Below are 140,060 nucleotides of genomic sequence, written 5' to 3'. Positions count from 1 at the left end.
CATTCTACCTCTCCCTTTCTCTTTCTCCAAATACATTCCTCTCTCACCCCTTAATTATATATTTTTTAAGATATCATCCTTTCATATTAAACTCACACCTGTGCCCTCTGTCTATATATACTCCTCCTAACTACACTATTAATGATAAAGGTCTGATGAGTTACAAGTATCATCTCCCCATGTAGAAATGTAAACCATTTAACCTTATTAAGTCCCTTATGGTTTGCCTTTCCTGTTTACCTTTTCATGTTTCTCTTGAGTCTTGTATTTGAAAGTCAAATTTTCTATTCAGCTCTGGTCTTTTCATCAAGAATGCTTGAAAGTCCTCTATCTCACTGACTGTCCATTTTTCCCCTTGAACTATAATGCTCAGTTTTGCTGGGTAGGTGATTCTTGGTTTTTAATCCTATCTCCTTTGCACTCTGAAATATCATATCCCAAGCTTTCTGATCCTTCAATGTAAAACCTACTGATATTGGGTTAGCTTTACTGTTATTCTCCTTGAAGTGTTTCTTTCTGACTGCTTGAAATATTTTCTCCTTGACCTGGGAACTCTGGAATTTAGCTATAATATTCCTAATCATTTTCATTTTGGGATCTCAGGAGTTGATTGGTGGATTCTTTCAATTTCCATTTTACCCCTGGTTCTAGAATATCAGGACAGTTTTCCTTAATAATTTCTTGAAAGATTATGTCTGGGCTCTCTCTCTCTCTCTCTTTTTTTTAATCCTGGCTTTCAGATAGTCCAATGATTATTTTCCAGTTCAGTTGTTTTTCCAATGAGATATTTCACATTGTCTTCTACTTTTCATTCTTTTGGTTTGGTTTTGTTGTTTCTTGATTTCTCATATAGTCACTACCTTCCATTTGCTTCATTCTAATTTTAAGGATTTTCTTCCATGACCCTTTAGAACTCCTTTTCCATTTGGCCAATTTTGCTTTTTTCTCTTAAGACATACTTCTCCCATTGACTTTTTTGGACCTCTTTTGCCATTTGGTCAAGTCCATTTTTTAAGGCATTATTTTCCTCAGTATTCTTTTGTGTCTCGTTTATCAAGCTGTTGACTCTTTTCTCATGATTTTCTTGTATCATTATCATTTCTCTTCCTAATTTTTCCTCTATCTTTCTTATTTTATTTTTTTTTGAGCTCTTCCATGGCCTGAGACCAATTCATTTTTCTCTTGGAGGCTTTGGAATATAGGAACTTTACTTTTGTTGTGTTGTTCTGAGTGTGTGTTTTGATCTTCCTTGTCACCATAAAACAACTCTCTATAGTCAGTTTTTTCTCACTTTTTGCTTGTTTTCCCAGCCTATCACTTGACTTTTAACTGTTTGTTAAAGTAGGGCTCTGCTTCTGGTATGGAGGGCTCATTGTCCTAAGCTTCAAGGGTTTTGTGCAGCTATTTTCAGAGATACTACTAGGGATTTGTAAGTTTTCAGTTATTCCATCATGGAATGATTTAAGGAGAGGTGTTTACTACTCTCTTGGTCTGTGCTCTAGTCTGTGAGTGAGTGTGCCTGCTCTATTGCTGCTGTAAGCTCTGCTACGCTAGAGTTTCTCCTCGACCTGGGACTGCCACCCAGGACTGGGACCTGGATCCAAGTATGGGCAATGCAAGAGTCCTGTCTCAGTGTCAGCAAAAAAACCTATGTCCCCTTACTGTCTGTGGACTGAAAGCTCTGGAAGCAGCCACTGCCACTGTCACAGTTAATTGAGTCACTCCCAAGGCCTGCTCCTGGTTTGCTGGGGCCAGGGCTGTGCTGGTGCAACCTGCACTGGACTGCACTCCACTCTCATCTAGGTATGACTGATCCTTCCTAATGACCTTCCAAATTGGCTTTGGCATCTGTGGACTGAGAGGTCTGGAAACTGCCACTGCTGCCAGTGATTCAGTTGCCCCAAGGTCTGCTCTGGGTTTGCTGGGACCTGGTCTTGTGCAGCCTGTGCTAGACTGCACTCCTCTCTTATCCTGGTGCAACAGATCTTTACTGCCAAGCTTCCAAGTTGTCTTGGGTTGGAAACTTGTTGCAGTCTGGTTTTTTGAGGGTTCTGCTGCTCAAGAATTTGTTTAGAGGGGAGAGCTCAGGAAAGTCCCTGCCTTTCCTCTGCCACCTTGGCTCCACCCCTGAGATGCACATATTTAGAAAATCCACCCAAAATGTTCACATAGACTATTTGTGCTCAAACTATGGCAGAACATCCCATGCTCATATTGGTCTGATCAGCCAGCTGAACGGACCATAACTTGACTCTAACATAGAGATGTTATTTTGGTCCTCCCTTGAAAATGAAGGACAACAACCAGCCACATATGTTTTCTAAATGTGTGTCACTACCATTATACTCTAAGATGGTGACTATTCTTCTATATGTGTGTATTTGTGGAAAAGGTTGTTTAAGTTTGTGGGACTGATGTTTTGTAACTACTGTTCTTTCTATGCCACCTTAGTAAACGCCTTTGCTTTGAACTGTTTGTGTCTACTGGATGATGGTTAAGGGGAATCTCACCACTGAGGGTTCATGAGTTATAGTACCCTAGAACAGAAGTGTCAAACTTCTGGCCTGTGTCCAACTCAAATCAGATTAAATGTAATTAGGCAATATTTAATGAAATAAATAAAAATATGATACAACACAAATAGTGTCAATTTGTGATTTCCTAACTCAATTTGAAGCTAACAGGGATCTCTTTCTATTTGAGTCTAACATTATTTCTAAAACATGGAAGTATCAACCACCCTCTACTGGCCCAACTTGAGAGTGTCAGTAAGTGCTGGGGGAGTAACCCAGAAGGGGATTTAAACCTATACCTGTGTATGCTTCTTTATGTAATGCAACACCCTCCAATAGAGTACCAAGTTCCTTGACAGCAGGAACTGTTTCATTTTTGTAACCTCTTGCAAAAATAGCCTTCTGATTTACAGCACTTTCTTGTGTTTCTCCATGCATTTCACTGTATTGAGAGCTGAAATGACTATAGAAGGTATCTGCTATAAAGGGGATCAATTGTCCAAAGTTATTCTCTGGTCAGATTTTGTTAAGACTTAAAATAAAAAAGCCCAAATATGGTGCTTTGGAGTTCTTGCTCTCTGACTTCTAGTATCCATCTGCTACACATCATGAAGAGATATGGAAAATAAAACTGTGCAAGGAATGGAACTTCAGAGGTCCCTCAAGACCAAATTGCTGGGCCGGCAACATAGTTGGGTTTCACATTCTGTACAGTAATAGCATCATGTATTGGATATTGTTAATTGCCACAGGCTAGGAAAGGAGATGTTGAGAACTACATCATGGTGAACTGAGGTTCCATTCATTAAAGCCCATATATTCACCCATATATATTCATATATGTGTTTGAGGAAGTTTGATAGCAGTCATCTATAAAAAAGACCTTGGAGGTACCAGACAAGGAGCAGCCGCAGGAGGAAGATGGAAGTTGTGGTGTTCTGACATCAGAGTGAGATGAGTGATCTAGTGAGGACTGAGGCTAGCTTGTGGCAAGGAGGAGAGCTGAGGAGGAGACAGTACCTGTTTGCTGTGCACCTTGCAGGGGGCAAAACAGGATCAAGCACATAGCTGTGCTGCTCTGACTTTGGGGAGGTAGGTTGGTAATCCAGCATGAACTGAGATCCCTGGGGTCTGCAGCCATGTATCACAACATGGAACTGGGTCACAGAGAAGAGTGATTCTACAGCTTGGTCACTGTGAATCTGAAGAACCTTTCAGCTAGTTGATAGGGGCAGGGGTTCCTCCAACTAGGAATAAGATTGTAGTTGGGTAGGCCAGACCCAAATCTGGATCTGGAGCTTGCAAAGCTCAGGTCAAGAAGATAGTGATCAGACCTCTCCCAAGTTAAAATTACTTAGTGTACACTGAAAGCTTGCAGTGCCTAGGCTTAAGCCACCCTGAACAGAATAGTAAGCAGTAGCCAAAGAAATAGCAGCAGAACCTCAGAGAATATGGATTAGGACAAAATGATACTCCCAGATTCCTCCCAGAAATGCATAAAACCTGGCCTTAACACAAGATCCCAGAATGGGAAGTAAATCTAAAAGAAAAAAAAAGACAATCACAATCAAGAACTCTTATAGAGCCAAGGACACCCACAACACAAACCCAGAAGGAAATAACATCTAAGAGCAAAATCTCAAAGAAAAACATAATTTGGCCACAAGGTCAAACTAGAATTTCTGAAAGAAATGAAGCAAAAGAATTCCTAAAATCATACTATAAATGAAATGTGACCTCTAGAAGAAAAAAATAAAGAAGAAATGAGAACAGTAGAAAAAAGACTTGGAAGAATGAGCAGCTTACCTGTTTGTTGTTCATCCTTCGTCATCGAAGAAGACCATGACATCAGGGAGGTGATGCCATGATGTGCAAGTGAACTAGATTTAAATGAGCGAGGGCTGTGGAGAGTCAGCAGCCTCACTTTCTCCTCTGGAGCCATCTGGGTCCAGTGGCCAGAGATAGATCTGGACAAATGGAGATGGCCCAGGATGCAGTGGAGACCGTGGCCTTTTCAAGCTAAAGTCTTTAACAGGTCTCAGTTTGACTGAGGCAATGCCCTTTCAGTGATGAAGACTGAGTAAGAAATGGGACAGAGAATGGCCTCTTTACAGAGGTTGATGCTTCTCTTTTGTTCTCAAAGAGGACCACGACATCAGGGAGGTGATACCACAATATGCAAGTGGATTGGATTTAAGTGAGGGAGGGCTGTACAATGTCACCAGCCTTACTTTCTCTTCCTAGTAGCTTACAAGAGGTAAAAAACCTTAGCTATACAACAAATTCCCTGAAAATTAGAATGAACTAAATAGAAATTAATGACTCTGTCTGATAACAAGAAATATTAAAACAAAGTCAAAAGACTGAAGAAAAATGGAAGAAAATATAAGGTATCTCATATAAAAAAACCAAATAACCTAGAAACCAGGTCAAAGAGAAAAACACCAACAACTAAGAATCACTGGAGAACTTGAAAACCATGACAAAAAAAGAGCCTTGATATCATATTTTAGGAAATCACAAATGAAAACTATATAGAGCTATTAGAACCAGCTACTGTTATTATTCAGTTGTGTCTGACATTTTGTGACTGCCTTTGGGGTTTTCTTGGCAGAGATATCAGAGTAGTTTGTCATTTTTTCTCCAGCTCATTTAACAGATGAAGAAACTGAGGCAAACAGGGTTAAATGACTTTCCTAGGGTCACATAGCTGGTAAGTGTCTGAGGCCAAAGGAAGATGTGTCTTCCTAACTCCATGCCTCAACATTCTATCCACTGTGCTATCTCACTGCCCTATTAGAACCAGAGGGCAAAGTAAAAATAGAAAAAATCTACTGATCACCTCCCAAAAGAAATCTCAAAATGAAAACTTCAAGAAACATCATAGCCAAAATCCAGAAACTCCACATAAAAAAAAATATTGCAAGCATCAACAAGGAAAATTCATGATTACACAAGATCTGGCAGCTTCTACTATAAACAAAAGGACATCTTGAATGACAATATTCCAAAAGGAAAAAAAACATAGGCTTGCAATTTAGTAAAACTGAGTACAATCCCATTGGGAGAAAATAGACCTTTAATGAAATAGAAAATTTCCAAGTATTCCTCACAAAAAGAGCAATGCTGAGTAGAAACTGAAGTACGTACAGAGGAGTTAAGAGAAACATAAAAAGTTAAATGTATTCATGTAATTGGAAAGGCTTATACAAGGATGATGTACTTACATTCTAATAAATGTAAAAATGTTTCTAAGAACCCTAATGTCATCAAAGGTCACAGAGCTATTTAAAAAGACAAAGGTTTGAGTGGTTTTGCTATGTTTTGATTATCTTAAAATAGGAAAAAAGAGGGAACAGAATAGGAATACACAAGAAGAAAGGAAAAGGAAGGTAGGGGATGAGGGAGGCATACAATATCTACCATAATTCAATTTTTGCAAATAGTTTATGTGATGGGAATTACAATGTTTGATTAAATTACTTGTAAATACACCTAATCCTAGAATTTTAAAACCTCTGTATTTTATATTTTTGTCAGTATAGATCCATTTCATTTCAATTATCATTTTTTTGTTGGCATGTAGTTGGAGAAAATAGTTCCTAATAATTTCCCTCATTTCCTTTTGATTTCTTGTGATTTTCTTCTTTTCCCTTTCTGATATTGGTAGTTTTCCTCTCTCCTTAAAAAAACCAGACTAGTTAATGAGATAAGTTTATCCAAGGGTCTACTGATTAGGTACTGTTGCAAAAAACACTGAATCAATGACCCCAAGAGAATTATTGCAGTTTCATTGTGCTCAGAGTGCAGGCTACATTGAAAATTTACCAGTCAGTGAGCCTAGAGCTTCAGTTTTAGCAACCTTATATAAAATGTAAGTAAACACTTAAGCAGAATGGGTAAAATGGAATATTAAAAAGAGCAGAAGGGAAAGGAAGGGTTTGCATACCAGGAAACAAACAACAGAAGGTATTGTACAGATGTCTGCATCAGGAAGTTCTAAGACCTAACTGGTCACAGGACTCAACAGAACTGAAAGCTTAACAAGTACTTGTATAGACTTGTTGAATTGAATTACATTTAATAGTAGTGAAAGTTCTAAAGGGGAACTCACAATTTAAAAACCACAGCTTTACTATGTTATCTCTCTTGTATAGCAAGACTTCTGCTTCTGTCTGCTACCATGAGGGAAGAATATGAATATAGAAAAATAGGTTGCTTAATACTAACTCTGCATTCGTTGCTTTCCTAGCATCCACTACGAACATTTTCATCTGATATTTGATATAATCCAGGTCTCTAAATGATTAACATGTGACTCTTCGTATTATATATTTGTCAATTTTCTGAATATTTTGGATAATAGACTTTTATTGTGCAATATTTATTAGTGCAATATTTTTCCTACTCTATTGCTTCTCTTCTAATTCTATCTTCATGATTTTATTCACGCAAAAGCTTCCTAATTTTATGGAGGGAATTTTTATTTTATTTCCACTTTTTTTATTTTCTTTATCCCTTGTTGGTTTAATATAACTTGGATAAGGAGACGAATATTAAAAACTTTCTTTTCAATTCATCAAGAAATATTAAGAAATGCATATTTCTCTAGACTTAGGACTTTTCCTAGACTTTTTTCAGTTTGAAAGAGTGAGGAAGGCTTTTCTTAGGGAAATGAATTCAGAATAGAAACTAAACCTTGAACAAAAAGATACCTCTTGTCTTTTTCTAAATGATTGCCTTCCCCATTCCCCTGGAATGATTACCTTCTACTAACTTCAGGGAAGTGTCCTCTTTCTCAATTAAAAATGATTATGGTGTGAATCACAGGGAAGGACATCTTTTCAATTTGTGAGGGGAGCAGTCGGTAAGGAATTGAGTAGTTACAAAATGCCTATTGCTTTATCTGTTGAGGTAGAATGTTAACTACAAACTGTATTTTGATGTATATGAAAGTATTCTTGTTCAAGATTCCTATAAATATTATATAGAGTGTATTTTGGGAGAGACATATCTGAGGACATAAAGAAGACTATACAAGTTTAGGCATTTTTTTCCTCCATAATAGAAATACTTGTATTTAGAGTTGAATGAATAAAAAAATGTTTCAGGAATACTTGTGCCTAAAATTCAAAGTACAGCATAATTTTTGGTTTCTTTAACATAGTTGACTGAGAAAAACATCTATTTATCAAGTATCACTGGAATGGGTCTGACGTTCAAGATTATAGACAACTAAAATAAATCTATAAGAACAAAATCAATTCCCCAATAGATGTCTAAATCATCTACAAAGCATAATACCCTCAAAAAGCTAAACAAAATAGCACAAAAGAGTGATTATCACATGCAACTTTATACTCCAATTATTTACTAATTAAAACAATATTATATTTCTAATGATTTTTGGTTTTTATATCACATTTAGATATGAATGTCCTTTCTCCTCTTCTCTCCTCCTCAATGAACCATCTCTTTTAAGAAATATTTTAGAAAGAGGAAAAAATAGCACAGTAAAACTAACCAACATATCAGTTGTCAGAAAATATAAGCAATATGCCATCATATGGCATGAATTTTCATATGTTGCTTACATGTTTGGAATTTAATTACTCTGAATTTCTCTTTAATCAAAACTGCCTCTCAGTTTCTCTAATAGTTCTTGTAAAATATGTTCTTTCTCTAGTCTCTTGTGTGTTTTAGTTTCTTGGTGTAGCAGGTGCATGGACAGGACCACATCCTTTCTCTCTGGGTAGCCTCTACCAGTCAACCTGTCCTTACACTGGCCCATCTGGGGTTTCCAGTGCAGCATCACTATCAAGCATCTATGATTCAAACTCATGCTCCTTAGGAGTAACATTGTGGGGTGATAAATTCTTACTACTTGGTACTGTAGCTTGGGCCCACACCAATGATTTCTCATTCACACAACATTTTAAACATAAAACATTTTTGTAACAATGAAGCAAACAAGATAATTATAATGTTATATCATCTACAATGAGAACTTATTATGGTATTACAGTGACAGCAATTCCTTTAAGTCAAGGAACTGCATAGCTCCTCAGATTAACACTGGGCAAATCAAGCCCAACCAGCTCTTCATGCTTTAGGATTCTGCATTGTCTAATCAGAGCTCAGGAAAAATAGAATTTTTTTTTAAAGTTATAACCAAGCAGAGCTTACAGCAAAGCTCCTCAGATGGCTCTCTAAAAACTGCAAACAAACCCAGCCATGTCTTCGCTCAACCCTATGCTGTGTTGGCCGTATCTCTCTCTTATATTTATAACATTATTATAAGCCCTCCCTCACTTAAATCCAATTCACCTGCATGTCACGGCATCACCTCCCTGCTGTCATGGTCTTCTTTGGGAATGAAGGACCAACAGCAAGCAGCATATTTATAACTAAGCAGCTGCAAAACCTGAATTTTTACCTTTGCTTTTCCAGAGAACAGCCAGCAGAGAACAGGTACCTGAGGTACCTCGGAGAGGCTTTACTTCTCTTAAACCAGTACTGTCAAACTCAAATGGAAATGGGGGCCACTAAACCATACACACAGATTATTTCAGGCCACATAGTGACTTCAAAAACCACATTCACTTTGTTTATATTCTATTGCATTAAAAAAATCTTTTACTTTCCTCATTGCATATTAATCTGGTTTAGGCCACATTTGGGAATGTTCCTGCTTGACACCTCTTTCTTAAACTATAGATGGATGGCTGGATGGTTAGTTCAGGGATTGCTGGAGGCAATACCTGAAAATTCAGCAGAGTTCCACTCTTCTACAGTCCTGTCACCCAGCCTTCAGCCAATCTGCAGAACAATCTTCCTCTGGTTAGAAGCCTCCCTGTCAGATGACTACTGTTGCTGCTGTCTTCTAAAACCCTCTCTTATCTTCCTAACTCTGATTCTTTACTGCTTCTAAAGGCACAAATCATAGCCTCTTCATGTTCAGTGATTCATTTCTCTTATGAAGTAAAATTCATGAAATTCTGTCAGTTACAAAATTAACATTCCTCAATTTTCCCAGTTTCCAAATAGTTATTTAATTAACCACTTTGTGAGTTTTAACCTTTCAAGCTCTAAAAATAGTCATATGCCAGTGAGTTGAAGGAGTATAATGCCCTTCAGTTGAAGTTTTTTTTGTCCTAAAATGGTTCTTCTAAATCCTATATCTGGTCCTCTTGTGTCTGTCTTCATATTTAAAAAAAAATAACAAGTTTTTATTGATATCTTTGTAATTGCCTAAATTTCCCTTTTATCCCTTCCTACCTCCCTTCTCAGGGAGCCTTTCCATACAAACAAAGAATATTTTTCAAAGAAAAAGCAGTAAAAAATAATCAGCAAAAACAATAATCTGAAAAAATCTGCACCTCCCACTTCTGCAAAGAAGGGGTGTAACACATAACAAGACTGGAAAAATAGGAAAGTACCACATCGTAAAGGACTTTGATAGCCAGAGGACTTTATAGTTGATCCTGGAGACGACAGGAAGCCACTGGAGGTTACTGAGTAGCATTTGTATTTTAGAAGTGCAAGTTGAATACTAAATAGAAGATGAATTCAAGTAGGGAAAGACTGGTGGCAGGGAAACCAAACAGCACATGTGTAAGGTGATGAGGGCCTGCACCAGGGGCAGGTAGTGTCAGAAGGGACAATACAAAAGATCATGAAAAGATAGAACTGAAAAGACTTGACTACTGATTCGAAATGGAAAGTGAGACAGAGGTAGGAATGGAAGGTGACATCTAGGATGCCAGTCTGGAGGATGGGGAGGACTGTGATACTCTCAACAATAATTAATGAAGTTTTGAAGAGAGAGTTTTTGGGAAAAGATAATGAGTTCATTTTTGGACCTATTGAGCTTAAAATGTCTATGAAACATCTGCTTAGGAAGGATGTCCAAAACATCATTATTTCTAATGGACAGAGCCTTGGAGCACACCCATCATTAGCTGATATGACCTGGTTGAACATCAAGCAAAGGAAACTGAGAAGAAGAGGTCAGCTAGGTAGGAGGAAACTGAAGGTACCATAAAGAGAAATAAAGATGTTAGGAAAAAAGAACAAAGATGGTGAATTCAGTTTGGGACATGTGAACATGTGGTGGTAATAGGAAAGAAATTTCTAGATTGTTAAGATTTGGAAGGGTTTTAGAGATCATCTAGTTCAATTCCTTCATTTTATAGATGAGGTAACTGAAGCCTAGACAGGGGAAGTGACCAATTTAAGTCACAGAAACTTTAAGTAAGAAGACCCAGGACTCAAACACAGATCTTTTGATTCTAAATCTAGTGCTCTTTCTTAAAAAAATAAATCAATTTTTGTTGACATAGTTTGTTACTGCATTGACTAAATTCCCCCGTGTATCCTTTCCAGAGAGCGATTCTATATAATAATTTTATTGAAAGAAAAAAATGAGGAAGAAGAGAAAAAAAATCAGCAAAACTCGTCAAAATATTGAAAAAATGTCTCTAGGCTATCAGTGAGACATTCTAGTTAGGGATCATTGAGCTATCATGTGAGGGGGTTAGAACTTTGCATTACATGCAGGTTTTCAGTAGCGTATTTGTAAAAATTTAACAACTGGCTCTCAAAAAATGCATATGTATATATACATACATATATGAATGTACATAAGTTTTTAAATTTTACTGATATAAAGGAGGTGACTTTACAAATAATAATGAAATATGTAACATGATGGTAAATTTCACAGAGTCAAAGAAAGCTTCTGTTGATTTGTATCCATTCAATCCATTGCAATTTGTATCCAGCTTGCAATTCAACCATGATTTGACAAATAGATTTTCATCCCAATCTGCTCTTTCCCCAACAAGTTTATAATAATTAAATCTGCTATATTACCTACTGCTAAACTACTTCTCACCTTTATACAAATTATATTCATTAAAATGAAACTTCTTTCAGTTTTGGCACTACTGATTTCAATAATGCTAACTATCTTTTTAAGCTTTTTGTATAGTTGTACAAATTGACACATTGTTTGATTCTTTATTATTACATATAAATCCTGAAAATTGAGGAAATGAATTTCATGTTTTAAAATATCATTTAAATGACACATTTTTAAAACTAAGTATCTATATAAAGTTAATTCTCCATAAAGCCAAGTAAATGGTTTTAATAAATAAAGTAACTAAAAATTCTTTCATCATTGTTTCTGTTTGACAAAAGATGTCATTTCATGTGTTTAATGATATTTTCTAATAATATATTTCTAGGAAGAATATTAAATTTGTTATTTTATGAAACAGAATGTCTTTAAACTTACATGACAATTAAATTTCAACTTCAGATCCATACTCTCCAGTACCAATTTTTAAATTTTCAAAAGCTCTTATAGTACATTTGATTAATTTTTACATTTTACGAATGCTAGGTTGATCATACCTGCAATGAAGTTGAAAGCAATGAAAATTCTTTAAGAATGTCAATCATTAAAACAAGGACTTGAAAGAAATTAATGTTACTCAGTCTCTTTGCCAAACTAGAATTAAGAGGAATGAAAAAGTGCACCTACAATATAGGACATCTACAATAACAATTTTGTGAACTTCATGCTACCCATCTCAGCCCCAAGACTAAACCAATTTTAATAATTTAAATGTGAAGTTCTTTGGCTACAGTTTCTAGTACAGTTTGATTTTTTTTATAATATTGGTGATAAGTAGATTTTGTGGAATGTGTTTTAAGAGGTTGGTTTGAGCCTAATTTCTGCCATATTCCCCAACACTTGTTATCCAGATTTCTATCATATTCTTTCTTTTCTAGTCTGGCCCATTGGTCTACTTTATTTTTTAACCAATACTAGATGTTTCTGATGACTTCTGCTTTATAATATAGTTTGAGGTCTGGAAATATTACTTCCCCTTCATTTTCCCTTAAAAAAATATTTCCCTTTATGTTATAACCTTGTTTCTCCAATTCAATTTTGTTATTATTTTATTGAGTTCTGTAAAGTATCCATTTGATAGACTGATTGGTACAGCATTAAAACTATAAATTTACTTTAGTAGTACTGTCATTTTTATTACATTGGCATCGTCCAGCAAGCCATGAACACTAAATATTCCTTCAATTCAAATTGCTTTTTATTTCTTTAAAGGAGCCCTTTGTAATTTAATCTGTACACATATTTTGGTAATTTGATCCCGAAACACTGCATACATGATGTTTTAAACTGGATTTGTCTTTCTATTATTGCCTCTTAAATTTTATGATTTTATACAAAGAGTTCATTTTTATGAGTTTATTTTGTAACCTACACATTTGTTGATGGCATTATCTCAATTAGTTTCTTTGTTGATTCCCTAGGATTTTAAAAGTAAACCAAAATTTTATCAGCAAAATAAGAATAGCTTTAGTTACTCCTTGTCTATCATTATATCTTTAATTCCTTTCTATTGGTAGGGAGGTAGTACAGTGGATCAAGTGCTGGGTATGGAGTCAAGAGCTGAGTTCAAATTCAGCGTCGGACAATAGCTTTGTGAGCCTGGGCAAGTCTTTCAACCTGTTTGTCTCCGTTCCTACAACTATGAAATGTGAATACTAACTTCCTACACTGTAGGGTTGTGGGGAGGATCACATGAGACGTGTATCTGTAATAGTGATAAATTAGTGTAATACCTGGCATATGGCAGGCACTATAGTAAACACTTATTCCTTTCCCTCTCCTTTCCTGTTGTCTAGTCTTACAGTTATTGCTAGCATTTCTAGAACTATGTCAAATAGTGAATAAAGTGGGTATACTTATTTACTCTTGTATTTATGTGGAAAGCTACTAAGTATATCCTCTTGCATATGCTGCGTGCCTTTGATTTTCAGTTGGATACTTTTATGATATTATAATAAACTCTCCCCATATTTACACTGAGAATAAACATTGTACTTTGTCAAAGTTATTTCTCTATAACAATTCTTTTGCATTCTCAGTGTTGTTAGAGCATAGCTGTGTAGTTTCTGATAATTCTTTATATTTTTTCTGGTTTTGTTGTGATTTTACCTTAATTGGTATTTTGATTTGATTTTCTGCCCTCTTTTTAAAAAATCAGGTGAGCTAAAGGTTTACCAATTTAGTCTTTTTAAAGAATCTTTTCTTAAAAAACATTTCAACGTTATTAGATTATAGGTCTTGTCCTATCTCTTTTTTTTTCAGTTATGTCTCAGTCAGAAGTATAAATTCTTGTAAAAATTCATGGAGAACTATTACTTCATTGATAGAAATTTCTGTGTCCCTGATCACGTGTTCCAGTTCTATACCCTGTCCTCCTCACACTCATTTTCTTTCTCATCTGCCATGGAATCTGCTCTTTGGGTCCAATCCCTCCCATCCTTCTGGATGCTTCCATAAGCTTTGACTCCCCTCTTCCTGAGATAGGATCTTGTCCATATAGGCACAGTATACTCTCAGGTACAGTGGTCTTTCTGGGCACCAAATCCTTGCAATTTATACCTATTGTAGTAATAATAGCTAGTATTTATAGAATGCTTTCAGCATTGTGAATTTTAAAATGTTCATTTTATTATTTTAACAAGGAAACTGAGGCTCAGAGAAGTTAAGTGGCTTGCCTATGATTACATAGCCATATTACATACTTACACAGTAAATATTTCAAGCAGGATTTTCAAATCAGGTCTTGCTGACTCCAAGTCCAGCATTCTTTTCCACTGTACCACCTATCGGCCTAAGGTTCCCATCTCCCTTCTCCCCTTTTATGTGCTCTCCAGTTTTACAGTTTAATCCCACAAAATACAGTGATTCAACTGTAAGGGTGAGGTTTTAAGATTTTCCATAATGTTTCAGGCCTGGTAAAGTTCCATATTCATTTCTATCCCTTTGTGTGTTTTCAGAAAGAAATCTTTTAATAGTTCCTCTCTTTTCCTTAAAAAAAATCTTATCAACAAACAAACACTCATTAAGCACCTACTACGATCCAGGTACCGTGCTAAGCCCTGGGGGTGCCAGAGCAAAGGCCAGCCCCTGCCCCAAGGAGTTTACAATCTTAGGAGGGATACATCATGCAAACAAATATATATAATTAATTAAATTGTATATATTTTAAATTAATTAATTAATTAAATTAAAATTAAATTATTAATTAAAAGAGGAAAGGCAATGGAATTATGAGGAGTTAGGAAAGGTTTTCTCTAGAAGAGGAGATTTAAAGGAAGCTAGGAAGCCAAAAGGTGGATTTGAGGGATGAGAACATTTCAGGCCTGGAGGACAGCCAGATGGAGCAGTCTTGTTTGCGGAACAGCCAGGAGGCCAGGGATGAATACACTTTCTTTTTCTAATTTGTTTTCCTTTTAACGGGCTGTAGAGAGGTGGCCATTTATTGTATTACATATGCTTTCTTTGGTAGTTGTATTTATTTACCTTTGTGTTTCTGTTGTTTGAAAATCCAATAATCTGCTCACATCGAGGAGGGGGGAGAAATACTTCAAATGGCTCTCTGATCAAACGTCCATCTTTTTTCACTGATGATTGGATTCAGGTATGCTGGCAAAGTCTACAACAGCAGCAAGGGCATTCCTGATTGGATCTCAGATCACAAAACTGAAAGCTCACGCTGCCTGCTCTGAGCACCTGAGGGCTCAGCTGTCCTGGGCTTCTCCTGCTACACACAATCCTATTTTGAGAAGTTTTGGAGAATTAGTGAGGACTGGAAAAAATGTCTAGTCTTCCATATTGGTGGTCACATGACTCAGAAATCAGTCTTTCCTTACATTTTAAGGGGAAAATGTTTTTTTCACACATGAATTTTTATCTTACTTACACAAAAACCCCCTGCTCCCTCCCACTCCAGCCCTTGCTCATTTCAGCCACTATTCACATATGAAATGGGCAGGATTTTCCATCTTTCACATTCTTTTTCTTTACACAAATGAATTTTCTGCCCCTTTCAGCCACCAAACCTTTTCCATGAAAAAGGAACATTTTGACTGATGCACTTTTGTTTTTTGTTTTTTTTTTAGATTGACTGCCAGAGAGTTTTGATAATGACTACTTTGTATAATGGTATTAGAGGGCTGGCCAAGGAGTCAGGAAGACCTGGGTTCAGTTCAAATTTCTGACAATATTAGCTATGTCACCATGGGTGGGGCCGCTTATTTGTTCAATGACTGAAGGAATTCTCTAAGCTACAGGGGAGGCGACAGCCTACATTAGTGGAAGTAGTTTTCATACCAAGAATTCCACACAGTGAGGAAACCACAGACCTTCTTCTTCCCTCCCTCATATAATTTGGGATCTGACAGGGCAAAGCCCTACCCTTCTTCATACTATTTTTCATAATAACCTTTGATAGTCTTATTTTTGTGACTTCAAATGAATTTATTTTTTTTTCAAATTCTATTTATCTTGGTAGGTAAATCCCCAGATATTTAATGCATTTGGCTGTTTTTAAAAGGGAATTTCTTTACTTATCTCCTCCTCTTGGACATTTATTAGTAAATATCCTCTTGGGTTTTGTTAGCAATACAGAGAAAGGCTGATGATTTTTGTTAGTTTTATTGGATTCTACAGCTGTAAGGAGTTATATCATGACTACTATGCTTTATTTCACAGTATATGGTTTGTAGTTTCTATGTTCCTGTTTTATGATGTGTATAAGAATGTTTGCTTTTTAGAACTTTACAGCTGAAAATTAATGATATTGCTTACTAGAAAGTAGATACATATACACACATGTTAACAGATATGCATGTAAACATATATACATATATGTATCCATACATATTAAAGTCATAAGTGAGGCCTTCTCCAAAGTGTAGATCAAGAAGCCAAGACAACAGATAATACTTTGATCCTCAACAATTATCCTGAAACTCCTGAAAAAAAGGGTGCATCTCTAACATATAGGAAATGGGACTTGAATCCATAGGGGAAGCTATATTACCACAACAATATGGATGCAGATCTGGAGGACCATAGTGCCTCCTTTCATCTCCAGCCAATCTCTGGCCTTAGATCTAGAATATCCTCGAATAAATTTTGTTTGGACATTCAAGTTTTATTCATGGGCATTCTCTTTTTCTCCTGAGTGGATGCTGAATTTTACTCAGTCACTCATTAAAAAAACAAAAACAAAAACCTGGATTACTGAAATGCAACAAGGAATCAGAAACCAGTTGACAAACTTGAATATCACCATGCATTGTTTAATAGCAGTCCTGAGCTTCTAATGAGCCTCTTAACAATTTGAAGACTCCCAGGATACTTTATGTTTGATCCTGTAACCAGGTAGGGTCCCTGAAGTTCTCAACAGCCTTAAAGGAGATGTTATCTTATGCTATCTTAACTTTAGCCATCTAGGCTCAGGTCATAGGGTAAGAATGTTTTTTCTTTTGCACTTGACAAGTACTACAACCAGAAGAAATTTTAATCAGTCAAAGAAAAAACAAACAAACTGGGGATATAGAGGTGGTGAATTAGCAGCACTACAGAGTAAAAAGCTAGAATTCTTCCTTTAGGTGGAAGCTGTAGGGGAGTAGGCTCTCCTTTTATTCACTCTCATCCCTAACCATATAGATGCAGGGATGAGGGCTTTTTGTGTTCGAGCTGCTCATATGGTACTGGGGAGTTTAGTAACCACAACAACTCATATTCAGACATGTACACACCACGGCCTTAATAAAGACAGGCAATTTTCTGTTTGTTTTTCAATATCCTTCTTGATTACTTTGGAGCAAGGCCAAGAGGCCAGAATGTTCCAAAAGATCAAAACTGAGGAGACCACTTTTAAGTTCCATCTTGCCTCATATTTTTTCATATGTGGAACACAACATGAACTTCCCTCAAACCTTTTGCGAAAATAATAGACAAGTCTCAAAAATTCTAAATGGGGAAGGGAGGAACAGCAGGGCAGGGAGAAAAGATCATCCCAATATCCTACTTCAACCTACTTTCTAACTTGAGATAATTCATTTTTTATTAAAAGGCTACAAAGTTTCACAAGCAGCATTAAACATCTAAAAATACTTTTAAAATGTACAACATTACATGTATTCATGTGTTTATATGCCCCATATCTTTGTATCAAAAAGGATTAAGAACAAAATAAAAGAATGTAAAAAAACCTACTAAAGTTCAGATCCAACCAACAGTGGTAAAACAAAGTAATCCACTCAAGAAATCTTGTTTCCTGGGAAACATTTAAAGTTTAAGTGAATATCTTTATTTAATGAATATTTTTCCCAATTACATGTAAGAATAATTTTAAACAATCTTTTTTTTTTTTAAATTTTGAGTTCAAAGTTCTCTTCCTCCCTCCCTTCTCTGCTCCCCTGAAAAGGCAAGCAATTTGATACAGGTTATACATGAGAAATCATACAAACCATATTTCCATATTAGTCATACTGTGAAAGAAAACAGACTAAAAATGAAAAATCCATGAAAAAAATAAAGAGTAAAAAGTAGGCTTCAATCTGCATTCAGACTCTATCAGTTCTCTCTCTGGAGGAAGATAGCATTTTTCATCATGAATCCTTTGGAACTGTTTTGGATTATTATATTGCTGAGAATAACCAAGTTTAAGTGAATTTCAAAATATTTGCTTGGTATTAACCATGACTGACCAAGTTGTCACCAGACAAAGGTCCTAATACTTCATGAGGAGAGGGGAAAGGGAAAGTCTGTTTTAAAATATTAAGGCAAGCCTTGAAAGGGGAAGGTATAAAAAAGAGAACAGTAATTACCAAAGGGCACCCCGTAATGCTGCCCCTACTGATGGTACTCCCCTGAATCAGCATGTACTATATAAAATGAGTTACTACAGTCCTTCAAGAATATTAAGGAGCCTAAGGATGCTCACTTGATTATCTTTACCCTAGGGATAGATCTATTTACTACTGTACTAAAATATAATCTCCAATAAAACAAAGCTGTAGGGACAAACTCTCCTTCTGGGTGGGAACATCCGACAGTAACTCCAGGAGATTGTTATATATGCTCAGCAAGTAAGATTCAACTTCTGGTAACATCATAAAAAAACATAAAAATGAAAAGTGGATAGGATCTAAAGAAATATAGCAGACAAGAAACTTCCTCTGAATGAGAAAAACACGCACATCATTTTCCACTTAGCAATGGAGGAAAAATTCATTTTTTATATGTGATTTCCTTACATCAATATTTCCTCAAATGAAGTAGATAGAATGCTCAAGTGGAATTTTTTTGGAAGAGAAACAAAAAGCAAGAGGGAGAGAGCGAGCTGGTGAGCTAAGTTAATTCCTAATAAGATTTTGTTTTTCAAGTAACAGAGGACCTAAGAGACCATCTAGTTTTTAGCCCATTTATTTTAAGAGATGAGAAAAATGAGAACCATGGTGGTCAAGGGACTTGGCCTAAAGTCATATTTATATACAAGGAGCAATGTGCTGGTAAATGTTTCACAACTGGCTTTCTGGGGGAGAAAAATGCATCCATGATATACTTTTAAGTTTAATTTGTACTGTTAACATTTTTTTCCATCCTTTCTTAAGTCCAGACAGTCAACAAAACAATAAATCAAACCCTAATTTGTAGCTTTTGGCAATTTTTGAGGCGTAAATGTTCTCAACGACAATTTAACAACTGGTTCTCTGAGTTAACGCCAGCACACCTCTGCATAAAAATATTATAAAAGAACTCAAATTTGAACCCATATATTTTTGACTCCTCCTTCAATGGTCTGCCTCTTCTGGTCACAAAAAGAAGGGAAAAGACAAAGGGTATAAGAACGCTATTTCAGTGGGGATGAAGGGGTTGGTGTATGTGTACAATTTTCTTTGTCTTTTTCAAAGCATCCCACACTGTGATAGATACAATACACAATGCATCACATAAAACAGGGTATTATTTTTAAACTGTGCTTTAATTCCTGCAATCAGATGTGATGCAGTGTGATACAAGTATAAACTCTAATTGTATATACAGTAACATATAAAGCAAATTTATACAGATTTTGCCCAACAGCTTATTCATCAAGAGAAAAAAACAACATAAAAACAGGCATATTTTAAATTCAATTAAAGTTAGCTTGTATTCAGTGTAAAAACTTGGAGGTATAAAGAGAAATTCAGGATATTATATACAATCAATTAATGTACATTTCTAAACTTGCAGTGCAGCATTTTCAACACGGTTTTAAATGGTTTCACTTCATCTTTTACAATTAAGTACTTCCCATGTTTCAATCTTTAATAAAAATTTCACAATATATAAACCTATTTGAGAATTTTGTACACAGACGCAAGTTATAGAAACATGATTTCAAATATAAATACATAACTGTCATGACCTTACAAATGACAGCACCTTAATCTTCTTTTCCTAGACTGCAGTTTTCAAAAGTATATAAAAATATTCCAATGCACATTCAATTACTGTTACAATAGTCGCGGACATGTGACTTTAACCCCAGATTTCTGCAGCATAAAGCATCACACGAAGCATTTTTGGAATGCAGGTTTACTCAAAATCCAAGGACTGTATAGGTTACTGTATAAATATTCACTTTATAATACGGTAACAAAAATAGTTAGCTCCATAGTGTATTTGAGGGTGGGGAGGGAGAAAGAGGAGCAGTGTAGAGAGGTTAGTGCTAGTTGAAGAAGGCCCATGTAACTGAAGGAAGCTATGGAACTAGTGTCCTTGTAAAAATTGCTAGTGAAAGCTTAACACTGTCCTCACTACTAAGACTCATAAGGCAACTGAGACTCGAACTTTTTGTGGGTGCCCCTCCCCTCACCCCCATTAATCCTATTCTCCCGTAGTCTCAACATCTCTCATCTAAACAGATTCAACCTGGCTCATAAGTTAACATGGAGATGGGAGAACAGTCAATAATTTCCTGTACGTATATAGGTGATTCAGTGCAAAGTTACAAACTCCCCAAACAGTTTCAACATTCTTTGTCATTGTCCTTGAGCAATCAAAAGCTTTTCCAACATCTAACAATTACAAAAGGGTCTATTATTAGATACCAAACATGTACAAGTACAAAAGGGAAACATTAATTAGAAATCTCTTAACACGAGATTTTTTTTTCTTTCTCATGTAAAATTTGACAGGTCACATCAGGAGCAAAATAACTGGTCCTTACAAAATGTACTTTTTTGCATAAAAATAGATTATTCACACAGCAGATCTAAAAGAGGTGTCAGGCATAAAACCACATTTCTTCTATGGCTTTTAAAATTACTGAGGTACTATAAGATATTCAGCAACTCGATTTCATGGTCAAATGCTTTCCTAAGTGAAAGCCACGTTCAAAAAAGGATCATATTCCATCAGTCTGCACATGGGACAGACACTTTCAAAGGACAACTTTGGGGTTGCCACAGAAGGCTACGGTTTTCCATGCTCTAGTAACAGAGTTCTAGAGTCTCAGTGCACACTAAGAGAAACATTAAGCAGTTAGCTTCAAATACTGGGAGGCTCAGATGAAAAATTCAGCTTCTCTAGAAGGAATTGGAGGCTCCTCTAGCACACCGAAGAAAACCTCAGTCTGACCAGGAGGATTAGCAGCAAGCAGCTAGAAATAAGCACCCCAAGGCATCAATAAAGTGGGAATGCTACTAAGTGCAGCTTAGAGAGCATCTGGCACACAGAAGGTGCTTAATACATTGTGTTGAATGAATAAATGAATGAATGAGGGAATGAGGTATAGAGAAGGATAGACAGCTACTAGCACAGGAAAATGGGTTACTAAATCTGCTCTTTTTATCATCTAGGATGAAAAGGAATGACTAGAAAGTCAAGGATCTGGAATTTTCTCAGTTTTTCAATGGCTGAGAAGTAGAGAACAACGAACTGTTTTGTTTAAACATATACGACAGCATCTTCACATCCCTCCCATTCCCTAAATCAATCTTTTGATCCTTTTCATACAAATGCATTTTGAGAGGTATCTTAAAATGACACGGGTAAGAAAATGGACTCCTCTTATTGACTGGGTAACAACAATTTTGGCACAGAAAGAATTTTAGCAAAGCGACCAAGAATAATCGTTCAAGTCCTTTAGCTGTAATCTAGATATGAAAACATCTTCCTTACCACTGCTTTATAAAAATTACACAAAAGGACATGATCTTATTCAGGTGTCAAGTTGTAACACCTTGCAAAATAATTAGCACTCCTAGAGACAGTTTCAGTTGCATAGTCTTTCATTAACCATGTTAAACAAAATGCAAAACAAGAATGATCCACTTTCCTAACCACTGGGCCAGCGATGACATAGATGAAATCACAAAAACCCTCTCCCTATTAAGCCATACTATGAACGATTTTGATGTCGAGAGACAAAATGTTTGACATCCTTCACAGTCTTCAATGTTCTACCTTTTCCACAGTTTCTGAGCAACTGAAGAAACAAATTAAGTCATACATCTCCTAGATCGACAAACTCATCTTCTTGTTTGGCCAAGTCTTCTTCATCTCCCAAAGCCTTCCAACTATTGGTGGGCAAGACCGGCTTGGAGGAATGTCTCTGGAGCAAAGCAAACGGAAATAAAGAGGACAGACGGGCGGGATTCCTTAGCAATGGAGGGAAATCCGGGGGAGGAGCCATCTCGCTGCTGCGCTTCTCATCAATTTTCTTTTGTAAGCTTTGAACTTCTTCCATCATTTCCAGCACTTTGCTCATAGTGGCCACAGGGCCACCTCCTAGGATCTGGGCTTCTGGAATCCAACGCAGGCAGCGCTGGGCCCAGACTTTGATTTCTGGACCCTCTATGTGAGGAAGCAACAGTCCATGATAGTCAACAGTTTTGCTGTGCCAGCTATCATAGAATTCTCGAAAACTGTCGTGAAGTTCATCAGAAGAATTAATTAGTTTGCTAATTCTCTTGCCCAGGAGGTTTTTGATTAAGTGGTCTGTTTCTTCCCTGAAAAATCCTCTTTTGGGAGATGATTTAGTTTGGGTAAGTGGAAGAGAAAGCTGGCGCTGATGCTTTAAGAGAGACACAAATACTTTTGTTTAATAAACAACACAGCTACTTGATGCAGTTGAATACAAAAAGTAATACGGCAGAAGCCTGTTTTAAGAAACATCAATTTGCCATTTATAGCTAAAAATTACTAAAAAATAACAGCACGGAGAAGTTATACCATATTGTTTACTTATATAAAAACAGGATTAGATGCAATCCATGTGGAGAGATGGGGGAAAAAAGGTAGATTAGGGCGGCACAGAAAGGGGGTTTGACTTGATTTGGTAAATAACATCACCCTCTTGCACTAAGCCAAAGCAAACAATACTCCTGGCAAGTCAGAGCTGGGAAAGTGGAAAGCCAGTGTTGAGTCAGGTGTCTGGGATGGCAGGAGAGAGGGTACAGGGATCCCCAACACCTAGAGTGATTCCCTCTTACTCCTCCCCTATGTAGACAGAGCAGTTCTTTAGCAAGTGGAATTTTCATGGGGATAAGCTAAAAGAAGCCAGGTCCCAGTTCAAAATTGCAATTCAGATTAAGTAAGTACCTACACAATGCCCTAAATTAACTGATAATAATTTTATATGAAAATCTTTAAAATAGACCAAGGAACTCTAAATTGTTTATCTGCAACTAACTGAAAGTCCCTGCCAGGGCCTGCGCAGGGACTGCCTATACCCTGTTTAAAAAACAAAAAGGGGATATATATATATATGTGGGGGAAGGGGAAGAAAAGGGGATCTTAGGACCATATCTGCAGTACTTGTTCAGTTCTAGTCACCACATTTTGGGAAGGATATTGATAATATAGGACTGTGACTCATATGGAAAACAATCATGTCATGTGATATTGAATTTGGAATCCCAGGACTTCCCAGCTCTGTGGCCTAGGGCAAGTTTCTTAACCCCTTTGGCCTGAGTTTCTTTATCTGAAAACCGAAGGGGTTGGTGATACTCTGAGGTCCCTCCCTTCTCAAAGTCTATGATTCTACAGTCTAATGATTTAAGTGGAGAATTGGGGGAGAATAAGGGAGATGAGATAGCTACTATCATTTAAAAGGCTGTCAATGAAAGAGGGATTAGACTTTCACTCAACCCTAGGGGAAAGAAAAAAGATCAATGGGCTGAAATCATGAAGAGGTCACTTTAGGCTAGACAGAAAGAAGAAAAAACTCTCAACCACAATTAGCCTTACCCAGAAGCTGCCTCAAGAGCGGGGAGCTTCCCTTCACTAGATGTTCTGAAGCAAAAGTTCAATGACCACCAATCAGGTATACTGAAGAAGGGATTCCTGTCTGAGCACAGTTTAGACAAGATCTCCTGTGAGGTCCCCTACAACTTGAAGACTCAGTGATCATCTCAGGGCACGTGGTATAATGGGACACCCACGGAGTGAGAGAAGGAATGCAGGACAGAACATGCCCTAGGACAACTAACTATATCTAGGCCTCAGTTTTCTCATCTATAAAATGAGGGACTTGGACAAAATGATCTCTAAAACCCCTTCCCACTCTAGATTCCACACTTCCGTGTTTATTTAAATGCCTTAGGATCCTATGGCCGATTCCTTTGCTCTATACAACTTGAAAATTATTATTTGCTCAAACTTTCCCTCTATTCAAATTCTAAGGGTGTTAAGACACTTGACACTCACAAGACTGGAGAAGTCAGAAAAATTAGATCTGAGTGGAATTGTGAGCTAAAATCTGGTCACATCTTCCTCATCTGTAAAATGAGGGGGTCAGACTAGATCATTTCTGAGGACTGTCCTAGTTCCCACATTCTAAAATACTATGGTTCCAAGGCAGCCATGACAAGATGTATCTATGTGAAGCCACTAGGGGGCGTAACGCACTAAGGAACAACTGATTTCTGGAAAAATACCAAAATGACTCAGTTAACAGCATTTTGTGTATTTCACTTCCAAAGATGGACTGTCTTCAGATCCAATATGGGGGGGCAAGAGTCTAAAACCACAGAAGTATAAGTACCATGTTCAGTCTATAAGATCCTTTGAAAGGCCTGGCAAATAATGGGTGCTTAACAGATGCTTGTTGATTGAATGTGAATGAAACACTGAACTTGGAGTCAGGAAGACCTGGGGTTGAAACCTGCCTCACACAGGTACCAGCTGTGTGATCCTGGGCCAGTCATACCCTCTGAGCCTTGATTTCCTCAAGTGTAAAAGAGAGGTAACACCATCTATAAAACTTACACCCTCTCTCCCCATTCCTCTTAATTATTGGGAGCCTCAAATGAGATAATATATGGAAAGCATTTTGCAAATTTTAAAGTATGTGTCAGTTATTATTACTGAAAAGGCATTGGAGTAGTTTGCATTTTCAGATCTTCAAGTCTAAGCCCAGCCTGGTCCAAACTCTTAATCCTTATAAAAAAAAATTCACATTTTCACACAGGCCATTGAATAACCTCCTTTCACTAAAGCAAGGACAAGCATGAGAGCCAAGCGCAGCCCCCAGCTTTCCCCCACCTTGGGCTCTACCAGAATCAGACAACAAAAGATAAAGCAATGGCAACACAAGTTTATTAAGGGAATTGTGACCACCGACTTCCATTTCACTGAGGCACTTTTGGGAGACATTTCCTGTACTGAAGAAATAGATGTGAATTATAGTTTAAATGACTTTTTAACTATAAATCGATGATTCTGCTTCCTCTTTGGGGCAAGTGTTTCAGTGACTAATATACTATTGTGAAAGTGAAATGAGTTGGGGAGAGAGTGAGAGGAAGGCTATGTGGTATTTAAAGACACTTTAATTAGAAAATAGCCTTCGGAATGGCTAAACAATTTTGGTACATGAATATAATGGACTATTACTGGGCTGTTAGAAAAAAATATAACGAATACAGAAAAGCCTGGCAAGACTTATATGAACTAATGCAAAATAAAGCAAGCAGAATCAGCCAAACAATATGCATAAAGACTATGACAAAGAAGGAGAAAGAACAACAAAACAGAATTCAGTAAAAGTATCATGAATAAGCTTGGCTCCAAAAAAGAGACATGAGAAAGCAGTTGCTTCTTTGGACTTCTTAGAGCTAATGCCAGACTTTCTCAATTGTTGTTTAGTTTTTTTTCTTTGTTATGTGGGATGGCTCTCGGAAAATAGACACATTTTGGAAATAAGTGATATCAAAACAAAAATTATCAATAAAAATTTGTTTAAAGAAAGAGAAAATCTTTTAACATTTGTTACTGACTCCATTGCCTCTCCACCTTTCCCTCTGCCTCCCAAGCTCTGCTCTTCATCTGCACCATGACCTCTACCCCACTCAGCCTCTCAGTTCTTTCTCAGGTTACCTCCCCTTCACTAGCCACTTTCCTCTCTTTTCTTCATCTTGACCTCTTGGTGAACCAATTCAACTCTACACTGTCCTCCTCCCTTGAATTCCGAGCCCCAAGTCACTTCACTCATTGCAAAGCCTCAGCCTTGGATCACAACCATTATTTATTGTCTTTGCAAAACCTACATAAACACTGAACAACGGTGGTGAAAATCACATGGACCATTCTGACCACCACAAATTTGTTACACAACCTCAACTGGGCCCCTACCATTGCTAAGCAATATTATTTTATGTATTTTCCTTATTAACTCATTATTCCACTCTCCATAGCAGCTCTTCCAAACCTTTCCATCCCTCCTTAAGCCTCCTATGGTTTTCCCAGCTGAGAAGGCTGCCTCTTCTTTTGCTGAAAAATATCGAGGCTATTCACTGTAAATTCCATCTTTTCCCTGTTGCTCATCTCCTATCACTCATACCTTCTGCCAACATCTCTTCCTTCACTCCTGTCTCATATGATGAGGTGGCCTTACTCCTTACCAAGGCTAACCCCCCACATCTGCTCAAAATATTTCACCCGACAGATTGCTCCTTCTGACATCCCTACTCTATCACTTATTTTCTACCTCTCCCTGTCTAATGGCTCCTTTCCAACTATCTACAAACATGCCCACATCTCCCCTTCCTGAAAAAACCTTTACTTCATTGTTTCATCCCCATTAACTATCATTCTATATCTCTTCTGCCCTTTGTGGCTAAACTACCTCGAAAAAAGGCCATGTACAAGAGGCACCTTCATTTTCTCTCCTCTTGTTACTTCTTAACTTCTGGTATCTCATTTCATCATTCCACTGAAACTTCTCTCTCCAAAGTTTCTAATGATCCTTTAATTGCAAAATCCAATGGCCATTTTCTCCATCCTCATTCTCAACTTCCACGCAGTCTTTGGCATTACTGGTCACTCTCTCCACTTTGACATCTCTTCTCTAGATTTTAGGCACAACTGTCTCCTGCTTCTCCTCTTACTTATATGACCGCTCCTCCACAGACTCCTTTGGATCCTCTTCCAGGTCATGCCCTCTAACCATAGGTGTCCTAGAGAGGCTTCTGTGCTGGGCCTTCTTTCTCTTCTTCGTCTGAACTATTTTATTTGATAATCTCATCTGCTCCCATGGATGTAATTACTGTCTCTATGCTGACAATCCTCAAATCTATCTATCCTGCCCCAAACTCTCTGCTCTCCTCCAATCTTGCATCTCTAACTGCCTTTCAGGCATCTAGAACTGGATGTCAAAAGATATCTTAAATTCAACATGTCCCAAACTGAATTCATTATCTTTTCCCCAAACCTTTCTTCTCCGCTCCTAGCTTCCTGATTACTGCTGGCACCACCATTCTCCCTGTCCTGAATGTCTACAACCTAGATGTCATCTTGACTCCTCTCTCTGTCTCTGTCTGTCTGTCTCTCCCCCCACAACCAAGCTAATGGCAAGGCCTGTCGATTTTACTCTTGCAACACCTATGTCCTCTGATACTGCCACCACTCTGGTGTAGGTCCTCATCACCTCATGTCTGGATGACTGCAATACCCTACTTGTGGGTCTTCCTGCCTCAAGTCCATCTTACTCCAGTCCATCTACTATTTTGCCACTAAAATGCATTTCCTAAAGTATAGGTCCAGTCACATCACCCCTTACTTAATAAACTCTAGAGGCTTCTTATTGCTTCCAGGATCAAACACAAAGTTTTCTGTTTGTCATTCAAAGCCCTTCACAACTTAATCTCCTTTTATCTTTCCAGTCTCTCCAATATGCACTCTTCAATCCAGTGACATTGGCCTTGGCTATTTCACAAACAAGATACTTCTCTCTGCTTTGTGAATTTTCTCTGGCTGTCCCTCATGTGTGGAACACTCTATCTCCTCTATTCTAACTAGTGACCTCATCAGCTCCTTTAAGTCCCAACTAAAATCTTATCTTTTACAGAAAGCATTCTCAATCCTTCTTAATTCTAGTGCCTTTCCTCTGTAAGTTACCTCCTATTGATCCTGTACATAGCTTGTTTGTATGCATTTTCTTGCTTACATAGGACTGTGAGCTTCTTGGGGGCTTACGTTTCTTTCTGTATTGCACACAGAGCCTGGCACATGGTAGGTACTTAATAAATGTTTACTAACTGGTTAACTTAGGGACTTAGTAAAATAGAATCAATTTCATTTTTGTTGCCAAAATAACGTATGAAGACAATGGATAAACTATATCTTAGGAATTACACTTTTAAACTTACAATGACGTCTTGTTAAATAAGTGTTTATTTGGCACTGCCTGGCAGAATCACATTTTTAGTGCTAAAAGACTATTTTTCAAAGTCATTCTGAAACACAGTACAAATCCTGATCTTCAAAATGTAAATAGCCGTAACATGGTCCTTTATATTTGGCCAATCATAAATGCTTCCAGATATGAAGTAGTAACACATATTAACATCAATTATATATATTATAAGAAAAATTCTTTATGATATTATATATGGCTGGGTAGACAAGAAAAATCAGAAATGTAAATATCTTACTTTAAAATGTGGTGCTCTCCGCTGGCTTCTATCCAGTTTTGGCTTTTCTACATAAAGAGGATTGTTGAGCAAAATCTGAGCCTTAGGTTCAAACTGCACAGACCAATCCCAAACGGTGAGGAGACTCAAAGGCTTGCTTTGTGAGTCCTGGCTTTCCTTACCCTGCCAAGACAAGCACATATCATACTGGTTCCAAGGGTGGGACAGAACATGGCAAAACTCTGAGAAGAAAGAGAATGTTGTCAGGATTACAAGGTTCCCTTTCCAGAAATGATGACTGGCTGACATTTATCATTCATCTGTCATTTACGTATGTTAGGAGACTTTGTTTTCATTAAGTTATTCACTAAAAAAATTTGCTAAAACAGGACAAGACCTGGATTTCAAGAACCCTGAAGTTTTAACTAAAATGAATGGGCATTACAGTATTTACACAAGACTACAGTAACCCTGGGGATGAGAAGTGGCTCCCTTACATTTTACAGAGAGACAGAACATCATAGTGGAAAAATAACTAGGACTTAGAGTCAAGTGAGACTTGAATTCAAATCCCAGCTCTAGTACTTACTGTGTGACCCTAAAGAAAGTCATTTTATTTCTAAATCTCAGTTTCTTAACTTAAAAGTTGGGGATAGTACTAGAATTATCTACCTTCACAGGGTAGCAAAAAAAAAAAAACTTACAAAAATTAAAAAAACCATTATATAAATGTGAGTTGTTATGGGAAAGGCTGACTTTGGGACAAGAAGAGGAACATGCCTAGGGCTATGTTCTAAGACTCTAATGGGCAGGCTTTAATACATTTAAGTCTTACAGACTTTCTTGTTAAGTGAGACAAAAACTGTTAAAGAGTAGTCTGTAATTTGTTCCTACTTTATTAATTTTCACTCAGTTATCCCAAGGATGGATGTGCTATGCTGGCAGCAGTTTCAGAGCACAACAAGGAGAGAATGACAAAGCTTAGGTATACCCTGTCAATACAGTGAAGAACAAAAAGGGCTTTAATGGCACAAAAAACTGGCATAAGAATCAGCAAAGAAGACAATGAAATTCTACCAGGGACACTTACCACGTTAATATCTTTCTGATACGGTGAGTTGAAGAAGAAAGTACTAAAGATAGGTATGTACACGCTATCGGACAAAACAGTCAAGTACGTCTCCGTGAACTCGAAAGCTGGAGGATGCTGCTGCACCAGCTGCCAAACACAGTCTAGGAAAAGCAGGAAAACAGGAACCTAAATGAAAAGAAGGCATGGAGACAAAGGAGAGCTGTCATAAGTCCTCAAAAAACAAGTCACACTTCTAACATAAGAGGGGTTTAGTATGTTAATTTAGATCTACTAATGCATAATGTGTGTATGGACCTAGGGCCAGATAGAAATTAAGCCAGGTCTAAGGAAACAGAGCCGCCGGCTCTTCGGGAAGATAGAGGGCCTTATTAAAGGCAAGAGGTTTTGTCTCACGCTTTTTGGGCAGCTGTGTACAGCAAGCACTATGAATGCTACAGGTAGTCAGTAAGTATTTCCTGAACTGAGTAAGAAAAATAAGAGGCTACAAGCCACACAATTATTATCCTTCAGCTTTGCAAATTGGAAAAAAAAGGGGGATTTTCATTATTCCTGTCCAGGTGACTGAATTGGCAAATCATACTACATGTCAATATTACAGAAAAGTAGAGTAGGATTTCTATAAAACATATTTTCCAGCTTTATTAAAATTCTTAGATCATCCATGGCCTGTCTTCACTGAAGTTTTATTTAGAACTGTGTTCAACATTACTGCACTGAAATGGTGATCTGAAGTTAATATTCTGCTTTTTATGTGTAAGGCAAAATTTTCTTCATAAATACCATTGATTTTTTCTATATGACAATGAGCATTCTAGATATTTTTTTTTGTAAAGAAAAATAAAAGACTAAAATCAGCAGCTGTTTTAAGGTAGGTGTCACTCAATAAAATTAAGTTAATTTTGAAAATTCCAAACAAGAAAACCATTCCATGGCAAAGCTTGCTTGATGAAAGCAAAGGATAGGTGCTTAAATGTGAAACATCAAATTTATATCACATATAGCTTGCTTTAGTAAAAATGCAACATGTCAACCTAATGCTGTCCTTCTTGTGTGTTTTTCCTTCTCAACTCTCTTCTTGTTCTCTTATTTTAATGAGGATCATCATGGAAATAGATGAGAACATTTTCACTCATTTGTAGATAGCTGCAATTCTATGTCATTTCTTTTTTTTATTTAAGTTTTCAACATTCATTTCCACAAAATTTTGAGTTCCAAATTTTCTCCCCATGTCTCCCCTCCTCCCACCCCAAAACTCCAAGCATTCTAATTATCCCTATCACCAATCTGCCCTCCCTTCTAACATTCCTCCCTTCCCTTATCCCTATCTTCTCTTTTGTCCTGTAGGGCAAGATATTTTTCTATACCCCATTACCTGTATTTCTTATTTCCTAGTTGTATGCAAGAACAATACTCAACAGTTGTTCCTAAAACTTTGAGTTCCAACTTCTCCTCCTTCCTTCCTCCCCACCCATCCCCATTGGGAAGGCAAGCAATTCAATATAGGCCATATATGTGCAGTTTTGCAGAAGACTTCCATAATAGTCATGTTGTGAAAGACTAACTATATTTCCCTCCATCCTATCCTGCCCCTCATTTCTTCTATTCTCTCTTTTGACCTTGTCCCTCTCCAAGAGTGTTGACTTCTAATTGCTCCCTCCTCCCACTGCCCTCCCTTCCATCATCTCCCCACCCTGGTTATCTCCTTCTTCCCCACTTTCCTGTACTGTAAGATAAGTTTTCACACCAAAATGAGTGTGCATTTTATTCCTTCCTTGAGTCAAATGTGATGAGAGTAAGCTTCATGTTTTTTCTCTTACCTCCCCCCCCTTTTCCCTCCACTGAAAAGTCTTTTATTTGCCTTTTATGAGAGATAATTTGCCCCATTCCAGTTCTTCCTCTCTCCTCCCAATATATTCCTCTCTCACCCCTTAATTTCATTTTTTTAGATATGATTCTATCCTATTCAACTCACTCTGTGCTGTGTGTGTGTGTGTGTGTGTGTGTGTGTAATTCCACCAACTACCCAGATACTGAAAAAAGTTTCAGGAGTTACAAATGCTGTCTTTCCATGTAGGAATGCAAACAGTTCAACTTTAGTAAGTCCCTTATGAATTCTCTTTCCTCTTTACCTTTTCACGATTCTCTTGATTCTTGTGTTTGAAAGTCAAATTTTCTTTTCAGCTCTGGTCTTTTCATCAAGAATGCTTGAAAGTCCTCTATTTCATTGAAAGACCATTTTTTCCCTTAAAGTATTATACTCAGTTTTGCTGGGTAGGTGATTCTTGGTTTTAGTCCTAGTTCCCTTGACTTCTGGAATATCATATTCCATGACCTTCGATCCCTTAATGTTGAAGCTGCTAGATCTTGTGTTATCCTGATTGTAGCTCCACAATGCTCAAATTGTTTCTTTCTAGCTGCTTGCAATATTTTCTCCTTGACCTGGGAGCTCTGGAATTTGGCCATAATGTTCCTAGGAGTTTCTCTCTTTGGATCTCTTTCAGGCAGTGATATGTGGATTCCTTGAATACTTATTTTGCCCTCTGGTTCTAGAATCTCAGGGCAGTTTTCCTTGATAATTTCATGAAAGATGATGTCTAGGCTCTTTTTTTGATCATGGCTTTCAGGTAGGCCCATAATTTTTAAATTGTCTCTCCTGGATCTATTTTCCAGGTCAGTTGTTTTTCCAAGGAGATATTTCACATTATCTTCCATTTTTTCATTCTTTTGGTTTTGTTTTGTGATTTCTTGGTTTCTCATAAAGTCATTGGCCTCCATCTGTTCCATTCTAATTTTGAAAGAACTATTTTCTTCAGTGAGCTTTTGGACCTCCTTTTCCATTTGGCTAATTCTGCTTTTGAAAGCATTCTTCTCCTCATTAGCTTTTTGAGCCTCTTTTGCCAATTGAGTTAGCCTATTTTTCAAGGTGTTATTTTCTTCAGCATTTTTTTGGGTCTCCTTTAGTAAGGTGTTGACCTGCTTTTCATGACTTTCTTGCATCTCTCTCATTTCTCTTCCCAATTTTTCCTCCACCTCTCTTACTTGATTTTCAAAATCCTTTTTGAGCTCTTCCATGGCCTGAGACCACTGAATATTTATTTTGGATGTTTGGGATACAGAAGCCTTGACTTTTATATGCTTCCCTGATAGTAAGCATTGTTCTTCTTCATCCGAAAGGATGGGAGAAGATATCTGTTCACCAAGAAAGTAACCTTCTATAGTCTTATTTTTTTTTCCCCTTTTTTGGGCATTTTCCCAACCAGTTACTTGACTTTTGGGTCCTTTGTCAACAGTAGGGTATACTCTGGGGATCTGTAAGATCTCAGTTCCTCCAAGGTGGTACAATCAAGCATGTATACTGGTCTGGAATAAGCAGAGATTTTTGTGGCCAGAATCTTAGCAGAGTTTCCTCTTCACAACCACCTCGCCTCCAGTTCTGCCAAGCCAGCACTGGGGGCTGAGATTCAGATAAGCTGCGGGGGCAGGGCCGCCATTCAGTTTGAGATAAAGATCAGCTGTTAAAATTCCTCAGGAGTATTAGGTGAGAGCAGGGCTTCTACACAGGGCTGAGGTAAGGATCAGCTGCTCAGTGCCCCCAGGAGTTTTACGATCCAACAATGGATGCGGGCTGCTGTGGGAACTGCTGTGGCCTGCCCAATGTGGCCTCTGTGGCCACTGCCTGAAGCCGGAGCTATGGGAAGGCCCTTCTCCCTTGTGGGCCAGCTGAAAAAAATCCTGTCACTGACCTTTGGCGCCTGTGGGTTGAGGGATCTGTGAACTACTGCTGCTATGACTGGAGATTCCGCCCTTCGAGGCCTGCTCACATCCTCTGCCCAGAGCTGCCCTCCCAGAGCCACAACAGACGTTTCTGGTCGGCCTTTCAGGTCACCCTGGGCTGGAAATCTCCTCCACTCTGTTGTTCTGTGGCTTCTGCTGCTCTAGAATTTGTGTCTTTCTTTACAGGTATTTTATGGGCTGTGGGGAGAGAGCTAGCGTATGTGCATCTTTCTGCTCCGCCCTGAGAGGATCTCTTTAATGGTTTTTTCACCTACAAATCACTTCATTAGAATTGTTCAAGTTTTTGTGGTAACCAGGAAAATTAATCAATTCTTTCCTAACATAGGCGAACTCAAAAAGCTTTTGCCAGCAGTGATCTTACACCAGAATTGATGTGCTAAGTCATATTTTCACTAAGATCCACCTCAAGTGAAACTCTGAAATAGTCAGCAGGAAACTTACCTCCTCTTTATCATTCTGGCGTAGATGGTTGCATCGATCCAAGAAACAGTGCCCACCCATTATCCATTCCTTTTGGATAAGGCTCTGAAAACCAAACCTGGTTCTACAGTATGGGTCCATCATCACTTGCACCAGAGAGGAGATTACGCAGCACAGGTCAGATGCATTCTCCTCTAGGAAAAATCATGGTAATAGTATAGTTAATACAAAATATGTTAAAATCGTAAAGGATGAAAACAACAAGTATGCCCAAACCTTCTCTTGACCTTGTAAGTCAACCTTTTTGCCTATTCCTATCTTTGCAATGCTTTAGAGAAGGCTTCACAGGCCTGGAATGCCCTCATTTTTAAACCAACTGATTTACTCCTGATCTAGATCTAAAAAGAGAATGGGCATAATGGATAGCGAACTGGCAACAAAGCTAGTAAGATATGGTTGCATTTACATCCTGCCTAGGACACAAGCTGGCTGTGGACATTCATTTAACCTCTCGGTGCTCAAGATAACTCTAAGATTCTAAGTTACAGAGAAGGTGCAAATATGCCTTGGCAGAATGAGTTTCTTCAACGGAGAGTTTCCTACAGCAATTAAATTACAGGCACAGACACTATTTTGATTTCTGACAGAGCTCATCTTCATCCTTGTCTAGTGACTGCTTTCCTCTACATTTCTAGTCTAGACAGCAGCCATGACAGGTACCTCTCCCTCACCTCCATTGCCACTCACTCATAAAAAACCACTGAAAGGGTTCCTTGGCCTTTATACTCAAAGGATAAGATAATCAACTTCCTGCCCATAATGAGGAACCCAATATATCTGGGATTGAAGCTTCCCAAAGAAATCCCAAAATATAAACATTTCAAGTTTTGTTTTGAATTTTGAGGTGGGTTAACTTCCCTTGTTAAACCCTGCCCATAGCCTACTAGTTCTCTTCTGTTGTACTACTTAATCCAGATCATTTAATCTCTCTGCCTTAGATGCAAGCAGCATGTCCATAGAACCTTCTGCAAAACTGTCATCCATATTCCAATTAGCTTCAGTCCTCCCTAGTTCAATCAATCAAGTATTTGTTAATAATAAATTTAAGATTTAATCATCTGCAATGTGCCATAAACTATGCTAGGCACTGGGGATATGGAGGGAAAAGTGAAACATTACAAACTCTCAAGGAGATTCCATTCTCTTGAACCTGGCCTTCATCTTAACAATGCTCTTCCCTTTGTTTTGACCCATAAATCACTAGTAGAGCTACTTTACCCTCCCCCTCCAAGAGGACAAGACGACTCAAGTCCTGACATCACAAGGAAGTAACAGTAGTTCATCTTCTTTAGAGCCTACTCCACTGTGACCTCTGGAAGACCCACTCTGCTGCAAAAATCCCCTAAGTTCCTAAGCTTTTTAACGAACAGTTCTACTTCTCCTTTAATCATGACTTAGTTCTTTTCTGGTGACACCACATCACCTGCAACTGCAAGGCTGACTTACCAAGTCAGGAGAAGGGTTGGCAATACTTGTTGCTCCAATCTACTGCTTTTAGACCATTTTGTTCCTACCAACATCTCTCAATAAAAATCTTCTGAATCCCACGTATCTCTGTGTGTATATTCCACTAGGCTGCCCTCTTCTGCAGTGTCTTTAAAATCTTTAACATCCTTTTCTATCCTACATAAGTCCTATGCAAGCAGAGTCATAACAAGACTGTCTCTTAGAACTATACCATCTCCAATTCCTAAAACTGAAATTCTATCCTTTAACCACAATCTCTTATCCTTCCAATTCTTATTCACACTGAAATTTTTCTGCCTACCTCTATCACAATCTCAGCTGTGTTGACTCAAACCTATTCTCTCAGTTTATTTCATTCACTGTTTTTTCTTGTGTCCATGCCTAGTCTTGACCACATTGTCTGCCACTCTATTTTCCTAAATTGATTCCCTAGAATCCACTGTTCCTCTGATCTTCAACCATTCCTGAGCTGTGAAATTTTCACCCTTTATTAACTTTAATCATGCGATTTTCTCCAATCCTGCTCCAAGAAAGTTCAGTGTCAATGGAGAAATTTACAAAATCAAGGTGACTTTACACACTACAATGTGTTACGTCCAATTTCAATGCTATATGAAAGTTCTACTCTGTCTTAATAACTTCCCTGTTATTTCCTACAAAAGCTATTTCAAACCTTTTCTTTTCTCCCCACTACACTTATAGGAAATGACCCAGGCTCTCATTTCACCAAGAAGACAGGCCATCTGACATGATCTCCCCATTGGTTCTCCTGAAAACTTTTCAACACATTCACTCTCTCTTCCTTTCCTCTGGTCATACAAGAACTATACTCAACTCTTTACTAAACTTAATCCTTTATTTGCACACTTTTCATTTTAATCTGTACTACTGACATGTTCTCCATCATATTCTTAAGTTCAGACAATCAAAATAAGCCAAGCCCTAATTCGTAATGTTTGCTGGTCTTCAAGGGATAAATACAATGAAAATTTAACAGTATGAGCTGGTTTCAGCACAACCTCTGTCTTCACAACTACCTCTTTCCTATTTTCCTACAAACATGATCAAATCATCCCAATACTAAAATATAATGCCTTTCGATCCTTTTAGAGGCAGTTAGAAGATAGAGGGCTGGACTTAAGAGTCGGGAAGACCTGAGTTCAAATTCTTTCTCAGGAGCTCATTAGCTATGTGACCCTGAGAAAGTCATATAACCTTTTTTCAGTTCAGTTTCTTCATCTGCAAAATGGGTATCATAATAGCAGCCATTTCAGATAACAGCAGCTGTTATCATGAGGGCTAAATGAGATAACATATGTAAAGTATTTTACAAACCTTAAAGAATTATGTATTAGCTACTATCATCATCATCATCATCACCATCATGCCATCCAGCTACCCATCCTCTGTCTCTGCTCCTTTTTACTGCTAAGTTTCTTTAAAAAGCTGTCTATACTTCATGTACATAATTAATATCAAATTGCTTGCCAACTCAAAGAGGGGATAGGGAGGGGAGGGAGAAAGAGAATTTGGAACTCAAAATTTTAAAAAATGAATACTAAAAAATTCTTCCATATAATTGGGAAACATTTAAAAATTGAATGAAAAAATACTTTTTAAAAGTTGTTAATAACAACTTACTCCATTTGGCTCAGACAGTGGCTCCCTTACTCTCTTCTCACTTCAATATCATGAGATCTGGTTTCAATCTCTACCACTCTACTGAAATTGCTATTCAATCACCAAATCCAATGGCTTCTTTTCAAACTTCCTCCATCTTGACTTTTCCAGAGTTTTTTCATATTTGAGTGCCCTTCTCCTGGTTTTAGAAATGCCACATTCTCAGTTCTTTTCCTACCTTCCCTTACATCTGTCTCCTTGTCTTCTTCATGACCCTTTAATGCGGGTGGGTATTCCTTAAAGAAACTGTACAGCAACAGTGAGTGATCCTTGGTGGCATTCTCTTCCTTAGCCTTCTAAGTCATTCCTATGGTTTTAATCATTGCCTTCATGCAGAGAACTTTCTAAATCCATTCATCATCTCTCCTAAGCTCTAAGTTCACAAGCTCCACTTTTCAGGAATCTATACCCAGATGTCTTACCAGCGCCTCCAGACTCGCCCGTCCAAAATCGGGCTATTTTTATTACTTAAACCTTGTTCCTCTTGACATCCCTTTCTGTCTGTGATACTATCATTCACCCAGTTGTCTGGGGTGGCAGTCTTAGGGTTAGCTTTAACTTCACCTTTTTCCCAAATCCAATCAATTATGATGTTTTGTTATAGAGTCAGAATTGTTCTTTTGTTAAATTAGCTCCTTCTTTTCTGTTCCCAGAGGCATCAAAACCAATTACAGACCCTCAATTCAACTGCAGGATGGGATATACTGCCACTACTCTAGAAACTACCTGTGACTCTGCATAATTAATTTAATCTCTGTCAGCCCTCAGTTTCCTAATACGTAAAATAGAGATAATACTTGTTCACAGGATTGTTTGGAAGATCAAGATCAAATTAGATGAAGTACGTAAATTGTTTTGTAAACCTTAAGGTGACATCAATGTTACCTATTATTTTCATTACAGTTATTGAAATACAGGTCTTCCTGTTTCATGTCTCTGACCAATCATCTTCCTGTGTGTCCCTCAAGTCATGCCACTACTTTACTCAAAAATCTTTAGTGGCTCCGTAATGTCCTTCAAGTAAAGTCTGAGATCCTGTGCTTGGTATTCAAGTCTGTCCAAAGTCTAGCACCACTCTACTCTTCTAGCTATATCTCATTTCTAGTTTCTAGACATGATACACTCTAGCCAAATAGGTTCATGCTCTGTCCCCTAACCTGTCACACACCCATGCAGCCTTTCTTGCCCAAGTTGCTTCCTGTGCCTGGACTACTTTTCTCTGTCCCTCTTTGCCTTCTGAAGTGACTTTAAAGGATGGGTAGGAATTCAAGTGGAGCTTTCCTTGACTTCCCTTCCACTTCTGATCTCACATACTTTGTTTTTCAAGTCTCTAATGCAGGTTTTCACAAAATTACATCACAGAGTTGTCTTATCTTCCCATTAAATGTTACACTCTATGAGGGCATTGGCAGTCAATGTCTTCTAGCAACCACCACAGAGTTGTGTACAAAACGGAAGCTAATTAAATCTCTACCAAGTAAATGCTCTACGTGTGTAAATACCACATTGTCTGTCTGTAAATTTGTTTAATATTGGTGACACAGAACAAAATAAAGATTAACATTTTTGAGAAAAAAGAATTAAAAGTACTCCTAAGATTTCCACCCCAGGAAGCTGGGTGAATGGTAGTACTATAGTCAGAAAGTGATAAATTTAAAAAAAAATCATGCATGTTTCTTAGACTTTCAGCTCTTAAAAAGCAGGAACTGTGCCAACTGTCTGTATTGTTTACTCTGTCCAGCAACGAGTGATATGTAAAAACAATTTGAAAAATGTTTAAGAAGATGATTATGTTATTATTAAACTCAAGGGAATCCACAGACATTTTTATTCTGAAGGCAATTACATCAGACCTAAATTATTACATTAAGATTTGAATCACATCTCTTACCTCTTTCTCCCTTCAGGACAAAAGTAAAAATAAAAGAACTGGTAGATTTTATAGGTAAGAGGGTTTCATTTTTGTCTTTCATATTCTAGCAGTGGCCAAACAAGTTACACTTTTGCAAATACATGGGAGTTCAGACAGCAAGGCTAAAATTCCTGCTCCCCTACTTAGCTTAAGCTAATATTTCTTTTAGGCAATGTAAAGAAAAGGGAATAGGCTAAGATTTCAGTTCAAACAATGATATCTATTCAAGTGAACCCTTCTACCAGTGACTTAACATTCCACATTCGCTAGAGTGAATTAAAACTCCCCATGGAGTTCATCCTGATCAAGAACAGCCTGAGGTGCTTTTGATTTTCAAAATTACTTTAAACAAATCTCTGTCCCACTTTAGGTATGTAGTGCTGTTTGTAGTAAGGTGTTCTGTTTTTCCCGTTAATTTGTGAAGGCTGAGACCACAAAGAATTTCCATGTAAATTTCTACCTACTGAAGTTGGATATAGCTCTCTGAACACAGCAGAAAATAATGGTGGTATCTGAGATTTAAAGACAGATCCTTTTTGAAACATGTTAAATACAGACTTTTTAGTCTGCCTTTAGAAATATAGATTAAAACTGTATATAAAATGCCCTACCAGACTGCTGGTTCCTTGAGAACAGGAACTATTTGCCTTTCTCTATAGTGGCAGCTCTTAGTGCCTGGAACACAGTAAGCACTAAAATACTTGCTGACTAAGTAGATGAACCATAAAAGCGTTGTTAATTTTAGAGAATGAGTTAAGTAATTTTAATTTTGGTTATATGAAATACTTTGTTAAGGAGAGTTAGCTCATGTACCCAACTACATTAAAAACATTGAATTGTGTGTCAGGGATTATTGTAAAGTTTGCTTTTAGAGATGAACCCCTTTTCCCCATCCTTGCTTTTATTCTGTTTGAATTTCCAAGTCTCCATCCTGAAATATGGCATCTTCAGTCCACTAAGCAAAGAAAATCATCTAATCCTCAAAAATTGTTAGGGTAACTTTATAAAATTCTGTGTTTGGGACTGTACAACTGTACACAGTATAACTTTAACACATCTATGACTTTTCATTTCAACTAAGTTGAAGTACCACTAGGAAATTCAAGGATGTTAATAACTTCAAGTTTTGGTATCTGCTTGAATAAAGAAAATATACCCCTTACAATTTCAAATATTCTTTCTTAGACTCAAAATAAGTTTGCTGCCAAAGGGTCAGGAGTAAGACTTTATTTTCAAAGAGTCACATGAAAATTCTAGGCAGAGAATTGTAGGGCTCCAAGAAAATAGGCAAAAAAAATCATTAACTCTCCACAACTGTCACATAAACTGAATGAAAAAGGGGATTGCTTTTTCCTTCAAACAGCATCTTACCTATGAGAAGAACATTTGTGTTTTGTACTTCCAGACATTCAATAACTTCTATTGCCTTTTTCAGACAGCGTCTAAAAAGGGAGACAAGGAAAGGGGATATGAATGCTTACGTGTGGTACTTTCAACATATGTGCAACTGATAGTTTACAAAGGGTCTACAATGAAGGCTAGGCACTAGGAATATGAAGACAAATGAAATAGTCCATACTCAAGGAACCTTCATTCTCCTGGAGAGATAGAACACAAACAGATAATAATTATATGGGGTAGGGAGAGACAGAAACAAAGAAGACACCAAACAGAGCTCTAGGAATATTTGAGGAGGGAAAAAAACACCGATCAAAGGTGGGGGGCGGGGGGAGATAAGGAAGAAAGAAAGGAAAGGCTTTAAGCTTTGGCATGGTCTGAATTACTTCTCAGATTCTTAATTAAACATATCAGTATCTTAGAGAACAGAAGATCCAATAAGATATTCAAATGATAAGACAAGCTCAAGACTTAGGGCAAGCAACAAAGCTCCACCACATACTAAATACGTAATAAATATCGGTTAAATTGAATTTCAAGTTCTTCAATACTTAAAAAGATAAATGATTTTATAGGTGTGGGTATTCCCTCCATTCATGTTTAGATAGAAGCCATAGTGAGTTGGCTGGTATGATTTAAGGTCATTATCCAATGGCCAACCTTCTAGTGAGGAACCTTTCTGAATTTAGCTAAGCTAATCATGGGAAGACAAATAGTACGGCTATGGAACTGCACTTAGCTGATACTATTTTCTGAGATCAAAGGGATACCTTTATACTACAATGTGGCATTAAGATAGGACTTTAGTGAAGAATGAGAATCTTAATATTTTCAAAAAGCCCATGGAATTAAAAAACTCCTACAAGGATTTTCGTAGAGGTATTTCTGAGTATGATATTTATACAAAAAAACCCCCAAACCCTATTCCTAGGAAGACTTGACAATTTAGCATCTCTCATAGTTGAACTAACCTCAAGAGCTTAATGTATATTTATGTTTTTCCCCCTGAGGTGACTGTGTGACTGTGGAAAGACCAAGAAGGTCCCTTCTACACTGTATATTCTTATTAAGACTGTTTTATTTGAATCTGTAGCTTCTATTAATACTACAACTTCTTTACTCTAAAGTCTGAGGGTATTTTTAGTTTTGAGAACACTTGATTACATGTGAAACAACATGGTGAGAACTTTGAATTTTTATGAGCATAGCTGAGCGATTACTATTTTGGGACAGAAGAATCCCTCTTTCCTCAGACAAACCCTCAAACAAATCCCATCATTCCACTGGGACTTTGCTCTGACATATTCTCTGTCGATTTGCAATAGGCTATGGCTATATTAAAAATAGGTTGAACTGGAGACAAAGGAAGTATCCATCAATTGGGGAATGGCCAAATAAAAATGTGGTAGATGAATGTGATGCAATATTGTTGTGTCAGAAGAAATGAACAATATGAGAAATTGAGAGATACACAGGAAACCCTATATGAACTGATGCAGAGTGAAACAATCAGTCAGGAGAACAGAAATGACAACAAAAATGTAATTTTGGAAAAAAACAACAAAATGCAACCAAACTTCAGCTAACTGCAATGAACAATTTTAGTCACATAGAATAAGAGATGTCCTTTCCAGAAGAAGAGTCCTTCTTTTCAATAAAGAGGTAGGGTGGAGGATGCTGCAGATGTGAAATACTGCCTATACTGTCAGATTTGGCTATGTGTTGGCTGGTCTTAAATAATTTTCTGTTACAAAGGTAGGTTCAACAGGGTAAAATTGTGTGTGGGTATGGGGTAAATGTGGAGTGTTATATAAGGAAATGACTGATGTGAAAACAAAAGGCATGAATAAAACTTTAAAAAATCCACAAAGAACCTTCAGTGATTCCTGTCTCTTTTTTGGATTTATTTAACTCAAGCATCAAACAAAATGAACATTTCTACATAATACAGAGCAGAATGTAGAGGACTGAACAGAACTTTCAAAGCTAGCCTGCTTGCCTAGGATTTCTTCTGGCCCTTTTAATACTCTATTCTGTACATTAAAAAATACTTCAACGACGTTTTTCTTTCCTTTTCTGGCAATCCTCTATTTTCTATAAGCCATCTATTCTTCTCCACCTTAAAAAAAGAAATACAAAACTCTTGGAACAAATTTGTGAAGCCACACGAATAAATCCCCACATTGGTCATTCCTGAAAATGAATGTCTTTATTTTGTATCTTGAGGCTATCACCTCCTCCGTATTATGAGGAGGACTCCTCATTTCTTACAGGATTGAAAAAAAAGATGAGGCTATTAAGAAAACAGGGGAAAATGACTTCCTTTATCTAACAGTCCTTATCTGTTGTGGGCATCTATTTTTGGTCTTCAGAGAATAGAAAAAGTTCCTTGGGGGTAGGGAATATATCTGCGAATTCTGTATATTCCCAATAGAGACACAAGTATTGAATAATAAAATTTCATTAATATCAATATCAAATATTAAAGTGTTAAAAAATCCCTGAATAAAATTCATATGGTTGAAGAAATTTCAATTGTTACAGATCTAGAAGATTAAAAACCACAGTTGCAAGTAATCTAAATACCTGATGATGTCCAGCCAGTTGCTACTTTCCACTAATGAAAACCATTTCACATCTGTGTCCCAAAATTCAGAACTGTTGTCTGCAATAGTAGGAAAAAAGTTATAGCAACATGAAGTAAGACTTAAGAAATCAGTGTTACTTAACAGCCTCGTTTGAGATCAAGAAAGGACAACATATGTAGGAATTTAGTTTACATTCCATAACCTAAACATGAGGCTACTTTGTGAACTCATTAGTTAAAGCAGCTTCTGAACTGAGATGCCCTGGAAGAGTAGTGGCTTCCACATTAGACACTGGAGAAATATAAGAGAAATTTACATTAGTTTAAAAAAATGCTGGTAGGAAAGAAGCATTAAACTACTATTTTTTCTTAGTTTGAATATACAAACAATTCCCAATTTTAAGGAGTCAGAAAATATTGATTAGAAATAAAAGACAAAGATGTCAACATTCTGTTGGATAAAGCAGGGAGGAAACCCCACAGTATAGATTTCAATTGAATTAAGATCTAAAATCCTTAAGTCTATACACCATGACCATCAATGCATTCTCTTCTAATAGTATTTTGAGTTTCATAAAGGGCTAACACATGCATTTTTTAATAGCATTTTATTTTTCCAATTACATGTAAAGGCAATTTATAACATTCTTTTTTATAAAATTTTGAGTTCCAAATTTTCTCCCTTCTTCCTTTCTCTATGCTGGTAAGCAATTTGATATAGGTTATATATGTGCGATTATGTAAAACCTATTTCCATATTAGTCATGCTGTGAAAGAAAAAAGTTTGCAAAAGAAATACAGTTTGCAAAAGGAATAAAACCAGACACACAGACACACAAAAGTGAAGAGCATTCTCTGATCTGCATTCAGACTACATGGTTGTTTCTTTGGGTATGGATGGCATTTTCCATCATGAGCCTTTTAGAATCACCTTGGATCACTGTACTGCTGAAAAGAGCTAAGTCTATCTTAGCTGATCATCACCCAGTATTGCTGTTACTGTGCATAATGTTCTCAGGGCTCTGCTCACTTCCCTTTGCATCAGTTCACGTAAGTCCAGCTTTTTCTGAAATCTGCCTGCTCATCATCTCTTACAGCACAATAGTATTCTAATACATTGGTCCAGCTACAACTTGTTCAGTCATTCCCCAAATGATGGGTAACCTCTAAATTCCCAATTCTTTGCCACCACAAAAAGAGGGCTTTGTACATACAGGTCCTTTTTTATGATCTCTTGGGTTACAGAACTAGTAGTGGTATTGCTGGATCAAAGGATATGCACAGTGTGATGGCCTTTTGGGAAGAGTTCTAAGTTGCTCTCCAGAATGGTTGGAGGCATTCACAACAACAGCAAACATACATTAATATCCCAATTTTTCCACATCCTCTCCAATATTTACTTTCTTTTTCTGTCATATTAGCCTAGGTGTGAAATGCAAATTTGCATTCCTCTAATTAATAGTGATTCAGAGCACTTTTCCATATGACTAGAGATAGCTTTGATTTCTTCATCCGAAAACTTCCTGTTCATATCCTTTGACCATTTATCAACTGGGAAATGACTTGTATTCTTATATGACTCAGTTCTCTATATATTTGAGAAAAGAGGCCTTTATCAGAGGCATCTGCTGTAAAAATTATTCTCCAGGTTTCTGCTTTTCTTCTAGTCTTGCTTGTATTGGTTTTGTTTGTAATACATGTATTTTTAAATATGTTTTATTGGTATCTTCTGTCCTCATACCACAGTTACTTCCCATCCCTCCTCCTTCCAGATTAAATCCACATGTGACAAAGAAAAAGTAAGCAAAAAACATCTGTTAAATTAACACATATATTTATATAGAGCAAATTCAGGCCTGTTCATGCCAAATAAGGGCAAAAATAACCAGTGAGAAACTTGCATAAATCTGTCCCACTGGAGTTCACCTGGATCATCTGGGAAGGAAGCCCACCTGGCTGGGTCTACAGTATGTTTGTCAGGGAGAATCAATCAACCAACACTTATTAAGTATAGTATGTGCCAGAGCACTGTGCTGAGCCCTGGAGATACAAAAAAAATACAAAAGATAGTGTCTTCCCTCAAGAGACTTATAATCTAATGGGGAAACATGTATTCATCATTTATTATGGTGCAGAATATCTCATTACTGTATCACAACTTATTTAGGATCAAGGAATCTTTCAAAAGTGAGGTATCAAGATATCAATCACACTCTTCTGATGATCTCCCTTGCCAACTTTTAAAGGTAGAAGCAATCATGTGAATTTTATTATTTAATACTTGTGTCCATAATGAGAATGTAAAGAATTTACAGATATATTCCCTACACCCAAGGAACTTCTTTACTTTATAAAGACAAAAAAATAAACCCCCAAAACAGAAGGGGAAGAACCTGAGACTAGAATAAGGTAAGTCAACAGGAGGCCTAAATTAGAGACCTCTCTTCTACACATTTGTCAATTCTGATGGCAAGTAGCATTTGAATGTTACCTTTGAGTACAGAAAAGGTACCATCCTATCCCCAAGAGATCATAAAAATGGGAAAGGGTCCCACATGTACAAAAATATTTATAGCAGCACTCTATGTAGTTGCCAAAAACTGGAAGTCAAGGGGATGTCCATCAATTGGGGAATGGCTGAATAAATTATGGTATATGAATGTAATGGAGTACTATTGTGCCATAAGAAATGATGAACAAGAAGACTTCAGAGAGGCCTGGAAGGACTTATATGACCTGATGCTGAGTGAAAGGAGCAGAACCAGGAGAACTTTATGCACAGCAACGACCACAGTGTGTGAGAGTTTTTTCTGGTAGACTTAGATTTTTGTAATAACACAAGAACTTCTTACCAAAAAAAAAAAAAAAATCCCAATGGAGGATCTCAAGGCAAAATGCCTGCCACACTCAGAGAGAGAAATATGGAAGTCACTCACATATTGTAGCAGATCATGTTTGTGTATGTGTATGTGTTTGTGTATCATGTTCTGATTTGTTATACGATTTCTTTCATTTATCTTAGTCTGACTACATAGCATGACTATAGTGAAAATATACTCAATAGGAAAGTATATGTAGAATCTATACAGAATCGTATGCAGTCGTGGGGAGGGAGGGGGGGAGTGAGGGGTAGGTGGGGGGGATAAAATCACAATTGTATGGCAGTGATTGTTAAACATTACAAAATTAAAAAAAAAAAAAAAAAAAAAAGAAAAGGTACCATCCATCATGTGACCCACTTAGCATTTCTTTCCCCATTTGAAGAAAAGTTATCTTTGCTGTGTACTCCTCACCTATTAGGAACAGCTGTTTAAATTTTGAGTATGAAATCTGGATTTCCTGCAGGGACATGAAGGTATTTGACAGATCTTCAGTTTTTAAATTTTCATAGGGTGGCTTGTGGATGGTCTTGTACATTCTAGATATCAAAAAATACCAAGAGGTTAGAGGAGGAAACATGAATCAAAGTAACCTACAAGTATTTAAAGCTCAAAGTCCCCGTAGTAAGAGGGTATCAGCAAGTTGATAAAAATGAATATACTATTGGGTATTTTAGTATATTTCTCTAAATACTAATAGTAACAAACATAAGCACTTTTAATAATTATTAGTTTCATAAACATAAATCAAGGTAATTTACAAATATCAAGTCCATGCAGTAAAAGAACATCAGCCAACTGGAGGAAATCAATGTTATATCAGATATTTACTATTTATGTTTCTGAGGACTACTATGACTAGGCATGGCATTTTTATTTTTAAAAAAGTCACTTAGAAGAAAAAAAAGGATATAAATGTAAGAAATTACTGACCTATCCAAGAAGGCTTTTTGTATTTGTAAAATGGAGTCATCCTGGTCTTTGGGAAAAGCTGACATTTTCAGAAGGGCACAACCGTTATGGCAAGACCAACACCAAATCTAGAAAAAGAAAGAGAACATTCTTCCAGAGATCACGTACACAAGTACCCACTAGGCCAGTCAGACACTCAAACACACAGGGGACACTGCTATAATTCCAGTGAGACAAAGATGCTTTCTTAGCAGACCAACAAGTTCCCCATAGCACAGAATTTATTCATGATATTCTTTTCTCAAGAAATTCCCCAAAGGCAGGGGAAATTTGAAAAATTAGGGGTGGTTTCTGGAGTTTTGCCTTCTTTGATCATTAAATATACTTCCTGACTGATTGTGGTTTGGAATGGAAGGAAAAAAAGCTCTGCATGCCACCCTTTTATGAAAAATATACTACTGAATCTCTAAGGATTCCCCCTACACTAACAGAAATCATTTCAGATGACCAAAAACAATTCCTTCTTTAAACTAGACTGTAAATACTTCATGGATGTCAGGAACATAGACTGGCATCTTTTCTGCAACTTAAGAGTTTTTCAGAGCTATTTTGTACCCTGAGAGGTTAAATTACTTGCCCAGGGTCAAACAATTAGTATTGCATCAGAGACAGCTTTTGTGAGAAGTTTTTGCAGTAAAACTGGGGTAAAACTTTGTGAAGAAAGTCTCAGGCCAGGCTGAGTTAGCCTCCTTTTCTAAAAGCAGCAGCACTACCATCTCTGGGGAATCCCTAAGATATTTCCAGATCCCTGTTGGAATGAGGACAAACTACTAAGTATTAAAGACATAACTCTAAAGCTTTAAATAAGTTAATTTTTCTGTACATGTTTAAAGGCAAATGATACGAGCATTTGGCTTTCAGGGCATTCAGGCTTCCACAGTTACTTACAGGTACACCTCGTCCTTGAAAACATGAGATATCCTCTTCAGGAAGAGAAACAGGAACCACAAAGTAGGCTGGCAGCCTATAGGGAAAAAAGAATTCATTCTGCTATGAAAAACTGGTGTTAATTAAAGCAAAAAGGCTGAGATTCTCAAACAAAGAAATTCAAGCACAGCTGAGGACAAAGGACTATATTTCCCTGATTAATGAGGACTAGCTCCAATGTATTCTTTCTCTCTCAGGGTGGAAAGAGCACTCACTGGACAGGAAGTCACAAGACAAGGATTCTAACCCCAGGAGTGCCAAAAACTAGTTGTCTAATCTCAAAAACCCCTTTACTTCTCTGGCCCTGCTTCTTCATCTGTAAAATGAGAGTCAAGGTGTCTTCTGATGTTCCTTTCAATTCCAAAATTCTATGACATTAAGGAAAGGAAGAAGGATCAGGCTTTAGTGGAAGAGGAAACTCTCAGTTAAGGAAGAGGAAACTTCCTCTATCAATGCTGTGACTGACATTCAAAGCCTTTCATAACCTGGCGCCCTGCTACCTTTCCAGTCTTCTTATACTTTACCTCCTGACAAATACTCTCCTGCTCAGCGATGCCGACCTAGCTGTGCCACAAATAAGACACTCCACTTCTTGGCTCCAGACATTTTCTGTAGCTGTCCCTCATTCCTGGCACACTCTTCCTCAACTCCAGCTACTGACCTCTCCGACTTCCTTTAAATCTCAACTAAAATCCCTCCTTTTAGAGGAAGCCTTCCTTTCCCAAATCTAGTGCCTTCTCTCTGTTAGTTATTTCCTATTTATCCTGTATAGAGTTTGCTTTTTATGTATTTGCATATTATCTCCCTCATGAGATTATAAGCTCCTCCAAGACAGGGGCTATCTTTCTCTCTTTTTGTATCCCTAGCATTTTACATCGTGTCTGGTACATAGTAGGCTTAATAAATGTTTATTTTTTGATTCGTCAGCACATTCTCTTCAACTTATGGTCTTAGAGACTTGTCTAGAGCAGTGATCAACAAACTACAGCCTGTAGGTCAAATGTGGCCTGCTTCCCGTTTTTGTACAATGTAAGAGCTAGGGTTTTCATATTTTTAAACAATTTTTTGTTATATTTTCAAATGTAAAAACTACTTTTAGCTCATAGGTTTGTACAAAAACAGGAAGAAGGCCTAATTGGATCCTCAGGTCATAGTTTGCTGACCCCTAGCCTGGAACACCAAGAGATTAAATGACTTGTCCACGGTCACAAAAATGGCAAGGTCTGGAAACACACTCAACTCAAGAGGGAGTTGAGTATAATGATAAGGTTACAAACAAGGGAGAAGAGTAGTGCCTTTAATAGAAATAAGGAACTTAGGATGAGAGGTGGGTTGGGAAAGAAAGAGAAGTTCTGTTTTGGACATGTTGGGTCTGAGATGTTCCGGTCCACCCTGTTTGAAATGTACCACAGGCAGCTGTTGCTGAGGGCTGAGCTCAGAGCAGACAATGAGGCCAGATTTAGAGATACTGAGTCAGAGTCATCCTTGACTCTTCTCACTTCCTGACCTCCTTACCCAGTCAGATGCCAAACCTCGCTGATTCTATCTCCAGCATGTTCTCAGTTCATGAGATGACTCTCCCCTGTCCAATGGCCTTCCCAATCAGTTTCCCTAACCCAACTCTCTACCCTCCTCACTCCATCTTTCATATAGCTGCTGTGTTAATAACTTCCAAAACACAGACCAGATCACATCACTCCCCTATTAAAAAACAAACAAACAAAACCCTGCTGAAGTGCCTTATTATACCTCAGATATGATGCGATTATCTCAGGCTGCTACTTAGGAAATATCCAATCTTGCTCAGGGAAGTTAAGTGTCAGGACATAGAGTGCTGGGCCTGGAGTAAAGAAGACTCATCTCCCTGAGTTCAAATCCAGCCTCAAATACTTACTATTGTGTGATCCTGGGCAAGTCACTTGACCCTATTTGCCTCAGTTTCCTCAATTATAAAATGATCTGGAGAAGGAAATGGCAAACCATCCAGTATCTTTGTCAAGAAAATCCCAAGTAAAGTCACAAAGAATGGGACATGACTGAACAACAATCTTGTTCTAGACTACCTTCTAGACTGATGTCCTATTACTCGCTTCAACAAGCTTTCTGTTCCAGTCAAAGTGACATAGAAGGTATTTCCTAAACTTGGCATTCCATCTCCTATCTCTGCCTTTGCCCAGACTGCACTGAACTGCACACCCTCCTGGACCTCTGACTCTTAAGACTTGCTAGTCTACCTCAAGGCTCAGCTCAGGTACTGCCTCTTCTGGGAAAGTTTTCCTAACACATCCAGTCCAGTGAACAGCGCACCTTTAGACAGTATTTTATAGCTTCTGCAAAGCACTTTATGTCATTTCATTGGTCCTATTAACAAACCTGGCAGGTGCTATTATTTCTCCATTTTCAAAGATGAGGAAACAGGGCTAAAAGAGAGTAAATGATTGCTGATAATTTCAAAATCAAGTCTTCCAAATTGCCACTTTAGGATTCCATTCATCAGAGCCACACTACAACTGTTAACTGCCCTTTCTCACTTTCAATTACCCTGTATTTAAGTGGCATGTGTACATAAACAAAATGTTACTTATTACATTACAAAGGTTTTTATTTTTGTTGCTGCATCCCCAGCACCTAGTAAACTATATTTTGAAGAGAGGCAATAGGAGTAATGAACTGAGGGTCAGTCTTGGAACCTGGTAGACCTGGATTCAAGTCCCACTCCTGACACATACCAGCTGTGTGATCCTGGGCAAGTCATTTCATCTCTGAATGCTCAAAGCAACTCTTTTAGACTTTAAGATGCCAAGAAGATGATGAGTTGCATTGGTAGAAAGAGTTTCCTCATCAAGAGGTCCCTGTACCAATGAACCAGAGATCCAGTCCCTATCCCTATACCTGAAAATAGGGGTCTGAATAACCCCATAAGGCTGTTATGAAAATAAAATGAGATGATTTATGTAAAGCACCTTACAAAATTAAAATGTTATTAAAACTTCAGCTATTATCCCACAGAGTAAACAATAAAATGTCTGTTGAACTAAATTCCTTTCTTAGTGGTCTAGACAGAGGAAGGCAAGTGATAACGTCTAAGCATGTTTCCTTCTGGGTAACGGAGGCACCGAGAGCTACCATATCAATATCTATCAACAATAACCAGCCAAGCTGTAGCAGCAAGTCCAGCCTGCCCATCATATCCAAGACAGAACTTCTAAAGCCTTAAAAGCAGCATATCCCTTTCTCCCTACTAATATTTTTACTGTACAGCAAATGTGTCAACTAGTCCCAAATACTAGATCTTCAGAGATATATTTAAACAAGGTAAGCGTTTACTGGACTGAATTTTAAAAATGTCTCACATTAAGTTACTATTTATTAAATGTCTACAAATCAAATGCTATACAGAAAACCATGAATGGTTTTTAAATGGAACCAGGTATGAAGCCCCAATTCTCAGAAGCAACCCTGGTTCCCAACAAAGCAGCTCTTTGCTTCTTCCTCTTAAATAGCCTCTTTCTTCAAGGAAAGAAACTAAAATTACCAGTGGCATGAAGAAAAATGTAACCATGAGGCAAGTAGGGAGAATTCCATTTGGAGTGGAGAGTGGGCTCTTTGTTAAGTGCCAACACCTGCACTGTACTGGCAAGCCCACTAAAGTGATCTCCAACAGAAACGCTTCAAAATTTCCCCTCAAGCTTCTACCTGAGGTTAGAAGAGTCAGAAAATATCTGGCAGACAGAGGAATAAAACAAGATATCCTCAAAAAATGATACAAAAACCATACTGTTTTCCTTTTAGGAATTCTAAATTTATAAGTAGTCTTGGTCTGTAGTAAATTCTATACATTAAGGTGTTACTGGTAGGCATTTTGGGTTATTCTTCTCCCAGAGGGCATGAGGACCTGACATGCCCTTTTATTGTCCTGGGTGGGGATCTGCCAGAAATCAGAAGTTAGGGTGCTCAAGGCCGCCAGATTTGTGACTGTAAGCAAATATACTGCTTTTTTAAGTCAATGAAAGAAATTCTCCTTAGGGTGTTAAATACTTTGGGAAAGAGTTAAAACGTAGAATTTGTCAAGTTGTAACAACCTTGAGTTGTTGAGGGATAAAATGAGATCATACCTGTGGAATACTCTGCAAATATTAACTTGCCACTTTAAATGTTAGATGTTACTAGCTGACTGATGCACACAGGAACATAACACAACTGCTCACGTCCGTGACCTCCCTGACAAGACGTGTTTCTAAGGACAATTTGTGACAAAGTACAAAATACATCTCAACAGGTGAATAACTCACTATTAATCCCTTTTATTTATCTAATAATCTATGGATTAACCTAACATTCTCTGAATGTTAAGCAGAAGGTTCTCACAGGAGCTATCAAACCGGAATGCCTACAGGATAGACGTGCTTCAGGAATAATAACAATGCTAACCACAGCAGTTACCATTTCTATAGTATTTTAAGCTGTGAAAAGTACATTATCTCATTGGATCCCAGCAACAACTCTGTGAGGTAGGTGGTATTATTGTGCCCATTTTACAGAGAAGAAAATTGAGGCTGAGGGAGAGTAAATAACTTGCCTAGGGTCACAAATGTTTAAGGCTTGGTTTTAAGAACAAACTCAAAAGCGTGTACCTCATTAATAAATGAGCACACAACATTTAAAAAGGTTGGTGGAGAGAAAACTGATGCAAGCAGGGTAACCTTTGGGAGTTTAATTATTTGGGCAATCTGTCTACCAGTTGCTTCACAACCCCATATGAGGTCATGACCCACAGTTTAAGAAGTACTTAAGGGATTTCCAGTGGAAAAAGTTTAAGAAGCTCTGGTCTAGAGAACTGAGAACTTGTTTAAGTCATTATGTAATGGTTCTTAACTTTTTTGCGAAAGTACTTATTTTGACAGGAAGCTGAAACCTATGGATTCCTCAGAATAATATCTTTAAATGCATAAAAATATACAGGATTACAAAGGAAACAAATTATATTAATAAAAGCTAGTATCTATATAGTGCTTTATAAACACATTTTTATCTTCCCAACATCCCTGGGAAGTGGGTGCTATTATTACCCCCATTTTACAAATGAGGAAACTGAGGCACAGAGAGGTTAAATGATTTGCCCAGAGTCACACAGCTGGTGTTTGAGACCAGATTTGAACTTTGGACATTCCAGTTCCAAGTACTGTGTTCTAACCACCAGCGCAGCCTCTTATCACAGAAATATTAAGAAAACCAGAGACACAGGAGACAGGATAAGAATTCCTGCTATAAAGAGATCTGGAAAAGAGTATGCTTTAGGCTTGGTGTATCTATCCAAGTGACATGGGACCCAAGTCTTAAGCAGTAATATAATGGTTTAACCACTTTTCTTTACTGCTTTTATTCTTGGTTCAATATAGTAGTTCCCTTAAAGATTCGTCTGGCCAAGTAAAGAACAAACATGAGGAAAATCCCCCTTTGCCAGCATTTACTTGCTGGACTAAGCCATATTGCTTACCAATTATTACAGATGCTCTGTTTTTACGTGTGCTGGACTTAACAACAAAAAGTTACCCCGAAAGTTTTACCATCAAGCTACTCAACTGAAGAGATTCTAGAGCATGAAATAGGGTTGAAAACGAGGCATGTTAGGTTCAAATCCCACTAAATACATTCATGCCCTGATAAGAAAAGGTCATGGCTCAGGCTGGCACCTGACTACAAGACTTGATAGAATCTACTGATTAACAAATCTACTTGTTGGGAAAACATCTTTGAGCAGAGAGACACTATTTAACTATGAAATGCTGTAAAGATGACAGGGATTTTAGGAGACACTGAGAGACCCTCTTTAAAATGAGCATCAAGAACTAAGTTTCTAAAAGGCGCTGAGCTCCTAGGTAAAAGAAGCTGTACATTTGAATTCTGCATAGCGCAGTTCTGAAGCCTACACAATAACGCCTTTTGGCATTTTCAAGGTTTCTTTTAAAAAGCACAATATTAAAACCTTACTTTTCCCAGACTTTATAGCCTTCGTTGGCACTCACTGCTTTGTACTTTAGGCTTCCTTTCGTTCGCTCCAACTCCCAATGCCAGTCCATAATGGTGTCAAACAACAAAGTTTGGTGTGGGGGGCCTGTGGCTAACAAAAAAAAAATAAGGGGATTAAATGAGATTTTCACGAAGCACTAAAATTGCAGTTATGTGAAAGGGGAATCTCAGATTTGAGATCCTTCCCTTTTTCATGAGCCCCCATCAACTTAACTTTTACAAATACACTTCATTTTTACAAAACCATTAATTTCTTACTCCTAATCTTATCCCAAAGGGTGATCAAGGAATCTGGAAGACCTTGGTTAAGGACTACATGTGACAGATACAAAGCTATGTGACCAGGAACAAGTCATTCACTCCTAGTGGTTCAAATCTCCAGGACTGTAAATTTCAGAGGAGCTGCACTGATGAAAGCAATTTTCACACAGGGAGTCAGTTCTTATACCAATGAAGAAGTCAGATCCAAATCAAAAAAGCAAAAATTTCATCCTATTTTCTTCATTAACAAATGACTGTCATTTCACATGACACAAAGATATTCTGATTGCTATTTTCTCACAAAACCCCACACCCAGCTACATTTTTAGCCAAATTATGCAATAATTTAGCTCCTCAAAGAGGCATTAAACTCTGAAGAAAGGTTTGGCAGACACACTGAAACAAAAAACGCATTTTTTTAGCCTTACCACAATGTACAGAAAGACACAAGGCTGATTTTGGGCAAGTGTCAAATATTTCAGTGTAAACCACCCTTTTATTTGAGGGTAGACGGCCACCAAAAGAGAATTTTTCTAGTTTAGCAGCTATAGTAGTCATACAATAGCATGTGTCATTCCCCTGGAAGGGAAATCAAGATTCCTGGGGATAGGTAGGGAGAAAGCAGTCATTCAGATACGGAGGCAACAGATGATCATCTCTCTGCCTCACCTGATGTCCGCTCCCATTTGTGAGTGGTGACAAAGGAGCTAGAAGGGAGAGAAGTATCTGGCTGTGACCACAGTCGGGTGAGGACACTTGCCAAGAGAGTCTCAGATGTTTTGCTCAAACTGAAGTGAACCATTTGGTTCAAATGTCTATCACTGCATATCTGAAAATAAAGAGGCTACTGAAAGATTACCTGTCCGATAAAATCTGTAAATCTGTGCCCTCCATTTTGAATAACCCCAGGGCATAAGCATAAATAAACCGTCCACAGAATAATATATACCAAAAAACCCCAAATCAAACAAACCAAAAAAAGCCAAAACAAACCAAAACAAACAAAACAAAAAACCCCAAAGCTTTCCTCTATGGCTTGAACTGAATCAAGACAGTAGCTGCCCAGCTAGTAAAGTGAAACTTACAAAGGTCTCAAAGACTACGTCACTCAGGTCCCACAGTTAAATTTTCAGAGAGGCAAGTCTTTCTCTGAAAGCATAATGAAGCTTTTAGGGAGTCTCAGTGAAATACATTAATGAATTATTAGGGCAAATAATGGTTACAACAGGTTGTCCAGACCAGGGGTGTCAAACTCATAGTTAGGATGTGGCAAGGAGTGCATGAAACTAGATTCAAATGCAATTGGGAAACACTTAAAATAAATAAAATACAATACAACATAGATAATGTTAATTTACAGTATTATAAGTCATCAGGTGGGGAAGAAATTTGTTTCTATTTGAGTTTGACACCAATGACACAGATTACAAACTTCTCATCTCTTCAAATTCCCTCATATTTGATTTCTAACTTAAAATTAGCCAAATTAATTGCTAAATTTAACATCTATTTGTATAAAATTCCTCAATGAGGGTAGTGGATGAGAGACGAGAAGGGTGGGCATAAAAACTGTTAGAGAAGATTCTCGCTGAGGGACATAAGTTAGTACAGATGAATAAAATGGGCAGGGTCAATTGAGGTAAGGTTCTTGGCATGCTGATCAACATATGTTAGGGTGGAGAGAAAAGTTAAAAACTGGCTAGGCGAGAAATATTCACAGATTGTGTCCAAGTTCCAGGAATCAAGAGAGAAAGCTAAAATAAAGCCAAGAAGGGCATAGAATTAATTCAAGTACAGCATAATTTCTAAAGCAGCAAACTTTCCAACTATTTACAATAACTGGAAGGAATTAGCATCTCTCATGTAATTATTTTCATATTAGAACAAACTTTGTTCCATACATCTACATTATTATATTAACTGGCACCTATAAGAATAACTCTAAAGCACTCTGTAAAGCTTGACTGTTTTCCGAAACAAAACCAAATTAAATGATAATCAGCACAGTTTTAGTGAATGTGTGCAAAGGTATGCTTGAAGCAGCTCAAACCACCTTGCAAGAGCCAATTATTAAATTATCAGTGTGAACATTTATATCTCAGGAAAAATCAGCAAATGCTACAAACCAGGGCTTCATTTATTGTTTTGCTGATAGTTTAGGCTTAAGAAAGTGATGGAGAAAATGTTAATAATGCAGAGCAAACTTTAAAGTGTGTTAACACAAATTTCTCCCCCTAGAGAGCTGGTTGTTAAATATTAATATGTGTGTGTGTGTGTTTTGTGTTCAGTCCTGAGATTTTATCAGTGACTAGCAATTATTCTGCAACTTATAGGGATTTCCTTGGAAATTAATGAAATATAAATATGGAATGGCTGGTTTGGAGAAACTCTATTCACATGTTGACACCTTGAAGTGAAAGGCCCAGGTTCATCTAGTAAGTATGTGTCAGAGGTGGGATCTGAATCCAGATCATCCAGATTAAAGTTTATAGTTTAATTCTATGAAAATTGGTCATAGTATGCTTACCATATCGTGACAGCTGTTTAGTACCCAGAATGTCTGACTAAGCAGAATACTTCAGGACCAAGTACGCCATAAGAACATACACTACTGCATTCTAGAATGCCCTTTACGTGCCTTTGGAAACTCCCACATCATTCCACAGGCCATTTCTCTGAGATATGTCTGGAAGCCTATGGGGCCACTGGAAAGCAAGGCAGCTCAGGACAAAGAAAGCATGGCAAACTGGCTGATCTGGAGGCCAAATTGAGACAACAAAAAGAGTGGGAGGATGGTTAGCAGTGGATGCCTTCTCCATCACTTGGAGCAAGTGTTCAGAGCATGTGCTCCAGCCAAATTCCCAGGCTGCCAGGCAGTCACGGCTCCTCATTCTGCTGACCACAACATTAACAACAAAATAGGCTGATTGATCTCAGGAGAACTAGACTCTGAGCCAAAGATTTATCACTCTGACTTCCAAAATTTCTTTGTTTTGGCTCCCTTTTTCAGAAAGACTAAAAAAAAAAAAAGACACTAGTATAAAGGGTCTTAACCTGGGGTCCATGAACATTTTTTTCTAAAAAATATTGTGATAACTATATTTCAATATAGTTGGTTTCCTTTGTAATCCTATGAATTTTGTTTTATACATTTTAAATGTTATTATGAGAAGGGGCTTCACCAGACTTTCAAAGGGGTGCATGGCACAAATAATGTCAATTAAGTGCCAACATACTACAGCAAAGGCTGAACTTGTGGTAATTAGGTGTTTTTCACACCAAGGCCATTTCTTTTTAATGTGTTTGTATTTGTTGTACCCAATTATTTCTCTTATTATTCATAAGCCTTTTAACATGTAACACATTCTCTAGACACTCCCAGAGCAAGACATTTTAAAAGGACAGAAAATTGAAGTATCTGTTTCAGTTTGTGTTTTTCTATATTCTAAGCACACAGAGCTACAATTTACAAAGTCTACCTTTCCTAAGAATCAACCAACCTGTTAAAACGCTAAACATTGGAGTTCAGCGACTGAAAAGCTATGGACAAAAACTTAATTTTTCCTTAGCCTTAAGCAACCTACGAAGGCCAAACTGAGACAGAAACCAAAGCAAGAAGGAAACAGAAAGAGCAGAAATAAAGCGAGCATAATTTTGATCCTTATTTCTCCTCCTGACCCCTACTTCCACGTCCACTGGAATAGTAGAAGAAAAAAGTTGCTCACTCTCAAAAAACAAGAGAAAAAAAGAACATAAAAATCGCATACCTGTATTGTTTTGTTTAGCACTTGCATAGGAAAATAGAAACAATCGTTTAAGTAGTTTAGGAGCCTGGGTATGATGAATGATGCCGCTGACAATCTAGGAAAAAAGTAACCGCCATCAAGTTATTAAGCAATAAAGACCTAAAACATAGTTAAATTTTGTCCAGGAAAATATCAGAGAAGAGAAGCTTGTAGTTTTTAAACAGAGCCAGAAACACATTAAGAAAGATGGCCCATGGCCCCTTACGACAGCTCAGTTAGCCAGGTAAGCTCAAGTTTTAAGAACAGTTCTCAGAGCCTTCAGTAAGTAATTAGATTGCCAAACACATGGGCAAAAGTGTTGCAAATGGTGTTTTTTCTTAAAAATTGAATTTAAGTGCCAACACAATGATTAATAAAATTTTAAATACAATCCCAGACTCCAGACTATTTATATTCTTATATTCTAATTATATTTATATAATTAATTTATATTTATATTTGCTAATAAAAATATTTCAGCTTAATTTTTTTTTAAAAAAGAAACTTGTTTTGTTGTTTCTTGATTTTTTTTCTGTCTCTGTATATGTGAAGGTAACATAATAAGAGTCATGGCTCTGGAGTCAAACCTTTATTAAGCGCCTACTATATACCAGGCAGAGCTATACACTGGAAACAGAATGAAAGGTCAGTCCCTGCTCTCCAGGAGCTCACAGTCAAATGGGGAAGATAACATGCAAGCAACTACATACAATCTACATACACCAGATCAAGTGGAAATGATGGAGAAGAGGTACTAGAATTAAGGGGACTAGGTTCAAATTTCATTCTGACACTCCCCAAGTGACTTGATGCAATAACAATAATAATGATAGCTAGTATTTTCATAGTGCTTTACTTCAATTACCACGATACAACAGTCTCGTGAGGAAAGTGCTATTATTGTTCTCATTCCACAGATAAGCAAACCAAGACAAAAGGAGGTTAAATAACCTTCTCCAAGGTCAAATCAGTCCATTTTACTGCCTGTTAGGAAAGCACACTGAAACTACATATTACAGTAATCTTTTGGAACTACCCAAACTTACTTACCCCCAACCTCCCCTCCTCCACTTAGTAAGGACAACAAAGCTGACTACAGAAATCAGCCTGAGATTAAGATGAATCTATACAAACTCAGATATCCCACTAACTGGTAAACAACTAAAGAGTGGGACAACGCATGGATGTTATATGCCATAAAAAGAAAGCAAACAAACTGAATTCCCATCAGATTTCCACTGAAAAGTTTAATGTGATAAAAAGTCTTACTGTATGTTCTATATCTCGTTAAGTAAAAGTACAGAACAGTGATTAAAGTAAAATGGTCCTAGTCATTGTTTTGAATTCACCTGGCCCTGGACAATTAAGGTTTACTGACTCTCCAAAAGCACAGCCCTTTCTGTAAGATTCTCAACTTCCCTCAATGAACCTATAGCTCTCTCTTCCTCACCTCAACACTTACTTTCAAGACTTCCATTTTTGTTTTTCCTGGGGCATCAAGGTCATAGACATATCAACTTCTGGTTGAGAAGCCAACCACTGAGGGGTAGATTGCTACAGGCCTTCTCTCTTTAGTCTATCCCACCTGTAATGCCCCTCACTGCCTTCACAGGGAACTACTCTGACTTACCATTTCTCTGCCTGGTGAAGGACTGGAAAGCAATATGTGAAAGAATGAAGGCCCTCCGAAGTTGGCAGTATACTCTCTGAAAATGCATAGCTGGCTTAATTGGATTTTGAGTACAGTCCAAATGCAAGACTGCATCATGGCATCATATTAAAAAAAATTGTTGAGACGAGCTGTTCTTTTTCTCCCTTTTTTGCAATATAAGCAAAACAAACAATCCATTCTCTCCCAGGATTCCAGGGGGGGAAATCTAAAGGGAAATGAATTCCCCAAACATATGCAAATAGTTACCCTCTTAACTTCCTCTTCTTTGGTGTACCTCAGGCAGAAGTGAAATACTCGGAGGTCTTTGCAGTGGATGATGAGCTTTTCAGGGTATTTCTTCAGTTGTCCAAACAATGGTTTTTTTTTCTCATCAAACACTACAGGGAAACAAAGTTCAAGTCAGCAAATCAGACGAGAAAAGAAAATTGGGTTACAAAGGTACAAGCGCTAAGAAGCTCATGTTTGAAGAATCAAGGCAGTGAGAGAAAAGCAGTGCTTGTTCTTGAAGATGACCTCACTGAGCAACAGCTCCACTTACACCCCAGTCTCTGCGCAGTCATGTTTCTTCACTCCGCACACAATACCAGCAATGGAATAGGCTGATTACTCTCAGAACTAAACCTCAGTGATCTGAAGAAATCAGGATCCTAAAACTAAAAACTACTAAGGTAAGACATCATCAGGGGAAACCCATCTAATACAGGGACCATGGTTCTAGGGTGAAGGGAATGTCTGAATGTATCCATTTTCTCATTTTTGCTCAGTAGTTTCAGTCATTTTCGACTTTTTGTGACCCCATTTGGGGTTTTCTTGGCAGATGCTGGAGTGGCTTTTCATTTCCTATGTGGTGAAGCAGATAGGGCACCAGGCCCTGGAGTCAGAAGGACTTGAGTTCAAATCTGGGCCACTCACCTAGTAGCTGTGTGACCCTGGGCAAGTCACTTTAGCCCTGTTTGCCTGAGGTTTCTCATCTGTAAAACGAGCCGGAGAAGGAAATGGCAAACCACTCCAGCATTTCTGCCAAGAAAACCCCAAATTGGGCCATGAAGAGTCAGACATGACTGAACAACAACATTTCTTCTATTTCTTCTTCTATAACTATTCGTACTTAGCACGCTAGAATCATAGTAAATGTTTAATGAATTCCACAGCTCTAAACTGGTTAAATTCTGAGTAAGAAGGATGTTGCGAACAGTAGGAAGAAAGGAAGCCTAAGACAGCCCAGGCAAATTCTTTGACACTAGCAAAGAATGCATCAATTCAGGGTGCGGTGGATTTGGAATTAAGTGAGCTCTGCTCCTCAGTTTAAGAGGATTGAGAGGCAGTATTGGTGAAGTTGATATGTCACTGAATTTGGACTAAAAAAAGACCTAGGTTCAATTCCTACCTCAGACACAAACTAGCCATGTGACTCTGGGTCAGTCACTTCAGCTCCCTACTTCTGCTTCATCAGTTTTGGAATGAATGGGGTGGACTAGATAGTCTCAGAGGTCCCCTCTGGCTCTCAATCTATGATCCTCTGACAGATTTGATGAGATCAGCCTTTGAGGGACACCCTAAAGAGTCAAAGTTATTACTGAACTTGGACCTGACACTGCATGCAGAAGAGATTTTCAAGATCTGCTTGTGTGTGATACCTTAAAACTTCACAAAAAACATACTTACCTCCATAAATTTGGTCAACACAGTGTAACGTAATATCGTTTTCTCCTATCACCTTATTCTTAAATTGAGGCTCCTAAAAAAAATCAACATGAACAAATAAGTCAGAATCCGTAATGTTCAGGATTGAGAAATGTACAGACTGAGTCAGTATCTTCCTTACAAATTCCAAGAATGTTCAGAAAAAGTGACCACACTTCTGGGTAAGACATGCAGATACATGGCACAGACTGCAAGCTAAAGAACCCTACACTTTCCAAACATCCATGGTTAACTTCTTGCTCCTTTGTTGTTCCAAATTAGGAGGCACAGGGCCAAACAACATCCACTCTATTTAGGGAGAAAGGAAATACGGCTTAACATCTTTCCTCTACAAATTCTAAAGTCATAGAAATCCTACTCACCTATAAAAGTGAGCAAACCCAAATCAAGAAAGAGGAGAAAAGACCAAATGATACAAGCTTCTAGTAAAATGCATTCTTCATAAATTTCCACAAGAGGATGTAAGGTTAATGGTGGGTAGGGAAGAGTTAAAGATCTTCCCCTCCTATTAATAGGTCTCAGATACCTTTTGTTCATTTCTAATGAGGCACTGGGTCATGAGGGTCCTGCTCTGAGGTGCAGTTTTACTTTGGGGCTCAATCGTTGGGAGAGTGTTCCTGTAATTAGGCAGATGAGACTCTGGGTAGCTGCTAAGGAGCCCTATCTTTGAAACCCAAGTGTTGGTGTTTCTCTCTCTGGTAACGATGTCTATACTGTCTATGGTAAGAGTTGGAAGCCCTGTCTGTTGGTCTTTCTGTTTGAAATTTCTGTTTGTATTTTCTCTTAAGTTCAGGGTGCTGACTTTTTCCTCCTGAATGAAGTGTATGATCCATATACTTGATTGAAGTAGATTACTGACCCCTCCAAAGTTGCTTTCCTTTTAGAAAAGCAGATCTAAGAATCTGTAGAGTAAGCCCTCCTGTGTATGCTGAGGTCCTTGCTGATACAGAGGAATGGAAGACTCTTAATGAGAGGACAAAGTGGCACTAGTGGATCACAGTCTTCACTAACACCATGGCCCTATTTAAAACTGGAGCTTGATAAAGGGCAAGTTTAAACAGGAATCAGGAAGTGATCTCTGCTCTATACTACGAGTTGTCCACATTTTTCTTTATATGTAATGTTTGTTTCTTCATCTTGTCGACTCAAGAGTCCCAACTCCACAAGGGCAGGAACAATTTCTTATACCTTCTATCTCCCTAGTGCCTAGCACGAAGTATTCTATAGAAACTTCTAAATTTTGATGGAGGAACTGTCACTAGTGTGAGTACTTCACCTACCAGTGAAGATAACAGCTCCTTTATGCTACATACAATGGCTCTTGTACATATTGCTCCATGGATCTACAATGCAATGAAATGATATCCTGGAGACCTTCCTGAGTCATTTAATGTTTTTATGTACATCTGTGCAGCATTTAGGTTGTCTACCTGTTATCCTTCACTACACATCCAACCCAGCTCCTCTTCTATTCATATACATTCCTGAGAACAGGTTTTTTAATACCATATTTCACACCCAAGGTATTCTTAGTAACAGGCTACAGTCTAATTATCTGGACTTGGCAAATGTAAGTCAGCTTGTAAACGATACCAGTACAAAGTTTCATAGAGGTCCTGCTACTAAAAGGAATAATCTGAGGATAGAGACTGTTTTTTGCTTTTTTTTAAATGCCCTGTGTTCACAGTAAGAGCTTAATAAACATTTTTGACTGATCAGTGAAGATAGGAGATAGAAAAGAAATTCTGTGTGTGTGTGTGTGTGTGTGTGTGTGTGTGTGTGTGTGTGGAATGGGGAAGAGAGAAAATAAGAATATATGTATGTATATATATGTAAACTAGAAGCCTCTAAGAGGCTATTGTAATAGTCTAGGTAAAAGTATCCTCATACATTATCATCCAATGTAGACTCATCTCCGAGGAAGGCAATCTTGAAGTCTGTGCAAATGAGTTTTCCACAGATTCCATGCTGACCTGAATCATCCTGGATACACTTAAGCACTGTGCTGGCTTCACAAAGCAGTTGTTCACCTAATCAAAAAATAAAATAAGCACATGAATTGTCCATGAATAATATAAAAAATTAAAGACTTACAACATATACTCTGTGTGTGTCTATATGTAAAAATACTACTGACCCTTATATATATTTTTAATGGATTGGGATGGAATGAAAAAATTTTGTGAGACTGAATTATAGCACGAATAATCAAGCATTAAGATAAGCAAAGTCAAAATGGACCGACAGGTCTATGATGGACATTTTCCTGGATAAACTTGACTTAGGGAGATGCAAGTTTCTAAGGAGATGATGTTCATCAGGCCTACACCATCAAGAAGACATAGTAGCAAGATGGCCAGTAACTCATTTTAGACTAGACAGATAGTTCATGAAATCTCTCCCCTGGGTGGCTGAAAGAGTAAAATGTTGCTAATATATCTATAATCTAGAACCTCCAACCAGTTTTACGGCCACATTTTCTATTTGGGCAGGGGAAGGGGACCTGATAGAGTCTTCTTGGCTCCTTGGTTGCAAGGTTGGCAGTTGGTTAGCACAGGTGTGAGGCACAGCAGCTTCTTGCAAAATCATCATAATCACTTGGAGTTTGGTTCCAAGGATAAAGAGCACAGCACATGCTCAGCGTACAGAGGTAGGGGTTGTCTACTCTCAAGAAGAAGAAAAGCTCACGTTTTCTGGAAGTTCATCATATATGGTAGGAAAAAGTAATGGCATGCGGTGAAAGATTGGAGACACAGTATAATCAGGAAGGGGAAGAAACTATTTCCTCTAAAAAGCAACTCCCTTACAATATACACACTCCCCACCACCCCTGAATACACATATATAAAAGAGATGAAGAGAAAAGGAAGAAACAAATTATCTTCTTTATAAATTTCTTGTAGTGTCAGTACAATTATTCCACTTCAATTCAACACTCCATATAAGACCAGAGATAAATTTTTGATGCCCCAGGATTGGCAAGATAACACAGACCAGCATTAATGTACCTTCTGTCTTTAAGAGAGTAAATAACTGCTTTCAGTTTAAAGAGTGATGTAATAAAGGAGGTGTTTATCCAATGAAGGTTCATCCAATAGTTCAATCTCTGGAGACAGTAGCGTTTGGAGAAAATACATACACAATAGCTAAGTAATTTATTCAGTGTTCAAAATAGTTCCAGAAAAGGCTCTTTAGTTAAGCTAAAAGGAGAAACTTGCTTTTTTTTTTTTTTTTTAAAGGCTTCCTGTGATTTAAACTCCCTGAAATGGCTTTTATAAGTTTTTCCACTACACTTCTCCCCAAAACAGAAGGACACCATCCTGTGGCTGAAACACTTTAAACTAAAAATTAATATAAGGCAGTTAATTGGAGTTTTTCTAATACTAGAGGGAAATAATATTTTGAAGCACAGTATGCAGCTGTAGATTGTACATTAATTTGTGTGTACAAGGATAAAATTCTTTCCAAAGAGGGAGAACATGGCACAGTATACAGAGTGCTAGCTTCGGAACACATGCTAGCTGTGTGACTCTGGGGAAGTCCCTGGAGGCAACTCTCTCAGACTCAAAGTTGTAGATCTATAATGATAGAGGAAAGTTTCCTACACAAATGAAATCACAAGTCTAGAACTAACAAAAGAAAAATAATCTTTTAGATTCTAAGTTGTCTAAGAGGAACAGCACTCCTAGAGGCCTAGTGAAATCTGATAGACTTATGGTTTTCTGCTACTTCTTGGCTGAACCTGACTTTTTGGTGATGCTAGGGATGCCCAAGTCAAGTTGGCTAAGAGAGGTTCCACATGTAATAGATACAGCTGTTTGTGCCACAGAGTGCCAGGCATGGAGTAAGAAAGACCTGAGTTCAAATCTGGCTTCACATACTAGCTGTGTGACCACAAGCAAGTTACTTAACTTCTGTCTGCCTCGGTTTCCTCAACTATAAAATGGGAATAATAACAACACCTACATCCCAGGGCTGTTGAGAGGATCCAATGAGATAATACGTGTAAAATGCTTAGCAGAGTGCCTAGCACAGAGTAGGCACCATATTAATGCTAGTTATTAGTAGAGATCAAAGGGTGGTCCAGGTGATGGCTGAAGTTCCTTTCTCCACAAAAAATCCTCCAGAGAGGTAAAGAAGACCTTCCACCTACTCTGTATATATGCTGTATGTGCCAAGGTAGTAACATGCTTTTCCACCACTGGAATGTGAGCATCTTGAGGGAAAGGATCATGTTTTTACCTTTCTTTGTATTTCCAGCACTTAATAGTGCCTGGAAGACAGTAAGCACTTAATAAATGCCTATTATTTGACTGAGAATCTGTATACCTACTCCAAGTAGTTAATCAGTCACAAACCTGGAGGCAAGTTGTTGAGGAGAATAAGGAACAGCTGATGTCGTTACATTCATGACTCCACAGAAACATTCTCACTAAAGCAAGGTAACAAGTTCTTCTTGCTTCTGAACAGTCAGGAAAACAAAGACTTACTCTGGTTGCAGAATTATTCCCTTTATCTTACCCTTTGGAGGGAATGAAATAAGTCAATCACCAAGAAAAGCCCGGCCCTGCTTGTGCTAGGCACTGCCTCCCAATGCCCACAGTCATGCATTCAGTTTTCAAACCAGCTCCAGAAAAAGGAATAGGTGGAAGACTGAAAAACGCTTCTAGCACTTTAAAATCCTTGCCAGAAAAAACCTTCATGAAGTCTTTTTTCAGCTAGGCTTCTCCCAAGATCAGACAAACCTGTGACCTGGAACACTCGAGACTTAGGCCTCTTCACCAATACAGCTAGGCCCAGGCCCACCTGACTGCCAGGCTGGAACATTCTGTTTCTTATCTCCTTGCTAGGCTCCAGGAGGCCCCTAGGACAAATGCAGCTGGGCCATGCTTGTCAGACTGTACTCTTATTAAGTTCCTACTAACTGCCAGACACGGTGCTACGCTAAACAAAGGAGGTAAAAACTGAGCCTGCCCTGGAGCTGCTCACAGTTTGATGGGGAAGACAACATGCAAACTACGTACAAACAAGCTATAAGAGGATAAATCGGTCATCTTCTACAGAAGGCGGACACTAGAAGTAAGAGAGGCTTCTTGTAGAGGCAGGATTTTAGTTGGGACTTGAAGGAAGCCAGGAGGTAGAGACGAGGGAAATATTCCAAGCATGGGGGCAGATAGCCAGTCAAAATGCCTGGAATCAGGTGATCTTGTTCAAGGAACAGCGAGGAGGCAAGTGTTACTGGACTGCAGAGTACATAGGGGAAGAGAAGAAGGGTGTAACGTATAAGAAGACTGAAAATGTAGGGGACACAACACCACTTGCAACCTTACTAGGCTCCTAGGATCACCACATCCCTATATGGGGATCCCCAGTACCCGAAGAGTAGGGCTAGGTAAGTGAGGACTGGCTGTGCTGAGAAATAAAGAGTCTAACTCTGGAGGAAACCCTGAATCCTCTTCTTACCTTCTTTCATTGGGATTGTCCTCCCATTCCCCAACAGTCCTAAACCTGTCCCAGAGATACTGAATCCCCAACCACTGAGGAATAAACCTTTATAACCCCAACCTTGGCAGCTGGCTCCCTTAATCCTATTCACCTCAACCCCATCCACTTCAGCGTCCCCACTCTAGGTCTGTCAGCCCTCTTTACTGTGCCACCTGGACCTCTGACTCTGATTTTAAGATATCCTTTCATTTTAGCCCCCTGTTCTCTGATACTAATTAAGACCTAGCTCCTCATCACCTCAGGCTGCCTCATGATTTTGGGCCATTCTTTTTAGCACTGGTTGCATTGTCTTGCATTCCCCCTGACTCATTACTTCCAGTGGGAGAGCTGTAATACTCCTTGCCTTCTCCAACTCTCCCTATTGCCACCATCTCCATTTATTAATGCCATTTATTCTATCCAAATTTATCACTCAATCCAGATCTAGGCACTCTGAAGGACACACTAAAGGCAGCATGTGCCAGGCAAATCAAACTTCATCACTTGGACCACCACCTGATCTCAGACCCCAGTAGAGATAGCCTAGGACCCTCAACCCAAGAGCCTTGGGAATGGCAGTGCTCCCAACCACCAATGAGAGAAGCAATTACTGCGGAGAAAGGAGCCCCCTTTCCTCATCACCATCATCACCAACTGCTGACTAAACCAAGAACCCTGGGAGTAACAGGAACCTCATTCTTGCTTCCAGCCTCTGCAACATTCATCCAGGAAAATAACCCCTATGAAGATGTGACCTGGCAACTGTTTCTGTGGGTGCCATAGCCTTGCCTCCTCAGCATCTATAGCTACTGATGCAGTTCCCATCATCAAAGTCCTTGGCCACATCAGATGGTTGAATACCAGAAACAGATACGATTTTGTCAGCAGAAACGGCATTAAAGAAGAGGCACTGCCATCTGCTTTGCCACAGCACTGAAGACAGTTGGAGCTGTCCATCTGACTCAAAATTGACCCCTGTTATATTGCCTCTCCCATTAGAATGTGAACTCCCTGAGAGTATGGACATTCTTGCCTTTCTATGTCTCTCAGCAGTACTCAGCACAGTACTTTGCATGTTATTAAATGTTCTTTTCATTCATTCATCCTGCTGACCATTATCTACCAATCCCCAAGACATTTTTCCCTCCTCTCTTAATGAGTTCAGTGTCTGGTTCATCATTTCCTCTGCACCCCAACTCTTGCCCTCAAGTAGAGAACTTCAACATATATGTTGATAGTCTCTCAAATACCCTGACTTTTGGTTCTTTAACTACTTTTGGAACTTCAACTACCATTACCTGTTCCTCCATTTCACCTGAGCTAAACACAGGGAAAGTTCATAATATTCTACTTTGATGCACAAGAACCCCAGATAACCTTAATTCAAACTGCATCAGTAGAGGAAGTGTCTCCATCAAGAACTAGATTCTACCTTCAAAACATCTCTCCTATATATAGGTCCCCTTTTCTCCCATCTGCTATTATCCTGGTGCACACTCTCATTACCTCACTATTGCAGAAGCCTGCTGGTGGTCTCCCTGCCCTCAACTCTCGCTCCACTCAATTATCCAAGTGATTTTCCTAAAGATCTTTCTGTGTCTCATCCTCCCTCCAAACTCCCCCCACACCTATCAATTAACAAACTCCAGTAGCCCCTATCACCTCTAGGATCAAATACAAGATTCTTTGCTTGATTTTTAAAGCTCTTCATGAAGGTTAGAGCCCCCTCCTACCTTCCAATCTTTTTACACCTTACTTCTCTCCATGTACTTTTCCACGCAGTGAGTGACACTGACCTCCTTGCTCTTCCCTGTAGGACAACACTTCACCTCCTAACTCCAGGCATTTTCACTGGCTACCCACTATGACTGAAGTTCCCTTCCACCCTCTCCTTACTACCAGGCTTCCTCCAAACCTGGCTAAAATCTCACCTTGTGCACTTAGCCTTTTCCTCAGACCCCTTTAATAATGCTAGTGTCTTCCCTCTGTTGATTATTTCCCATTTATTTTGCATATACCTCATTTGTACGTAATACTTTATCATCTCCCTTACTAGACTGTGAACTCCTTAAGGAGAGGAATTGTTTTTGCTTTCCTTTGTATCCCCGGTGTTTAGTGCAGTGCCTGGCACAAACAATAAATGCTTACGGACTGTATCTGTTGATTTGAGGAATTTCTTGTACCAATGAAATCCCAGCTCCAGTCCCCATCCCACTCCTAATCTTTGATCACTGCATCTCACCTGAGGCTTTGTTACTACTAATTCTACTCTTTGTCTGAACCACGACTTTCAATCCCTCTGCACCTCCATACTTTCCCAGGCCATCACTGCTGCCCTGGCTGTCCTCTCCTGCCTTCTCAAGCTTGACTGACGCTTTGGTGAATCACTTCAACTCTACATTATCTGATATTCTCAAATTCTAACTCTGAAGTTCTACTGAGGCTCATGCCTTGCCAAACTCCAACCCTGGATATCCCACCATCTGCCTCCTTCACTCCTACTCAATCTTACTGAACAAAGCACAAGTCACACAACCATCCCCGACAAATTTACATTATCTAAACCTAACTGATCCTTCACTATATCAAAGCAATCCTACTCCTACCTGACTTTCTATCCCACTCAACACAACAGCTGTTCAGACCTTCTGCTTTCTCTTCAAGCCTTCCACCATCCTGTCAGCTGAGGAGCTCTCTTGCTAGCTCACTAGAAAAAACTGAGGCCATGTGACTTGAGGCTCTTCTGATTCACATGCCCTTGAGATGGTCTCCCACCATCTCCTTTTTTACTCCAGTGTCTGATGATGATGTGGTTCTTCTCTTTACTGGGATAATACCTCCTCATGTATCTTTGATTCTATCCCATTCTATCCTCTCCAAGAGATTGCCCCTGTTATTCTTCTCTCTCTCTCTCTTTCTTCCTTCCTTCCTTTCTCTTTCTCCTCTGCTGCTTTTAAGCACACCCAAGTATCCCCTTATCCTTAAAAAAACAAAACAACCCTCACTAGCTCCTACCATCCCCTACTACTTTTCATCCTATAGTGCCTTCTTCCTTTCTCAGAACTTCAAAAAGCCATCTATACTTAGTACTCCCACTTACTATGTTCTCAACTCTTTTCTAAACCCATTGCAATCTGGCTTCTGACTCATCATTCAACTGAAAATACTCTTTTCTAACTGCCAAACCCAATGGCCTCCTCCTCAATCCTTTCCTTTTCTCGTCATCTACAACATTTGGGACTGCTGACCCCCTTCTCCTCCTGCATTTCTCTCCTCTCTAGGGTAGTACCATTGTGCTCTCTTGGTTTTCCTCTACCAACAACTCCTTGATGTCTTTTGCTAGATCTTCCATGTCATACTCCCTAATTCTAAGTGTCCTTCAAGGCTCTGATCTGGCCATCTTCTTTCTCTCCGTACTGTCTTGCTTGATGATCTCATCAGTCACAAGGGGTTTAATTACCTTCTCTATGCAGATGAGTCACAGATCGATAGATACAGCCCCTTCTTTTTCCGGAACTGTAGTTTTTCACCATCCAATGGTGAATGTCCATTATTGGATATTTTAAACTGAAAGCCCTGTAAGCATTTCAAGTTTAACACATCCTAAAAAGAATCCATTATCATTTCCCCTCTCCTCTCTCTATTTCCAAATTCTCTATTACAGCTGAGGGCATTCCTTTGTCTTTACACCTTTACAACAGTTGTCCCCCATGCCTAGAACACTTTTACTTCTCCCCTTCTACCTCTTATAACCCTTGACTCCCTTCCTTTGAGACCTGGCTCAAAGCCCACCTTGAGTACATCTTGCTGCCTCTCCACCCTCTGCTCTTCCCCTGTAAGGTTACCTTGTATCTACTCTGTATATAACTTCTGTGTGTATATGTCTTTATTTATATGTGCACATATATATGTTACATGTTATACATATGTATTTATATGTTCCTATATATGTCTATGTTGTCTTTCCCATTAGAATGTAAACTTCTTAGCTTGGTACAGAAAATGTTTAATAAATACAAATCCTACTGGATATATCAATTGTCCTATGTTAAGTAGTGTAGGCAGAGAAATAAGAAAGAGAAAAAAACTATGCCAGAAGTCAGGAAGACAACTTGCACTGTGGCAGACAAACTACTCTATCACTAAGGAGAACGGGTATACACTAACTCAGGAAGGGTTTTGAGGACAATGGATGTTGTGTTCTGCTCAAATTATGGCAGGAAAGAAAAGGATGACAAGTTGGGGCCCTTATAGCAAAAAAAGCATGCTAAGATACACGTGGTGAAAAGGGGTTGGTTGAACACTTAATTTACAGGCAGGTGGGGCACAACAAGGAGAAGAAGCAAGAGGCTGCCATCTTGCCATACAAAACATAGATGCAGACCCAGGTATGCAGTTACTGAACCAGCGACCCCTGCAATACAACTCTGCTTCCTCCTTGAGGCTATAGGCCTTTGGCTGAAGACAAAGGAGTGTGTATATATATATATATATATATATATATAGTAACATCAGAAATGAGGTGACTTATTTGTTGATCAAATTGCATATGGTATACAATCCTAAGAAAGCCTGTTACCTGGTAACAAGTGAAGATTTACTTCCTTCTCTGTTACTTCCTTTTCATTTGTGTGTATTTCCTAGAAGAGAGGTAAAAAAAAAAGTCATTAAAATTTTTTTCAAGCTAGAAAAGAACAAAATGAAGCTATGCTGTCAAGATATTGTACACAACATAGCAAATATAACTATACTACATAGTTAATTAGGCCATAAAAGACTGGGGTGATTTTGGTTGATAAGTGTCAGACAAAAAACTGAACATACCAAACCTGCCCCAACATGTTAAAACTATTTGCTTTGAATTGAAAGATTTTTAACAACTATCTCTCTAAAATATTATGAGTTTAATAAATAAAACACAAAATTTCTAAAGAAAGGCAAGCAAACATAACACAACTAATGTGGAATGTTTCTGAACCCCAAAATAACTGTTTTAAGTGAATGGTGGCAGGGTCTAGCGAATAAAAAGATCCTCTTTGACAATGAAAAAATGTCCCCAAGAACATGAAAACACAGCAGAGAAAAGCTGATTTTTCTAGAAGTACGTGTGGCCACACCACAACTGGTAAATTTGTCAACTAATATTTTTTTCTCAATTAAAGTCCAGCCTTTACGTATAGGAGCTTTTTTAAAACTGAAGAAAGAAAAAAAAGAAGATAGAACATAGCACTAAGGATTAGAAGCAATGAAGGGAATACTGAACTATAGACAAAGATAACGGAAAATTGTAAGATTTTGGAGATGGAAGGGATTTAAAATTAAAAGATCTCCAAGATGATCCAATCTAATACTCTCATTTTATAGGCAAGGAAACACAGCACATTAGCAGTGGAACCAGGATTAAAACTCAGGTCTCTTGGCTCCTAGCCTAATTTTTTTTGGTGAAAATAAAATAAAATATAATAAATTTGCATCCAAGGGGGAGGGAGGGAGAAGGAAAGAGGAGTAATCACTTAAACATCTACTATATTCCAGGCACTGTGCTAAGTGCTTTTAAAATATTATCTAATTTGATCCTCACAACAACCCTGGGAGGTAGGTGCTATTGTTATTTGCATTTTACATTTGAGGAAACTGAGGCAAACAGAAAATGACTTGCCCAGAGTCTCATAGTCGGCAAGTGTCTGATGGATTTGAATTCAGGTCTTCCCTGACTAAAGGCTCAGTGCTCTATCCACTGTCCCATCTAGCTTCCCCCATTAGGAAAGGGAGCAACAGTCATTTGTACCTCAATATATTACAACCCTTCAAGGCATGAAAAACATCTTCACTTGAATAAGGGAAGGACTGGAAGAATTGATAAGAACTTTGTGTAAACACTAGGCATGAACACCTAAATTAAGAGTATTTGTTTTGTCTAAAGTAAGTCAAACAGTGTGAAAAGGCCAGGATCTATCCATCTATCTTTCTTTCTCTTTCTTTCTTTCTTTCTTTTTCTTTCATTCTTTCCTTCCTTCTTTATTTCTATCCTCCTCACAGATCCTTGAGGATGTTAAATCTATCGATTTATTTTTCCTTCTCTTGCTCCTGCATATGCCATGAGCAAACTAAGGCAAAGTTAGAAGAATGGAGGTAAGTCAGCAAGGAGGTACCTGTGGTCCATCCTTTATGTATGAGATACAGAAACCACAGATGTTTTAAGCTGTACTGAAAAACCACTGGACTAAGAGAAGTTAATTTTCTATATGACAAAAATGTCACCTGAATAAAGGATGTGTTAGTCCAAGTTTTTAATTTAGCAGGAAATCAGTCATATCTTCTAGCACAGAGGTTACTCAGCTGTTACTATCCATATTTCATTCTATTTTTGAGAATGAGGCAAATGAGCAAAAAGCAAACTGTTGGCAAGGACTGCAAGAAAGTGAACACTGGATCACTGCAGGAGTCGTTAGTCTTTTAAGATCATAGATTTGCATTGGTAAGAGTCCTAATGGCAAAAAACTATGGCTTAGATGTGCTTAGAGTTCCCAAGAGGAGTAATCAATCAATAAACATTTTATTAAGTGCTTACTGAGGCACCAAGGATACCAAAGAGGCAAAAGACAGTGTTTGTCTTCGAGAAGCTTACAATCTAACAGGGGAGACAACATGCAAAAAAATGAATGAATATATATGTGTGTGTGAGTGTGTGTATGTGAGTGTGTATGTGTGTGTGTATGTACATATATGCTAGATATATATAGGGTAAGTAGGAAATAGTTAAGAGCAGTTAAGGGAGATTTCCTGTAGAAGGTGGGATTTTAGCTGGGATTTAAAGGAAATCAGTGAGGTCAGTAGCTGGGGCAGAGAAGGTAAAGCATTCTAGGCATGGGGGAACAACCAGAAAAAAGCCTAGAACTAAGAGATGAAATGTCCTGTTTGTGGGAACAGTCAGGAGGTCAACAATCACTGGACTGAAGAGTACATGCTGGGGAGTAAGGTGTAAGAAGACTGGAAAGGTAGGAGGGGATTTGGATATGAAAGGCTTTGAATGTCAAACAGAGGATCTTGTATTTGATCCTGGAGACAACAGGAAGGCATGAGAGTTTACTGAGCAGAAAGTGATGTGGTCAGACCTGCACTTCAGGAAAATCACTTCAGTGGCTAAACAGAAGATGGACTGGAGTGAGGAGAGACTTGAGGCAGGCTGACCCACAAGTAGGTTACTGTAAGAAACAAAAAGCAAGGTAATGAAGACCAGAACCAGGGTGGTAGCAGTATGAGAGGAGAGAAGGGGGTGTACTCCAGAGATGTTGCAAAGGTGAAATCTACAGGCCTTGCAATAGACTGGATAGGGGGGATAAAGGATAGTGAGGAATCCAGGATGACTCTGAGGTTGTGGGCCTCAATAGTAATAGGGAAGATGAGAGGGGGAAGAATCGAGTTTTTGGGGAAAGATAATAAGTTGCTTTGAATATGTTGAGTTTAAGATGTCTACTGGACATCTAGTTTGAGATGTCTGAAAGGCAACTGGAGATCTGAGATTGGAGGCAGCAGAGAGTTTGGGGTAGGATAGGCAGATTTGAGAATCATTAGCATAGAGATGGTAACTAAATCCATGGGAGCTGGTGAAATTACCAATGAAGTAATATAGAGGGAGAAGAGAAGAGGACTCAGAATAGAACCCTGAGTAATAACTACTTAGAGGGAATGATCTGGAAGAGAATACAGCAAAGGAGACAGACAAGCATCAGTCAGATAGTTAGGAGGAAAATGAGGAGACAGAGAGAAGAGAGCTAACAAGGAGGAGAGTGTGGTCAACAGCCGATACAGGATTTAAACCCAGATGCTTTGACTCCAAATTCAGGCCTCTTTCTACATACCATGCTGTCCCAATGCCCCACATCATTATATGCATAGATATGCATAGATATCAAATGAGGAAGAGTGCTAGACTTGAAGTCTCGCATTGACTATCTGCGTAACCTCCGGCAAATCGCTTAACCTCCTCTCAGCCTCAGTTTCCTCACCTGCAAAATGGGGAATAATAATAATAGCACCTATCTCATTCGAGGATCCAGTGAGAAAATAAATGTACAGCATTTGATAAACCTTAAAGTGCTATGCAAATGCTAATTATCATCATTTTATTTATTTCTATATTACACCTTCAGTTCATCAAAGTAACTGTTCCTCAAAATAACCATGATGATGATGATTATGACCTTTAGTCAAAGAAAAAAGTCAAATTAGGCTCATATATTCTATTTTAAAAGGTAAAAAACATACAAAATACATTACATAAAATTACGACTATGATTATTAAACTGGTTATTAATATATGTACAATTATTTTTAAAAGCCAATTTAAGAACCTGACACTTGTGAATTTTTTACTGTCTGGAAAGCTCAACCCAAGATAATTCACCCTGAAAGTTCCCAATTATTTCTCCAATTCAATTCAGCCCAATAAGCATGTGCTCCCGCTACGTACAAGCTGCTGGAGACACAAAGTCAAAATGAAAAAAAAAATAGAATAGACTGAAGATAAACAGAAAGCAAATGCATTATAACAGTGCCCTGAACTGGGAAGTAGCACTTTAGGCGAGAAGATGATGAACTGTCCCCCTTTGTGGCCTGACACAAGCAAACACACCCTTCAGCCTGGCTCAGGTTTCTATTTATAGCTTCTTTGCAACTAGTTTACAGTCAATCAGCATGCATTTATTAATCATGTATTATGTGCCACGAACTGGGCTAATTTCTGGGGACACAAAGAAAATAAAAAGCAGACCTTGAGACCTTGCTCTCAAGAAGCTCACAGTCTTGGGATGTAGTGGGGAGATAACACACCAACAACTATGTAAAACTAGATGTATACAGGGTAGATGGAAGGTGATCTTAGAGGGAAGGTCACCAAGACTAAGAACAGCCAAAGTTCATGCACATTAATAGTGCAGGCCAACTAGATGCTACTTGGATGGGTGGAAAATGCAAAAAGTGATGCCTCTGAACCATGACTGGCACCACTATTAATCTGAGTAACTGCACCCCACGCATATATAAGACTTGGATAAAAAACAAAGGTCATTAACAAGGAAGCCTTTAAACCACAAGCCTATCCTGGAAAGCTTCCTAACTAAGCAGTTATCTATCCCCCCAAGAACATAAGCCAGTTTATACGTCAGAAAGGCCAGAAAATAGGAAAGATGAGACATGTACTCCTAATCTCCATTTGGCATTAAAGTTGTTACTACCCATAATGTGACAGTCCCATTCACTCTGTCTCTGCCTGAGGAGTTCAAATTCGCATACGTACAGGCAAAAAGCTAAGAGGTCAAAAGGTAGAACAGGACATTTTGTTACATTTTAATTCTGAAGAAATGTTTAATTACAGCAAAGACATAGGTACTATTAGGACTAAATACTAAGTATTGCTGAAGGGGAAAAAAGAATTTGTATAAATATGTTCATAGGAGTTTTATTCACAACAGTAAATGCTGGAAACAACCTAGATGTTCAAAGATTGGAGAACAGCTGAATAAATTGTGACATATGAACGTAATAAAGTATTAACCCATAAGACATAACAAATGTGGAGGATAAAACATAGCACAAGAAGACTTATGAAGTAACTGAGTGAAGAGATCAAAATATACAAAGTAACAATAGCTAGCACTTATGTAGCACTTTAAGGTTGCAAAGTACTTTACAAATATTTCATCCTCACAACAATCCTGAGAGGTAGGTATTGTTATCAACTCCATTTTACAGATAGGGAAACTGAGGCAGGCAGCAGTTAAGTGACTTGCCCAGAGTCATACAGCTAGTAAGTATCATAGGCTGGATTTGACTCCAGGAGGAGGGCCCTATCTATTTTGTAGCCACTAGACAACGATTGATTACAACTATGTAAGTAACAGGAGCAGACAAAAAGCATCTGAGAAAAATATAGAAGAAAAAAGTTCAGAATGGAACCTAGAAACAAATAGGACAATTTTGTTACCATTTTGTTAAATGTAAGAGGCAATTTTAAAATTTGCTGTTAATAATTTTATGTTTATTAAAATAAATTACTTTATAATTAATTAATAATAAGATTATGATCTCATGTAAAACATGACTCTTGTTTGTGTCCACAACAAGTACTACTCTCTACTCCTCAGCCTCCTCGGGGCACCGGGGTGCTCTGGGTTCTCACAGGCTCGGAGAGGGGAACAAACTCTGGCATGGTCTTCCAAGCTGGGAGACCCCAAGGACATCTCATGAGTCTGTAATTGCTGTCCAAGCTCAAAGGGGCTCAATACCAGGTTACTGGGCCAGAAGATTCTTGATTATCGAAAGGTTCTGATCACCTTCAAGAGATTGTTAAACCTTTGAAAAGAAATGTATAGTATTATCCAGCAATGTAACATGGCCTTGGGTCAAAGACTTGAAAAAGCAGTTTTATAGAAACTGTAGTGCTCATTCAGAATCACTTGGTCACACACAGCACATAAACTAGGTCAGCAAAGAGAGGGGTGGAATCTTCCTAAAGAGACAAACTACCCTGGGAAACAATCTATGGTAGCATTAAGTAAAAGTAACAGCAATTAGAAAAATGTTTAAGAGAACTCAGAGCTCACTTTCGATAAGGCAAAGACTAACGGGAGACCCTTCACAAACTCTGTCAAAGGTCTAGAATCTCAGCAGAAATGTCACATTTTCAAGTTGCCATCTTATTTTAGATTGAAAACAGACTTTGAAGTTGGTGTTAAAGCCATGGAACAAAGGTATCTATCAATCAGGAAAAGGAGGGGAACATATTAGGTCAGCCAGGAGCCATGCACTTTACAAGAAAGTCTGCTCTTAACATCAGGATAAGACAGAAAGGCCGCCGAACCCCTGCAGAGGCTAACTTCCCACTGTAATTCTTGCATTCACCAGACTTCCTTCAGTCCTGTAGCTGTAGGAAAAACCAGAGTTCAGAACAAAAACAAACCTTCAGTGATGAAATGCTGTGTTAAGGAAAATGGGCATCAAGCCAAGAGAAGAATATTGTGCCCCATGAATATTGCTCGGTAAAATATAAGAACCTCACATATCTGGAGTTCAACTATCCCTCACCCTCCCTATCTAGGCATAGCTGTGGACCAGGAAGGAAATCAGAGCCCTCTGAACAGCTCACACCAAAGTTCTGGAGACTAGGCTACTGAATGAACAGGGTTGTAATTAGTTTTTCTAACCTCACAAGTTATCTGTGGAAATGGAGAGATCCTTTCCAACAATGACTGAAATGTATCTAAAACCTGAGAATGTACCTACTAAGATATATATACAAGACCTAAAGAAAGACAGATATAATTTTAATACAAAAGAATAACAAATAATTGGAGAGAGACAGCCAATGCAAATGGTTAAATTAAACCAAGAGTTAGTAAAAAAAAAAAAATTATTAATTTACAGATTTTATACAACACCAATCAAAATTTATAACAGAAAAACAAACAAGTAAGAATAACTGGGGAGAATCACAAAAATAATTTCAAAAAGAACTTTAAAAAGGGACTTACTTTTGCGGGATCTCAATCTACCCTATAAAGCAATAATTATCAAAACTATCTGATTTAAATGTAGAACAATTAGTATAATACGATAAAAAAAATTCAAAATTATAACCAGGAGCATACAAAAGGTTTTTAATCTTTGGTTTAACAAATACTAAACAACATGGAATAGAATTCAATAAAAATCCATGAGATGACAGGACGATAAAATGGTAAATGATAAGTTATCCAAATACTTTAAGAACTGTTAGAAAAGTGAATGGCATTTATCTTAATTATAGAAAGAAAAGAGTTTTAGCCAATAAAAGAAAATTATTGAAGATAAGATATTTAAAAGAGAAGAAATCTTCCCAATCAGGACTATGGTGAAGAGCTGCATTCAAATGGTACTTCTCCATCCTCTGGCTAGTAAGCTCCTATTTCCTTTTCTAATTCCTAATATTCAGTCTTTCTGAAAATTCTTTTCCCCTACTACTAAACCCCATTCTTACCCTCTCATTCATTCATACCTCAGCCCTCCCATTCCAAAGTCTGTCTTACACTGTCTCTTTCATTCCTTCTCTGAAATTCCCATTCTATCATTAACCAATATCCTTTCATCTTAGACATCTTCCTCTCCATTTTTCACAGTTCTGCACTCACAGAAGCTGAGCTCCCTTCTGTTTCCCCAGTAGCTGCTGCATCCTGGATGACCTTATCCCACTCTGTGACGTTTCATTTTTGTTGTTCAGGCATGTCCAACTCTTCATGACCCCATTTGGGATTTTCTTGGCAAAGATACTAGAGTGGTTTTCGAGCTCATTTCACATAAGAGGAAACAGAGGTAAACAGAGTTAAGTGACTTGCCCACAGTCACACAGCTAGTAACTGTGTGAGGTTGAATTTGAACTCAGATCTTCTTGACTCCAGGCTCACGTACTCTATCTACTGAGCAACCTAACTGCCCCACTTGTTTCTTCCAGGTACCATCTGACAAACAGAGCCATTGAGAGGAACAAGCATAGTTCTAACTTCTCACTGCCACTTTCAGACTCTGCTACCAATACTTGAGAACCTTTTCTTCTTTTCAAGGAATTAAATGGCTCTCAATAATCTTTCTCCTCTCTACCCTGGCACTCCCACTTTGGGGCTTCAACACACTGATGATCGCTCAAACACCCTGATCTCCCAGTTCATCAGTTCCCATAACTAAGTCTTTACTCTGGCTCACAGGAATATAAATAAGTTCCTTGCTGAGGGAGGCTGTTGTCTTTGTATGCCAGGGTTTAGCGTAATACATAGCACCTTTCAGGTACTCAATAAATGCTTGTCAAATTTAATACACCTATTCTTGATCTCATCACTGATAACTGTTCTGGTTTGAGGATCCAGAGCTGAAATTCTTCTCTTTAATCATAACCTCCTATTCTTCCATTTCAGTGCTGCCTCACTCCTATTTTTCATCTCGAATGGGACCAAAAGGGACCCCACACACCCCTTACTCAATGAGTCCATCACCTCTGTCTGCTCTGTCCTTACTTTCCTCCCTTCAGTTGGCTATATACTGACTGATAAGACTGACTATATACAGTCTTCTTGCCTTTAATCCCTACCCTATCACCACTAATGCCTTGTCAAGCCCTGAGCCTGAGTTATCCCTAACATCTGCCTTTTCTACTTCAACTCACATACACTGTTCAGTGTTGCAGGAAGTCACGGATCTACGCCAACAGGGTCTACAGCAAATTTATGTTACCCAATTTTAACTGGACCTCCTCCACTACATCGTACTCCTTTCTTTCTTCTCTGATTGATTCTTAGTCTCATATAGTGGATGTGCTCATTCTTTTTTCCTAAGCCCCCTATAGAATCCCTTCCTAATAGGCAGATGGTATTGAAGATAGGAACTGGAGTCATGAAGACCATGGTGCAAATGTTGCCTCAGACACTTTACCGTGTGACCCTGCACAAGTCACCTGACCTCTCTGTATTTTGTCTCCTTGATCTATACAAGGAGAGGGTTGGGCTCAAGAGCCTCTGAAGTCCCCTCAAATTCTAAATTTATGATCCGATAATCTTGCCTCCCACTCTGAAGAAATGCAAGGCCACCATTCTTCTTCCCTACTTCAAAATCCTCTTACATCATCCCTCATTCTCTCCTACTTTATTCCTATCTCTTATATGGCCCTTCTCCTTTCCAGAACAAATTTCTCTACTTGTGCCTTTCATCCCTTCCTCTCCCATCTCTTCCAGGAACTTTCTTCCCAATTATGCTCTCGATATTATCTTCAATCTTTTTGTCCTGCGGCTCTTTCCCCATAGCCTACAAATATTTATCTTTCCCATTCTCAAAATTTTTACTGCATTTTGCCATTGCCTCTAGCTACTTTATTATTACTCTTTCCCCTTTTTACTCACAAACTCCTTATCTCCATTTCTACGCTTTTTACTTCTCAACCCCTTATAATCAGGCTGAAATGCTCACATGGTTACCAACTATTCTCTTCATTATTAAATCCCTAGTCTTTTCTTAGTACTCAACCTCCCTGATCTCTCTACCCCCAATCTCTCTTGCTGACCACTTCTTTTATGTCTTTCACACTTTTCCCTGGTTCTCCTCCTACCTGTCTTACTGGTCCTTCTCAGGGTCCTTTGCTGAACCATCATCTAATGCCCCTAATGTGGGCATCTCTTCTTCTCCATAGCTCTTCCTTAGACCTTTTCTCTCTACATACTATCTGTCTGTGATCACATCAGCTACCACAAATTCAGTCATTATCTCTATACAGATGACTCTTGAACTGAGAATACACAAACAAGCCTAGTCTTTTTCCTGAACTCCAGTTTTACATCAACTGCCTACTCCCTGGATGCATCAGTAACATTTCAAAGTTAAAGTGTCCAAAAAAGAGGTGAAATTTGGAGCTTTTACACATGAGGTACAAGTCAATTATGTAAAGTACCCTGAAATGGAGCAGAGACCTTCAGTCATCTACGGAAGGCATGGTGTGGAGGAAAGGACGAAAGGCAGATTACAGGTGGCTTATTTTACCTAGTTATACTCACTAAGGGACAGAGAACATCTATTACAGGGGCCTTTCAATGAAAGGTATGGAAAGGGAGGGCATAACACCTTCCTCCACACACCTACCTCTTCCCTCTACCACCACCATGATACTGGGATCCATTTTTCTCTCTTCAAGCTGATAATGAGGTCTGATGAAGTAAGAAGGTAGTAGGATCAGAGGTAAGCAGTTACTTTCTTGGAGGGGTGATAGCAGAAGGGAATACATTGCCATGGATGCACACATTTCACGTGTCACCCCCAAAGTTGCCCATCTCCTCTTCCCTTCCTTGGGGGATCTACAGTTGGAGGAAATGGGATAACCAAAGAGGTGGAATGGGAAGGGAACTTATAGAAAGAGCAAGTGAAACACCTCCCTCATGGCCCATCACTATAAGATGCTGAGGGTACCAATGGTCAGCTGGAAGGGGGAGACAAAGTGCTCCACACAGAGCTCCCAGACTCTGCTTAGGCGTTTAGTACCCAGGGTTTTGGGGCCACAGCAGAACATCGGGAAGAAGAAATGCCTTGCATCAACTTCCCCAGAACCTGGTGAAGAACTGGGGTGCTCAAGATAGTGCTGACACACAAACAAACCATGTTTCCCTCCCATATGTGGACCTACAGCCACTTTCTCCATGCCTGCTAGAATGAGTGGCACCCTCAAGTTCAGCAGAGTCTGGAGAAAAGCTTCAATTGCTCTTGCCCTGCTCAGACTATGGCTATGAAAAAAGAAGCATTATTTCCTGCCCCTCCCCTAAAACATCCGTATTCCTGCAGAGGAAACCCATCTCTTTCCAGGCATCCAGGTTCACAAGCTCAAGATTATCCCAGACCCTTTAATCTCTCCTAACCTCTATATTAGTTGGAAAGTCTTGTTGGTTATACCTCCAAAATATCTCTCCCTACTACTCTCCACTCTTTCCTTACAAGACAAGAATCCTAGGTCTGGTCCTCTTTACCTCTTGCCTGGACTTTTAGAAGAGGCTCCTAAATACACATCCTTGCTTTGAGGCTCTCCAATTCTCTGTTCACAGAGTTGCCAAAAATAGTGTTAGAACAGAAAGATTTAGGCTGCCCTGATCAAAAAGCTTCAGGGGTTCTCTGTTGTCTCTGAGAAAATAAAAACAATTTGGCATTTAAGGTCCTTCAAACTCTGGCTTCAGGTAGCTTTGCCAGACTTACTTCACATTGCTTCCTTGTCATGCACTGTATGATCTAGCCAAATTGGCCCACAGAACCACCTTCTGCCTTCTGTCTCCATGTCTTTGCCCAGGTTTTCCTCATGCCTGAAATATACTCCATGCTCACCCACCTCAATATCTTTAGAACTCTCACCTCAGACACCACCTTCTATTAGACACCATGAAAAACTTCATCAAATATCTTGCTGAATACCAAATACACTACATCTGTGCCATTTTCCTGAGCTAGTACCGCTAACCAAGAAAATGAAATGGGCTTAGCTTAGCATAAGTTGTTCTTAAGGAATCCATGATAACATTCTGTGATCAGCACTTCCTTTCTTAGGTGATAATAAACTATTCAGTTAACAACCTGTTATGGAATTGTCAGCCAGGATGCACCCTCTCAGAACCAGGTAAGCTCTGGAGATACAAAGAAAGGAAAAAAAATCCAATCCCAAACTCCAAACCTAAACAAAACCCCATTCTTTGATCCAAGCAGCTGGATGGCAAAGAAGAGAGAACGCTGGAGTTAGGAAGATATAAATTCAAAATTTTTCTTAGATTCCTGCTAGTTGTGTGACTTAGGCAAGTATTTAACCTTTCCTAGTCTCAGTTTCCTCATCTGTACAATGGGGGCAGTTCTGTAGTTCACTAAAGATTTTCCTACAAAGACTTCTGGCTTAAGAATGGTGTTTTAGTATAATATTCACCACAGATGATTGTGAGACGTTTTGCCTTTTAACTCATCTTCTTAGTGTATCTGTTAATATCAAAACACGGAAATGCTTTTAATGTTTTAAATGAATTAAAATAAGTAATTTTGTAAAAAAAAATAATAATAATAATAATAGCACCTACTTTATGAGGTTGTTGTGAGGACCAAATAAGATAGCACGTATAAACTGCTGTACAAACCTTAGAGTGCCATCTATGTAAATAATATTATTGCTACATTATTATTATTTCTTTTGGAGCGGTCAAAGAGAGGTCAAAGGTTCAGATCTTGATCACACAGTGCGTATAAGAGGTACAGCTTGAGACAAAGTCAGCCTTCTAGCCATTATGCAACACTGTCTCTAGGTCTGTTGGGGAGGAAGGGGAGGAGTATCTCTGCTGAATTTAACTGGCGTGGGGGGAGACAAAAGACATCAAGTGTTTACAATATGAGATAACCAGTAGAGTGAAATCAAAATAAACTTTTGGAAGCAGAGAAAATAGTTCAAAATAAAAAGTAAAAATAAGGTTAAACCAAAAAAATCTCACATAGTACAAAAGAATTACAAGGGCTTCTGCGTAAATTTAAAAGGGTAAATGTTAACAAGAACCCTGGGATACTAAGGAAGCTCTTTTTCCCAGGAGACAACACTTTCCAAGGGTCTGGGTGATAAGCCAAGTCTTTGTACCATAAAGTTATAGGCAGAAGGCCTTAAGCGAAGGCCCCAGGCTTCTCCATTATCTACCCAACCAGGAAGAGAAGGGGAGGAAGAGAGAGAGAGTGAAATCATATAGTAGTAGCAGGTTCAGCTAATTCCGCTGGAATAACCTGTAAAACCTAAAGTAAATAGATGGCCTCAGGCAAGAATGACCATTTTTTTTAATGGAAATATTTACTTTTTAAAAAAAATTTTAAAATCTCTATTTTTAAGAGAAAAGTATTAGAACCAAAAGAGATATTCTGTTTTGAGTTAAAGCGTGGTCCTGCATTTGTCTTTCTCACTTCCTCTGCACCTGTGGATGGAACACAAAAGTACAGTATAGTCACTGAATAAATGTTAACGATGTTATTCTTGATGGGGTGCTTAGGTATGTGTGCTTGGACCCCAATTCTAAAATCACATTTCTCCCTAGCCTCAAAGCACTATCCCAGGATGTTTCTCTCCAGCTCAAGGACACAGCCTGCCCCAGCAACAACCATTATCTCCCTTGCTGCTATGTAGCCAGCTGTGCCTATAGAACTTAGTAGTCTGATCCAGCTGTGTACTGGCTGAACGGTCCATGCACTGGGTCATAACGACATTTACTACTCACTGACCAATCACATGTATCCTACACTTGGACATATGTATTCTCCTTTACATTTATCCTGTCTAACAGACAATGAGAAAGCAGCCTGGTATTCCTGAGGCAGCCCTAACCCTGTCAGCTGACTTAGTGATGTTTCAGGCCTAAAACCACACCTCCAGGTAGCCCCTCCCTTGGGCTATTTCCCGATGAATTCTGGATAAAATACCTTCAAAGGAGATACTAAAACTGCATATTCCTTTAAGAACTAATCATTCCTTAAAAACTCCCTAATTCTACCCTGAATCACCTAGCTAGCATATTTGGCATATGCTATACTATAGAACATCCTATATAAACTTTACCTGTACTCCTCTAAGGCTGCAGGTTCCCTAAGAACTCTTGCCCACCGAAAAGGGTAATAAATCGTTACCTTGACCTCAACAATGCTTGAGTCCTTGACTGCCTTCCAGGTGACCTGCCCCTGATACTCCGGTCTTTGTGGGGTCTCACTACCTCCCCTTCCAACCCTCATCAATTCTGTGAGCGTTTCTCTATTGTTCTTTGTCTCTCAATTATTCCTGTTTTTCAGCCACCCTTTTAACATTATTTTTCTTTTTCCTCATCCATTTAACTTACCAGGACATGGAAAATACATGTATCATTTGTTATATTTACTGAAAATCATTTTGTGTTTTTAGTTCTTAATTAGAAAGAAGTGTGGAATTTCTACATATCTCTTTTTAAAAAAAATCCTCACTAAATTACATTGGCTTTTATTTGCGTGGAGCTGCCCTAAGTTAGAGAAAGAGATGGGCTTTTCTGTTAACATTCATTTTCTCTAAATAGTCACAAAGATCTGTTAACACTAGAATTATCTTCTTCTACCCACTCCAAACACACACACACACACACACACACACACACACACACACACACACGAAGTGTCCAAATGGCTATCTTAAGCATGCACTATCATTAGGTACAAATGATAAGGCACACCACAGGAAGGAAGTTGGTTTTCTGAGCAGCGGCTTTTCATAGTAGCTGTTATTTGGTCCCAGAAACTTCAATCAGGAGAATGTTCACAAAAGACTTAAATATTGAAATCAAAATAGCACATTACATCCAAGCACCTACAAACTTGAAACTTTTTGGTCATCTCCTTAAAGAGAAAAAAATATATACACTGTCAAATTCTTATGAAATGTGCATAAGTATGAGTATATAGACATGCCTATATATGTATACACACATCCAGAACTAGGATTTTATTCACATAAGAAACTAAGTGACAAAATTTCCTCTACTAACTACAAATCTGAAGCTGCCCTAAAACTTAGGATTGAGAAAGTGACTTGCCCAAGGTCACATAGCTATGTGTCAGAAATGGGTTTGAATCCAGGTCTTCCTGATTCTCTATTCACCTCATACTACTTTCATTTTATGTACATATTAAATGTTTATCTCTGTTGTTTTCAATTAACAAGCATTCCCAACCCCCACTGGAAAAGAAAAAAGAAAAAAATTCTTACAACAAATATTAATAGTCAAACAAAATAAATTCCTGTATCAGCCACGTCCAAAAACACGTCTCATGCTTCAAGAGGTGGATGACATAGTACATCAGTCCTTTGGAATAATGGCTGACTGTGATATTGATCAAAATTCTTAAGTCTTTCAAAGCTGGCTGTCTTTACTATGTTGATGTCCCGCTGTAAATTGTTCTTTAGTTTCTGCTTACTTCACCATTGTGTATCAGCTCGTACAAGCTTTGTCCAGTTTGTTAGACTGCCACTTCTACCATTTCTTAGAGCACAATAGTATTCCATTACATTCATGCACCATGATTTGTTCTGTCATTCTTTGATAGATACCCCTTACTAAATGGTTTTGTATTTATGGGCCCTATTCCTCTTTAACTCCTTTGGAACAAAGGCCTTCGTTCCTCTCCTTTGTGCACCTGTCCCTTCATTCACCAACTCCCTCTTCTTAATTTTCAACCTTTCCTTATCTGTTACAGCTCCTGCCCTATTACCTTAAAACATGCAAAGCTTCCCTATCCTTAAAAAGCGTTTATCCTATCATCCCTTCATGTAATTGGCATTATTACCAATAACTGGTACTATTCTATACCAATCTCCTCCTTTTTCACAGCCAAACTGCTAGAAAGAGTGGTTGTCTCCAATTTCTCACCTCTAGTTCCCTTCTCAAACCCTTACAATCTGGCTCCTATTCCCATCACTCAATTGGGAAAGTTCACTCTGATGTCACAAGTCCAATGTCACTCCTTATTGCTAAATTCAAAGGCTTCTGTCCAAGTCCTTATCCTTCTTGAACTCTTTGTTGCCTTGTGACATTCCTAACCACACCCTCTTTCTGGAGACTCTCTCCTCCTTGGGCTTTGAAGACAAAGCTTAGTCAGGGTTCCTTTCCGACCTGTCTCACCAATCCTTTTCAGTTTTCTCCGCAGGTTCATCATCTACATCCCACCCCTCACAGCATCTTCCTCTCTTCTCCACTCTCTTGGAGATATAATCAACTATCATCACTATACAGATGACTTCCAAATACAGCTCTCTCATCTCTCTCCTAAGCTCCAAATGTCTACTGGATATCTTTAGTTAGTTGCCCCACAGGTATCTCAAAACCAACATGATGCCATGTCTGGTCATTCCATTTCCTAAACATACCTCAAATCCATTACCTCTCTACTCACACCACAACCATCCCAACTGTGCCTTCATCACTTCTCATTTGTACTCACTCAAAAGCCTCCCAATTGATCTCTCCTCTCTAATCTATTCTCCACATAATTGCCAAACTGATATTTCTAAAGCACAGTTCTGACCATGGCACTCTTTGGAGTAAAAAGTTGCAGTGCCTCCCTACTGCTTTTACAATAAAATGCAAACTCCTGCATTTGTCACTGGAAGCCCTTCACAATTGGGCTCCAGATGGACTTCACATTACTGTCTTTTACATACTTCATGCCTCCACCAAACTGGACTATTTGCTGCCACTGAACACGACATATTCCATTCTCTGCCTTCAAACATTGCTACAAATTGTCCCCTATTTGTAAAATGCTCTCCCTTTTCATCTCTGCCTCTCAGAACTAAACTCTTAGCCCCCTTCAAATCTCAGATCAAGTGCCAGTCCACCAAGAGGCTTTTCCTGCTTCCCCTAGTTGTTAGGTACCTGATTACTTTTATATGTGTCCTCAGCAACTAGCACAGTGACTGATATAGGGAGGGTACTGAGAAATGCTACCTTGCTAAATGAGAAACAGGATGAGAATAAGCATTATGGAATCTCCTACCAGGAGGAAAGTTCTGAAGAAATATGATATCCTATGAAAGACTGCCCCTTATTTGGTGTTAACCCAGCAAACTAGAAATCATGTCTGTTGAGCAAGACTTACAGGAAGTTCAGGAATGGAACAGCTGTTAACTGGAATATTACCAAGTTTTCCCAACCCATTCAACATGTTCAATGAAGCAGCAGCTTCCACACCACTGCCTAGAAATCAATGGCTTTTCAAACATCTCCTACGTTCCAGCTCTAAGAAGAAAAGCTCAGGCTCTCCCATTAAACCATAGCTTGATTCTTCAACTCTGCTGGTTCAGTGTCCTCACCAGTAAATGGTGGAAATCTTATGGCCACAGCTGAGAAATCAACAGTTAAAATGTTATTTTCACCTCCCCCCACCTCTTTCAATCAACTATCACGTTCTGTGTGTAGACAAGGCTAAGAAGACTACTGCAGTGCTTTAACATTAAGCCTAACAAGTTTGACTGATCATAAAATATCTAATCCGGTGTTCTATTATTATTCCCCAAATCTTAAAAGTAAAAGCATTGAAGAGTAAAAATTTACTAAACGTATCAGTTATATAGTTGTCCTATATGTTGTATATATTACCATTTATGGCTATACTTGGATACAGTCAAAAGTGTGCTATTTTAGCCCAAGACAATAGTAAATGCTGCTCTGAGAACAAAGGATGTCCTGGTTTTTCACGCCAGGAAACTGTTATCATACTTCCCCAATACAAGTGGCTCAAATTCACATAGGACAGGAGTATGAATAGCGGGTCTTCTAATTTCCCCAAGCTTATATATAGATTAAAAAACATGGAACCTGAGCAGTTTACCACTGTGTTAAATTTGAATTATATGGAAAAAAAAATCCCAAGCTTTACTTACAGGGAAAAAAGTTTTAATAACAGAAGTTTAGTGTTTCATGGATAATGTTTCATACAATTTCCTTTTTAGTTTTTTCCACTGAAATATTTATAGTTGTTTCTTTATTAAGTTCAAAATAAAAAAAAATTTAAAATAAAAATTGAGGCTTTAATATATCTGCTTAGACTCCAATCATAAGCAGAAATTCTAGAGATTCTAGAGATTTTCAACTATTGCTACTTCTATGAATATTTATTTATGTCTATTTATGCCAAAAAAGAATCAGCCCTCAAGCTGGTGAGCAGTTATGCTGAACTGTCTATGAAAACACACTGGGCCTTGAACAAGCTTATAACTCCAAGACAATATATCAGCTGGGACCTATAGAATAAGCCTGTTTAACAATGTAAAGATTACAGGCAAAGTGTGCCAGTGGAAATGTTGAGGTTATAGTCAACATTTGAGTATGAATCCTAGCTACATCACACACAAGGTTCATGAGACCTTGGGCAAATCACTTAATCTCTCTGGACTTCAGTTTCCTCATCTGTAAATGGAAGGAGGTGAACTTGGCTGACCTCTGAGGTTCCTTCTGACTCTAGATTTATAATCCTTACATTCTAGGTCTTCTGTGCAAACAATGATCCAAATCTTATCAAAACTACTTTTCAGCAAATATATAGATAAAATCAGAGGGCTATAACAAACTGAAGATGTAAAACTAAAGGACCCCCTCTCAAAAGGAATGCTTGGCTCTTTATAGCAGACTCTTCCTCTCCCACCTCCTTGTAGCCTTCAGGTAACCCTGGGTCCTTAAAGCTCAGCCAGTACGAAATAAGCTCTGATACATCCCATCTAGCTGAGACAGGCCAGGCCTACTACTCAAGTCTCAGTCTAAGTACAAAGAGGTCCATCACTCTATGGCTTGTCATAGCAGCTTGCGAAACAAAGAAAAATCTTCCAGTAAAAATGTGTCAAATGTAACTGAAAGACATTGCGGTAACTGACTTACTTCTTGTAGTACTGATAGGGTGCTTGAGTGCATGTGCTTGGACCCCAATTCTAAAATCACATTGCTCTCCAAAAATCATATTTCTCCCTAGCCTCAAACACTATTCCAGCCAGTTACTCCCCAGCCCAAGGGCACAGCCTGCCCCAGCAAAGGGCAGTTATCTCCCTTCCTGATACAGCAGCCAGCTGCACCTATGGAACTTATTAGTCTGAACCAGCTGTGTACTGGCTGAGCTGGCCATATATTGGATCATAACCACATTAACTACTCACTGACCAATCATATGTATCCTAGACTTAGACACAGGCATACTCCCTTCTGTCTGTCTGTGTTTGTCCTTTGTTTTCAAAGAAAACCATGACATCACAGAAATGAGCATTTATCTTGACTAACCAGACATTGATGAGAACAACCTCGTATTCCTGGGTCAGCCCTGACTGTTAGTTGACTTAGTGACTTTTCAGGCCTAAAACCACACCTCCAGGTAGCTCCCCCCCTTTGGGCTATTTCCTGATGAACTCTGGGTAAAATACCTGCGCAGTAGATACCAAAAGTGCATGTTCCTTTAAGAACTAACCACTCCTTAACCAGTCCCTAATCCTGCCCTGAATCACCTACTTAGCATATTTGGCATGTTTTTACTATAGAATATCCTATATAAACTTTACCTGTACTCCTCTAAAGCTGCAGGTTCCCTAAGAACTCTTGCCTGCTAAAAAGCATAACAAATCTTTACATTGACCTCAACAATGCTTGAGTGGGTGAATTCTTCTCCAGAAGGCCCATTCAGGGAACTCCAGTCTTGGAGTCCCACCCCCTTCCATCCCTCATCATATTTTTGGTGCCCAACATGAGGCACAGTCTGAGGTCTCAGGCATTCTTCAATTCCAAGTAAGCTTTCCCTCTCTTCCCCTTTCCCTTAAACTTCCCAAGCACCCCATCAGTATCACCTCCATGTTATTTTCCAGTTATTTACAAATCACAGCAGTTGTATTCCAGCCATCTTCCTAAACACCCGCCTCTGGGACCCAGGCTCTGGGTAAGGACTGTCCTGCTTGCTTTTGTCTCACCACTCCTTAGCCTATAGAAAGTACTTTAAAAAATGTGTTTTCATTCATTCCTGAACAACTGACATCTTTACATGACTATTCATTTATAAAACAGTAACTCTACAAGGTTTCAATGGAATGCAGCATTCACTAGTACCATAAATTTAATTATCTACAGGTAAATTATTTACTTTCTTTAATAATATTTCTTCCAGCCAAACTGCCCTGACTTTCTCATCATAGTTCAAATCTCTTGGTAGTGTCAATATTACTAAATTTAGTAAAAATAGGTTTATTTCCACATACTTACAATCTTTTTGTAACATTACTAGAAGAATCTGAGACTCAGGGCTATGGTGATTTGCATCTAATTATCTGCCAAACGTTTGCTGAATTGTCTGTATTCCTTTCATTTGGGCCAGTTTTCAACAAATGAATTCAAAGAGTAGGTCAATCTCAGGTAAGATAACCCTAGCTCTCAAAAATCTTACAAGCAATTGGAAATGGAGGTAGGGGTGGGGAGAGATAAGAAAATTAAAAAAAAAACTACACGTAAAGTTACACTGTTAAGTAAATAGAAGAGGACTGGAGTGCCATGAGATTCAGTATCAGAAAGATGGTTAGGGGAAGGAAAATGAGGCAAGTAACTGAGGGAGTGTAATCTGATTTGGTCCTCAAAGGAAGGCAAAGATTTAATAAGGTGAGAAATTTTTTCTTCAAAAGGGAGTAAAAACTATTCCTAAGACCATTAATTCAGAACTAGAAGGGCCCCTGGAAGAAGTAATTTCATCTAGCCCTATCATTTCACAGATGATGAACTAAGATCCATGTAAGTTATACAACTTGACCCAGAACACACAGGTTAAAATAAAGTGGCAGAGGGAGGATTCTCTTTCCAGGGTATATAGCTTCCCTGAATGAAGCTAGAAAAGGGAAGGCTGGCAAAGATGGCAGAGTAGAAAGACACACATACACTAGCTCCGAACCCACAGCCCATAAAATATCTGTAAAAAAGAACTCCCAACAAATTCTGGAGCAGCAGAAGCCACAGAACAACAGAGCAGACGAGATTTCTGTTCCAGAGAGCCCTGAAAACCTGACGCAAAAGGTCCTTCGCGCTGCGGACCCAGAGCCGAGTCCAGCCCTGCCTTGGCTCCGCAGCGCTGAGAGGAGCAGATCCGAGCAGGCTTCAGGGACAGAATCTCCAGCAGCCATGCGGGTCCCTCCACCCATGGGCCCCAAAGGTTGGTGAGAGGGTCTTCTTGGCTTGCAGAGAGGGGAGTGGGGTGTCCCCGTAACTCAGGCGCCCTCGGGAGGCAGCAGCGGAGGCGGGAGCAGACAGGGGCTCCCCAAACAGGCAGGAGCCAGGATCCATTGTTTAAAGTCTCTGCATAAACCCCCTGAGGGAACTGAGCCCTGTGTGGCTGCCCTGCCCCAACCCAAGCAGCTGAACTTTATCTCACACTGAATAGTAGCCCCGCCCCTGCCCAAAGCCCTGAGGCTGGGAAGCAGCATTTGAATCTCAGACCCCAAGCGCTGGCTGGGCAGATCTGGAGGCAAAATGGGTGTGAAGAGAATATTCAGAAGTCAAGTCACTGGCTGGGAAAATGCCCAGAAAAGGGAAAAAAAATAAGACTATAGAAGGTTACTTTCTTGGGGAACAGGTATTTTCCTCCCTTCCTTTCCGATGAGGAAGAACAATGCTTACCATCAGGGAAAGACACAGAAGTCAAGGCTTCTGTATCCCACCCCACCCAATGGGCTCAGGCCATGGAAGAGCTCAAAAAGGATTTTGAAAATCAAGTTAGAGAAGTGGAGGAAAAACTGGGAAGAGAAATGAGAGACATGCAAGTAAAACATGAAAAGCAGGTAAACACCCTGCTAAAGGAGACCAAAAAAAAATGCTGAAGAAAATAACACCTTGAAAAATAGGCTAACTCAATTGGCAAAAGAGGTTCAAAAAGCCAATGAGGAGAAGAATGCTTTCAAAAGCAGAATTAGCCAAATGGAAAAGGAGGTTCAAAAGCTCACTGAAGAAAATAGTTCTTTCAAAATTAGAATGGAACAGATGGAGGCCAATGACTTTATGAGAAACCAAGAAATCACAAAACAAAACCAAAACAATGAAAAAATGGAAGATAATGTGAAATATCTCCTTGGAAAAACAACTGACCTGGAAAATAGATCCAGGAGAGACAATTTAAAAATTATGGGCCTACCTGAAAGCCATGATCAAAAAAAGAGCCCAGACATCATCTTTCATGAAATTATCAAGGAAAACTGCCCTGAGATTCTAGAACCAGAGGGCAAAATAAGTATTCAAGGAATCCACATATCACTGCCTGAAAGAGATCCAAAAAGAGAAACTCCTAGGAACGTTGTGGACAAATTCCAGAGTTCCCAGGTCAAGGAGAAAATATTGCAAGCAGCTAGAAAGAAACAATTCAAGTATTGTGGAAATACAATCAGGATAACACAAGATCTAGCAGCTTCTACATTAAGGGACTGAAGGGCATGGAATAGGATATTCCAGAAGTCAAAGAAACTAGGACTAAAACCAAGAATCACCTACCCAGCACAACTGAGTATAATACTTCAGGGGAAAAAATGGTCTTTCAATGAAATAGAGGACTTTCAAGCATTCTTGATGAAAAGACCAGAGCTGAAAAGAAAATTTGACTTTCAAACACAAGAATGCAGAGAAGCATGAAAAGGTAAACAGCAAAGAGAAGTCATAAGGGACTTTAACTAAAGTTGAACTGTTTACATTCCTACATGGAAAGACAATATTTGTAACTCTTGAAACTTTTCAGTATCTGGGTACTGGGTGGGATTACACACATGCACACGCACACGCACACACACATAGAGACAGAGTGAATTGAAGAGGATGGGATCATATCTTAAAAAAATGAAATCAAGCAGTGAGAGAGAAATATATTGGGAGGAGAAAGGGAGAAATGGAATGGGGCAAATTATCTCTCATAAAAGAGGCAAGCAAAAGACTTATTAGTAGAGGGAAAAAGAGGGGAGGTGAGAGAAAAACATGAAGTTTACTCTCATCACATTCCACTAAAGGAAGGAATAAAATGCACACTCATTTTGGTATGAAAACCTATCTTACAATACAGGAAAGTGGGGGAGGAGGGGATAAGCAGGGTGGGGGGATTGATGGAGGGGAGGGCATGGGGAGGAGGGAGCAATTTGAGGTCAACACTCATGGGGAAGGACAGAATCAAAAGAGAGTATAGAAGTAATGGGGGACAGGATAGGATGGAGGGAAATATAGTTAGTCTTATACAACACGACTATTATGGAAGTCATTTGCAAAACTACACAGGTATGGCCTATATTGAATTCCTTGCCTTCCAAAGGGAGGGGGTGGGGAGGGAGGGAGGAAAAGAAGTTGGAACTCAAAGTTTTAGGAACAACTGTTGAGTACTGTTCTTGCTACAAGGAAATAAGAAATACAGGTAAAGGGGTATAGAAAGTTATTTGGCAATACAGGACAAAAGAGAAGATGGAGATAAGGGCAGAGAGGGATGATAGAAGAGAGAGCAGATTGGTGATAGGGGCAATTAGAATGCTCAGTGTTTTGGGGTAGGGGTAGGGGACAAAAGGGGAGAAAATTTGGAACCCAAAATTTTGTGAAAATGAATGTTAAAAGTTAAATTAAAAAAAAAAGAACAATATATGCAATGAGAGTAAATACAATTGACACTGGAGAAGCAGTAAAATTCTGGTAAAAAATAACAGTCAATGTAATACTGCCCAAGTTAAAGGACACATCTTATATTTCTGTTAATAATCAATAAACTTACTTTTCCTCTCCAAAAAAAAAAAAAAAAAGAAAAGGAAAGGAAAGGGAAGGCTGATACTGGAAAACCCCAAGTAATTCTGTTTGACTGGATCAGACTGCATCAAGGAAATCAAAATGCAATCAGACTAGAAGGTAGCCTTGGAGTCTGACTATTGACTGCTCTTAAATGCTGGGCTAATTCTGTATCAGTAAGGAATGGAGAACCACTGAAGGACTTTGAGTAGAGAAGTGACGTCAGACTTATAGCAGAAAGTAGGAACATGGAACAAGGTCTGGAAGGAGAGAAAGTGAAGGGGCAGACATGCTCATTATTAACAGCAATCAAAAACAAGAGGCAACAAGAGCTATGAATATAAGGAAATATTACTGATAAAAATGACAAATGGACAATTTCAGAGGAAACTGGAGATACCTTTGTGAACTGATGCAGAGCAAAATCAGTAAACTACAAGAACAACTTATACAATAATAACATTTTAGTAAAAAACATCTTTGAAAAGCTTTAGAAGTCTGATCAATATAATAGTAAACCATCAATCCGATGAAGTGAAGAGTAGTAGAAGGAACAGATTAATTTTAAAATGTTTATTAATTAAAAAGTAAAAATAATAAACTTTTTAAAAAATGAGGTAAGAAGGGCTTGAACTTGGGTCAGTGAGTGCAAAAGAGGGGATGATCCAAGGGATATTTCAGAGGCAGAAGACAGCAACCTACTAAATAATGGCAGGGGAGGGGCAACGAGGGGGAAGAATTTGATATGACAAACTTTAAAGGAATAACTAGACTAGTAGAACCAATAGAAATAGAGAAGTTGGGAGGTCCAAGGTTTTTTGCAGGGGGGTATGGAGGAGGAGGGGGAGAAAGTCAAAGAGATAATATGTTGAGTTTGAAGCTATGGCAGGGCATTTAGGTGGAGAGCTACAAGAGGCAATTAGAGATGTAGTACTGAAAATTACATACGCATCTGGGAATCATCTGCACAAGTGATACTGAAGCTACGGGAGAAAACAAAACCAACCAAGGCGGGAGGATAGAGAAATTAAAGAAAATGACTAAGTTATTCACATGTCATCTCCTCCACTAGACTATAACAGAGCCTTGAGAGGATGTCCTGAGCAAGTGTTGCAGTCACAAGACAAACAACTAGGGAATGGGAGCAGAAAGCTGAGCATCTTGGTAAAAGAACATTCAGTTTAAAAGACTGATACTCTCTCCTAAAAGTAGTCCCTCAAATTTAAATACAATTCTATGATACAAAATCAGTATTAGAAGTCAGTATACTAAAATTTTTACATATATCCTAAAACAGCCCTTTTGGAAAGAATAAATGATAGAGCAAAGCAGTGGAATCTTATTTATATTAAAATGGTTTACTGGGAGTTTTTTTATAGTCAAAATTTTAAATCTCCTAAGTCTCATCAATGAAACAAAAAAGATGAAGGGTAGCATAGAAGTCCTCCACTAATTCTAATATCTAGGTGACTAGAAGTGGATAACAGAAGGGAAGAAGCTAACTTCCAGGAGGCAGTCATTTCTATAACTTCTTTTGGGACAAACAATTAGATGAATTTCTCAAGTGTCTAGACTCTGAGATCATGACCAACCATCTGTGAAGCCTGACCACATCTCTTCTTTACATACTGTCTTGGCAATATAAAGGAAAGATTACTCTTATGATCAATTAAGAAAAAAGTAGTAGACACCTGGGAAGCAGACACACATAACTGAGATAACTAATAATCAGATGTTTGGTCAAAAGACATATTCCAGTTTTCTGAAGGTAAGCAAATCACACAAAGCCACAGTCCCAGTTCCTAATCTTTAAATCCCTCTTGATTTCTTTACCCTCTCATTACATAAAATTAGTACTCTTTTCCAGTCATTTTCTCAGACCTGTAAGCACTGCAGGCCTAAGACTAGTAACTAGAAACCAGTTAGATGGATCCCTACCACTTTTTCTGTCAAAATCACCACATATAGCTATCATACTGCCTACACCATTATTTCTAAAAAGTCCTTACTTACACTAACGCATAATCTAAATTTCATGTGAAACAATTCTGAACTCTTCTGCTGACCTAAGAGGAGTGTGTGTATGTGTGTGTGTGTTGGGGTGGGGTGGTGCAGGGCAGGGGAACAGCTGCTCAACAAAAGCTATACCAACACTTCCTATGCCTTAGACGATTCATCTTTCATTCAACTGCGACTAAATCCTCATTCATACTAATATTAGCGAGGAAGGAACACAAATCCAAATTTGAATATGGTGCATTCGAGGTGACAGTCATACAAGGCATAACACCTTGCCCCTCTGCTTTGGTCTAAACTTTTGCCAGTGGAGGAGGGACAAAAGAGAAGTGGTCTACATAGCTAATGGACAGGCCTTCAGATAAGCAGAAACACAGTGATGGGTCTCATTCAGACCTTAGTAGGTTAATTCATCCTGGTAAAAGGTGACCAGAAAATTCACAGGAGCTCTTAAAGAAATTATATGTGGGGATAGTCTAAGGAGGATGATTCCATTACTTATACATTCTTCCTCTTTTTACACATCTTTCGACTTTGAATACTTAGCCTTTATGTAAATAATGCTATGCAATTATAACTGGCTATGTTTATGTTTGTCCCTTGGGTATAGTAACAGACGCCCAAACGTTCCTAAGTACTACATTTCTCTTCACATAGCTGGGATTCAAACATTAACTAGCAATGAAGGGTGGGATAATGCAAAGAAAAAAGAAAGTTTTCTCCAAGGACAAGGATAATGTAAAGAGAAAGTCAATGAGGAGGCTATATTATATTCCAGAACAAGCAAGAAAAAGCTGGGGGTGGGTACAGGAGAGCAAAGAGATCCTATTTTTGGAAAAGAGAACTGCCAAACAACGTTGTCTCAACCCAGGATCCTCTGTGAGATAAAGACATAAGTGCTTCCTGTTGCCAAGTGACTGATCCACAGTTAACTGGGCCCTAGACTTTCTTCTTTAAGTACTGACGTCCATAACACTGTGTACTGGTCCAAAGGGAAAAGTGGTTTTCAAAACAGTTTGGAACATACAGGAAGAACATATTAGTAAGACAGATTAAAGGGGAGTAGGGAAGATGGTGTACCAGGAGAGACAGAGAAGTAAATTATTTCTCACTGGTCCAGCAACAATTCCCAAATTTCACTTGAGAGGTTAAAGGAGAGAGAGAATTCCTCTATTTGAAGATAAGATTAAGTACACATATGTTCTTCACCTTGTAAGAAACTAAGACACATGGAGATCTAAAACAGATCTAAAACCACTGGGTTAAGCAAAGGGATTTTTAGGTTTGTAAAAGAAAAATCCTTAAAAGTCCTAGAAGCATAAACTACAAAAAGGGTTGGCAAACAATCTCATTTCTGCCAGAGTTGGTTCTTTAGACGAGTGGGTGTTGTGGCCAGGGCTGACCTTAATTAAAACTGAAATTAACAAGATCTGCTGCCTTCTTTCTATATTCAGAGCTTCCTTTTTCCATCATAAGAAGAATAAATAAATATTTGGCATGCTGCCTGTGAAATGTTACAGACTCCTCTTCGGTAAGATGAAAATCACATTTAATTGAAGCAATATAAACAAATTTTCAGGATAAGCACTGTTAAAGAATCAAAAGGGAAGACTTCTGTAACTAAAATTATATGAAATAAACTTTCTCCAAGAACTTTTTTATTTTTAAAAACTTTCCTCAAATTTCAATGAATCACTGAACTGATGTAACCAGATCTAAAAGTTGTTCTAGATAAAAAAGATCTTTTAGAAAGGGGTGCGGTGAAGAGAAAAATAAGCCCACAGAATGAAATGTTATCAAAATGTCAGAGGTCAGCCATTAATTTTTTAAAAATTCTTTCATTAGTTTGGAATTCTAAATTCTAAATATGATCAACATATTTCCATGTGTGGAACAGAATAGAGCGAAGAGGAAAAGGAAATGAAAGTGACAAAAACATTCCATCCCTTTTTGTTTATAATTCACCTGCGGAAAAGTCTCAATATGCTAAGGCTATGTAATTAAAAACCAAATAGCTAGGATCAAGCTGAAAATATATGAATAACTCCCTAGATTCTGAAGGTTTGTTTCAAATTGCTTTTCTTAAAGAAGAACACACAGTAATAAATGTCTGCTGAACTGAACTGTTCTGCCAGCTTTCATCTTTTCCACCTTCAATACAGGATACAAAGATCTCCTAATTTTCCTCTTTACTCCTTCCATCCAAATGGTCACATGACTGGGGGTTGATTGTGAGAACCATTGCAATTTCCTTCCTTCTAGATACTTGTCCAACATCTACAAGATCTCTTTCAAAGGCAATCCTGGCCCCTGCTCCCACCCCCTACTCCCCCCACCACAAATGCTATTTCACAGAGTACATATGCCCTCTTCAACAGTTATAGATTGTGGTTCAGTTTGGGATTTTTTTTTTAGTGTTTGCTTGAAGCTATAAAAAAACAATATATATCTTTTGTGCATGTTAAATTCTTTCTTGGTTCTCTCATTGAGAACTCTCTCATTGTTCATAGATAGTTAGCTACGACGTTTGGAGCTAATGAGGCCGGTTTCAGGTTCATTTCCTGTACCAGTTAGTCGCCTTCACTCCAGTCACAGGTTGAAACCCTAACAATTAGTTAATCATAAAAATGTGCACAAAAATGCACTTCAATGGTTACAAGGAACCTGGATGAGAGTCTGGCAATAGCTTGGGGGCAAATTCACCTTCCCAATTTGAAAAAATAACTTCCATATTATGCTCCACTCATCAGCCTGGTGGGGATTATCTCTCAGCAGCAGTCTCTGGCATTTGGAAAAAGTTTGTAGGGCATAAGGTGGAGAGGGCAACATTTATTAAGTAGCTATTATAAGTAAGGCACTAAGTCTTAAGATAAGGAAGGTATAAGGAAAGTATGAAATAAAATAATGTCTGCCTTCAAAGAGCTTACAATACTTGTAAAGAGGAATTCACAAGGAATTCTAAAGTATAAAAGTACTTTGGTCCTCCCATACTTCTCATGCGCTTGGGTTCCACTTTTTATCACAGGAATTGTTGTACACAAATGTACCCCTTACTAGACAATAAGCTCAATGAGGATTAGGACTGTCTCATTGACTCCTCTAATTGGAGGAACTTTTGCAGCTGTTTGTCGAGTTATATTCATAAAAAAGGAGGATACCAACTTTCACAGTGTTATGTGAATTCAATTTTCAGAATTTCCTAGTTTCATCAAGGACAAGTCAGACCAAACTAAGCTCATTTCTTTTTCTGATAGAATTACTATACTGGTTGTTATTATATGAGCTTGTTGATGTAGAAAGTGTGTCAGGATAAACTCTCCTCAAAATGCTAAAAGCTGTCAATCAGCAGCCAGTACTACAAAACAGTACCCTGTAATGATACCCTCATCTCCAAAATGCCATTTGAGTTTAGGTTTCTTAGAATCTCAATCTTCCAAAAGCATAATTCATTTTTTGTATGCAAAAGAAAGTGTATAACTGCAAGATAAATCTCAGATCTGTCATTACCAACAATTCTGATGCTGGCTGTAATTTTATCAGAGGGAATTCACAAGAGCTAAATACGGAGAAAGAGAGCAGAAGAAAAGCTTTGAATTCACAACACTTTTGCAATAGCTATTTTATCAGGCTTTAGGAAGTATTTACAAGCGCTATTTGGTTTCATGACATCTTCCACCGCTGTCTACACAGGAAAAACTTATGTAGCACTACACTTAACACAGGGAGATGCCCCAGGAACCATATGCAGAAAGACTGCAAGAAAAAGCAGAAGCTGTAGGGAGATCATCAAGCAAAAGCCGCAAATAAGAAAGTTATCCTTTGGAGAGACTTTCTTCTCTGACTTAAATGGCAACCTTTACTGATAACTATTGATAACTCTTAAAGTATTAAAAAAAATATATATGTTAGATCAGTACCAAAAACAAGGGTGGAATTGAGAGAAAAATGAAGATGACTAAATTGGGGATATATTACTTTTATTTTTTTAAATGTACATATAATATTCACAGTTTGTTTTTTTGACAAAGTGCTCTTCCCCCCTTATCCAGGTCAAGGGTTCTTTTCAAACATTATGTTTAAAGTGGTTTTTTTCCCTGAAGAGAATGTAACTCTCTTTAGAATAACAAAGTTTCTAAGAACTCAAAGTCCATATGATTGCCGAAGTCTGTCAGTCTCTCATTCATTCACTAACACCCACAAGCAGCCTAGCCATAGAATAAACTAGCTTGCTATTAAAGTAACTTTTTTTCTTTTCAAAAAACAAAAACGCTAGTTCAGTGGTTCCCAGTCTTTGAGTATAAGAACCCCCTTTTAAATTTCAAAATATTTCGTAAGTTCCTATGTTACAGTATGTTTCCTGCTATGCATATTATGTGCTGATAAAACCCATGAGGATTCTCTGAACTGAATAACACTTTAAAAAGAATTTTTACCTTAGATGATTCTCCATCTTAGGTGATGCCTGATATGACAAGGCTCAAGAAAACAAAGGGGGAGATGCAGAGGTTTATTCTTTTTCTCTCAGGACAGCATTCATTTACATTGAAAAGAGTAACTCCTACCTCTCAGACTGCTCCTTCTCCATGGCCTTGGATGGACTGTCATCCAAGTAACTATCACTGATTCTGGGTGTGCCACAAGGTCTGTCCTGGGTTCTCTTCTGTTGTCCCTCTATCCTCTCTTGCTTGGTGATCTCATCAGTTCTCCTGGGTTCAAAGATTCACAGATCTATGTAGAATCTGTTCTCCTAGGTACCTCAAACTCAACATGTTCAAAACATAACTCATAATCTTTCTTTTCCACAAAACCCTCCCCCCTTTCCCCAACTTTCCTATCATTTTCCCAGGCTCCAGGGCTCACACCCTCAGTGTTATCTTCAACTCCTCATTCCCACTCATACCCTATATCTTATCTATTGCAAAATCTTGTTTCTACCTTACCAACATTCCTTGTATAGGTCACCTTCTCTCCACTCCACAGCTATTACTCTAGTATAGGTGATCATTACCTCTTGCCTGGACTACTATAACAGCCTTGTGACTGGTCTCTCTGCCTCAAAGTTCTCCTGCTTCAATCCATCCTCCACTTACCTGCCAAGGTGATTTTTCCTAAAATGATGGTCTGACCATAATAAACTGTTACCTCCAGAATCCAGAATAGTCCCCTACTTGGTTTTCAAAGTCCCTCACAACCTGGCTCATTCCTACCATTCCAGTTTTCTCACACTTCACTCCCTTCCACTCACTCAAAGATATGGTTCCATTGGCCAACTTGACATTCCTCTCCCAGACCCTCCAACTCCTGCCTTCAGGGCTCTGCACTGGCTGGCCCCAATGCCTGGAATACTCACTGAGCCCTCTTACTTTGGCCTTTTATTTTTTTTAAGCTTCTTTGGTTTTTAAAGATCCGGCCAAATCCCACCATCTCCAGACCACTCTTCTAATGTCTTCCCCCTTCTACCTTCTATCTACTCTTCACATAACTTGTATACACACAGTTATTTGCATGTAGTCTCCTACCCTAGACCGTGAAAGATTAACTAGGTCTCTGTTCATATAGATCATAGATCTAGAGATGGAAGGGACCTCCTATCTACTCTTCACATAACTTGTATACACACAGTTATTTGCATGTTGTCTCCTACCCTAGACGATGAAGGATTAACTAGGTCTCTGTTCATATAGATCATAGATCTAGAGATGGAAGGGACCTCAAAGGCTCTCTAGTCCAACTCCCTCGATTTGAACCCAGGTCCTTTACTTCAGATCTAGGACTCTTTCCATTTTACTATATTGCCTTCAAATCTCTGGGAAAAGAACAGTATGAACAAGTCTATTTACCATTACTATACAACCAATTATCCACAATGGCCTAAGATAGGTATAGAAAGCCAGTGGCAACACTGTCCAAAGCAAGCAGATTATGCCCCAGGAAGCACACATGGGAGACAGAGACTTGATTGTGTCCAGTCCACTTTGGGGGTAAGCTCTATTTGTTAGGAAGCTTTTCCTGACATTGAACATACATTTACCTCTTTACAACTTCTACCCACAGCTCCTAATTTTGTTCTCTGGGACTAAACTTTATAAGTAAAATGTATCCTCTACGTGACAACAAATACTCCAAGGTAGTTGTCACATCCATTCCTTATTCTCTCTCACCCCCTCTTCCAGTCTACAATGTTTCAGACTAAAAACATGCTTACTTCCTTCAATCAATCCTCATATGATGTGTATTCAAAGCCTTAAACTATCTTGGTTACCTTAGTTGTAACAAAAGGTCCCCTTCCATTCTAATCGAAGATTATATTCGTCACCATTTTGTGCTGTATACCAGTGTGGTAAAAGGCCAGAAATTACAACTGGTGAGGGCCCTAACCTCAACAATATATCGATGCTTTTATTCTAATTCCTGAAACAGAATGAATTATGGATTTTTATTAAAAGACAGCTCTCCCTAGGTACCACTTAATAATGGTCCCTTCTTACCAAGCTTCTGGGTATGGTCTTTTAGTATGACCAATCACTATTGTGCATTATACAAACTACCGTTCCCAACTTTCAAATAATTGGCGAATTGGCTCTGGAGAATCTGAATTTGTACAGTGGGGAAAGTCACCAGGAATTAAAATGTAAAAAAATGTCACTAAATTCTATATATCTTGTGGCCAATGACACCACTACTTCATGGAGGACAAAGATGGAAATAAATGTCTCACACGTAGAAAAACATGTACAGTTTTTGTCTTAGAAAATAATTGGAAGGAAAAGATAATTAACTGAATAAAGAAATGGAAAAAAGAGTGGTTGCCCACTGATTGGTGGCATGGTTAACCAAACTGGCATATGAATGTGACAAAATACTACTGTGCTTGAAGAAATGACAAATGTGAGGAATTCAGAAACTTAGGATGACTTGTATCAATGCAGAGTGAAATCAGGAAACCAACAAGATGGCTACAAAAATGCAAAGAAAAACAACACCAAAAGGCTTCCAAGTTGCAATCAAAAGAGATACCTAATGCTACTACAGAAAACTGATGGTGAAGTGTACTCCTCAGGAATGTGGTAGACAACATGTGTGGAGGAGGATATACCATATCCAGCATGGCCCACTTATTTTGGTAACCCCATGTTCTGTTTTACTTTTTAAAACCCTTGCAACCTGCTTTCTATTCCTACCACTTGACTGAAACTAGTCTCTAAAGATACCAGTCATTTTTTTTATTGCTTTATCAGTGACCTTTCTTCAGTTTTCACCTTTCTTGAACTCTCTGTCCATTCATTCCTTCTGTATACTCTCCTGTATCTTGGTCTGCATGACACTGTTTTGCCATGGTTTTTTCTTCTCCCCACACTTGTGGGGTCAACTCTCAGATTCCTTTGCTTGGGGGCATCTTCCATGTTTCACTTCCTATGCATGAATGTACTCCATGGCTCTATCCTGGGCCCTCTCCTCTTTCACTCTTGGTGATTCTGTCAGTTCCCATGAATTTAAGTCTCTATGTATGTGACTCTCCAAAATACACATTTAGTCCTCATCTCTCCCATGAGTTCAGCATTTCCAAATGTCTGTTGCATGTCTCCAGCAGATGTGCCATATGCATATCAAACACATTTCCAAAACAGATCTCATTATCTTCCCCTCTAAACCCACCCTTCCTCTTCCTGTTCTAACTTCCCTATTTTTATGGAGAGCATCAACATTCTCTCAACTACTCTGGTTTGCAAAGTAGGAGTCTTTCTTTACTTTTCCACTACTCCCCAATATCCTTATCAGCTGTCAACTGTTGTCAAGTTCACCTTATCACAATCTCTTGAAATTACCCCGTTCTCTATTCAAATCATATCCAGCTTCCACTATATTTCACCTGCACTACTACAAAAGTCTCCCAAATGGTCTCTTTGTCCCTAGCCTCTCCTCTCTACAAACCATTCTCCACACAGCTGCCAAATCGATATTCCTAAAGCACAAATGAACACGCTTTTCTGGTTCAAAAAGCTTCAGGAGCTCCCTACTGCCCTCCAGAAAAAAAAAATTCAACTTTCTCTAGCATTTAAATGCCATCATAATTTGGCTCCGTTTTATCTTCCCATGCTGATTACATATTATTCTTTCTCATACACTCTATGCTCCAAACCTATCAACCCACCAACAAGCCAGCCTAAGAAAAAGAAGAAAGACAGAACGTGCCTAGACAACTTAAACCACCAATACTATGAACCACCAATACTATGAACCACCACCTGGATTCAGGCTCTGATTTCAATACCCAAGAATCCTGAACCCAAGAGTCTTGGAATTAGCAATGTCTCTCAGATTACTGAACCTGCTTCCAGTCTAGACTCTCCAGCCATCACCCAGGGAAGCAAACACTTTGGAGAAGTCATACTCATCACCTCCTCCACCACCCACTGCTAACAAACTCTGAAAGCCCCAGAGTGAGAGCACCCCCCTAACCACCAGTCTTGCTTCCAGCTTGTCCCCCTTAGCCACCACCCTAGGAAGCAACCCTCATAGAAATAAGACATGGCAATTCTTCCTATGGTTGCTATCACTCTATCTCCTCAGCAACCACTGATACTGAAGATAGGGAAAAGAAAGTTCTCACACCAATGTCCCTGGCATGGTCAAATGGCCCAACCTCAGTAATATCTATAATTTTATCAGTAGATATCTACTAGTAGACATATTATATACATGATGTTATATATTTAGTGTATATACACATATGTACATGTGTATGTGAATGTACATAAATACACACAAAAAAAATTTTATTACTAAAGATGACACTAAAGAAGACACTTCCATCTGCTTTATCACTGCCCCTAAAGACAATGAGATCTTTCCCTCTGACTTACAGATGTCCTCTCTTATATGTGAATTATTCCCCATTAGAAGGAGAGCTCCTTGATTAGTACATTCACAATACTGAATAACAGGTGAAAGAGAAAACTTTTACTCAGATAAAGTAATTTATAAAACCAAGGTCACACAACCTGGTAGAGAATGGCCTTCAGATTACAAATCAGAAAATCACTGGGCAGTGACAATGATGTTTTAAAAAGATGAACAATAAGACATTTAAAAAAAAATCATCACAGAATGGATCATTTTAATATTGTTCTACTCTACTAGCCTTTTTCTGCCCCACGACTTCACCATTGTGGACATGTACATATTCATGTTAAGAAGCACTGTAAACTCCTCAGAGCAAGGATTTATCCCCCAGGAACCTAGCACAGGATCTGGAACAAGGTGTACACATTTCCATCCATCTATCAATTTCTTTAATTCAACTGAATCATGGATTTGTCTCTTTGGCTACAACTCATCCAAATGCCTAGCATTCAACTAAGATAAATTTTAACTTCCTAGCTCCCATATATTCCCTTCAATGTTCCTTTCCCCAGAAATGATGTTCTGTGCTATCTATGGCACAGAAAAAAGAAGGGAATAAAAAGCCCACTCTCACAACTCATGTTCTAAGCTCTTGGGCTGTTTTCAGGCAGCCACCCAGGCACCAATTCTTCCAACACATAAACCATCTGTTTCCTACTTTTCTACACAACTGATTTTACACTGAGGGGGAATTTGTTACTAAAAATGACTGAAGGATTTTAAACCTTTTATATCCATTGATCTGGGACAAGAAGACCTCTTGGGCCTTTTAAACAGCTAGTCATTGAAGTATAGCCATATCCTTTTAAAAGGACAGAACCAAATTCTATCCCACCCAACTAGATCTAATGCCAATAATATCAGGCAAAAGAAAAAGAAACCCAATATGAAAGGCAACTTCTTCAAGCATTTTGGTCAGTTCAATGCTTCTGCTTTTATGAACATAAGGCTATTAAAAACCAAATGTACAACTTCAGAAACAGTGCGATGGTAGTGAGAAAAGTATTGGACATGGAAAAAGGAAAAAATTGGATTTGAACTCAATTTCAACACTTAGTTAGTTGTATGATTTTGGTCAAATCACTCAGCCTTCTAAGTCACTATTTTCCCTCATCTTGAAAAAGGGGGTAAACACCTGCAGCACCTACCCCACTTCCTTGTTGCAACTCTCAAAAAAGAATTACGTAAAATATTTTGTAAACCTTAAATTTAAGCATACACTATGATAACAGTAGTTCTACCATCACTGATCAGATATCTGTGACCTTTTTTAGGCAGCTACAATCTTTCTGGACCTTAGTTTCTTTATCTGTAAAATGAGGGTATACTGGACTATTTCCAACATCCCTTTCAGTATGACAGTCTGTGAAAAGGACAAGTCTAGTTATTGAGAAGTACCTCTGAACCTACTCAGGTCTCAAATAATTTCCCCATTAACAACAGGTATCATTAAATCTAAAGACACCAAAAGTGTTTTGGCACCTCTGATCTGCACAAGAAATTCCCCCTACAGTTTCCCAACTGACAAAAAGTGTGCTCGTCCTTCGTTGCCAAAGAAGACCATGCCAGACTTTGTTTAGAGTGAAGGAGGGCTGTGCAGGTCACCAGCCTCACTTTTCCTCCAGAGCCATCTGAATCCAGTGACCAGATATTCATCAGGATGACAGGAGATGACCCAGGATGAGGCAATTGGGGTTAAGTGACTTGCCCAAGGTCACACAGCTAGGGAGTGTCAAGTGTCTGAGGTGAGATTTGAACTCAGGTCCTCCTGACTCCTACACTGGTGCTCTATCCACTGCACCACCTAGCTGCCCCCAACTAATAAAAAGTAATATTTATTCGAAGGTATAATGAAGCAAAAAGCACTAGGTCACTAGAATAAGAGCTTTCAGAAAAATATTTTGAAGCAGTTCTTACATAAGAAAACAATTTAAGGTCCTTGGCAAATAAACTAGTGCCATCCTCAGAATGACACAAGCTTTATCTGAATACTACTCATGCAAATTTCTGATAATATGACCAATAAAAAGAACTTAATACTAATTTTAGCTATACCTTTTAAAATGGGAGAGAGACCACAATTTTGATTGAGTTCTCATAATACATTTCCCTAGCTTAGAAGGTACCAGGGGTAGGGGTGGGAATTGCTACGTGTTTTACCACTGTAATCTAAATTATTTTGGTCCAGGAAAAACAAGTCAACAGAAACACAATTAGGGGAGAAAAGTTATTAGCTCTGGTGTATTCTTGTGCTTAACTACTCCCCTTTCCTAAACTCCTCCAAAGGAAAAAACAAAATTAGCCTGTGGGTAGAGTTAATAAAAACCTAATTAAGGAAAAGGCGTGCACTTGTGCATGAAAGGTTCAGGGATTCCTGGTCTCTGCTACATTTCTCAGTGGGCTTTACAATGAAAATTTGATTCTCCTTAAGGAGCCAAGTAAAAGCCCAACAACTGCTCTTTGAAGAGCACTTGAGCAAAATTAGAAGCAGAGATAACCAAAACTATTTTACATATACATCAGAGTGCCTTTGTTCAAAGTTTAAGAGGATGCTGACCCATTCTAAGTGTTTACTGAGGAAGTGGTTATTTATTTTAAAAAATATGATCTAAAAATAAGACTACTTTTAGCTATTCTACACTCCACCTAAAACTATTCAAAGTACCTTAAGAAAACTATATATATAGATATACATATCTCTATATATATAACTTCTGGTCTTGCTTGAGGCCAGAAGTGAGGCCCCTGCAAGACCATACCTATCTAATCATACAGAGCCGCTCTAAACATTCAGGCTGGTTTCACCTGACTCCAAATCACTCAAATAAAATTAGTGTGTAGTGCTACTTCAACTGCATAGGAGGAGTAACAGGGTGGGTTGTGAGTGGCAGAAATGAGGATATGAAACTTCATAAGCCTATAGCAAGACTGCAACTACTTGAATTTGTCTTTGACGTTCAATAAATCATGACTCCAAGGTTACATCACTGAAGGCAGTACCCACCCCCAGACGAATATGGACTCTAAACCATTCATATCCTAGACTGCATACAAAAGGTGCAGGGGTGGAAATTGTATCATCTTGCAGGAAACCTGGTGATGAGCTTAGCTAGAGGCTGGTCCTGAGACAACAGACGACTGCCTGACATGGACAAGGCTGTAGGGATACAAAGATGCTCCCTAAGAACCAAGTGTTCACTGTGGGCTGCGGGATGGGAGCCTGGCATAATAATTTTGAGCACTTTATACAGCACTTTTAAAATTTGCAAGGTGCTCTACCCTACTTCTGAGACAAAGGGGCCGAGACACACTAATTGGCCTGCCTAAGGTCCTAGGGCTGGGAAGGGTCTGAGGCAGGAGGGGAAGCAGGGTCTTTCTTCCTCCCGGGTACGAGTACAACAAGTAGTCAGACAGTCCATCAGCCGGGCGCTGCCGTATTCGGAGGTTTTCCAGCCTGGCAATACCCATCAGAGCCTGAGCTCCACCGTACTGGCCTTCAGGACGGTAGGGTCAGTTCCAAAGTCTCTCTGGTGGAATTCATATATAAGAAATCCTAAAGAATGTCCGTACTCTCCAGAAACTGGACTTTCCCTAAAACTTCTGCTTTGAGAAGCGTATAAACCAAGAAAGAAATGAATGGAGGTTTAGGAGGTAAAGGATTTGGGGGGTGGGGGGAGGTGGGGACCTGTCAGTCCACAAGCAGTCACTAAGCCCTCCCTAGGTACCAGGTAACCCTGCTGAGCGCGGGGGCTGTGGCAAAAAGGCAAAAACAGAATATGGAGAGGCGCGGGGTCCAGGCGCCCGGCCGAGGCTAGGCCACACCAGAGGCTGGTCCGTCCTCCGCAGCACACTCGGAACTGCAAACCCCGGAGCTGCAGGTGAAGCGTGCGGGCTCTAAGGAACTCCGGGGAGCTCCAGGTGAAGCGTGCGGGCTCTAAGGAGCCCCGGAGGCACCGCACAGCCGGCGGGCACGGCGGGCACGGGGAGAAGCACGGGCCACCGGGGTCTTCCTCCTCGGGAGCCCGGCGCTGGGCGGCTGAGCGCGAAGCTCCTAGGCCACGGCCGCCTCCCACGGCCCGCGGCGGCGCGGGGCGAGCCCGAGCGCCTCCAGCCCGACACCTGCGGGCCCCGCACCAACGGCCCGCCTCGCCCCGGGAGCCCGCCCGCATTCCGGCTCCGGAGCACCGCGCCCCGCGACGCCCGGGCTGGGAGGGGGCGTCCCCGCCCTTCCCCGGCGCCAGCCCAGGGAGGAAGGGCACGGAGGGGCCGCTCCGCTCCCGGCGCCCCCCGCCCCACCCCGCGCCCGGCGCCCTCTGCCCGGGCCGGGCCGCTCACCTCGGGGCGCACGTAGGATACGAAGGAGGGCTTGGGCGCCTTGGAGCCGCCGCCGCCGCCCACCCCTTTCCCCAGCATCTCACGGCCCTCGGGAGCTGGGCCCCGCGAGGGGAGCAGCAACAGCAGCGGCGGCTCGTCCCCGGAGCTCCGGCTCCCCCGGCAGCGACAGCCACCCGCACCAAGCGGCGGCGCTGGCGGCGGCTCCGCCCATGCCCTGGGCCCCGGCGCCCGTATCCGGCTCCCGCCGCCGACTCCCGTCCCCCCGCCCGAGGTGCTGTGGGCGCGCCCACCGCCCGGCCACGCCCACTCCCTCCCCCCGTCGGGAATCCGCCCCAATCCGGAGACCGGAGACCCCGCCCCACCCTTCAGCGCCCCGCCTCCTTGGGGGAGATCCAGCTTCCATGATAGGGTCCGTGGTACCGCCTTCCGCGAGTCCCTCCCTCAGACTCCTCTCTGATTGGTTAGAAACCTCTTCTTTCTTCGAACGCCTAGGCCCCTTCTTTGGTGAGCTTGAAGAGATGTCTGCACGGACCAATAAGCGAACTATACTCTTTGAGGCCTCCGCTGATTGGCTAACTTTCGGCCTCCCAGGTGACGTTCGCTAAGTTGTAGCACTGCTTTTCTGCTCCATTCTAACTCCTCTTAGCTGCTACAGTAGCTGTTGCTGCTGCCGAACGTTTGCCGCAGCTGGCTCTGTTTGGTGCTTCTACTGCCTGGTTGCTTGTCATTTTTCTCAAGTAGAGTGTCAATTAAGTTGCCCGATGGATGCCCAAGATAGGGGGTTTGGGTGCAGCCAGGTGGGCATGTGCGTATTGCCCTGTATTGGGTACACTTATTTTTGGTGCTTCAGATAGCCCATACCATAGTAGTATTTTACTACTAAAATTTACTACTAAAATGACTACTTTACTATTCTGTTACTTTATTTTTTAATTAACAAGGCCCCCATTTAAAAGAAAAGGAAAGGGAGGGAAACCCCGAGTAGCAAATATGCGTAATCAAGTTAAACAAATTCCCATGTTGTCCATGTCCAAAAATGCGTGTCCCTTTCTGTGTCTTGAACCCGTGACTCTGTCACGAGGTGGGTCGTAGACATCGTCATCTGGCCCTTAAAAAATTGTGGCTGATAGAAAAAAGTACAAATGGGTACACGATCTAGGTATAAAGGCTGATACTAGAAACAAATTAGGGGAGCAAGGAATAGTGTATTTGTCAGATTTATGGAGAATGGATGAATTTATGACCAAACAAGAGACAGAAATGAAAAATGGATAATTTTGATTACATTCAATTGAAAAGTTTTTGCACAAATAAAGTCAATGCAACCAATATTAGGAGGGAAGCAGAAAACTGGACATTTTTATAGCTAGTGTCTATGATAAAGGTCTCATTTCTAAAATATATAGAGAACTGAGTCAAATTTAGAAGAATATAAGTCATTCTCCAGCTGATAAATGGTCAAAAGATATGAACAGGCAGTTTTCAGAGGAAGAAATTAAAGCTATCGATAGCATATGAAAAAATGCTCTAAATCACTATTGATTAGAACTCTGAGGTATCACATCACACCTATCAGATTGGCTAACATGACAAAACAGGAAGATGATAAATGTTGGAGAAGATCTGGGAGAGTTGGAACACATTCATTGTTGGTGGAGCTGTGAGCTGATCCAGCTATCCTGGAGAGCAGTTTGGAACTATGCCCAAAGGTCTATAAAAATGTGCATACCTTGTGACCTAGGGCTGTATCCCAAAGAGATCATAAAATTGTACAAAAATATTTATAACAACTCTTTTTGTGGTGGCCAAGAACTAGAAATTGAGGGGATGTCCATCAGTTGGGGAATGGTTGAACAAATTGTATATGAATGTAATGTAATACTGTTGTGCTATAAGAAATGACGAACAGTCAGACTTCAGAAAAACCTGGAAAGACCTATATGAACTGATGCTGAGTGAAGTTAGCAGAACCAGGAGAACATTGTACACAGTAACAGCCACAGTGTGGAAGGACTGTTTTTGATAGACTTAACCCTTCACAGAAATGCAAGGACCTAAAACATTTCCAAAGCACTCGACACAAAATGCCATCCACATCCAGAGAAAGAACTATGGGGTTGGAATGCAGAATTAAGCAGACTATTTTCCCTTGTGTTTTGGTTTGTTTCTCTCATGGTTTCTCCCATTTGTTTTAATTCTTCTATGCAACATGACGAATGTGAAAATGTGTTTAATAGGAATGTATACGTAGAGCCCATCTAAGATGGCATCCCATCCTGGGGAGGAAGGGGGAGAACATTTGGAACTTATGGAAGTGATTGTTGAAAACCAAAAACAAATAAATTAATAAATTTGGAAAAAAATTGTAGTTGATTATTGCATTCAGTATTTCTTCTATGTAATTTGTTCTCCTGGTTCTTCTCACATAAATTTTTCCAGTTTTCTCTGAAGCTATTGCTCTTGGTAATTTCTTATGGCACAATAATATTTCATTATGTCCAGTATTCCATTATAATTCAAATCCTGCCTTACACATTTATTAACTGATATACTGTGAATAAAATGGAGGTGGCTGTAAGGACCAAATGAGATAACAGGTAAATGTTTGCAACCTTTAAAGCACTATAATAAATTTGAATTGCTTAAATTACATTGATGGGCAACCCCCTAGTTTTCACTTTTTTTTTACTAAATTGGTAGTAAATTTAGACAAAAACAACCACAAAACAGAGGTGGTTATAAATCACTTAAAGTCCAAGTCAAATGCTACCTACTTCAGGAAGTCTTCCTTGATTATTTAAGTCAGTAAAATGCCCCACCCCTTTCTTTCACATATCTCTTAGTTTTGTGTCTCTGATGTATTTATCATGCAATATTGCTTATTATGGTTATTAGCATTTCTATGCATCCTCCTCTCTGTTTAGTATAAATTCCACTAGATAGGACCATATTTTATAGAATATTATTTATTTCCACCAACACTTAGCGTAGTGCCATTCATACAGTAGATGCTTCTCAAAAGTTTGTGGAATGAATAAATAAATGGAGGATCAGTATTAAGTTGTTTTATCAGCAACAATTGGCATCTATTAAATACCTTCAGAGATGCTAGGCACTAAACTGTGGGAATTAAAAGAAAAGTAAAAATTGTCCCTGACCTCAAGGAGCTCACAATTCATGCAGATCATGGTTGACCTCTCTCTCTTAACTCAGTCTTTAATGTTTTCTGTTTATAAAGAGTATGACATATCTTGAGGATAGAGGGAAAAAAGACCACCATTTTCATCAGTAGTGTTTATGTCTGTCTCTTTTTTTTTCCCTACCAGAAAAATTGTTCGTGTACGTGGGGGAGGGATAAGAATAAAACCTCCCCTCACCACATTTGTCCTGGTTTGGAGATGACCTTGGGTTCTCAAAAATCGTGCATAGCAGCAACTCTGAGAGTTCCTGCCAAACAGAAACAACTCCAGTACATCCTGGCAACAGACTGTGACTAGCCTAACAGGTTTGGAGAGGCTTGTCACTAAGATGACCACAGGATGATGAGTTTTACAGTCACGAAGAGGAACAGTTGACGGCCTCTTAGAAGGGGTTACATTTAGTGATGAAATCATAGGGGTTTTTGGAGAACTGAAATAAGTAATAACATATCATTGTAACATACTTTATACCTTTCAAAGTGCTATTATAATCATTTATTAACATTTATAGAATAATTCCATGATATAGATAGGGGAGGTATTTTACTCATTTTATGAATGAAAAAACTGAAATAGAAGTCACAGGTGAAAATCATACAGTAAATCTGAGGAGGAGTTTAGGGTTAAAATAATTTCAGATTACAATTCTGCTACAGGATGGCCATCTCATTTAAGCCTTTTTGAAGGTCAGTCCTTTATACTGATAATCAATATAGGCTCATAACTTATTTAACTCTCCAAGTAAATTCGCACTATATTCCAGGTCTTAATATATACTGAACTGGTGAAATATGTGTTAAGCTGCCTCAACATCTATTTGTGGTAAGGTTGAGACAATGGCTATGGAACTCTAAGTATATCAACCACAGCTAAAAGAACAAAACTATAGTCCAGTGGATAGAGTGCTGAACTTGGAGTCAGGAAGACTCATCTTTTTAAGTTCAAATCTGGCCTTGTGTGTGTGTTCGTCCTTCGTTGCCAAAGAAGATCATGCCATCAGAGAAAGGATGACATGACTTGCACTTGACTTTGTTTTGAATGAGGGAGGGCTGTGCAGATCACCAGTCTCACTTTTCCTCCAGAGCCATCTGAATCCAGTGACCACATAGTCATCAGGATGACTGGAGATGACCCAAGATGAGGCAGTTGGGGTTAAGTGACTTGCCCAAGGTCACACAGCTAGAGAGTGTCAAGTGTCTGAGGGGAGATTTGAACTCAGGTCCTCCTGACTCCTGCACTGGTGCTCTATCCACTGCAACACCTAGCTGCCCCTTAGGTACATACTAGGTATATGACCCTGAGCAAGTCCCTGTTTGCCTCAGTTTCCTGTAACATGAACTGGAGAAGAAAGTGGCAAACTTCTCCAATATCTGTGCCAAGAAAACCTCAAATAAGGTCATGAAGAGTTGCACATGACTGAAAACTGAACAGCACCACAATTTATGAAGAAAATCTTGAAGAACACAACTGATACAACTAGAAAGTTAACAAATTCAACTCCATTATATGGAAACTGAGGAAATTAAAGCTCAGACTATAATTCACTTATATAGTATTTTTGAGAAGCAGTGTGCAATATTGGACAGAAATTCTACCAGCCTTGGAGTCAGGAAGACTGTAAGGAGAGGTAACTTGGTATAGTGGAAAGAATGTTGAATTTGGAGTTAGTTCAAATCTCAGCTCTGCCCCTTTTACCTGTGGGACCTTGGATAGGTCATCTGACCTCTCTGGATCTCAGTTTTATCATCTTTAAAATGAAAGGGTTGTATCAGATAATTATAAGAGCTAATATTTATATAACACCCACTATGTCTCAGGCACTGGGCTCTACAATTATTATCCTATTTGATCCTCACAATGACCCTGTGAAATAGCTGCTACTATTACCCCCTTTTTACAGATGAATGAACTGAGTCAAAAAGAGGTTGGTATTGGCCCAGGGTTATACAGCTAGTGTGAATTTGAAGCTAGGTGTGGAATCCCATCTTTTTTATTCCAGGCTCAGTGCTCCGTGCACTATGGCACCACCTTGCTGCCCAGATGTACCTTAGATAACCTGTAATATATGTTCCAGCTCCAAATCTATGATTCTGTGATAAGCTTTGGACAATGGAAGATAATTACACTACCGGTACACTAGGCAATTCTTTAAGTCTGAGTTAGAGCCAAATTGCCAATTTGTATCCATAGAGGGTATTTCTGCACTGGAGTTCCTTTTGTTCAGTTGTTCAGTCATGTCTGACTCTTTGTGACCCCATGGATCATAGCACGACAGACCCTTCCATCCTTTACTATCTCCTAACGTCTGTCCAAGCTATTTGTTGCTTCCATGACACTATCTATCCACCTCAACTTTTACTGTTCTCTTTTCCTTTTGACTTCAGTCTTTCCCAACATCAGGGTCTTTTCCAATGAGTCCTGTCGTCTTGTTATGTGGCCAAACTATTTAAGCTTCAGCTTCAGTATTTGACCTTCCAGTGAGTAGCCTGAATTAATTTCTTTAAGTATTGACTGATTTGATCTCTTTGTTGTCCTAGGAACTCTCAAAAGCCTTCTTCAACACCACAATTTGAAAGTGTCAATTCTGAGGCTTTCCTTATAATCCAATTCTCACACCTATACATTGCTACTGGAAAAACCATAGCTTTGACTATATGGACTTCTGTCGGCAAGGTGATGTCTCTACTTTTGAGTATACTGTCCAGATTTGCCATTGTTTTCTTTCCAAACTTGTTGTTGAGTTTTTTCAATTGTATCCAATTCTGTGACCCCATCTGGGGTTTTCTTTTCAAAGATACTGGAGCGGTTTGCCATTTGCTCCTCCAGTAGATCACCTTTTGTTAGAACTCTCCACTATGACCTGTCTGCCTGGGGTAAGCCAGCGTAGCATTGCCCATAGCTTCATTGAGCTACACGAGCTCGATGACAAGGCAGTGATCTAGAGAAGAAGTTCCTTATAATATATTATAGAATAGGAGATACATGTGCATGTATATGTTTCATATATATAATATTTTAAAGTAATATATCTGTGTGTACATATATATACACATATAACTTTAGCGATATTAATTAACAAGTATTTATTTTTTAAAATATTTTATTTTTTCCCCAATGAAAAATTTTTAACATTCATTTTTAAAAAAAAAAATTGAGTTCCATATTTTTTCCCTCCCTTGGTCACCTCCCCATTTGCTGAGACAGTAAGCAATTTGACATAGGTTATACATGCTCAATCATGCAGAGCACATTATCACATTAGTCATGTGTTAAGTATTTATCCAAGGTTCACTGTGTGCCAGACACTGTGGCAAAAGCTAGGGATACAAAGAAAAGCAGAAGCGCTCACCCTGACCTCAAGAAGCTCACAGTTTATTGAGGAACACAACACGCAGACAATTAGCTAATTTTGGAGAGGCTTCTATACATAATACATCTCTATCTCTGTATGTATACATACATACATACATATATATGTATACCTGTACATATAAAGATATAGAGATATCTTGTGTTTAATAGCAGCCTTTCCTATGTATGTATGTGTTTACATACATATATGTGCCTCTGTGTGTACATACAGACACATATATGTATTTTTTCTGTGCCTCTGTGTATACATACATACATATATGTGTATGTATGCCTGTGCCTCTGTACCTCTGTGTGTGTGTACATATATATGTGTATGTTTTCCTCTGGGAGGAACTAGAAAAGGCCTCTACTAGAAACAAAGCACTTTACCCATGATAGCCCTCTATGATAGGTATTACAGGTGATAGCCTTATTTTACAGATAAGAAAACCAAGTCCTAGAGTGGTTCAGTCACATGACCAAGGCCGCACAACTAGTAATTAGCAGAAATAAGACCGTGACCAGAACCTTAGTCTCCTGATTCTCATTCCCACTTACTCTCCTGTATTACTTTGCCTTACTCTCTGTGCTAAAAATACATTGAACAACCAGGAATTGAAAGAATTTAAAGCCAGCTGCTTCTGTAGACAGTTCTAACTCTAGACCAAAAATAAGCCAAAGGATACTTATGACCTGACCTCAATGTATTTTATGATCAGCTAATTGGAGCGGGGGAAGATGGGTCATGTTTCATCTTTCCTGAGATAGTGGGCTGTGGGACTTCTCTCCAATAAGGAGAAGTGAGGCTGGTGACCTGCACAGCCCTCCATCACTCAAAACAAAGTCAAGTGCAAGTCATGTCATCATTTCTCTGATGGCATGGTCTTCTTTGGCAACAAAGGACGAACACACACACACACACACACACACACACACACACACACCAAACCCTACTCCTCACAGTTCCTCACTTCACCTTCTCCTATCACTCTCCTGAGCTGGGTATCTGACCCTCAGGGTGGTTATCCCCTAATTGTTGCCCAGACATCCACAGAAATAGCTGCTTTGGTGTGATTAGAAAAGTCCCCCTGCCCTACCAGTGTACTCACCCACTACCCTTCAGGTCATATCTGCTCTAAGTGTTGCTTACAGGATGCGTCTGCAACCGGAGAGCAGGGAATGAAAAGAACCCCATTTCCCTCTTTTTGCTTTAGGTGGGATAAAGTGAGTCATATTGTGGACAGGTTGTGCTCTGCATCAAAGAGCTCGCTACTTCATTTCTTCCCCCTAAACCCAGACTTCTTCAAAACTCTGAGGGCACACCATTTTTCCAGTTCCCCAGGTTCTTAACCTCAGTATCCTACTCAATTCCTTGCCCTCCCTCACCCCATATCACAATTCAGTTGCCAAATCCCACTATTTCCACCTCTACTTCTCTCTTACTCATACAACTCTCCACCTAGTTCAGGCCTTTATCATTTTTTGTCTGGGCTAGCTGGTCACACTGCCACAGGTCTCTCACGTCTCCAATCCATCCTCTACAGGGCTGCCAAAGTGATTTTCCCAAAGTCTAGGTCACACTATGTCATTCCCCTACTCATTGAACTTCAGTGACTTCCTGTTGACTCTAGAATCAAATATTACTTTATCTTTATCTCATCCTTTTTAAATTTATATTTCTGTATGAGTTTTACAATGTATATAATTGTTAGTGAGGTACATGAATATAACATAACATAACAATATAACATAACATAATACAATGGAATAAAACATATAAGTAAATATACACATACTGGAAGTACATGTTCAAAATTTTTTCCAGATAGGAAAATGAGATCAGAAAAGTTTGCAAAATATTGATCTAGACTGTTCAATGGCAATTCTTTTAGGAAATTGTATAGAGAACTAGGGAAATTAGGGTATGGGAATGAAAATTTGACTTTATCCTCTTCTTAGGATGCTATCAGAATATCAGTTCTTGTTTTCCCTTTGTGTTGGCCGGGTCCTGTGGAGAATTTTCCAGTTGCTTATAAAATTCCTGTTATGTCAGATCAAAGAATTCATCTATTAACAAACACTGCTGGTGGCTTTGAGACTGGAAAATTTTAGATTTGCACACAACAGTTTGGGAGGGGTTTGGGGTCACTGAATCCTCTTGATCCTGTTCTAGGGTTTTCTTTGTGAAGTATAAACAGCACAAAGGGAAGAATATGAAGACAATATCTCACTCACACAGGAACAAGTTATAGACCTAAGCCAGAACAGTATTCTATTTCTTCTCACTGATAATTGAATCTAAAAGGCAGTAGTGGCCCCTCCGATCAGGCAATATCTTATTTCTTATGCCCGTTCCCTTGGATAGCCTCCCAAATCAATGAAACCTGGTGAATTTTATAGGTTTCTTGTCTGGGTCTTGAAAGACCAGGTATTTGGGAAAGGGAGCAAGGACACTAGACCAGTTCATCTTTGCTGAAGTTTGCTCAGAATTTTTAAAAATTAAAATGCAAAACTAAAAAGAATAGTGAGATAATACTATAGTTTGGATTTCCAGAGGCTCTTGAATGCCTCTTTCCCCAAGAATCATGTGTATAAATAGCATCATAATTGATCATCTAATTACAGGATGACCCCAGGTACATTTCAGGGGGGTTTTCTCATCCTCTTCTCAGAGCTTCCACAGAGGAAACCTGAGAAAATAATAGGATCTCAGATCAATGGATGAATAGTTCTTGAGATGGAAGAAACCTTAGAGGTCCTCTCATTCAATCCAATCATTTTACAGATGTGACAACTGAGGTCCAGAGAGATTAAGTGAATTGCCCAAAGTCACAGAGATTGGAGGTGATAGAGCCAGGACTTTGATCTAGGATTCATTACTTTAAGTTCCTCCTTCTTTAATTCATACCACTAAAATGCATAGTACACACACCCTCTATACACTGAGACCAGCGTCCCTCCTATAAACATTTAGTTCATGGTATTGTGACAAAAGAGAAAAATAAAAACATAAATCTTTGAATCAATGATATGCATCAATGAGTCACAGTCCTCAATAGAAAAGCTCATTTGGTAGGTCCCTACTTCTCTTACAAGTCCCTGCTGGTCAGGAAAGGGAATGAGGAACAATTTCTGGCTGTTTCTTATGGTATTTCTAGCTCTGAAATGCCATTAGCTGGCCTACCAGTTTCTCAGACATCAAAGGGATGAGTGTCGTGTTTCTATGCCACCACGTTCTAACAAAATGAAGGCAAAGGACTTTAAAGTCCTCTGCTGATTGTTACCGCTCTTTTCCCTGTAGCCTCTTCTTCATCTTCATCCTCTCTCTCTGTCTCTCTGTCTCTGTCTCTCTCTGTCTCTGTCTCTCTGTCTCTGTCTCTGTCTCTCTGTCTCTCTCTCTCTCTCCCCAAATTACAGTTACCCATGATCATGCGTCCCTTAGGTTGGGCAGTTTTTTATTTTCCTCAGTTACTCAAAAGGGAAGAAGGGGACAGTATCCCAACAGTCACTATGTGTGTATACCACACTGTCATGTTAACCTGGTACTGGCAAAGAATTGGAGGCACCATATGAATGAAGGCTACAGGTAACTAAAGATTACCCCCTTTTGTGTAACTTAAAAAAAATTAACTTCTGATCAAAATCCTTATGAAATGGGGGTCTGAGTCAAATCCCTGTTGCATTTCCAACATACCTGTGCACGTATTTCTATATGTCTCTATGTATGTCTAGTTTATATTTCCCTGGCCTCTTAAACAGAGTTCATAAGCACAGTTAACCCTCTTGTTGACTTGAAGTCATCATTGGAAAAAATGTCTTGTGACTGAAACTTCGCTATATCTCCACAGACTGCTTAGAGGTAGAGAAATGTACGCCTCTACTCTAAAGGTCATAGGCCAGTCTACCTTTTGCAAGCTTGTATCTACTTTCTGTAGTTTTTTCACATCCTGTACTTACTGCCAGGCTGTCACTTCTCACGGCTGTCAGCGCTCCTGTCACTGACTTTCCCTTCTAATTTGTAGCATCTCACGTACTCTGGCCTGGAAAACCAGATAGACAAGCTCATTAGAATTATTTCTAAAAGAAGAAGTGGAAAAGCAAAGTAGACAAAAGACACCTATTGCCCAGATTACGACATGCATCGGTACAAGCAGTTCATCAAATTAATTGATCCTGTAAGTATCTTTAGATGGATGATGCAGTGGAATAATGAGCATGGCCAGGAAATGAGTGGGAGGAAGAGATCACGCAGGATTGCATTTTGGAATCTTCAATGTGCTTCTAAAATGTAAATTTGCCGTGACCCGACATTCTGCAAGTAACATTCTATAATAGCAAGTTACAGAAGAGAAAAATCTCACAAGAATGGAAATTATCAACAATTCAAAGAGCAGCAGAAAGACACCTGATCCATATGAGCAGGTTACAGAATGTCTGTTCAGTTCAGCCAGAATTAAGGTCTTACTTTGGGCCAAAATACTGTGCTAGGTGCTAGGAATAATAAGACAAAAACAAAATGATCTCTTTCCTCAAAAACGTTACATTATAGTGGAAGATAGAATGTGGTCACAGATGACTAAATAAATATGAAGCATATGCAATATGCAAAGTAATTAAAGTAAAAAAAAATTAATCAGAAAAGTATATATACCATATATGAAGTATATACATACATACATACATACATGTACCCGTACACACATGTATATATACATATACATACATACACACATATATATAAAGTAGAACCTGAAATGAGCTTGAAAGGGGAGGAACAGGGATATCTGCCATGGAAAAAGTGAAGGTGGTACCCTTACTGAGGCCATAGAGGTGCTTTTTGTTTGTTCTTAGTTCTTGAGGAGGATCACTGACATCAGGAGGGTGATGAATTGACTTGCAAATGAATTGTATTTAAGTGAGGCAGGGCTATGCAAAGTCACCAGCCTCACTCTATCCTCTGGAGCCATCTGGGCCCAGGAGCAAGATATAGATCTGGGTGACTAGAGATGGCCCAGGATGCAGTGGGAGACCTTGGCCTTTAAGTTAAGGTCTCAGTTTGTCTGAGGCAGTGCCCATTCAGTGATTAAGTAGGTAAGAAATGAGATGGAAAAATGGTCTCTTTTACCTACTTAAAAAACAAACATCTCAGAGGAGAAGACCCTTAGGGTTTCTGGTCAAAACTGAAACTCTTGCTATTTAAGTTCATTCTGAGCCATCAAAACCCAGACAATGACCAAGTGAGGCTTGAACTGGGAGAGGCTTGGACTGGGACCTATTGTTAGCCAGTCAGTGAGAGCCAGAGTGATTTGGGTATAAGGCATGGTCAAGTAACTTCATTTGAATCCCTATGGGTTTTATCAAAGTCTGGGTTTCCAAGGTTGTATTTCAAGAAATCATAAATGAAACTACATGGGGCAAAAGAGTTAATTGTCCCAGTTTTGTTTTGTTTTTTTTTTAGTGGTAGAATAAGTAAGTAGGGAAGAGAAAAAAATCTAGCCCATAAACCCCAAGTTATCTTGTGAGGTTTCAGCTATCAGAATTAATATTCCTTTGTACAGAGCACCCACAGGTAAGAGTATGATTCTCCTATGTGGAAGGAGGAGAGGAGAGGGAGAGAGAGAAAGAAGGAAGGAAGGAAGGAAGGAAGGAAGGAAGGAAGGAAGGAAGGAAGGAAGGAAGGAAGGAAGGAAGAAAAAAGGAAGGAAATAAGGAAGGAAGGAAGGAAGGAGCATTGTCCAACTGAAACTGGCCAGTTGGGTCCCCAGTAGGGGTCATAGAAGAAGTGGATTCCAAAAGAAGGTGGATTGATCAAGTCAACAAGTCAAGTTAACAAACATTTATTAAATGCTTTACTAGACTGTGCTAAGTGGTGGAGATACAAAGAAAGGCAAAAAAATAGTCTCTTCCCTCAAGGAACATTTTAACTGTGTACAAACAAGCTATGTACAAGATCAGTAGAAATAATTAATGGAGGGAAGACACTAGAACTAAGAGGGATGGGGAAAGGGTTCCATATAAGGTGAGATTTTAGTTGGGACTTGAAGGAAGCCAGGAGGAAATGAGGAGGGAAAGTATTCCAGGCAAGGGCAATATCCAGAGAAAATGCCCAGGGTCAAGAGATGGAATATTCTGTTCAAGGAATAGAGAAGCAGGAGAGATGACAATTCTCTCTTTGCTCAGGAGAAATGACAGTTCTCCTGATGATATTACCACAATACTCCAGTGACTCTGCAGCATCAGAAACAGGTGATTCTCTGGTCACAGGTGCTCTCTCTACGTTTATGTTCCACTGTGCCTGTTCCTAGGCCCCACAAATTCCCTATGCTTGCTCCCTTTCCTACCAGTAATATGGCAACCTCTGGGAGAGGATCCGTATGTATACGGAAGAACTCTTTCCTGTCCTTTATGTGCTGGGCTGACCTAGAAAATACCTCAGATCTGGGAGACGCTTATAGTGACCCAGGTGTGAGGGATGCTCTGGGTGCTGCATTATATATATACTTAATAATCACAAGCAAATATAATCAGATAAACAAAATAAGGCATACATTTTACATAAAATCCTAGTAGTTAATAAAGCACGACCAGATGGATGGACAGATTTTAAAAAATGTGTTTTCTCCATGTTCTAATTCTTCTGAAGTTCCATTACCTTTGGCTCTTCTTTTTTTTTCCTTTGTGTTTTGTCATCCCTCATTAGAAAGCAAGCTTTGTGAGGATCTATCTTGTTTGTTTTTTGCAACCTCAGCACTTGACATACTACCTGGTATTAGTAAACTCTTAATCAATGCTTCCTTCCTTCTCTCTCTCTCTCTCTCTCTCTCTCTCTCTCTCTCTCTCTCTCTCTCTCTCTCCCCTTTCTCTTCCTCCCTCCCTCCCTTCTTTCCTTCCTTCCTTCCTTCCTTCCTTCCTTCCTTCCTTCCTTCCTTCCTTCCTTCCTTCCTTCCTCCCTTCCTCCCTCCCTCCCTCCCTCCCTTCCTTCCTTCCTTCCTTCCTTCCTTCCTTCCTTCCTTCCTTCCTTCCTTCCTTCCTTCCTTCCTTCCTCCCTTCCTTCCTCCGTTCCTTCCTTCCTTTTTCTCTGTCTATCTCTGTATCTCTTTATGTATTATGTAAGTATCAATCTATCTTTTCTCTCATGTGTTTTGCATCTATAGTGTCCCAGCTCTACAAAAAAGAGAGAGAAATCCCTCCTTATATCTTGGCTATGGTGCTAAGCTTGATCATTATTATTGTCCATCATTCAGTTTCAATTATTTTATAATGATTTCTATTTACGTTGTTGTAGTCATTGTGTATATTATTTCTAGTTCTGCTTACTTTGTTTGTTTATATGGCTTTCCATGTTTCTTTATGTCCATCACAGTCACTTTCTATAGCATAATAATTAATATTCCATTACGCAGATGTACCACACCTTGTTGAACCATTCTCTAGTCAGCAAGTATATGCTTTGTGTCCAAATCTTTACTGCTTCAAAAAAAATTGTTATACATATTTTGGCATATACAAGGCCTTCCCCCCTGCCCCATTAACCTCCTTGGGGCATATACTTAACAGTGGGATCTGAGCCAAAGGGTAGAAACATTTTAGCCCCCCGCTTTTCAACATAATTCTATATTGCTTTCCACTTCACAGCTACAGCAGCAATGTGTTACTGTGCTTCTCTTTCTTCCCCTTCTCCAACATTTGTCATTCCTACTTTTTGCCATATTTACCAATTTTCAGGTTGTGAGGTGAAACCAGAGTTCTTTTGATTTGTATTTCTCTTGTCATTAGTGATTTGAAGCATTCTTTCATGTGGTTATTAATAATTTACAGTTCTCCTTTAAAGAATCTTATAATATTCCTTTGTGTTAATACACCATAATTTGTTTAGCCATTTTTCAATCAGTGAACATAGAATTTTTTTTTACAGTTTTTATGCTATTACAAATGAAGTAGGTATAAACATTTTGTACAGAAATGCCTTTTTTGTATGATTTCTTCTACGTAAAATCCTAGCAATTAAATTGATTGAGTCAAAGGCACATAGTTCCTTAACATATTTTTTCACATCTAAATGTTTATTTTTCACTCAAATGTACATAAGCTCCTTAAGAACAGAGTCTCTTATCATTGAAATTTTATATAAATGTACTATTTGGGTGCCATGTAGGAAAACTGTAAGGTACTTATGGGTAGAGACCAATTACGTAGCACCAGATGAATGAGTGGGCATTTGGTAGATACACTCAAGTAATGGCGCCCCAGTACCTGGCCCAATACTTTGCAATAAGTAGGTGCAAATATTATTTGTGCAATAAAATCACTGCTAGATAAATTCTCAAAAAGTATTGTTTAAATGCAAATGTTCTGAGGGGCTAGAAAAGGGAATAAGATAGGTAGTCAGGCTGAAATTTAGTATTGACCTATATAGATTTACCCTTTATTGAAGTTCAGAGGGGCTACATCTTTATATGTAGGGTGAGTATGCCTCAGAATCTTGGGCTCTGGAGCAAATAAGTATGAGAACTTACAATCCATACCATAAATTCTGCCACAATCAAGATAAAACTGGTGGATCTGCCACTGTACGTTCCCTTAGGCTAGCACATTTTACAGTTGTCTCTGATGTTTATTTGAACCTGGTTTCACCTAAAACTTCAAAAGGGGAAAGGAAGCGTAGTTAGGGTTACCCATATTTCCCTTTCAAATGAGAGACAATGTGACAGACCACTAGACCACAAATCAGGAGATCTGGCTCTTCTACCTATGAACTGCATGGTCTTAGGCAGGTCAATCACTGGTTTGAGCCTCAGTTTCCTTATCTAAACAATGAAAGAGTTGAACTCGATGGTTCTTAAGATTCCTTCTAGCCCGTAAGTATTTCTGTATTCTAGGGGCCTCAGGCAGGAGGAAAGTGCCCCTCTCACAAACCTATCAGAAAGTGCCAGGAGGACTGGTCTTAGCAGAAGAATGGAAACATTTTCTTTTTATTCTGTTTCTGTACAGTCTTAACTTTCCATGCTGAAAAGGACATGGGGTGGGGGCGGAGCCAAGATGGTGAAGTAGAAAGACACACATACGCTAGCTCCGAACCCACAGCCTATAAAATATCTGTAAAAAAAGAACTTCCAACAAATTCTGGAGCAGCAGAAGCCACAGAAAAATGGAGCAGATGAGATTTCTGTTCCAGAGGGACCTGAAAACCTTGCAAAAGGTCTGTTGCGCTGCGGACCCGGAGCAGAGCCCAGCGCTTCCCCGAGAGGAGCAGATCCGAGCAGGCTTCAGGGACAGAATCTCCAGCGGCCACACAGGTCCCTCCACCCACGGGCCCCAAAGGTTGGTGAGAGGGTCTTCTCAGCTTGCAGAGAGGGGAGTGGGGTGCCCCCATAACTCAGGCCCCCTCGGGAGGCAGCAGTGAAGGCAGGAGCAGACCAGGGCTCCCCAAGCAGGCAGGAGTCTGGATTCATTGTTGAAGGTCTCTGCATAAACCCCCTGAGGGAACTGAGCCCGAGAGGAGGCCCTGCCCCCACCTGAGCACCTGAACTTAATGTCACACTGAATAGCCCCACCCCCACCCAAAGCCCTGAGGCTGGGAAGCAGCATTTGAATTTCAGACCCCAAGCGCTGGCTGGGCGGATCTGGAGGCAAAGTGGGTGTGAAAAGAATACTCAGAAGTCAAGTCACTGGCTGGGAAAATGCCCAGAAAAGGGAAAAAAAGTAAGACATAGAAGGATACTTTCTTGGTGAACAGGTATTCCCTCCCTTCCTTTCTGATGAGGAAGAACAATGTTTACCATCAGGGAAAGACACAGAAGTCAAGGCTTCTGTATCCCAGCCCACTCAATGGGCTCAGGCCATGGAAGAGCTCAAAAAGAATTTTGAAAATCAAGTTAGAGAAGTGGAGGAAAAACTGGGAAGAGAAATGAGAGACATGCAAGCAAAGTATGAAAAACGAATAAACACCCTGCTAAAGGAGACCCAAAAAAATGTTGAAGAAAATAACACCTTGAAAAATAGGCTAACTCAATTGGCAAAAGAGGTTCAAAAAGCCAATGAGGAGAAGAATGCTTTCAAAAGCAGAATTAGCCAAATGGAAAAGGAGGTTCAAAAGCTCACTGAAGAAAATAGTTCTTTCAAAATTAGAATGGAACACATGGAGGCTAATGACTTGATGAGAAACCAAGAAATCACAAAACAAAACCAAAAGAATGAAAAAATGGAAGATAATGTGAAATATCTCCTTGGAAAAACAACTGACCTGGAAAATAGATCCAGGAGAGACAATTTAAAAATTATGGGCCTACCTGAAAGCCATGATCAAAAAAAGAGCCTAGATATCATCTTTCATGAAATTATCAAGGAAAACTGCCCTGAGATTCTAGAACCAGAGGGCAAAATAAATATTCAAGGAGTCCACAGATCACTGCCTGAAAAGATCCAAAAAGAGAAACTCCTAGGAGCATTGTGGCCAAATTCCAGAGTTCCCAGGTCAAGGAGAAAATGTTGCAAGCAGCTAGAAAGAAACAATTCAAGTACTGTGGAAATACAATCAGGACAACACAAGATCTAGCAGCTTCTACATTAAGGGACTGAAGGGCATGGAATAGGATATTCCAGAAGTCAAAGGAACTAGGACTAAAACCAAGAATCACCTACCCAGCAAAACTGAATATAATACTTCAGGGGAAAAATTGGTCTTTCAATGAAATAGAGGACTTTCAAGCATTCTTGATGAAAAGACCAGAGCTGAAAAGAAAATTTGACTTTCAAACACAAGAATGAAGAGAAGCATGAAAAGGTAAACAGCAAAGAGAAGTCATAAGGGACTTTAACTAAAGTTGAACTGTTTACATTCCTACATGGAAAGACAAATATTTGTAACTCTTGAAACTATTCAGTATCTGGGTACTGGGTAGGATTACACACACACACATGCACATGCACACGCACACACACATAGAGACAGAGTGCACAGAGTAAATTGAAGAGGATGGGATCATATCTTAAAAAAAAAAATGAAATCAAGCAGTGAGAGAGAAATATATTGGGAGGAGAAAGGGAGAAATGGAATGGGGCAAATTATCTCTCATGAAAGAGGCAAGCAAAAGACTTATTAGTGGAGGGAAAAAGAGGGGAGGTGAGAGAAAAACATGAAGCTTACTCTCATCACATTCCACTAAAGGAAGGAATAAAATGCACACTCATTTTGGTATGAAAACCTATCTTACAATACAGGAAAGTGGGAGATAAGGGAATAAGCAGGGTGGGGGGGATGATGGAGGGGAGGGCATGGGGAAGAGGGAGCAATTTGAGGTCAACACTCATGGGGAGGGACAGGATCAAAAGAGAGAATAGAAGTAATGGGGGACAGGATAGGATGGAAGGAAATATAGTTAGTCTTATACAACACGACTATTATGGAAGTCATTTGCAAAACTACACAGATTTGGCCTATATTGAATTGCTTGCCTTCCAAAGGGAGGGGGTGGGGAGGGAGGGAGGAAGAAAAGTTGGAACTCAAAGTTTTAGGAACAACTGTCGAGTAATGCTCTTGCCACTAGGAAATAAGAAATACAGGTAACGGGGTGTAGAAACTTATTTGGCCCTACAGGACAGAGGAGAGGATGGAGACAAGGGCAGAGAGGGATGATAGAGGAGAGAGCAGATTGGTAATGGGGGCAATTGGAATGCTCGGTGTTTTGGGGTGGGAGGAGGGGACAAGGGGGGGAGAAAATTTGGAACCCAAAATTTTGTGAAAATGAATGTTAAAAGTTAAATAAATAAATAAAAAGGAAAAAAAAAAGAAAAGCACATGGGCAAAAAAGGATTGCAGGATCACGGATTGAGCCCTAGAAGAAAACCTATTTTTTCCAGCAAAGCCACTGACATTAGATGTCTCAACCAAGTGCCTTCTGTATCTTCTGTCCCTCTTAAAACTTTTTCTGTTTGCTTCTTAACCACTTCCTGCTGCCTTCTTAATAGTCTCTAATGCCTCAAATTGTAGTCTTCTGGTGGTTCATATCTTATCTTTACCTTACAAGATAAAACTCAAGAAATATACCGATATGAATTTAGAAGTCCTTATATGACCTTCCTATAATTCCAAAACAGTTTTTTGATTTACAATTTTGTCAGCCATAAACTTGCAAACTCTAAACAGTATTGCTGTGTAGCTACCATCAGTCATTGCCCAGTTTAGGTTCTCAGTACATTCATTTGAGGAGCAGTTCTCTATCCAATCTTGAAGACAGTCTGTATTGTATCTTCTCTCAACATTTTATCTGAAAGACTGGTTTTTCTCAAGTGGATTTATCAGCCTTCCTTACACAAATATTCTTTTTCTGCCCCTCTAGCAACAAAACCATTTGTATTAGCAACCACACTAGCACATAGAGTGGGCTGCTAGCATAGGCTCTTTGATCTGTTTTTCTAAAGAAAAGACAACTTTAAAGGAGTCAACAATCTTGAATTACAGATAAGTAGAAAGAAGTGATTATGGAAAATATAAGTAGAGAAATTAGCACAGAGATTCAACAGACAGGGTTCCAAACTGTCTGAACAAAGTAATATAACACTTACGTATAACAGCAGACATACAACTGCAGTTGGGAGAGCACCAACATCTGAGAAGTTGGGGGGGCTCTTTAACAAATGGCCACTCAGGGTCCTGTCCAGGGAATCAAAAGTTCCTTCTCATGAGCTAGCCCCCAAAGCAAAATACCAACCTCCCAGTATATGTAGTTTTCAACTAACAGGCTCAGAGCCAGAAGTTATCACAACCCACGTGACTCACACAGTTGTGAATTACTGATGGTATCCTTCTAAGGTTTACAATTTGGCCTGAGCCTAAGAAATTGAACCCCAGAACAATAACAACAAAATCCCACTTTGCTTATGCTTACACTATTATGGTATATCATATGCATATTGTCAGATCTCTGTAGTTTGCCATAGAACTACGGAGATCAGACAGTATGGTAGCCATTGCAGCAGTTAACATTTTGTTGACTTTGCTACATGGTAATATCTTAGATAGATTTTTCTTCTTGATGTGAGATTCACTTCAATTCAACAAACATTCATTAAAGTATCTACTATGTAAAAGGCACTGTGCTAACTCTGATGATACAAAAACACAAATGAAAAAGTCCCCACACCCTCAAAGAGGTTACATTCTAACAAAGGTAAGGAAATTTAATGTATCTACAAGTAAATTTAGAACATTAAAAATTGAGAAAGGAGAGAAAACCAACAACTGGAGTGGGAGAGTCAAGGAAGCCTTTAAGTATAAGGTGGCACCTGAGGACCTCTTCTCTACACACTTGAGAAATAGCCCAGTGAAACAATAAAGACCGAACTCTCATTGACTTCTGGATAGTTTTGCCCCTGTAGCAGAACATATACTTGTCACTTAAGTGGAGAAAGTCAGCCCTTGGTTTAGGTGAGGTAGTTTGCCCTTTAGAGACAGATATGAGGGACTTATCAGTACACCAATTATACAAAATATCTCCTGTTGGATCACTTTCCTCTCCTACCTGACATAACTTTCCTCCCACTAATGACTTCCGACATTTGACCAACAAATAAAAGTAGTTGATGTATCCAGAAAACCACTATTAATATGCATACCTTCCCATCAGTAGAAAAATTATATACACAACTTGTAGTAACATGAAGTAAATGAATAGAGTAGTACAGTATTTAATAAACCCAAAGACTCAAGTTGCTAGGGTTAGGACTCCCTGAAGGGGAAAGGGAATAAACAATTATGTAGAGCCCAAACACTGTGCTAAGAACATTTTACAGTTATTATCTCATTTGAATCCTATAACAGTTTTGTGGGGTGCATGCTGTTATTTTTACCATTTTACAGTCGAGGAACCTGAGGCAGGCAGAGGTTAATTGATTTGCCCAGTCACACAATCAGTAAGCATCTGAGGCCAGATTTAAACTCAAATCATCCTGATTTCTGGCCTAGAATTCTTTCTACTGTGTCACCTACCTACCTATTTGATAAAAACTACTGGAAAAGCTGAAAGAGGAGTAACTATAGACCAATATCACACCATGAATGAAGATCGTCTCCAGATGGATGTGTGATTTAGACATAAGGATAAATAAGAGAACCAACCTTTAGCCCTATCTCCTTGGCAGATGAGTAGGAATCTCCATTTATCATACATCCTTTAGTGCGAATTCCTAATTCGTTGACTTCTTGAAAGTCAGAGAAAGAACTTTAAAATGTTTTTATTTACTTTATTTTTAACTTGTGGAATAAAACAATCATTTCTATAACTTAGTATGATTAAAAATAAAGATGATTATACATGAAACTGCAAGTCTATTATGTACAACTTGCTATTTTAAATATATATCATGTAAATTTCTTTTTTTCTTTTTTTCTTCCCTCCCTACCCAGAGATGGCTGCCATTAGAGATAAATACGTGTGTGTGTGTGTGTATACACACATAAATAATACATGTGTATATGTAAAATCATTCTATACATACATCTATTTATCAGTTCTTCAGGCAACAGGATTAAAATACAGGGAAGTTGTTTTTATTTTTCTTCTATTCAACAGACATTTACTTACTAGGTACATACCATGTGCAAGATACTTTGCTGGGTGCTAGAGATTGAAAAACATAAGAACTTTTATTTCCCCTATGGAGGTTATTTTTCCTTTATCCACTTCTCTTCATTTATATGGTCACTTCCCTAATTCAAGCCTCTAGAACCTTTCACCACAAGTGTTGCAACAGTCTCCTCTTTGGTTTCTTTGTTTTTATTCTGGAGTTACTTTAATCCACCCTCCAGAAAGTTTCCAAATTTATATTCCTAAAACAAATACAGGGAAGATCAATTTCAATGGGGAGAAAGGAAAGTGTAGCAGCAACAAGCCCTGGGTTCTTGAGACACTGACAAGAGGCAGCAGTCCAGGTGGAATATCCCACCTTAGGCCCTGGGCCACTAGGGATCCCATGAGGAGACCAGGTCAGACCAGGCTTTAGAGAGGGCTAAATGGGGAAAGAGTACTGCTTAGGAATAGTTTGTAAAGTAGCTGGTAGACTTCAGCAGGCTCCCAATTCTACAACCTTTCCTCTATTTCCAAATTCCTCTCAGTATCTTCTTCCCTCTTAATCAAACCCTATCTCCAGAAAAGACTGAAAATTCAGCCACACAAAATTGGAAATGTCTGATAATAAGTTAAAGTGCTTCCCCCTTTGAATGGTCAAAGGATATGAACAAACTGTTGTTAAAAGAACGGCAAAGTATTCATAACCCCATAAAAATGCTCCAGATCACTAATAACTTATTGAGGAATGCAAATCAAAGCAACCCTGAAGTTTCATTTCACACTCTGCAAATTGGTAAATATGACAAAAAATAGCAACAGTTGATGTTAAGGTTGTGGAAAGACAGGCACACTCATATGTTGTTGGAGCTGTGAAATAATATAGCCATTTTGAAAAGCAATTTGGAATTATTTAAATAAAATTACTAAAATGTCCATATACAATGAACCAGAGAACCTCATTGCTGGCCTTATACTCTCACTAAGCCATCAATAAGAAAACAACCCTCATATAGTCTGGAATATTTATAGCAGAACTTTTTGTGATAGCTGAGAATATGAAACCAAGTAGTTGCCCATCACTTGGGAAATTGAAAAACAAAATATGATATATTGTTGCTGTTCAGTTGATTTAATTGTGTCCAACTCTTCATCACTCATTTCGAATTTTCTTGACAAAAACACTACAGTAGTTTGCCATTTCCTCTTCCAGCTCATTTTACAAATGGGGAAACTAAGGCAGACAGGGTTAATTATATGGCTAGTAAGTGTCTGAAGCCATATTTGATCTCAGGAAAATGAGTCTTCTTGACTCTAGGGCTGGCACTCTATGCACTATGGTGTCACCTAACTGCCCTAATGAAATATTACTATGCAATGAAGTAAGAAATTATATGCATGATGAATACAGGGAAGCATGGAAAGCCCTAGCACTTCTAGGCCTCCTTCCTATTTTTTTCCTATTGATTCCTCTGATACTGGTACTTTATAGAAATGCTTATAATTTGTATGGGTTTATTTTCTAACCTGCAACTTTACTGAAGTTAATTGTTTTGACTAGTTTTTTACTTGAATCTTTAGAGTTCTCTCAAGTATACCACTGTAAAATCTGCAAAAGATAATAGTTTTGTTTCCTCAATTGCCTATGCTTATTCCTTCAATTTCTTTTTTTTGCCTTATTGTTATCATTAGTATTTCTAGTATAATATTGAATAGAAAAGGTAACAGTGGACATCTTTGTTTTACCCCTCATTTTATGGGAAAGGCTTGTAGTTTATCCCCATTACAAATTATGCTTGCTTTTGGTTTTAGACATATACTACTTAGCATTTTAAGAAAAGTTCCATTTATTCCTATGCCTCCTAATTAGTGTTTCTAATAGGAATGGATGTAATATTTTGTTAAAAGGTTTTCTGCATCTACTGAAATAATCTGGGCTTTTCTAATGCATTGATCAGTTGTGCTGACTATTTTTTCCTTTCTAAGAAAATATGGAGTGGGAAGGGGTTTTTCTCCCACCATTGTGCCCAATCTCACACAGTTGTTTCCTATTGATATCAAGATGGAAAACTGAACTGTTGTCATTATATCTGTAAAAGCAAGTTTCGTGACAGCATTTCCCAAGAATATTATAGGGCAGGCTATGCCATCATCTCTGGGGAATGTCATCTTTGTACTCAGTGCAGTTTGACCTGTTCTAGGGTTGGTCTCCCCTATTCACTGAGAACCTGAAAGGCTTATTGTTAAGATAGCTTTTAAAAAACACAGACAGACAGACACATACATGCACACATACACAAATACACAGAAGTCGTGAAAGCCTTCTGCATAATGTAGTCCTTAATCTAAAGATTAAAAAGCAACCGATTCCAATCTGCCCCTCCAGATGCCCCAAACCCCACAACTTGGGGATGCAAATCAGCAGCCAGGTAACCTCACTCTACCTATACAAGGCAACCTTTCTCACTGAAGCCTGTCAGTGGTCAAAAGCTTCCTCATTTCTTCACCCACGTGCAGAATAGTGGAGTCTGTCCACCATCTTCTTTTCTTTGGTAGGCTGTAAGAGAAGGTCAATCAAAGAACCAAGCCAGGCAATCTCAGTTTCTTCAGAATGTTTAGCCCTGAAAGAGGAAGTGCTTCAGAGTTCAGTTAAATTATAGAGTTAAAGAGGAAAAAGATCTATCCTTGCATTCTCTTTGTCTCCATCACCATCACTACCACCAAGCAGTACTGACTGAACGCCCACAGTGATATGTCTCTTGCAACATAGTAGGAAATCCCCACATGTTCCCTGCCCACAAGTCACCCATTAAAGGGTACTGTCGGCTACTTGTATAAACCATGGGGTTATGATCTATCTTACTTTTAAGTGGAAATTGCTTTTCATTTCCAAAACTTTTCTCCTCCTTCACTTCTATCTCAAGGACTCCTTGTTAAGGAGTGGTAATCATGCTCCTATGGGAGAACCCTAGCTCTGTTAGTTCTCAAGTCAGGCAATGTTAATGTGAGGCTCATAGAACTGGAAGGGACCTTTGAGTCTAATTTCCCATTTTACAGATGAGATTCAAGGAGGTCAAATGAGGTAGTAAGTTACTAAGGTAGTAAGTGGCAGAGGTGGGATTTGAACTTCTGAATCCAAATTCAAATGCTCTTTCTACTCTAACCCGTTAATTCTCTCATTGATCTTAGTCACGTATTCAGTGCCATGTATTTACTGGAAGGAGAGTGAGGTGGCTCATTGATTAGAGTGCTGGGCTGGAATCAGGAAGAACTGAGTTCAAATCTAGTCTCGAACACTTACAAGCTGTGTGACCCTGGGCAAGTCACTTAACCCTCTTTGCCTTAGTTTCATCATCTGTAAAATGAGCTGAAGAAGGAAATGGCAAAACACTCCAGGATCCTTGCCATGAAAACTCCAAATGGGGTCACAAAGAATTAGACATGACTCAACAACAATAAAAACATTTGCTAGAAGGAGAGTGTAAGATGCATCCTAGAGAGGGGGGGTCATGGTCCAGTTATTGTGGGTATATCCTCATAGCTTGAGTAAAACTTCATCTTTCAAAATTCTTAGGAAAAAGGTTTACACTGCTGGGTTTACTGGGTATAGATACTATAGGTGTGGATGTTGGAAGCAAAACTGTGAAATAGATGAAGTTTTGTCTTTGGAGATCTTCCTGAGTTTCTCTCTCAACTGGTGTCATTCCCTTTTCTTTCCATTCTTCCAGACCCCTACAAATACATCTATATAGTCTTATATCTTACTCTCAGAGCTTTGCTACCAGCTAGTTGTCACCTAATCTCTATTAAGGTATTGGCCCCATTGGGAACCTACAAGGAAATTGAGTCCCCTCCCAAGTATATTGGGCACGCCAGGCCAGACTGCTAAACTTAGATCACTTCAAAAGTAAAAAAAGAAATAGACATATATGCATATAAATATATATAAAAGATAATATGTAAGATATAGAAGAGAATGTGACTATCAATGTATATAGCTGGATTTGGGACAGAAGCAAGCCCCATCTGGAGACAAATACCACATGTGAATTTGAACAAGAATTGGAAGATGGAAAAGCCTTTAAAGTAGTGTTGCTGTAATCTGAATTTGAAGCCATACTGATTCAGTGCCTCTACTGAAGTTCTTTGGGGACTCATTGTGGTGTGAAGCTGAACCGGGGACTTTGAAAGTAATGTCAAAGTAGAATTGGATCTGGCAGGTCAGCCAACTTGAAAAGACTTCAAGCATGAATACATCAACAGATTCTTTCCTTTTTCCAAGGACCAACCACTAACTTCAGAGAGTTTCAGCACCAGGAGCTGCAGAGAGATTTACTTTTTGGCCACAGCTTCTCTGGAAAATTATCTACTAAAGCAGGAAAGGACAAAAATCTTCACTGGTGGAAAGATGTGCCTACTATCAAATAAAACCATGACACCTTGAAATATGGAAATATATTTGTACAACTATTTTGAAGATAAATATGATTTTAAATATCCCACTTTCGTGGACAATGCCATAACTAGGAAATCTGGCACCTTAGGTAACTGCCACCAAAAAAATGGGGCCAAAATCATTAAAGGAATCCTCAAATCAGTTGAGAGACCTGGAAGAAACTTTGGACTTTGGGACAACAGACAATTGAAGGATGTTACCAGGAGAAGAGTTGGGACAGGGGCAGGATGAAGAAGAGGTTCACCTGGAGCATGATGGAGAAGGTGTGACATTTGATAGTGTCTTATCTTGACTGTTTATTCCTGCTAGTGGGAAAATATACAGAACCAAGGCCTCTTTGTGTCTTATAAAATTAATAATTCATGTTGTAATAGTATCGTAAGTCCACTATTTTTAACCTTCTTGGACTCTCTTTTTGATCAGAAACTATATCTAGATAGAAAAATGTGCTCAATTTCTCAAAAAAGTCAGGTCTAGTGATTAGATTCCTAGAGGGAATGCCCTTTTGTTAACCAGATTGAGAGGGGAAGAGTTACCTGATTTATCTGGTACCAAATCAAGAGAGGAGATATCCCTTTAGTTGATCATAAACCCAACCAAAAGAAAGAGTGCCTTTAGCAGAAAGGTATTTTCTAAGACAAACATCACCTTAAAAAAAAACCAAACCAACATATTTCTGCAAAAACCGTAACTCAGTTCTGTTATAACTTTTTTTTTTTTTTTTTTAGTAATTCTGTAAAAACCCTAACTCAGTAAGACAGTTCTGCTACAACTTAACACACATTCCTAAAAATCAATGGGCTGTGCAAAATCACTTATAAAAGTCACAGAGCTTATGGGGAAAATAGGGCAGGGGTAACACTCAAAAATTTCGTCAGTGACAAACACAAAAAGATAGGAACCTAATTAAAATGGCAGCACAATTTTATACATGCTTAATGATTAAGAAATACCTAAAAACCACAATAAATAGTAGCTATGTCCCAAATGAGGAAACTGAGACCAAAAGGATTAAGTGACTTGCCCTGGGTCACACAACTATCAAATCTGAGGCCAGATTTGAACTTAAGAAGATGACTCTTTCTGACTCTAAGCCTGGCACTTTATCCACTGTACCACCTTTATTTTTATCCCTTCTTATTCCCCTGTCCATTGGTGTGGGGGGAAGGGAGAATCCTTGCAACAAATAAACACAAACAAAACAAATTCCCTTATCGGCCAAAAATATGTATCTCCTTCTTCATATTACTGTGTCACCTCTCTATAGTCAAACAGAACAGGTTCTCATATGAGCCATGTGCAAAAAAAAAAAAAATGTCTTGTTTTTTGCCCTAAGTCCACCAGCTCTCTCTCAGGTGGTGGCCAGAATCATCAGGCCCCTGGAATCATGGTTGATTACCGTGTTAATGAGAGTTCTTAATTTCAGAATTGTTTGTTTTTATAGTATTAATGTTATAGTAGAAATTCTTCTGGTTAGATTATAAGCTCCTTGAGGGCAGGGACTTTTTTCTTTTGCCTCTTTTTTTGTTTCCCCCAGCTTAGCACAGTGCCTGGCACATAGGAGACATTATATAAATGTTGATTGATTGATTGGTTCACCTCAGTTCATTCTGTGTCAGTTTATAGAGGTCTGAAACTATTTTATCATTCATATTATATTCTTCATTATATTTATACACCATAATTTGTTCAACTACTCTCTATTTGATGGACATCCTCCTTAGTTTCCAGTTCTTTGCCACTATAAAAAAGAGCTGCTATAAATATTTTTGTCCATATGATGCCTTTTCCTTTTTCTTTTATCTCTTATTCCTAGGTCAGAGAATAGGTACAGTTTAATAATTTTCGGTCAGACAGGTACATTCATGCATTGTTGATAGAGCCAATGCTTATAACTCTACCAACGGTGCATGAATGTACCAGTCTCCCACAGCCCCTCCAACATTTGGTATTTTCCTTTTGTTATCTTCAACTTTGCCAATGGAACCTTAGAGTTGCTTTAATTTTCACTTCCCTATCATTAGCAATTTGGTTCTTATTTTTCAAAGTTTTTTTTCTTTGTAACACTGATGCTCTTGTATAAATTTTTCTTCTTATTCTCATTATATTGTATATCTCATATAAGTTTTCCTTTGTTTTGGGGAACTATCTCTTTTGTCATTTCTTATGGTAAAATAATCCATTCCATTTATCTACCATAATGTGTTCAGTCATTCTTCAGTTGATGGGTACCATCTTAACTTCTAGTTCTTTGACCATGCAAAAAGAATTAGTATAGATATTTTAGTATGTAGGGATCATTTTGCTCTTTCTTTGCTCTCTTTGAAATGTAGGCCTAATGGTCTTACAGGATCAGGGGGTATGCATAATTTAGTGACTTTTTAGGCATCATTCCAAACTACTTTGTAAAATGGCTAGATCTATTTATAGCTCCAATAGTGAAGGGATGACCCCATTTTCCTACAGCTCCTCCAACATAATCACTTTCACCAATCTGATGGGTGTGAGGTGAGACTCCAGATTTGCTTTAGTTTACATTTTTCTAATTCTTAGTGATTTGGAACATTTTTCCATATGATTGTTGAGATTGTGAATTTCTTCCTTTGAAGACTACTTTCCTTTGACTATTTTTCAATTAAGAAATAGCTTTTATTTTAATGAATTTGAATCACTTGTTTGTATATGAAAATAAGAACTTTATCAGAGAAACTTACTACAAAGATTTTTCCCACTTAAGTATTTTCCTCTTTTTCAATGCCATGCCAATAAAACTACCAAAAAATTACTTTATAGATCTAAATCTAACAAAAATCATCTGGAAGAGCAAAAAGTCAAGAATAATCAAGGGAATCAAGTGAAAAAAAAAGTGAAGGAGGGTGGCTTAGCTGTAACCAATTTCAAAGTACATTATGAAATAGCAATTATCAAAGCATTCTGGTACTACCTAAGAAACAGAGTGATGGATCAATGGAATAGATTAAGTACACAAAAGTAAATGACCGTAGTAATCTAGTGTTTTATAAATCCAAAGATCCAAGCTTTTGGAACAGAAACTCATTATCTGACAAAAATTGCTCAGGAAATTAGAAAGCAGTTTGGCAGAAATTAGATATGGATCAACACCTCCCACCCTATACCAAGATAAGGGTAAAATGGGTTCATTATTTAGACATAAAAGATAATATCCTTAGCAAATTAGAGGATTATGAAATTTTACCCATTGGATCTATGGATAAAGAAAGAATTTATGACCATCAAGAGATAAAGAAGGTCATGGGAAGTAAAATGGATATTTTGGAATATATGAAATTAAAAAGGTTTGAGGTTTTTTGGGCACAAACAAAAACAAAGCCATGTAGTCAAAATTAGAAGGAAAGCAGGAAACTGAGAAAAAAATATTTGTAGCAAGTCTTTCTGATAAAAGTATCATTTCTCAAATATATAGAGAACTGAGCCAAATTTATAGAAATAAGAGACATTCCCCAATTGATAAACGGTCAAAGGAGATGAACAGGCAGTTTTCAGAAGAAGAAATTAAAGCCATATATAGTCATATGAAAAAATGCTTTGAATTATTATTAATTAGAGAAATGCAAAGTAAAACAACTGTGAGATACTATCTCATACCTATCAGATTGGAAAGCATGACAGAAAAGGAAAATGACAATTGTTAGAGGGTATATGGAAAAACTGGAACATGAATGCACTCTTAGTGGAGTTGTGAATTGATCCAACCATTATGGAATAATTTGGGACTAAACCCAAAAGTCAATAAAATGTGCATACCCTTTGACGCAGCAATACCACTATTAGTTCTGTATCTCAAAGCAATCAAAGAAAAAGGAAAAATACCCATATATAATAAAAATATTTATAAAGATTTTGTTATGGTGGCAAAATATTGGAAATTGAAAGGATGACCATCATTTGGGGAATGGCTGAATAAGTTGTGGCATATGATTGTGCTAGAATATTATTGTGCTATAAGAAATCATGAGCAGGTAGATTTCAGAAAAACCTGGGAAAACCTATATGAATTGATGCAATGTGATGTAAGCAAAACCAGAAGATCATTGTACATAGTAGAAACAGTGTTATAATGATGATCAACTGTGAAAGACATGGCTGCTCTGATCAAGACAGTTCTGAAGGACCCATGATGAAAAATGCTATCTAGCTCAGAGAGAGAGAACTAATGAACTTTGACTTCAAAGTGAAATATAATTTTCCACTCTCTATTTTTATTTCCTTTTCTTGTAATATGGCTAATATGGAAATATGTTTCACAGGATTTCACATGTATAATTGAGATACTGCTTACTTTCTCAATGGATGGGGGAGGTGAGAGAATTTGGAATGCAAATTAAAAAAAAGAATATTAAAAATATTTTTAAAAGTCATGTATCCTTTTGGAGTTTATCTCATAAGTAGTGTTTCCAAACTCTTTATGAGACTAATTTACACAAATATTTAGGATATCATTGCTAAAGGGATGAGGTGGACTTCTGCAAATGACATTTCATAACATCTTGCAACTTTGCAGCCATGAAATTGTCTGAAGGATGCGTAGAATGCACTAACAGAAGTGGCTTTTATTTGTTGACTGTAAATAAGCATTTTATTTCATAATATAAGGTGGAATTTTAAAGGCTCTCTTATAGCAAGGTATCTCCATACTCTGATACTTTAATAGAACTGCGTTCTCATCAACGTATTCGGAACAATGAACTGATACATTCCCTTCCACTCTGTACAACTCTTGCCCTGTTTTAACCAAACAAGAAATATTTACTTTTCACATCTGAAATTTTAAAAATTCTGAGTCTAAACATTTAAGATGTGTACTTCCATATGTATATAGAAGTGCACATCTTATATGCTTATATATGCATTATTCATACATAGAATAAAAACATACATTAAACAGATTTCAATTATGTAGCCTGCTTTTCTTAAAAA

At 38.8% G+C, this 140,060-nt stretch overlaps 1 protein-coding gene across 3 annotated transcripts; it reads right to left on the bottom strand.

Moving 5' to 3' along the window:
• Positions 1-19,377: 19,377 nt before the first annotated feature.
• MTMR12 (myotubularin related protein 12) lies at positions 19,378-109,777 on the bottom strand. Of its 3 annotated transcripts, XM_072605909.1 has the most exons (16): positions 109,528-109,777; positions 71,016-71,076; positions 62,843-62,982; positions 60,914-60,986; positions 59,495-59,625; positions 57,559-57,652; positions 53,492-53,621; positions 47,462-47,537; positions 46,535-46,641; positions 46,016-46,140; positions 42,722-42,800; positions 40,109-40,179; positions 33,640-33,812; positions 29,401-29,568; positions 28,332-28,493; positions 19,378-22,474 (listed from the first exon to the last, which is right to left on the bottom strand). In XM_072605909.1, exons 1-16 carry the CDS (start codon positions 109,603-109,605, stop codon positions 21,905-21,907), a joined length of 2,238 nt encoding a protein of 745 aa, XP_072462010.1. In that variant the 5' UTR covers positions 109,606-109,777; the 3' UTR covers positions 19,378-21,904. The 3 variants fall into 3 exon arrangements, with proteins under 3 accessions (XP_072462010.1, XP_072462009.1, XP_072462011.1); XM_072605908.1 differs by lacking the exons at positions 60,914-60,986; positions 62,843-62,982; positions 71,016-71,076; positions 109,528-109,777 and adding an exon at positions 54,461-54,620 and having other exon boundaries at positions 59,495-59,622; XM_072605910.1 differs by lacking the exons at positions 57,559-57,652; positions 59,495-59,625; positions 60,914-60,986; ... (1 more) ...; positions 71,016-71,076; positions 109,528-109,777 and adding exons at positions 54,461-54,620; positions 54,877-55,352.
• Between the last annotated feature and the right edge of the window lie 30,283 nt (positions 109,778-140,060).

Source organism: Notamacropus eugenii, chromosome 4 (genome assembly GCF_028372415.1).
Source record: "Notamacropus eugenii isolate mMacEug1 chromosome 4, mMacEug1.pri_v2, whole genome shotgun sequence".
Classification (NCBI taxonomy): Eukaryota; Metazoa; Chordata; class Mammalia; order Diprotodontia; family Macropodidae; genus Notamacropus; species Notamacropus eugenii.
Note: the sequence above shows the minus strand (reverse complement) of the source record. Positions and strands in the feature narration are given on the sequence as shown.

Excerpts from the sequence above, each read along its gene's own strand:
- MTMR12 (XM_072605909.1), bottom strand. The coding sequence starts at position 109,605 with ATGCTGGGGAAAGGGGTGGGCGGCGGCGGCGGCTCCAAGGCGCCCAAG. Across the intron at positions 40,180-42,721 it reads AACTGGCTGGACATCATCAG|ACGCTGTCTGAAAAAGGCAA; the intron begins GTATTTAGATTA and ends CTCCCTTTTTAG. Across the intron at positions 28,494-29,400 it reads ATCAGAAAGATATTAACGTG|GGTAAGGAAAGCCAGGACTC; the intron begins GTAAGTGTCCCT and ends TTGTCTTGGCAG.